We start from the raw sequence: 143,617 nt of genomic DNA, 5'->3' as shown, positions 1-143,617 counted from the left end.
ACAAAGGGTAGCTAAGAAGTTTTGTGATTGATTGTATAATATATATAAACGTGTGTTCCATAGCAAAATGTTGCCTTAAAAGCTTTATTAAGCACAAAATTTACACATCAAAACTTGGTATTTCAGACAAGTACGTAATATTACGAAATAATTTCTGCGCAAGGGTTTTCAAGTTCAAATCAAATACAGGTTCATTTCCGTTGTGGACACAAAAGTTGGCTATGAACTTTTGTGATTAATTTTATAATATATATAAAAGCGTTTTTATAGCAAAAGTCGCCTTCATAGCTTTACTTAGCACAAAATTTACACATAAAAACTGGTATTGTTGACAGAAACATAATATTTAAGACTGAAATCAAATTTTACAATCTTCACAATTTCTATTGCTAGCACAATGTAAGAACACAAATTTCGCAGCTTTGATACTGCCTTAAATTTTCCTGTAAAATGCAGATTGAAACTTATAATGTTTTTAAACAAATTTTTCTTTGGCCTATATTTGATCATTGATTTTGATTTTTGTATAATTTCAAAAGCAAATCATTTTCGGACCAGTAAGTATCGATGTTGATAAAGATTTTGTGTCTGTTTTTGATTAGTAAAAGTTAAAAGTGCATTAATAGTTTTTGAACACATTGAGTGGTGCTTGGGCCAACTATGTCCTTAGTAAACCGAGCGCCCATTTTATATAAGGTTAATCACTGCAAGGCGGGATTCAGTATGTTAGATATTACGTCGTATATTTAAAAAAGTTTCTCAGCATTTTTTCGAGTTTAAAGTGTGAATAATCTTGAATGTAAATATTGGTAAAATTTTGACAAAAGGATGTTGTGTAAAAATTATAATAAAAATTGATTTAGACTGACGTATTAACAGTTTTTGGAACTCAAAAAATACAAATATAATAATTAGAGTGACAATTTTATAGTTACCAATAATATAAAACACTTTGTTAAGTTTTTGCACATATTTTTTTAAATAAAAAATAATACAAATAGATCCGGCTCATTGCTCAATTTATCGTCTTGCCTATTAACTATTTAACGAAGCTTAGATCGGATGATTTTAACTGAAAAAACAGATATTGCATAACGGAGAATTATGCGATTGTAGTGACTCAGAATAGGGTCATGTAACTGATAAAACGTAATGAAAAATTTATATTAGAAAGCTGTTGTTTACACAAAAAAACAGCTTGCCCTTCGAAAAAATTAATAAATACCCAGAAACGGACTGTAAAAAATTAGTTTTTCGTATTCGATTTCCATTAAATTTATGAAAAGTTTATTGAAAAATGTTTCTAACAAAAGATGCTAGTTATTTCATAAAGAATTACGTTATACGAATGTAACACTAAACTCTAAGTCAAAATCAACGCAAAAGTTGAACCATTCTAAGTGATATTACTATAACAGTACACGTATTTTACATGTAATGTTATAGCTATAGCTCTTAGAATTTTTTCTGTTAAAATCTCCTAATCTATATGTTGAACAATAAAAATACAATTCGAAAATAGATCCATTAAAAAGACCAGAGATCAATATCCACTTTGAATCGGTTCTGAACAAATATGTATATAAAAAAGAGCTCTCTAATTTTATGATTTTTAATGAATTAAAAAGAAAGATTAATTATTTATTCCAGTTTTGCGTTTCTTTGTTTTTGAACAAAATTCTTGTATTAAAATAAATAAGATGTATTATAAAATACTTTAGTTTAAAATATGATTTATTATTGTAAAAAAATTATAATAAACATAACATAAATATATTTATTAAGTTTTTTGAAATTTATTTTTATTTTATTTTTTTTTTTATAATTTGTTATACCATAAATACTAGATATGATACAGGAAGATTTAAAAGCTAGACTAACCTGTAGTCCAGCGACACTCGTATGATTTGTCGGAATTTCTTCAAACAATTCCAGTTTTGATTGGTAATTATCATTTACGTTTACTTCAAGATATAACGTTTTAAAGTTCACTAGTGTTTACCTTTTCACTGTCATTCTGTCGCTTCCATTTTCTTCGAAACAACATGTTGAAAATTTAAATTTAGTACATGTATAAAGATGACTCAAGTAACCCAGAGTTATAAATCTGACTCAATAATAGTCATACAGTATAAATAAACTTATTCTAAGTTTGGGAGTAAATCACTTAAGCAATAAATACAAAGAATTTACAGATTTCTATAGCCGAAGACATTAAAGAGGCTTAATGGCCATCGGGTATTGTAAAAAGTCATCAAAATGTTTAACATTGTAAAAAGTCATCAAAATGTTTTTGTGTAAGCGTCAGGCAGAGGCTTTTTTAGTAACTTCCCAGTATAGTATAGGAAGTTATTGTAATGGGTCTGACTTTCAAAATCGAAATTTTCAAGTTATATTTACGCTTTATGATTAGGACAAGGTGCCATCGTTCAATGATCTTCAGTTTATTTTGTAGTATAATAAAATTTTGTTAAAAATCAAAGTTTTTAACAAAGATAAATAAAATTTGTCAATACTCAATCGTCGAATAAAAAAAAAAAATTACGATAAAATATTTTACGAAGATGACTTTAAAAAATTTTTTTATGAATTATTTGATTAATATATTTATGATCTTAATTAATTTTAATTGGGATTAACGATTTAATTATTTAAAAATGACGTATATGTTAGTATATATTAAATTCATTTATATAACCGGAACAAATTGGTTTTGATTAGAATTCAAACGAAAATTAATTTAAAACATGCATGTATTCATTGGACTATTTTTATTATTAATGGTGTCTGCCCTCGTTCAATAAGCTTTTAGGCTTGTTCACACTATCCATTCTTGTTCGGTTCAATCTTGCTCCATCAAAATATAAACATATAAAATATACAATGCAGCTGTACACATTATGTATATGTCGCAGCCAACTAGCTTAATTAGCCGTTCAGTTAACACCCTATCCTTTTTATTAAAAAGCGCCATTCAACTAGCGGCCTGAACGATGTTCAACCACTCAATCAAACAGCTATGCAAATAACTTGAATCGACAACGTTTAGCTACTTACCTAGACTAGTCATTTAAATTTAGTTCCACTTTCTGCCACCTGGTGCTGAAACAACACACTATCAATGTGGCTTCGTCAAGCAGCAACTTTTTTGAGTGTAGTGACTATTTATTATTTGATCATCATGATTACCAAATAACAAAATGTAATATTTGAAATTACTAAATGAAAAGTATGTCTTTTTTAAACTAATATTAAAATTAATTCATACAGAAAAAATAAAAGTAGCTATAAAATTTATTTCTTTAAAGAATCAAACAAGTATTTCACTTCTAAAATTAATACCTTACCAAGGTACGAAGGGGATATAGTTCCTACCGGGTGTCTCGATATAGTTCCTCTCGATTTTTTGTTTTTATCTTGTTGTAAATTTTAGCTTTCTAAAATCTGTTTAAAAAAATATTTTTAATGTATTTTGGGCTGAGGTATTTGTATTCAAAATTACAAAAATTTTCTATTATTGTTATTGCTCAATAATTGTTTAGAGATGTTTCGTAAATTGCTTATCTTTTTTGAAAAAAAAATATTAATGACTAGAATACCTAATACAGGACTTCATCAATGTAAGCAAGGAATACACTTCTGATTTATGCACGATTACTAAATTTGTACAAAATAGTATCCTTAAATATAATCTAAATATAAATAAAAATGAAAGAAATTATTATACGAAAATATATACAAAATTCTAAAAATTGATATAAGTAAACTATGCATTGTGTATATTCATAGACATTTATATAAATTTTTATTATAATCGAATTATATTTGCCAAAACTAACAAACTGGTAGTTTGCATGAATATTCATTCTCATGATGATTTACAAATCACTTTTATTTCATCAGTAATTCTCTATCTCAGGGAAAGATGGGAGAAATGGCTGTATTCACTTGTCATTGAAAATTGAATAAAATAATTTTGTAAACTAATGTCTATTATTGTTAGGAAATTATTCCTAAAAAGTCAAAAGCACCTTTCGTTACTGTAGCTTATTATATATGTATGTTGCTGGATGTTATACATCAAAGAGGCTTTAGAAGCAACAATGATATTGTGTGTTACATATAGAATCAATATGGAACACGAAACACCGGGAAAAATGCTGGAGCAACAGGTTTGAGATAGAGGTTGGAGTTAGAGAAAACAGATGTTTTGTTTTATACAGGACATACTCGATTTCGCAAAACTTAAGTTAGTATCTTGAAAAAAAAAATGCATAAAACTTTTAATTTTTAGTTAGTTCTATATTAGAGTCTCCCCTACTATCAGTTTTTAATAAAAAATATGTTTCAATTTTGTACAACGCAACTGTAGGTGTAGGTTTAGAGAAATAAGTAAAATTATTTCAATGATTTTTATCATAATAACATAATGTACTTTTTTGCATTCTATCTAATTCTAACATTTAATAGTTTAATAAGTTCACTTAAGATCAAAGACATTTTAATTTATCAATTTTATTGGTAAAGGATTATTAATGACTTTCGTTACATCAAAGTAATAAAAAAGTAATCATGCCAAAGATATCAATTAATACATTTTATTTTCAAAGCATTTAACTTACAATTTATTTAAATTTTAACGCGAACAATTTTCCAAATTTTTTCGACAAATAAAAATTATACTTATTAACTATTAGGGATAATAAGGTAAGTAATTAAGGTAGTTTGTTAACCATTGTTATTGTAGTTGACCCCCCCCCCTGACTATTTAAATTTGTATAATCTAAAAACACATAGAAAGCAATATTAAAGTGTTTTACTATTTTGCTTGAAAATTTGTTAAAGTTATACAAATATTAATTTAAAATACACGAGCATTTGTTTTGATACACGAGCAACGTTTGCCTTTATTCGATAAATTTCGAAATATTTCACATATAATAAATGGACACAGTTCACGCCAAGACAAAAATTTGCCGTAAAACAATTATTAGAAAAATCATATTGCCATTTGACAACCGATAACTTCGAACAGAACTATGATAATTCAACCTGGGTTACATCAGGCTTTTAATAGATAGAAACGTGTTATAGGCCAATATCCGGGTATTTTGTTTCTGCAATTTACTGCAGAAATTTTTTTCGTCTTGGAACATATTTATGGGTATCCTCCGAGTGTAAATGCAAATTAGCGGGACGCAGGGGCGTGAGCTTCAGCCGCCATATTGGAAAACATGTTTTATCAAATATCTCGTGAACCGGGCATCGCACAACAAAAATGGTAGGGATCATTTCTGCAGTAAATTGCATTATGAAACTACTTTTTTTGCTCTGGCTATTGGGGTATTACGAAACCATTGAAAATTGTAAAATACTGTTTAAATGTATAAATGAACTGTATTTTAAAAAATAGTTCACCCTTCCAAATAAATGTTCTTAAGTTACAAAATCAACATGTAACAAAATTCATCAGATAAACGCTTAAAATATTAAATTAGGTATTACCAAAGACAATAATTATTAAGAACTCTTATTATTCTGGACTGGATTCAAATCTGGACTGAACTGGGTATAAGTCAATTTTTGTATAAAAAATATGTATTTTGTCTTATTAATATCAGGAGGAGATATGTTAATCGTCCTCTTTAACCCCCGAATGAAAAAAAGGGGGGTTATAAGTTTGACCGCCATGTGTGTGTGTGTGTGTGTGTCTGTCTGTGGCATCGTAGCGCCTTAATGGATAAACCGATTTTGATTTTTTTGGTTTTGTTTGAAAGGTAATTTAATGGACAGTGTTCTTAGAATTTAGGGATCAGTACCCGAAAAACTAAAAATTGTCGATGATCTTCCAAAGCGGCTCAATTTGGAAAAAAGGTAATTAAGGTAAAGGTAATAATGGAGAATGCTCTTAGCTATGTTTCAAATGCGAATTTAGGGTTCCGTAGCCGAAAATTTTTTCGGTTTATTTTTTTTTTTATATTTTGTAAATTTCACTTGTGTTTTTATAATTATAACTTAACTTTAAACCTAACATAATTAATAATTCAAAAATAATAATTTTGTTAAATATATGAAAATGAAAGTTTGAGAAACTATAATTACAATTCAATGTTCTGTCTTCAATAGATAATAAACACTTAAAAATATTTTAAATATTATATTAATCAATAAATTGAGACATTATTTAAGTTAAACTAGATCGTAAGAATATTCCACGAATTTTTTGTTGAAATGGTATATTTTTAGCTACAAAAAGCAATATTAGGATTTCGGATCGCTTTCTTATATCGTTTTTTAATTTCGTTAGTGTCCTCGTTTTGCCGTTCATTTCTAGCCGTTTCAATTTTTAAACTAAACTTAACATATATATGTATAAGGGTTTTATATGTAATTTATAAGAGATTTATATATATATCCCTAATTATGTACTATTTTCTGTGCAATAATAGCACCCAAATGACCGAACTTTCTTAGTCGTTCAACGTCTAGTAGACTATGAGGTTGTGGACTCAAGTCCCGGCAACGGCAGTTTGTCGTTATAATTAACGGAATCGCAGTAATTAATAAACCTAAGTTTCGTTAGAATAATTTATAATTTCTCCAGCTATAATATTTTTAGTAAATTTTCTTAGTGAAACTATTCGCGTAATTTACATTTCTGCCTAAAATGTTTTATGTTTAAATTTAATTGAATTTAAAGTACATATCAATCAAAATTGTACCACATTTTTGTAATATAAAAATAGAACACTAATAAAATTGTAATAGCATACACAATGTTGGTCAAATACAAGCTTTTTATTAACTCGTTAACTTTGTCTGTTTTTCTATTTTGTGCAATTATTTTATTAGAAATTTAGTGTATTGATAAGTTTATGAGGGGGAAGCGATGGAAATCTTTTTTATTTTCATTCGCAACAAATCTTGTACTAGTAAATTACTATTGGTCTACTCTAAAAGACTGTATAAGGTCGATCTTCACTCATCTGATTGCCAGATGAGGCATATTTTTTATGAAATATTATAGATTTTTAAACACTCCTACCATAGTTTTTCTATTGAAAAGTCTTTATGGCTATTTTAAATAAAATTAATTTTAATCAATTTTTTTCCATGAACGGCTTTTATCAGGCAAGTCTTTACCATTATTTTCATAATTCAATTATCTCTTTTTTGATACCAATTTTGATTGGTTAACAGATCGTTGTGGTTACCTATATTGACTTATCTGTGCATATGAAATGAATAGATCTACACCGATCTGTTAAAAGAAAAATGTATTATTTTTTTAAATCTCTGAGGAAATTCACTTAGCTAACGCAGCTCCTGCGCTACGAATGTTTTTATTAAAATTTTGGTCAGATTAATAAATAAATTTTTCGAACATTACCTACACCACTAATTCATTATTATTTATTAGTAGACGGTGTTCTGAATTTTTTTTTCAATTCTTGTAGACAGCAGACATTATTATGATTAAATTTAAAACTGTTTGGAGGCGATTGATTTGTTTATGTTTTATATAATGTTCTTCTATCTATAATACATAAAAATATATATAAACTTTTTAAAATGCTTTCAACAGATAAATTTGATTGCTCATTTATGTATTCTAATAAAAAAAAGCCTATAGTGTGAAATGAAATAATCGTACAATATTTATATTATTAAGGATGTATGAGCGCCAGGGCAATTTTGGATCAAAGACTTGATTCTTGTTTATATCAAGTTTTTCTAAGTCTAAATCAATTCTGCCAATTTTAGGGGGGGGGGGTTCCTGATTATTTAAATAAATAAATGACTTCAAAAGTACATATTTGACATTCATCTTATGGAAAAACGGTAGATGGATGATATGTTTTCATAGCTTTCTTCAAAACATGTCGGTGGAAATTTAAAAAAAAAAAAACTATTTAAATTAAAGTTAAAACATGAATAAATTTTTGAAAGCAAAAAAAGCCCGTTGTGCCCGACTAATAAAGGATGTATGATGATGTAATTTTCAAAATATCGATAATTGAAAATTTTGTTTAGTTATTTAGCTTTCAATATTTCGAAAACCAAGGCAGATATAAAAAAATTTTATTCTTATTTTTCGTCTACATTCCAGAAGTTATAACAAAATTCATAATCAAGATTGAAAATAAGGTACATATAATTTCAACCACAAGTTTAAACTTACCTTGGCGCTCGTACTACCTTAATACAATATGTTTTCCCTCTCTTCTCCAGCACATTATTATATTTTGTATAATAATTTCTAAAATAAAATTATACATAAGGTGGAAAAAATTACTACCGAAAGATGCTTTTATTTTAGAAATGGATTATATTTGTTGTACACTTTCTGAAGTATGCTTTCTATCCATGGGGGTTTTCAGCATTTAACCCAAAGAGGAGAAAAACAAGAATTTTTGGTCTAGAGTGGGGAAAATAGGGAAGTTTTGGCCTTAACATTTCATAAACTCTACACTTTTACAGCATTATGGCAGAAAACATACTTGGCCAGCTAAATAAATGGTAAATGCTGGCGGACCGATTGGAGGGCAGCTACCCTGACCTTCTCTCCTAACGGAACGCTTATGGTTCTATGATTGTGTTACTTTATATGTGATTACATACTGCATGGTTAATTCTAGATCAATTTTAACGAATTTTACTTTTACGTCGTAAGCTATTTTTTTAAAAACTAATTGATTATTGTATTGCCTTTTCAACTACATATTACAGTAATTTTATACATTACAGTCTGCATCAAATCCGGTAGTTTTGATTTTCAGCAGACTTGTTTATGATGTTGCCCCATTTCTTTGTATTTTTCTATTCATAACAAACAATTATAAGTAAAACCATCAAATACAACGATTGTGTGAAATGATGTATTTAAAATTAAAAAAAAGTATAATAGTCAAAAACTATGTTGAAATAGCTGAAAAGGTATTTTATGGATTTAGTTCTCATCAGTATAACACATAAAATATAAGTTTAAAGAAACCCCCGACACAAAATTAGGTCTAATCGATTCGTCTGTTGATTTTTTGTTTGCTTGAAAAAAGCAGATTTTTTGTCTGCTTCGCCGTTTAAAGTTCATCATCTTTTTCTAGTTCAAAACAAAAATCGGTTCATCTGTTTAATAACTGCGGAACTGCACAGATAGACACACAGATACACTTAATAAACTTTATTAAGATATTCTCAAATTATTGTCAAATGGAAACAATTTATATTTCGCTTTCGGGCGAAAAAAACATTAAATATTTGCCAGACAGTTAAAAACTTCAACTCGAATGGTGTTTCACTTTACACACCATCTTCTTTATTCCAGCTTTACGATGAACTCAAAAACGAGACAAAGTATGATTTGACTGTTTCAAGAAAATCTGCTTCGCCGTTTTAAATTCATCACCTTTTTCTAGTTGTTATTGGGTACAGAATCCTAAACTCGCAATCAAAACATAGATAAGAACACTCTAAATTAAATTAGCTTTCAAAACAAAAATCGGTTCATCTGTTTAAGAACTGTGATGCCATAGACAGACACACAGGTACACTTGATATACTTGATTAAGATCTTTTCAAACTAGGGTCAAATGGAAACAATTTATATTTCGCTTTCGGGCGAAAAAAACAATAAATATTTGCCAGACAGTTAAAAACTACAACTCGAATGGTGTTTCACTTTACACACCATCTTCTTTATTCCAGCTTCACGATTTGCGTTCTTAGAGTAATTTTTTGGAGTCTCGTGTCCATAATTGGGCTCTTGGTCATAAGATGATAAAAATTCAGACTTGTTCATTGAGATTCAAAATTCAATAATTTTGTATGTAGTTTTCATTCATGACATTTAATGGAAAATTCATAAATATTATCCATTATTATATTCGAATTTTTCTTTTTATTATTGCAAAACAGTAAAGTATAATATTGCGTTTTATTTGAATCAATAACTATACTAAATATATGTTTGTGGGAAATATTTAAACATTAGAAATATGTTAAGAGAAAATAGTTCTTTATATTGAACGTAATTATGCGAAGAAATGCTAAGGAAAATATATAGAAAATATGTATATTTATTCTCGTTATATTATGTAAACAGATAATAATTATATTTATTCATATAATACATATTCATGTTCTTTCACGCGATTAAATTTGGTGATACGAGTAACACGTATTTGCAACATTATAACATTATTATATATTACTTAAGGGAGTATTATTCCTACATATTATATTTATTTAAGGGATGAACAATTTTTAATCCATAAATACATAATTATTTCTCAATGGCAGTTTGAATTTTGTTTCTTAATTCTTTTTTTGTTTGCGATAAAATGGAGTGCGTGATCGATCCGATTTCTAGAGATTACATAGATTAGGTACACTCTATAGGAAAATATCTTATTTTTTCGGTATCTGATATTCTTATTAAAACTTAAATACTTATGATGTATTTTAAGGATGTATGAGCATGACAAGAATGTTTTCCACCGTCCAGGTCCGTGCACAAGGGAGGGGTTTTGGGGGTCAAAAACCCTCCCATTGAGAATCTGTCCACATAAATTTAGAACTAACAATATAGTCCTGTAAATGTTTCCATTTATGAGTTGCATTTCTACAAGTGAATCAGATATTCATGCATATTTTGAGCTCGGTACATTCTTTGACTTTGTGTTTCAGTCGAGTATTTCAAACAGAAAACGTGGATCTTGGGGAGGCTATCGAACTAGGTGATGCTGCGAAACATATTGTGATTGAACGAAGAGGAATCGTTAGAGAAGAGTTCAGTAAAAATTTTCAAAACCATGAGCGATGTCTGCGATGAATACGACATAGATGTACGGAAGCCAAGGTTCGCATAGACCCAACGCTCGAATATACAGAGTGATTCAGTTGAAGATTATAGATCGAATTTTGAATCACCGCAATATTTTAACAAATTTTTAAATTTTTTCAATCAAATGGATGAAAACTCTTGCGCGAATTTTTGAACTAGAATATTTAATTTTGTACGATGATTCCCGTAACATCTGGGTCGACTTTGTCTATTAAATGCTTCTAGCAGTTTTGTCTGTGACAACAGTGACAAATGAAGGCTCCTTTTCAACTATTCGTTGTCTCAAAACATACCTTAGATCGACAATGTCTGAAGATCGACTGAAAGGTTTAGTTCTCACTCAATATAAATCGCGGCGTAGTGATCGATGTTTGATAGAGTTTTGGAAAAGTTTTTTCTGTAGGTATCTCGCAGAATAAACTTATTGAAAACCGTGACTGAATATCACATTTTCACCTAATTAAATGTTCTCTTGCTCTAAAAAAGAATTTCTTGTTTTTATTGACTTTATGATCTAGCATGGTTAACAAAAGATTGAATCCCTCTCTTGGGAAATTTCTGCCCCCGATCATGAATGATGCCTCATAGTGTAGACTGTAGATATTATAAAATATATTATAATTGAATGCGGCATATTTATGTATTTATACCTACTTTGGCTTTAAAGAAAATTCCCCAAGATTTATGGTTACGTTTTGTCTATCTGGGAAGTTAATGTTGGAAATCAAAAGTGTTACCTTGTAATAAGTATATTATACATAATATTGGTATACCCTATGTCTACATAGAAGTAAATAAAGAAAAATAGATACATTGTTGTTTGAAAAAGAAAATATTTTTTAATCAATAAAATGATGTCATTCGTACTACACGTTACTGATGATGTCAATTTAATGAACCACCGCCCACTTTTTAACATTCAAAGTCATTGAACAAATACATCCAATCCATATAAACCATATTTTCTTCATACTTCTTTCTATTATAATATGTATGCTCTTATATCAAGGAGAAGGTTGTAGGTATGTAAGTATATTCAATTGTAATAAAACATTATAGAGCAAGAGCCCGCTTCGGCCAGACGCACATCATTTCATAAAACCCTAAAGTTTATCTGCGCACGTCACCAACACAGGTAAGAACGATGAGCGACTATGTAGTTTAGGTAGTGGTTACCTTGGCAGGTAACAGGTAACAAAGGTGTAAAAAACAGCACCTCAAGTACATTAAGACATAAAGCTCTATTTTTTTACATTTTCTTCAGAATAATATTTAAAATGACGTCATCCATTGCCGGACACTTAGTATAGTTTCAACCCCCTGCCGGACACCCCCAAACTCTAAAAAATTGTGACTACACTTACATTATAGTATAAAAGCTGAATTTTATATATGTTTCTTGGGGGGCTATGAAAAGAAGTTACCCCAGTAGCCGGACAGTTTTCAAGGTTTTTTCCATCTTGCCAGAGGCCTTGAGTGTCCGCCGTCGGTGTAGCAGCACCTCAAGTACATTAAGATATAAAGCTCTATTTTTTTACATTTTCTTCAGAATAATATTCAAAATGACGTCATCCATTGCCGGACACTTAGTATAGTTTCAACCCCCTGCCGGACACCCCCAAACTCTAAAAAATTGTGATTACACTTACATTATAGTATAAAAGCTGAATTTTATATATGTTTCTTGGGGGGCTATGAAAAGAAGTTACCCCAATAGCCGGACAGTTTTCAAGGTTTTTTCCATCTTGCCAGAGGCCTTGAGAGTCCGCCGTCGGTGTAGCAGCACCTCAAGTACATTAAGGTATAAAGCTCTATTTTTATTTTTTTACATTTAAAATATTTGTTCATTGGATTTCATACGATAAACAATATTATTACCTCACACAGTCAAAACTTGAATTTCTCAAAAATATTAACAAAACTCGAAAAATTTATGGATAACTTTTTATACCATGTATGAAATATACATAGTATATTAAGTTTAGTCCCAAGTTTGTAACGCTTAAAAATAATGATGTTAGGAAAAAAATTTTGTCATAGGTATTCATAAAATCACCTTATTAGTCCATTTCCGGTTGTCCGTCCGTCCGTCTGTGGACACGATAACTCAAAAACGAGAAAAGATATCGCGTTGAAATTTTAACAGGGTACTCAGGACGTAAAAAGTGAGGTCAAGTTCGTAAATGAGCATCATAGGTCAATTGGGTCTTGGGTCCGTAGGACCCATCTTGTAAACCGTTAGAGATAGAACAAAAGTTTAAAAGTAAAAAATGTTCCTTATCAAAAATTAAACAACTTTTGTTTGAAACATTTTTTCGTAAACATCACTGTTTATCCGTGAGGGCGCCAATTAGGCGGAAATTTTATAATATGTACTATACTTGATTATCAGTTATGTATGTGTCACATGTTTGTATGTGTAATGTGATAAAGAAATCAACACTGACTATGCATGGTATTTCAACAATTAACTCAGTCAATTGTTTGTTTTCACTTGTTTAGATTTGTTTTTTTATTAAACTCACCATCTCACTTAAACCCGCCTGAATATATATTGCCTCGCGCTCGCACCGACGGCGGACTCTCAAGGCCTCTGGCAAGATGGAAAAAACCTTGAAAACTGTCCGGCTACTGGGGTAACTTCTTTTCATAGCCCCCCAAGAAACATATATAAAATTCAGCTTTTATACTATAATGTAAGTGTAATCACAATTTTTTAGAGTTTGGGGGTGTCCGGCAGGGGGTTGAAACTATACTAAGTGTCCGGCAATGGATGACGTCATTTTAAATATTATTCTGAAGAAAATGTAAAAAAATAGAGCTTTATATCTTAATGTACTTGAGGTGCTGCTACACCGACGGCGGACTCTCAAGGCCTCTGGCAAGATGGAAAAAACCTTGAAAACTGTCTGGCTACTGGGGTAACTTCTTTTCATAGCCCCCCAAGAAACATATATAAAATTCAGCTTTTATACTATAATGTAAGTGTAATCACAATTTTTTAGAGTTTGGGGGTGTCTGGCAGGGGGTTGAAACTATACTAGGTGTCTGGCAATGGATGACGTCATTTTAAATATTATTCTGAAGAAAATGTAAAAAAATAGAGCTTTATGTCTTAATGTACTTGAGGTGCTGTTTTTTACACCTTTGTTACCTGTTACCTGCCAAGGTAACCACTACCTAAACTACATAGTCGCTCATCGTTCTTACCTGTGTTGGTGACGTGCGCAGATAAACTTTAGGGTTTTATGAAATGATGTGCGTCTGGCCGAAGCGGGCTCTTGGACTATTACGATTGTTTGATCAAAGTATCATTTAAAGGTGGGAAATTCTTGGAAAATTTAAGCAAGTACCTATTACGTATCACGCGAATCATTTCAAAAATGTTTGTATGATGCAATTTTCACAGGCGCCAGCGGCGTTAAAAACGATTCTACACGCAACGAACTGAGTCAAAATCCAAAAATTTTTTATTTTATTTTCTAGTTAACTTCCCAGAGGAAGTTTATGTAATGGGGCCGATTTTGAAAATCTCCAGTTTTACATATTTCCGCGGTTTAAAGGCCGCAATATCCGAATCAAATCTTTTCAATCTGATGTCTGTGTGTGTGTGTGCGTACATATTCTTTTTCCTGGATTATCTCGCGAATCAGTTATGGCATTAACACGTGACTGGGCTTATTCGACGCGTAATCGTGTATTTAAGAACTGAAAGAGTTTTAGCAGAATTAGTTTAGCCGTTTTTCAATGGAAATAAAAAAACTGGACAAAACTGAATACACAGAATCTGAAAAGTGGATAAAAAACACATCCTTTATCCATGGAGATAATGATCGTTCCAGCATAAGCTGCAGTACATTTTCGAAGAATAATCTAAGAAGGCTAGCAAGATCTTATTTCTTTAATGTTTTTTCCCACTCTGGGAATTTAGTCGTGTGGACTACAGAGGTCGCATCCACACCACTTCAGTACCACACCGACTATGTACCTACTGCCATATTATTTTAATATTTCATTTGGAAGATATTGCAAATTTGATACTTAGATATTATATTTGATATAAGTTCAGAATATCGATATGCGATATTTATATATTATTAAACATCGTTAAGGACCAATGAAGTTTGAAACGGAAATAAGCATTTGAGATGAACTAAATTTTTCCAAATGAATTGTATTTGATTGATATGAAACTATTTTTCTTGAATCGCACATCATTTTGACACATTTTATCCATTAAAATGTATTTGTTATTTTTACTGCATTTTTGTTTTCATAATCTATTTAATTCATTTCACGGTAAGAACTCATCACATATCATTTTCATCAACCGCCCATTCGTTCGTGTACGATAATTAGGATTCCGGACCCGAATTAGGTAAGAGAATTAGGGATTTTTTTTTCTATCTCATGTGTTTAATCAGTTTTCTTCTTCACTTTTAGTTCTACTTACTACTTAGTATACCTAATAACTATACTTATGAGTTGTTTTATCGAGGCCAACATTTGAAATAGCAAAGTAGATTTTTAAGGTACACAGTTTAATTTAGGTAGTTTGATCCTTTAATTCTGATTTAAAATAACTTATATTAAGCAAAAATATAAATTCGATCCAATCCACACTTTATTTTTCAAAAAGTTGGCCTCGATAACAATTGTTGAGTTAACTCAAGTATAACTAATAAGTGAAGATAGCAACTAACTGAGTTAATTGTTATAATATCCTGCATAAACTCCAGTATTATATTAAAGATTTAGATACAAATTTCAAAAGTACCTACTATTTCATTTGCTTTACATTTTAAATGTAGGTAAATTCTAAATTACAAAATTGGACTTTTGAAATTTTTTATTTATTTCAGCTGTTTTTAGTTGTTCTCGAGATCTGGAGAACTTCAACCATAAAGCTATAGTAGGAGCAACATCAAATCAATTACTAGATGATTTCTAATTACTCGTATGTAGTCAGCCATCACGCACTTTATTTTGTTTTTAAACTCTTTTTAGTTGATTGATATATATTTATTTTTAACGAAATAAATGAAAAATTTACGCGTACTTATTTTTTGAATTATGAAATATATTATTTATTATGTACAATTCATTTCACATTTTATAAAGGAAACAACTGAAAGCTTTTATTTTTTTAATAAGCAGTGTATTATGTATTTCAAAACAATACAAGACTATCAAGTCTACTGATCCAAATGGTAGGTATCAGTGAAAATATCTGATGATTTTAAAGTAGACAATTTAATAGGTCTTGCCAGTACTGTAATGAAAGGTTAAAGGTGAAATACGATAAACACCTTCTGATCTGAATATCTTATCTCATCTAAAGTTAGGTAAGGCTAAAAATTAAAATAAAACTGACGTCAAAACAATTTCTAGGCGAATTTTCAATGGCAATGTATGGTGATCAATTACAAAGTATGCTTTCAAAATAGTCTACCAAAACTTTCTTTTTATTTATAAAGACTATTGCGTTATAGCCTTCATTTCCCTTATCCTCACTTATACCCCTATTGTTCTCAATTTCATAGGTTTTAATTTTTTTGGTGCGTAACCCTAATTATTTAAAATAAAATACAGCTCATGTAACTCGCTGATATATTGGTGAAACAATTTTAAAATCGGTCCAGTAGTTTTTAAGTTAATCCATTACAAGCAAAAAACAAACAAATCTTTAGTCTTTATAATATTAGTGTAGATAAAAGGAGACACAAAATTTTGTTTTGATTGATTTAACGTTTTGTTTCAAGTACATAAATGTGTTTTATCATTGACGTTATAGTACATAGACTAAGCATCACCTATCTTTCCGTACAGCGAGAGATGTGCCATCATCTGAGGTAATTACTTGGGTCAGCTAGGGACTTAAAAAAATATATTTATCAAAAGAATATATAGGAACATTTATCAAAAGAACAGACATTGAATGCCAAATTTTCATATCACAAAATGTTTTACATAAAAAATCGTGATTTTCCTGAACTTTTTCGCTTTTTGACTTACTTATCATATACACAGTCGCTATGGTGGATTTGACCCAAGCAATTACTTCAGCTGTTGGCACGCTTAAAATCTTTGACGCTCAGTCTATGTAACTATAATGTCAATGGTTTTAATTGCAACATAGTTAATTATATATGTATTAGTAATGTGGTACCTAAATATAGTTTGAAATTAAATTTTTGTGTAAGAAAATAATTACTCGTTTTTTCGCATTCCAATGAAAAATATTATCAAGCGCCAACTTACCAAAGTGTCCTTCATTAATTATTTTTATACGAAGATTCACTTTTCTTAGTATAAATAAAAATAATTATAATTACTTAATTCGTAAATTAGGAAATTCTTGGGCATATTTTCAAACGGATATGATTAAAATCGAATTTTCCTCGAAATTCTATTTATATGTAAATACTTAGTAAATAAATAAGTAAATAAAATGAGGTGTATTCATAAAGACATTTAAGTATAAAGTAAGATATAAATAGCCTTTTCAGTTATAAATAATTATAAAGAAATGCATAGATTATTCCTGCTATTAAACTACACAAATGCATTCCCGTTGCCATAAAGATATTTTGAAGGCTCTTTTTATTCATGAAAATCGTTGAGACAAAAATATAAGATTTGTATAAAAATTATAAATAATAAAAAGGCAATAGCGCACAAGTCAAGCAATCTCCCATACAAATACTAACTGTACTTAATGTTGCTTTGCTGAACTTCAGCGATCGGTCATGAACCGATTTCGGATCAACGTGATATGTATGTGACGTGATATGCATCCAAGTTGACGAGGAAGTTATCAAATTTAAATTTTTACTCCCTACCAAAAAACTATTATAATAAATTTGCTCAACGTAGCTAAAGAAGTTTTCACTTCAATTTAGGTGAATGGTTGTATATATTAAATCTCCCCTAATTTGATTTTTTTTCTAAACATGTTCGAAAATGAGTAATAGTATAAAGGTGAAGGGCGCCAAGTTGATTAACGAAGACTAAAGTATTGCCTAGAGGCCGCGATATGGGTTAATGTGAGGTATCGCGATTTCTACGAAGAAACAAAACAAAAATTTTATTTGAAAACTGTTTTTCGTAATAGATACGAGTATTATCCATATTTACAGGATATTAATGTTAAAATTGTTGTATCCCGATAAAATTAATTTACCTATGAAGTGTTAGCTTCTGACATGATTTTAATTTTGACTATTAATACGCCTCTTTAAATGTTTATAAAAGAATCCTAATTTGAATAGCAAAAATATGATTTTGTAGTAGTGTAGTGTTTATTGCATATATTTCACATACTTGAAACAAATAATTTAATTAGAATTTTTGTAAATAAAAAAAATGAATATTACTTATTTAAAGAAAATTCCAAAGGAAATGAAACAAATTATAAATAGATGGGTAGATGTGGGGCCAAGTAAAGATAAATGGAAAAATTTCTTAATATAATTAACACAATTTAATTTCTTTCACTGGCTGTCAAAGTCTATCAATGGAAATACTTTCATTCTGTATTATTTTTAGATTTTTAATAGTAATTTATTAATTTTTATACTCTGTATATATGAAATATATATCAAGGTATACTAACTTTAATCCCAAGTTTGTAACGCTTAGAAATATTTTTAAATCTAATGTGAACAGATACATAATCCTCTATACCTATATAGGTGATTTTTCAAAAAGTTTCACTCTTATATATTGCATACAGATGAAAAGTCTAAAAATTCGAAAACCTGTTCCGGCTTTCTTTTAGGTAGAATTAAAATCAATTTTTTTTAATCTTGGATGCCTTCATAGTCAAACAGGAGTTTTTTTTTTAAATAACTACGTAGTTTTTCAACAGATTTTGTTTTAAAAAATTAGTTATTTTTGGGATAAAAACTTTCCACAAAGAAAATTTCGATGGAACTACATATTAGTTTTAAACATTATTTATTTGTGCCTACGATCGCACCGAGTTGACTCAATAATTCGCGTGCAAACGAACTCGAGTCAAATTTAGTAGTCAGCGGATAAGGCTTGCTCATGACCGACATAAATGAAGATTGTTGAGTATGGCCTATATATCAAATGATTTTATTTATATTAACTTATTAATATTATTGTAAGAATGGGAAACTCATAATGCCATTGCAGAAAGATTTGACACAAGTAAACCCATTAATAAATTTGAAAAATTTAAACTTTTTTCGTTTGATATTTCGTTAAATAAAACATATTATATGCTCTGAAACGCATATATATGCTCTCAAACGCAGTTAGTTGACCTTTGATTTTTGTGAAAAGTCACTCGCCTATAATTTTATACGTATTTAATAGAAGTAACTTTATTACATAGTAATCGATATACCATTAGTTTAACAATCACAAGATATAATGATCTAGTCTAGGAGCCAAGTGACTTTTCGAAGTCGAAGGATGTCAATAGCTGCACCAAAGTTTTAAGTACTTTTATCTGCTGACATAAATTTTCAAAGGTGCTTGCAAGTGATGTCCAAAATTTTTAATTAACTATAATTTAAATAGTGTTTTTTTTTTAATTTTCACCGATTAGTTTTGGAGAAATCTATGAGACCAAATCATACTTCTACCGTTTTCCCAAAAGACCAATGTTAAATATGCTTACCTATGCCAGAATTGATTTAGACTTAATTCAGCTTCATATAAAAAAAAATCAACCCTTTTATTCAAAATTGTTCTGGCGCTCGTACATCGTTAAAAACCAAGCACTTTCGAAAATTCATATCAGCAGATAAGAAACAAAAGAAAAACATGGGTGCAGCCAAAAACTTTCATCGACTACGAAAAACATAGTTTGGCGCCTAGTGTTATACATTCATACGTAATATGTAATGTAAATTTAAAAAATACACACTATATACACAAAAAACCACTCCTTAGTAGGTACCATGTGCTATAACCAACTACCTATCTAATACAAATTATTTTTAAGCCGACTTCAAACATAAAAGGAGGAGGTTATCAATTCGACTGCATTTTTTTATGTGTGCTACTTTATAACTTTCGACTGGTGCTTCCTGTGTGGTCCCATTTCATTTTGATCCAGTTCTGACAACGGCATACATGAGAAAACCATAAAAGTCTTAAATTTGCATTAAGTATGCACGACTTCGATTTCGATGATTCTTTTTTTAGTGACAAATTAGTAAGTGTACTTCAGATTCACTAAAAATCACAAAATAAAAAAAACTTTTAACAAAAAAAAACCGACTTCAAAAGAAAAACTTTTCCAAAACAAATTAATATGCACTAAAAAGTAAAAAAATAACGATAATATAATGTAGTTAAAATTATTATTTTTTTGGAGTCGGTGTCAGTCAAGCTAATGTAGCAAACTGTTCTGTCAAAGTTGTTCCCACGGCTGACACCGACTCCAAAAATAACAATAATTTTAACTACATTATATTATTATAGTTATTTGTTTACTTTTTAGTGCATATTAATTTGTTTTGGAAAAGTTTTTCTTTTGAAGCCGGTTTTCTTTTTGTTAATAGTTTTTTTTATTTTTTTTAAATGAAAATTTTATAATTACAGTATACGATGAAAATATCACACTGATGCGATGTTAGCAAACACATGCTTAGAAGCGTTATATAGTCAATTATATTTCGAACAAAAAGTTAAATGAACGGTGCCATTTGCCACATATTTAAAATGATTATTTTATTATACAAGAGATGATTTCTAATATTGTTATAAACTTTAATTTTTTTTTTTATTTGGATTTATATCGACGCCAAAATATTTATTATTTTGAAGTATCTAATAAACGATTTATTTTTAAACGTTAAATATTTCGAAAGATGACTCTTTCTTCTTTTGTCATTAAAATAAGAATTTTTATAACAATATTTATCGATATTTGCCAAAAAAATTAATTCATTTTTTATATAAAAAGATTGCGGTCGTGGGGCCCCCGTTAGGAACGTGGGACCCCCATTCATTTAGACTTCAAACAGCTATTGATAGATTTGAAACATCATAGTTTACCCTTGAGATCATTAATTAGGTCAGAACATAAGTATATTTTCTCTCCACCAAAGAAGAAGCTTTGAACAAGTAGATGCAGCAATGGAGCAAATTTTTAAATACATTGAAGAAACTTTTTTACCTTTGTTGTATCTACGGTTAACAAGATAGGTCTTACAGACCCAAGACCCAAGATCACACAAATTTTTGTTTTCAAATTCATTATGTCAGCTTTTAACAATGCAGTATGGATTTCTAGATTTTACAATTTTTATATCTTACGGCTCTATATTAATATTCTACATATACAGAGTGATAGCTTAAAAGCGTATTTCTTGGATAAAGTTAAGAAAAAAATGTCTGTTCTATACAAAGATTTGAAAAAAAGTTCCCACCTTAATATTTTGAAAACGGAATGGAAAATCAAAACAAGTCAAACAGTTTGATTTCTTAAATGGACCTACATATTTTTGTGATATAGGTATTCTTGTACTTTCCGAAAAAGAGCAGGTTTGTTTGAAAATTTCAATACGTGATTTCACTTTTATAAGGCTAAAATTAATATGAAAATTTGTTGGTTCAAAATTTACTTGGTGGTAACTTTTTAATCTGAAAAATACTTAAAATCAAATGCCAAAAGTTGAAGTGTCAATTATCTTTGTTTCAATTGGGGTTTCAATCGAAAGTCCCTCGTGCTGCGCCAAAGAGTTGTTAACAATCATAATTTTGGTATGGACATTTAATATACCATATAACTCAAGTGATTACATTATCACTCAGAGTGATCTTTAGTTATACAACTTACTATATTTAAGTCTCTGAGCACTTTAATCATTTGTTTTACAGCCAATTTAACAAGAATATTAATAGTTCTATAAAACTTTAATTAAAGACAAAATCGATGCAGGATTTTTAGTATTTAAGATATTTTTTTTAGTTGTATTTCATTTCAATTTATTTCCTTTACTTTTTATAAAAAGAATTAAAAAACCAGGCGAAGAAAATAAATACCATAGAAATAAGAATAAATATTTATTTTTATAAATTAAAATCCATTTTATAAATCCGCCTATTGTAAAGCTTTGTATAGTGAAAAACCTTTTAGAAGACCTCCTAGAACAATAGTGAAGTTAAAATAAGAAATAGCTAAAAGTTTTCTCAATAAACACACTGTATAAACATATAAATCTTATCCAGTTTTGTCCAGTAACATTGTTCTTATAGCTTCATTACACAACCTTGCCAAAGTAATTTGTGTATTTTTAAAAATTATTTATGTAAAGATTCTAATTATTTCTACAAATATAATTTTGTCATTTATTGTAATATAAATTGTTTATATTATTATTAATTAGATTCTATTTGTTACTACATTGATTTCTTATCAAAACTTAATTATTACAGATATTTTATTAAGATTTATTTGTTTATTTTTGTATATTATCTGATTCTAGAAAAATCACGTTTATCAAGTTTATCAAATAATTTTACTAAACTTTTTAGTGTATCCCGGTACATAGCCCGAAAATTGGGGGGGGGGGGATTTGATTTGATTTGATAGTTAATTATTAATTAATTAATTAATAATTACTTAATTTTCAGCTAAGGATCAACGGTAGAGAATTTTTATCAATATTTAATGGGAAACTTTGTCTTTACCTATTCGGTGTAATGAGTGTCTACTGAAGGGCAGAAGATATTATTTTTTCAGAAGTTCTAATTTGTTTCCCAGAAGTGTCCTCTGAAAGTCTCGTTAGCTTAGGTGTCACAAGAAGTTTTCACTTCAAAAATCCAACAATTGTCAGTCAAGACTAATTTTCCAACTGAATACCAGTTTTTCGTATAGAATTTCAAAATTGGAAGAAGTTAGGGTAGGAGGCACTTGCATCATCCTAGGGCTGTACTTTAAGACTTTATTATTAGGACAACATACTTTAACAAAATTTTATGTTGTCTTAATTTTGACTATGTTCCGTTTTGAGTAAAAACAAAATTGCTCACTGAATTTGGTAAGTTGAATGTACCTAATACATAGAATGAATCATCGATAGTTGCCTATATACTACAGTCAAAAATGTAAAAGATTAAGGAAATTGAAATAAACCGCTCACTTATTGCTAAATTCTGTTGGAGTGTGTTTCTTAGGTGTCAAATATCATTCGTAAACCATGAATTAGTTGCGCAACTGTTTCTATTTGTTAATAAACAATAAATTGTTAATTAAATGAAACGATCCATGTTAAATTTGATTTAAAAATTACTAAATAGGCAACTTGCATTACGTATATATTATACATGTGTAATAGTTTTTCGATTTTTTGACAAAAACTCATATATACGTGATACAAGTTGCCTATTTATTAATTTTTTAGGTCAACTTTAACATGGATTATTTCAGTTTATTCAATTTATTGTTTATTAATAAATAGAAACATAATTTACACAAATAGAAATATTTGTGCAACTAATATTCGTAAACTAGGTTTACGAAAGATAATTGATACCTATAAGAAACTCATTCAATTTCCATACATAGTCGATTTTCAAACATCTTTTACTGTAGTAATGTATAATAATTAATAATTATCTTTCTAATAAGTTATAGACAGGTGTTTCATATTAATATAAGAGATTATAATGAAATTAACATAAAAAGTTTAAAAATAATAATATTAATACGAAAATAATAACGAAATTTTTTTTCTAAGCACGCAATTTAAAGATTTGTGGCAATTTTCTTAATTAATTATCATAAATATTTCAAATTTAATGTTCCTAGTCTAAAAGGCGACGTTGACAGTTAAATTTGTTGTGTACAAGATGAAAAAACATTTGAGTAGGATTGAGTAATAACATAACTTTAGAACAAACTCAATGACGTTGCTGGAAAATCCTGATATGTTTACACGTATATTTGAGTGTACAGTAAAACCACCTTAAGTTGATAAATCCCTTTTTTGATATAATTTTTTAAGCCATCATTAGTTTAAAATTCACGTTTAGATACTCGAAATTGTTTATTATTTTAGTTTTATCCACGTTAAAGATTATCGAATTTTCTAACACATTTGTGAAACATATACGTGCATACGAATTACGTACACTTCCCGTTTTGTACGATCTTCCACATGGTATATGAAATTTCAATACGAATATAAATTTAGGATAACTTATTAAATTGATTAAGTGCAACACATTGTGAAAGCTTTTTTCTAATTAAATAAAAATGGATTTTGTACTTAATTCCCACGTCTTATGATTTTGAAGCAAAAAGATAAAGGCCACTAAACGTATTGCTAATTAAGAACTAATTTACCACCATGAGCCAATGTGGAAGGTACAACAAATAGGTTTTTATATTAACTAAGACCCATATGAGCAGATCGCTTTCTTTTTATCCAATTCTTAAAGAAAAATTATACATTGAAAATAAATGATTTGTAGCTTTTGGTTACACATAAAAATTGTATATTTCATAATTATTTTAGCCGTATGGCATTTAATTTTTATGCAGCGTGAAAAAAGCACTACTTGTACGTATATGTATTTAAGAGTGGTATCGTAATCATTAAAGAGCGGATTCTAATAATTTATAATAGGAAAAATAGGATAAAAATGACAATAATAACCCATCTAAGAAATGACAATCTTGACGACAGAATGGAGGTTGGACCAGCATTGATTTGCCAAACTTTGGTTTGCTAGCCCAAGACTAACAAATCAAGTCTTGGTTTTACATAATCAGAAATAAAGAAAAAGTAGTAAACGAGATGAATCAGAAGTAAGTCATAAAAAAAAGATATTAGAGTGATCTCTATAAAAATAGCTTCTTGGTTTCCATTTTTCGGTGACATCGAGGGAAGAAGAATTGTGAACGGGAATGATTGGAGTTTTTTTGGGGATTCTTTGATGGACTGATCGACGGCGAGTAATTAATAAAAAATATACCCCCAAGATTATCATCGACTAAACCTTGTAATGAACGATCTTTGAAGATTTTTTGCACAGATTTGTATAAGGTCATCTATACACTAATGTGTCTCAGGTACACTAATATTTGATCGTTTTCAGGCTAATATCTTATCAGGTTTTTTTATTAGTTACTAATAGTCCGTGAACCAGAGATAGATTTACCTCTCAAGCGATAATTAGTGGAATACATCAGAGTATAGCATAATAAAGCCTCCCCGACATCAGCTGCGGTTCCGTGGGGGGGGGGGCAGTGGCAGTAACCTCCCACGCATGAAAAAAAAATATATTCATTCATTCCTAGGCTACTGCCATTCACCCCCGCTTTCACGACGCTTTATTATACTATTCCCTAAAGCATTCCACTAATTATCACTTGATAGGAAATAATTGACCAAATTTTTACCTGGCTCATGTACTATAAACCATTCAAAACAAGCAAAAAAAATTGTAAAACTAAATGAATGAATGTTATGAAACATATTTTTTCTGTCATATTCTTAGCTAAAATCCGGTCTTAAGTAATCAAAGTAGTAATAAATTTTCAGATCAGTTATAACCGAACGTAACTAGTTTCTTTGAAAGTGTCTTATAATGCAGTAATATTTTATATAATAATAATACTTAGTGCAAATAACAATGTAAATAAATATGGGTTTTTTTTATCAAACATAATGCACACGTTTTCTGAAGATATGTGTACCTAATAAATATGATTCTTAATGTTTTTATGAATTGTCGTGCATAATGCATTAATACAGGCGCATTATAATAGGGTATTCCACTATTTTTGAAAAAGTATCCCACTTTTCCCTATATGCAAGGACTATTGTTTACCTCCAAAACCTTAACTTGTTCTAAAATATCTCAAATTTTTGACGTTTTGACAAAAAATAAAACTCCCATTTACCCACAGACTCATATGTTTAACTGATTTATCAATGTGTTAAATTCATTACATGCTTGTATTAGTAAGTTATTATCATTGTCAATTATCATAATTAAAATTTACCTTTGCTTTTTTAGGTATGAAGAATATTATAATATCTAGATAAAATTATTATAATTTGAATAACAAACTAATTTTTTAATACTACATACCTACTATACTTGTACACTTAAATGCTTTAAATTTGAAACAGAAAGTCAATTTCCAAACGACTTTCCTGAATAGAATTGTATAATTAATAATTATATGGAAAATTAATGGACATCTACATAGAGACTTAACTAAAAATAAATGACATATTTTTACTATGAAACTTTTTTCAAATTCATTTTAATAACTTTTGTTATATAAACACATTATACCACTTAATATATGAGGGCGAGACTGTACATTTCATTGGAATCGCACATTACGTATTTTCATTTGAAGGAATAGAAAGAAACGAAAAAATAACACAGAAGCTGGGACTCGAACCCGGGCCCTTTAACATCTGAAGACCTGATCTAACATCTGAAGACAAAAAAATACTTTGAGCAATCAAATTCGCGAATGAATAAAAGCATTTTACCAACTTTAATATAAAAACCTTTCGGAAAAATAATAATTTGATTTTAAGGTTTTTTAGTCTTTGAAGAACTTATTATGGTCTAAAAGAACATTGCCGGAATATCTATGGATAAAATAGATGAATAATAGTTTCTGTTTAGGTGAGTGTATGTACGCAAATTGGGAGCTACTATATAACATAATTTTCCAAATTATGAAATTTATTTTGGCGTATATTTCTTTCATGTAGTTATTTTATATATAGGATAGCAGTCCAAAATATAATCGGAAGTAGTTTCATTACAGAAATTGAAATGTTACAAATTTTATTTCCTAATTTGTCTATACATACTATTCCGACTAATTCATATATATTCCGACGAAGATATTCTTTTACTATTAGGTTGCATACAACTTGAATTACGTTAACTGGCTGAAACTTTTTGCTTTTGTCTGTACCATTTTTATCTAGTTCAATGCTTATCAAAATATCATTACTACTGTACTAAACCCGACCTTCATTGAGTTTTCACAATTTATATTCCATAACATTAAGTTAATTAACTACTATTAAGCATACAGGGAGTTAGTAAAAACACTAAAAATATCGATTGTATTTTCATAAAATAAATGATAAATATTGCTCTATCAAATCATACAGAAGGAAATTTTGTTTTTAAAATATAATATCAAAGAAAGAAAACCAAAAATAACTTTTAACATCATAATAATTATTATTTAACCTTTTGTGCCTTTTATTTTCATAGAATATTAATCATACATAGAGAACGGGAGGGATCAGCTAGCCTGTAAGTGGATGCGATATAATGAATGAGGAAGAAGACTGCCAGTAAGTTCCCCTGTGTCCTTGTCATAATCATATGTACATATATACTTATATATATTAGTAACTATAAGTATATGTATTAGACAAGGACACAGGGTAATTTATTGGCAGATTTCTCTCCCGCTTCGCATATCGCATCCACTTGCAGGTTAGGCTATGGCTTAGTTAGTAGTATTTATAAGAAAGTATATATTGTGTTTTATAAAGGAGTGTTGCAAAATTAACGAAAGAAGTTCGAATCAGACGTTAATCTTGGGCACCCTTTATTATTATTATTATTATTATTATTATTATTATATAAAAGTGATCGAATTTTATGATTGTTCATGAAAACTTAAAAAAAAAAATTTTTTTGTAATAATTAAATAATATTCGTTATATTTTATATATTTTAAATTTTGTTTTATTTTTAAATTTTCTACCTTATTTTTTCTTTCAGAACAAAATTATGAATGAATTAATTTTTTAGTAAAGGTAAGTACATATTAAGTTAATTATATAGTTACAAACATGACGGGTGGCTGTGTGGGTATAACACTTGCCTATGAAACCAACGTACCCTGGTTCGTATCTTGGTATGGTTAACATCCTTACTTTTAAATTAAGCGAATTTTTTGTATGTTAAAAATTTTCCACTTTTTTTATAGTTAAAATTATGTATATAACCCGCCCTCTTGCTATAAAAAACGTCAGTTATACATATGTCATAAATTACTTTTCTGTCAGGGGGGGGTGGGGGTGGTAATTAAAATAACATAAAATATACCACCAAAGCGAAAAATAAGTAAGAGAGTGTGGTATATTTTATGTTATTTTAATTCCCACCCCCTGACAGAAGAGTGATTTATGACATAAGTAGAAAAGTTTGACTAACATAATTAATTTTTTGTGTGTGAAATGACATGTTCTCCTATTACAAAATCTTATAAAATTTCATTTAACAAGAATAAATTTTAGCATGTAAAAAAAGCTCCGCGATCTTAGCACCTCATGTGCGGAATTTCGATTGACCAATACCATCTGAAAGGTCAGAAATTGGTCATAAAAGGTCAGTTGGTCTCATTAATTGGTCAGCATCAGAAAATTTTTTATTAAAGATTAAAGTTTTTCAAGGTCAATTAATAAGTTTAGCACCTCATTCGCAGAAAAAATAAAAAACTCCACCTATGCGCGATCGGGAAGCATTCGCTGATAATTGGTCAGCTAATATAAATAATTGGTCAGTTTAATTTAATATTAAAAAAAATTAAAAAAGTTGTCTCTGTCGTAACGCGCATGCTTTGAGCCGGATGGTTTTATCAGGGCAGTGAGTACTTACGCACAGCTCTTCACTATAAACCAGACAGAGTAGGGGAAATATTTTTTTTATAATTTTTTTTTTTTTGATATGTACTATTATCAAATATACATGTATATTTGATAGTAGTACATATCAAAAAAAAAAAAAATGGATATAATTTTTACTTTTAAAAAAATGAATTTTTCCTTTTATTTAAATTTTTCACTCTTTTTATACCATGTATATATGAAATATACATAGTATATTAAGTTTAGTCCCAAGTTTGTAACGCTTAAAAATAATGTTAGTATAAAAATTTTGTCATAGGTGTTCATAAAATCACCTAATTAGTCCATTTCCGGTTGTCCGTCCGTCCATCCGTCCGTCTGTGGACACGATAACTCAAAAACGAAAAAAGATATCGAGCTGAAATTTTTACAGCGTACTCAGGACGTAAAAAGTGAGGTCAAGTTCGTAAATGAGCATCATAGGTGAATTGGGTCTTGGGTCCGTAGGACCCATCTTGTAAACCGTTAGAGATAGAACAAAAGTTTAAATGTAAAATTTTTTTTCATAAACATCACTGTTTACTCGTGAGGGCGCCAATTAGGCGGAAATTTTATTATAGGTACTATACTTGATTATCAGTTATGTATGTGTCACATGTTTGTATGTGTAATGTGATAAATAAATCAACACTGACTATGCATGGTATTTCAACAATTAACTCAGTCAATTGTTTGTTTTCACTTGTATTATATATATTTGTACATATGTCACCTATAAAAAATTTGAATGAATAATAATAATGGTTATTTTATATAGTAAAAAATCAATTTTCGGGATAACGTTTTCAAATTAATATAAATAAATAAATATCGTTATATATTTTAAATTTTGTTTTATTTTATTCTATCCCATTTTTCCTTTCAGAACAAAATGATTAATTAACTAATTAATTTTTTTTTAGTAAAGGTACAAACAAATTCTTATAAAATATAGGTGAGATAAAGAAGTTGGATTGTAAATACGTAATATTCTTTTTGGATTTTCTTTTTATTTTTGTGTGGTATTTGGTTTGTAAAAAAAAAGTTGATGCAAAAAATTTTTTTAAGATGAAATTAATTATATGGAATTATGTGCAAGTAATTCGTAAATAATTTTTTTGTATTTTGATTTCATTTAAATAAAGTTGAAAACTCAAACCCTGTTTTTATTTTATTTTTCCCCATCTCTCTGTAGCTATACAATATTATTTCAGTTAAAAATAGGTGAGTATTTTGAACTTCACGATAGGTAAGTATTTCAAACTTCGTTTGCCATTTTTTTTTGTAATAATACTACTCAAAATTTTCCGAATATGAATATAATTATTTATTAATATGAATAACAGAGCCCTAATGGTATAATGGTTAGCGTATCTGACTTCGAATAAATAGTCCCTTGGTTCGAAACTAGGTGAGGACATATATTTAAAAAAAGTTCGTTAATTCTTTTAAGCAAAATCTGATTTTTATTTTCATTTTTTTTCAAATTTCCACCACAGCATGTTTGCCTAGTAAATGATGAAAAAATTAGTTTTTTTTCGTTCAAAAACTTCAATTTTTTTCACATTTCTACTAGGAGAACATCAAGGACGAACGGAATAAGTAGTACCTGATAGCAAGGTAATTGTTGTCACCTCGTAAGTCAGAAAGTTAGTGGTCTGCACACCCGTGTTTGGTGAGTGTGACCTCTAGGGCAGACCAATAACTTTCTGCCAAAATAAAATTTTAGACTTTCGGGGTGAAAACACTTACTCACCTTTCTCCTTATCAGGAACTACTAATTCCCACTTATGTTCTCCTAGTACAAATGTTGAAAAAATTGAAAATTTTTTCGAAATTATATTATTTTTTGAATATAAAATTAAACTGACTGATTTATATTAGCTGACCAATAATTATCAGCGAATGCTTCCCGATCGCGCATAGGTGGAGTTTTTTCAATCTTTAATAAAAAATTTTCTGATGCTGACCAATTAATGAGACCAACTGACCTTTTATGACCAATTTCTGACCTTTCAGATGGTATAATTGGTCAATCGAAATTCCGCACATGAGGTGCTAAGATCGCGGAGCTTGTAAAAAATAAGTATTTTTTTAATATTTTGTAATAGGCGAATATGTTATAAAAAAGTGGGATAAAATATATAATATATTCTCCTGTTACAAAGTTTCAAATTTTAGTCTTAACAAGCGATTTTTTAATTTTATAATACAAATTTTAATATTTTGTAATAGGAGAATATGAGTGAGATAAACTATAGACATGTTCTCCTATTAAAAAATTTCATAGTTTAGCATAACCAAGCCATTTTTATACATATTTTTAATATTTTGTTACAGGAGAACATGATTTTAAAGAGTGAGACATATTTATGATTTTAAAATTCCCACCTCCTGACAGAATAGTGATTTATGAATAATTGACATTATTTATGACGTTTGTTATAGCAAAAGGGCGGGTTATATAGATAATTTTAACTATAAAAAGAGTGAAAATTTTTAACATAAAAAAAATTTACTTAATTTAAAAGTAAAAATGTCAACCACACCAGGATACGAACCAGCGTACGTTGCTTTCATAGGCAAGTGCTATACCCACACAGCCACTTGTCATGTTTGTAATTATACAGTTAACTTAATACTTACCTTTACTAAAAAATTAATTAATTCATAATTTTGTTCTGAAAGAAAAAATAGGGTAGAAATTTTAAAAAATACAACAAAATTTAAAATATATATAACGAATATTATTTATTTATTACAAAAAAAAAGTGTTTTAAGTTTTCATGAAAATTCATGCATTAACTACTATTCAAAGCATTAACTATACTATTTATAAATAAATGAATTTAAATTATTAAAAACTTAAATTTTTTAAATAATGTGTTTGTAATTGATATAATCATTGATCATATTAGTTAAAATTATTTTTGTCTAATTTATTTTAGTAATTATATATATATGTTGTTGAAGATCCTATGTTTTCTATACTGTGTTATAGCGATTACATTTTACCTATCCTCTTTTATTGTTACAATGGTTGAGACCATGGGAGTTTGTATAATGTTCGGTTTGAAAAAAAATTTTATATTTATTTTTTAATTTTTTATTTATTTTTAATTCTCTGAAAAATTTGTTGCTACATATTACATATTTGTCAAATTGTCACCTCGTATGTTTCTCAGCAATGGCGTAATAAGAGTAACAGCTAACGGAATACTTTAATGGCATATTCATTTGCAATATTATTTAATTCTTTAAAAGCTCTACTTAATTACATCTAGGTTAGGTTGGTTGTAAGGACAGTTGACGTGGGGGACACTTAAGCCAAAAAGCTCATTGTGACATCAACCTTTTCTTGAAATTATCTAAGCTCCTCTCTTAAATTTATTTACGGACTGAGTGCTTGTATATTGTACTTCTTGCATGTATATGCACTACTCTTGTCCTTTAAAACAATTTAATTTTGTTGTGACGATGAGAATCGAACCCGCAACTTTGATATATCGATTGATCCATTAAACTTGAAAATACTCGAATTTAGTATCTCTAGTACCACAAAAACTATTCACTACACAACTTTGTACTTTTTGAAACTTTGAATTAACAGCCTGATTGTCCCGGTGATTTTTCAACGTCTGACAAATTGCAATTATTAATAAAATTTTTTTTACCTAATTAGGTTTATTAGCGTCGAGACTGGATTTTGTTAGAATTGTCTTGTTTTATCTTATTATTTGTTATAATTAATAATATTAATTAATACTATTTAAGAATTGTATTATCGAATTTTATTAAATTAATTATATCTACCAGCAGTTGCATTATTTTATGTTAAATAATTATATGTTGTAGCAAATAGTGGCAATTATACGAGATTCATTTTGTGCTATTTTAATTTAAAATAATAAATAAAGGATTTATATAAATTGTGCTATTATTGTTACAGTATTAGTGTTACAATATACAGGCTGTCCGGCTCCAAGTACCATGATTCGAAACACTTATACTAAATATAAAAAATAATCCAGGTGATTTTGTTAAGTCATTAGGTCTTAATCAACTTTCGTCTCGGTGTGCTAAACGAAATTGTCGCTTTCCGCTTCCAGCGAGTAAAAAAAAATATACACACCATGGGAGAAAATGAGGAACGACTCAGATCTCATATTTGTCATCAGCTTCGGATCGGGCCACAATGAACATGAAGAGACCTGACCTTCTCTACTTTTGCTCCCTATATGCAGGTCCCTAGATGCAGGTCATAAAGTTAAAAAATTCGATTTTTTTGATAACACATGCAAATTTGATCCGATTTTATTGGAATTATATTATAAACCCACTAATTTTGGGTCATTTTTATCAGCTGTGATGTCTGTTTTTCGCTAGCTTTCATTTATGTGTCATTCCGGGACCAGGACTCCACATTCTTGAAACCCATTAGAGCTAGAGTAATTTTTATCACAAATTTGAAAAGTATGGCCCAAATTTAGTAGGATTATATACTTGGTTTATCAAAATTGGCTAAAATTTGGATGTGATAGAGCAAAATTAAATATTTTGGATTCTGCTGACGTCATTAAGTTAAAAAATTCGATTTTTTTCGATAACACAGGCAAATTTGATCAAGAGAAGAGGGTAAATACAATTGTGACAAAATGTGACTTAGAGAGAGGGTGTGTCTATAAATCTTGAAAATCGTGTTACATAATTTATTGATTAAACTGCCTTTACCCATCAAAGAAATTTTGTAAGTAAGTAAGTTTAATAAGTAAGTAGATATGTATTTAAAATTTAACATGGCCCGTGTACACAACATGCATACAAAACCAAAGTTTAATACTCAATAATTTGAAGAGTAAATAAGTATTTGGCTGCTTAAGAATTTTTATGAACCAAGAAAACCATGTTAAGAATACATTTTCTTGCAACTGGTGCCTTTTTTATTTGGGTCAATTCTATTTCAATTTTCACTTTCTAGCGTTTGCATTAACGGCGTTAGAATCCAATTTACTAACCACATCGTTAAATCGTTAGTTTTCAAAAGTAAACGTGAATGAAATTATCATACCAAGCTTGAGCTTCTGTTTGGAGGAATACTAACAATTAATTATCAAAATTTTTATAATTTTTACAAAAAAGTTGCAAGTATTATTTAAAATAACCCACCCTCTCCCCAATTTTTATGCTTCAATTTTTGCGGTCTTTACAGCACATCAACACGAAAAATTGTAAACAAAAAGAAGCCCCGAAAACACACACACACACAAGTGATTTTTGGACTGATTACAAGAACTTCCCTATACTGGGAAGTTAATAATTATACAGTTTTATTATAATGACCTAGTATAATAAAAAATGTGTTTATAGAGGCAAAACAATCACAAAAAAGCACAAAGTAGGCATTTTTATAAATTGCTGAAATAAACAAAATAAATATTTTTGAAAAAAAAATCTGAAATTAACAAAATATGGAAACTAGAGAATCCATTCTTCAATAATAACATAAACAAAAGAAAAAAATCGTAATTATCAGAAATATTTTCAATAATATTATAAAAAACCTTCATTGGAAAGATACCTCAAATACAAATTTTAATCTAATCACAATTTTAAAATCATACTCTGTCTATTATCTCAAATTCCAGAACACTTAAAACAGCAATTTATTTAACATAAATATCATATAAACAAAGAAATTTTGTAATAAAAATTAGGTTAACAACATATTGAAATAGATTTACTAAAAACAAACATTCCACTGGAGAATCTGATATTACTAATTAGACGAATCATTTTAGATCAAAAAAGGCTAAAATGAAGAATTTTTATGTACCTCAACCTATCGGGTTCAGTTTTTTTTTTAAAATGTTCAGGAAGGCCCATATATCAAAATCTACATCTAACTGCTTGCTGCTAGAAATAGGTGATTTTTGAAAATTTCAAAACCTTGAAAATATGCTACAAAATGGGCCAGAAACGTACATGTGGGGGTTTTCGGGATCGCTGATCACTATTCTGAAGTCAGAATTTCGATATACTCCCCCTCTCCTGGGATAATTCACTCCGCTGGTCCAAATTGAATATTTACAGAAAATTGTAGTGTAAGGTCAACGAAGGGCGAAAAAACCCAAGAAGAGGGGAAGTATATCCCCATTCTAATTTCGGAATCGTGATCAGTGACCACAAAAACCCCTGAGTATACCATTTTGATTCATTTTATTGAATATTTACAGAATATTGCAATTTTGGACCAGCGTGGTAAATTATCCCAAGAGGGGGAGATTATATCGAAATTTGGATTTCGGAATAGTGATCAGAGACCTTAAAAACCCCCCCAGTATACGTTTCTGGCCCATATTTTCAAGGTTTTAAAATTTTCAAAAATCACCTTATAAATGGATTCTAATGATTGGCCTATTGGGCCCATAGCAAAAACCAAAACTTTCTAGCGGCAAAAAGTTAGATGTAGATTCCAATATATGGACCTTCCGGATCATTTAGAAAAAATAACTGGCTGGATAGGTTTAGGTACAAAAAAATTCTCTATGAAATGCTAAAATGACACGACTAAATGAATAATGATCCAAATTATGAATTGAATGCCAATTGTTGAATTAAACATTTTCCTTACTACGTTGTCAAGGTGAAGGCCAAATCAAGGTGAACTGCTAATATTTAATTATTATTTAGTTTCTTAATTTGTGAAAATAAATAAATTTGATGCTTATAATAGATTAAAAATATTTTTTTTTAAGTAACATTGATGCCTATCTTTAAATATCCGATAATAATAGGAGTAGGTGTCTATTTACGTGATATTTTCAAGTTGAAGAAGTTAAATAGTTCAAATCAACATAATTTAACATATTTGGCCTGATATTAGGTATTTTATATGAGCGCATTACTTTCTAATAAAAATAAGTTACGATCCAATGATCTGATTGCAAGTCATACTTGGTTCGAGGAGAACATTGTTTTTGAGGTGTGGAATAAAAATTTTTGATATACTGCTCAAAATTTTGGGACTATAGCTATTAGCCATATTTCGACTGTTTTTGCCACATTTCATAGCAGTTATAAATACTGAACTTCAAAATTAGGATTTTTTATTTATAAGGATCCCAATATTCATTAAAACAGGAACTTGGTATTGGCATCTAACTTTTATAAATTTAATCTCTATTGATTATAGAAAGGGGGATGGACACCATTTTACTTAAGTTTCATAGAGGACTGTCCAAATTCTCCTATATATGAAAACAATTCGCAAAATATTTACGAGGATAGTTAAAATAAAGATAATTAATAATTACACCGTAAACTTGCACAAGTATTTCGTTAAAACCTTTATATCTCAATAATTAAAAAAAAATACCTAACTATTTATTAATAAATATTAAAAAATACCTAAAACTTATTAATTTTTTGTTATCATATAAAGACCTTGTATAATATTGTAAAATTGTAAAAATCCAGCTGTTTGTTTAAAATATTTTGTACAATTTCATTAACTTTTTTTTAATTATTTTGTATAATTTCATTAACTTTTTTTAAATTTTTGTACAATTTCATTGGTTTCATATTAAAGGAAATAAAAAAGAATTTTTTTGTTGTTGCTTGAATCGATGACAAGAAAAATTTACTTTTTATTGTGAAATATTATAAGAAAAGTTTAAAAAATTTTTAAAAAAACATTTGTCACTTATAATTTTATCAAATACCAACGAATTGAATTAAAGACCATTTTAACAATCTTTAAAAGTTCAGAAAACAGAAATAATGAAAAACTCCTACGCTCCGCTTTAGCCATGGATATTATTTATTGTACAATTTAATTAGTTTCAATAATTTAAGCTAAATGGTTCAAGTCAACATCAAAAAATGAAAAATATGAGATTACTCAAAATATGATATATTTCAGACCAATCTGGCCACACCACTCATCAATTGTTGCGATTTTTTCGATATATACCTTCGAAAATTTTTATTTACATTTGTTTACTTGATAAATATAACGATTTGATTTTTTAAATTTCTTCTTCATTTTTATTATCACAAAACTGAATGCCCTTGATAAATGGTGTAGACGCTAGTCAATTTACCTTGAATTTGAAAATAATTTTAAAAATAATCGATAATTTTATCTACACACTATAAAACAGAACTGTTTAACAGTTCATCTCACCTTAATTGGTATATGTTAATCTGAAGGCAGTTTAACAGAGACTTTCCATGAGAGGAAAGAAAAAATTTGGTAGATATTTTATAACTATTAATGGATGTGTATCAAATATTCATTTTATGATATTTGATTTTGTAAGAAAATCTTTTATACTGTGTTCCTTTAGAAGTCTGATAAAAAAATTAAAGTTAGTGAGTGTCCATAGATATGTTTCAAATGCGAGCTAAGGGTTCCGTGCTCGAAAAAAATGTCGTGGGTTTTTTAAATTTTGTAAATTTCTCTTGTTATAAATATTATAAAACACATGAAGTTAACAAAACCTTAGTAATATAGCAAATGTTGATCTATATCTTATATCATCACTACATATTATAAAACAAAGTCGCTTTTTCTGTCCCTATGTCCCTATGTCCCTATGTCCCTTTGTACGCTTAAATCTTTGAAACTACGCAACGGATTTTGATGCGGTTTTTTTTAATAGGGGTTGAAAGGGATATGCTTCAAAAACTAAAAAAGTTGTGCATCGATTAAGCTAAAATATTGACACGATATACAACCAGCTTCAAAGATCTATTGTTTTTATCTACTTTTAACCTTCAGAGGGTAGAAAGGTGTAGCGAGAAAGTGGGAAGGAATTATCGAATATATACAAATATACCTAAGTGGGGTATAAAATAAAAGAGCATGACGTTTACATTACAAAACTGTTATCCCACGCAAGGAAATGTGGAGGGAGGGGTGCAAGTGGGGATGTTGCCCAGCAAAGCGGGTAGTTCACAGCTAGTAATAGTATAAAACAAAGTCGCTTCCCACTGTCTGTCCCTATGTTCCTATGTATGATATATGCATAATATAGATACTTTGATAATTTTGGAGGTGAATGTGATGTCGAGAAAATTGTGGAGATGAATTGCCAAAAATGCCTTCTTAGTGGACACTTACGTCGTTTAAAGGAACGTGTATACAAAATGCTTCTAAACCCAGCGGTTTCAATTGTGTTAATCGATCAATCAGTTTCTTCTTTTATATTTATAGATTTGAGCCAACCTGTACATAATACAAAAAATATACTTAATTTAATAGCAATTAATTTTTTTTTGAACATAAAATTAAGACAAACAAAAAAACTAGGATATTACAAAAATGAAAAAATTAATAATTATAACCATATTTAAAACAAAACTAGTAAAACCAATATAAATTAGTTTTAACACATATTAAATAATAAACGATACAATATATTAATTTTAAATTGAAATAATATTAATTCGGTGGTTACTACTCTCGTTATAATAGATTCCAGTTACAACGAACCGAACTATAAAGCATAACATTACGAACAAAACGAATTGAACAACGATATATATTTATAAAGATGATGATGATTGATGATGAATAATCCAAGAATATATAAAAGTATTGAGAAATCATTTGAAAACTTCAGTGAGTAAAAAAGAACTTTATCTGTTGCTTTCACTTAAGCAGCTCAGTGTATCAAGTCTAGTTTTTAGTTTGTATATGTATATAACACTTCAATATTATTTATTATTGATGAACCGGCGACGCTTATAGTGCGTCGTTCATACCCACTACATTATAGGAAAAACATTTTTTTATATTATATATGTTTTATATTCTTCAGTATATTGTGTTGTGTAGAATAGTTGAAAACTTATCACATATTTGCACCACCCTTTAATCAAATAAAATTTGTTTTTATTTTTGGGAAACATTAATAGTGCTTGAACGAAAACTTATTAACAATATATGCTACCCTTACAACAATTAAATAGTGAATAGTCTAAATATTAATTACAATTGTTATAAATAAAAATAAAGTGTTTTTAAAATGATTACTTTGTGAAAATTTTTATAATATTTACAATTTAAAAAAAAGTGTTTTAATAAATTTAAAAAGATAATTTTTATTTGCGATAAAAAAAATTAATTAACATGATTTAAAACAATTAATAATCAATTTGATTAAATTTATTTTTTAAAAAAATTAAAGAAAAATGGATCAAACACGTCGTTTTACAGTTGAAAAAGTGAAAAGTGCTGATGGTATACAAATGCATACATTACATGTTGATGATAATGCATATGATTTACAATATAATTCGTTGCCATTAACTGATCGTGTTGGTTCATTAAATAATGATGAGACCAATGATAATGGTGATGTATTATCATCGATTAAAGTGTCATCAACAATTTGTTTACCGGATTTTGCAAATCGTAGACGTCGATCGTTAGCACAAATGACGCGTGAAGCGTTGCCTCGTTTAGATTTTTATCGTAATTCAAGGCGAGCATTACGGCGTCCATCGTTAGGTGAATTACATGGTGAAGAAATCCAAAATAAGGTAACTAATCTAAATAGTTGCTTTTAGATCAGAACTGAAAAATTTTCAATCATATGTAGGGTGTGATTTAAAGAACAGGAGCAAATTTTAAAAACTAATAGTATTCATCAAAGTCATATCTAGTCGCAGAAACAAAACACTAGAAACGATCAAAGCTCGAAAAATTTGTAAGTCGGATTTGAATGCGGTTTTCGGTATTCGATTCGTAAGAGCGACAGAAAATTTTATGGCCTAAGATTTGTAAGAAATTAAAAATATCCAATTGCATAAATAATTGCAAATTAGCCGTAAATATACTTACTAAATTCACAATTCGCTTAATAGTGATGAAAATGATTCCAAACTTGTTACCCGAGGGTTTTTGGGGTCGTTGAACACGAATGTCGCAAATTAGTCTCCGAGGTATCTGTTGCTCAGGGTAAACAGGGAATATCATTCACTATGGGCACTATGTACCTCGAATACCGAGGGACCTCAAAAAACCCCGGGTAACGAGTTTGGTATCATTTTCATCACTATTATCCGATTATCATATGCATATTATTTATGCAAATTAGATATTTTTAATTTCTTATTAATCATGACTGTCTTTAAACATTTATGCATATAATATCTTCCTATATATATATATATATAGGTTTAAATTAGAGTTTAAATAATGAGGGTTAAAAATGTTTTCTTAAAATGATCTAATTAATCCTTTTTCACAAATGCAAATATTTAGCAGTACACTTCCAAAATAACTCCAAAAATGAAACGAATTAATTTGTTAATGTCGCTGTAATTTCATAGAATACAGTCACTTTATAAATAATAGCGGTTTTTCCATATATCATAGCAGTTATACATACTGAACCCATAAATTAATACACAGTATTTTTTTATTTATAAGGGTCCCAATATTCCTTCAAACAGGAACTTGGGACCTCAGCGCCAAATTCACTTCCCGTATTGGCATCATATCCTTTGTAAATGGAATCTCTATTGATTGTAGAAAGGCAATAAATATTAAAAAATACCTAATATTTATTAATTTTTTGTTATCATATAAAGAGACCTTGTATAATATTGTAATATCTTGTAAAAATCCAGCAGTTCACTTTTTTTTAAATATTTTGTACAATTTCATTAATTTTTTTAAAATTTTTTGTGCAATTTCATTAGTTTGAATAGGTGTCAGAATTATCTATATGATTAGTTTTACTGATTTTTCCCCACCGCATATTAAAGGAATTAAAAAGGATAAAAAATCTTCTCCCTTTTGAGAAATATTAATTAAGATCCCTTTTGAGAAATATTAATTTATTCTAAGAATTTGAATTTCGAACAAATCAAAAGAAATTGGCATGCCAATATAGCAACACTTTAATAAAGAAACTAAATTGAATTTTTTAATTTAGTAGGTCTTTTGGGACACACTTCTTTGTTTTAAAGTTTTTTCTGTCTTATCCAGTCAGGCTACTTGATCTCTGAAATGTTTATAACTCAATTTTTGGAACCACAAATCACGTCCTATTTTTGAATGTGTACCTAAACTCTAAAAACATGCAAAAATAAAATGAAATTCGTCTTATAAACCTTCCCACTTAAAATACCTGCACTGATTCTAAATTCTTAATACCTACTCAAATTTTGGTTGATTTTGACCCAGAGCCAAAAAAGGTTACTAACGCTAGTATCTATATGGTCTGTATATATAAGTAAAAATGTTTATAATTATCAATAACTAAAATAAACATTTTAATGTTATTTTATTCAATCAAATAAAATATTAAAGAACGTTTATATTGTTTGTTAAAAATAACTATTAAAAATCAATTTAAATTTTTTTACTTCAGTACTTCTTAGAAGAGGAATCCTTATAAGTCACTCATACAATAATTATAACATCTGGTTGATTCTCTTCAGCAACACTGCATCACTATGGATTTCTATATCTCGTTTATAGAACCCGAATTTTTTACTTAGGTAATTTACTATTTGGGTTCATCATATTTTCATCGTTAGTTACTAAAAAGCTCTGGAAAGTTTTCCAAGCAAGCGGATATATACTTGGAACGCTCTTATCAAGCCTCTGGTAGGGTTAAATCAATTCTGTTTCGTTCAAAATCCACCTCATTTGCAGTAAAAAATGTTCTATTTCGTTCAATTGTTAGCTCTACTCTATTATATGCACCTGACTTGTAGTACTCAATATACACTGACAAAATTTAAGAATATCAAACTCGATTTTGGAGAAATCGCCTGAAATTCGAATATTACAAATTATCAGTAAAAATTTTTGAGAAAATGTTAAGTTGGTGGTGACATTTGCTCAAGCTACCTAATTCGAGGTACCCCAAATTGTGCTACGAACGTTTATGCCGAATGGAGAAAAACAGGTACAACTTAAAAGATTTCAACTGGGCCTCTCAACTGAAAGAGAAACTCTTTAAAGTCATCTTTCAAGATCTTTGGAAAACTGATAACGTTCAATCCATTTTAACCCAAAAGGATATTATTTAAAATACATATCGTTTAATACTCCACAAAAAAGACATTGAATTGATTGTACAGTAAAAATAATTTTAACTATCTTGAGAATAGCAGTTCATCTGTCAATTGAATTCAAAAAAAAAATTCACTCAGCTATGACTAAGTTCTAAGAAAAACATAATTTTTTTTATAAATTTGGGCTATTTCTAATTTTAGAAAAGATGAAAATTTGGAACACTTCATGTTAGAATCTTCAGCATACGCAATGCTTCGGGAACGATATATAAATTCAGTGCACACAGTAAAAGGCCTTCCTAACATCGAGTACATAGAATCCGTTTGGAAAATCAAAAGTACCTTCCTGTTCATTTTGAATGCCTTAAAAATCCGTTCATCTATTTTAAACGAGTAAAAGCCCACTACTTTTAATTATACTCTTTTCTATATCAATTTGAAATTTGGATATGTTATTCATATTCTACCTGCCCTGGTTACTTTTATTTTTCGAAAATCCTGTTAATTTTCCCAATTTCCATTGTTCACATTCATGTACAGTGGAATAAGAAAAAGTACCTGGGTATAAACAATAAACATTGGGAAAAATTAACAAGATTTTCGAAAAATAAAAGTAACCAGGGTAGGTAGAATATGAATACTTATAACATATCAAAATTTCAAAACGATAGAGTACAGGGTACGCTTTTCTTTATAAATTTTTTTTCCACCAATGAAATAATTTTAAAGTTTGATTTCACACCATATAGAATGTGTATTTTTAAAAAAATAAAATGGCTTAAGAAATAGTAAAAGATAAAGAGCATGAGATAATAAAAGCCGGAATTTTTCGCACTAAAACATTAAATTAGAAGATACTAATAGATTAAGATATTTAAACTCATTAATAAATTAGCTCATAAATTATAATAACTTCGAATTAACTTTGAAATCCTTCCAATAAAATGATTTAATTTACAGCACAATAAAAAATTTGTTATTATTTTCGTAAAAACTATTTTGTTCATTTGTATCCTATCTGGATTAAATATATGTGAAAATGCTAATTAGTAATTACCTTCTTTTTAAGCCATCATATAAATAAATATATAGGGTATTAGGCTTTCTAAAATTTATTGTTTATAAAGGTCCCACATTAGTTGATCACACCATTTAAATTTTATTTGCTCTTTAGAAATTTAAAAAAAAAAAAAAATTAATAGAAAAAACTACAGACCATTGTGGAGAATGACTTTCAGAGATCTGGCTACTAACTGTCTGATTAAGTAAATTCTGATTAAGTCTGATTAAGAAGTAAATTATTATTATAATTTTAAATTACGATACTTTCAATTAATTCTTACAATCAGTTTTTCAATCGAGAAGCTATAAAGGCATACGCTATTTGTGCGGCAAATTTTCAGAATTGATTTAGACTTAATCCAACTATATATAAAAAAAATCAAGCCTTTTATCCAAAATAAATTTATACAAAAATCCTGGCGCTCGTACATCCTTAATTAAAAACGATAATGATCGATTTCATAAGAACTATCATTAATTTACGGTAACTTATTTTCTGAATGATTTATAATTTTTAAACTTTAAAAAAAAAATTTAATATAACTTCTTAACATGTTTAAGAATAATTTCCTAAATTTTAATGGTTTTTTGTAGCACCTCAAAGACCGTAATAAGTACATAATATTATTAGCATGATTAAATTATGTATGTATAAATGATAAATAAGAGACTTTAGATGCATTCACTTGAATTGTAAGTTGCAATCCTCGAGGAAATTAATTTTGGAAATCGAAGATTGGCGTTGGAACTATAAAGTACGATTTCGGGATCACTATTTTCTTCTACTCGTGCTATTCAATAATTTCTAAAAACGTGTTTTAGTGCTAATGAATTTATATAAGGGTTTTTTTTGTTAGAAGCTTGTTCAAATATAAAACCTTGAAATATATTGTATATTAATTAGCATATAAATATTTTGATTTCAAATTAAATTTTTTTCACTTAAAATTTATGGAAAAATATTATTAAATGCATACAACGTTTTATATTATCTATTTCGTTTTTTAACACTATTAAAAAAATGTAGGGTAGAGTGGGGTAATAATGGACACTTAAGAAAAACCTTTAAAAAAAGGAAAACGTGAAATTGCCATACAAACGCAAGTTTAATTTATAATAATTTTTAAGTTCGGTTTATTTACACCTTAAACAATTAATTATTAGATCTTGAAAATTAAAAATTTAAGTTAAAAAGCCTTTTTAGAAATGTGAAAGCTTTTATTTCACTAGAAGGTACTAAATAATTGGTTCCCTTGAGTCACTCATACATGACTGCTAGTAAAAACTTGAGACACTTCAGTTTTTATTTTTTGTCCATATTTTAAACCTTTTGCCTGAGTATCTGAAAAAAAATTTTATTTTTTAATGTAATAACAACTTTTAGTACCTAAAAAAGTATTATTATAACACGCAATTATTAGGTTCGCACACTTATCAAGGCATACCGATGGCAATTTAATAATTTAGTAAGTTTGTCTAGTTTTTCTGATCAAGGTCTTCAGGATTGACGATTAATTAAAAAATCTTTGATGGTGGAAGCGCAGATAACATGCCATACTATTAATAAATAATACTTCTAAGAAATTAAGAACTAAAACGAAGTTCTTCATTTATAGGTTTTTATTACAGGGAGCGCTAATTTTTGGAACTAAATACGGGAGGAAAATTTCTTGATCCCCTTCAGAGGCCAATCGTGAAGCTTCGATCCATATATTTAATTCATGATCTACAATAAACATATTTAATCCACTCTACCTTAGATAAACAATAGAGTCATTAAATTTTAATGATTAAATGTATTCAGTACTTTTTGAATGAATGAATGCACGTGTAACGTGATATATCATTAGGTACATATCAAAATTAATAGCCATAAATAATTTTAAAAACGGCTAAAAAGTATCTTATTGTTTATAAAATGTAAAAGAATATATAATTTTTAAAATGAGAAAAAAAATTGTTATATTATTTTTGTAATAATCACACTTTTTGAACGAGCTGTATTAAAATATCAATTTTACAAACATTTATATAGAAAAATTTCCAAAAATAAAACTGAATATTTTAGACAACTATAAATATTTAAGAAAATAATAAATATCTCGGTAATCGTTTATGGATTGCAAAACTTTCTAGACATAACGAGGTATTAGTGAAGTGCATAAGCCGCCAAAAACTGCCGTTAGTAGAAAAGTTAGAAAACAGCACCGATTTTACTGAAACATTTTGTAACGTGTTTATCGGACCTCAAGATACATTCAACCAACTTAACCTAGTCATAGAGAGACATGGGGTCAAAGTGCATCTAGCAGGTAATTTTGGATCACATTACACGGATTCTGTACGTATCCCGAAAATCGTGCCATTTTTTGCCGGCAATTCCACTTATTGGCACCAAAACGGCAATCTTAGTATTTAGCATCCAAACTATGCTCTAAGGGGTATTTTTGGTCTCTCAAATTTGGTCTCTCCCGTTTGCTGAATATTCATAAGTTGGTTGAACATTTTTTGGGGTTCTATAAACACGTTACAAAAAGTTTAATTAAAATCAGTGCTGTTTACCAACTTTTGCATGCATCCCGGCTTATTAAGTGTGTTACATGTTTATATATCTTAATCTATTGAAACAATTGAAAATAATTAAAATATATCAATTCAATTCTTTAGTGATCTAATCAAATCAGACAGAATACAATGAAGGTCAATAAACACTTCATAAAATGTTTATTTAGAGCATTCAATTCTAAGAGTAACATTTTTTTATCAGTTTACAAGTATTTTTACCATATTACCGTCAAAGTTACCTTCGAAAATGGATTTTCGAATTTTAAAATTGTAATTTTTTTAAATTGTATAAAATGGATTTTTACCATGTTTACTAGGTCTCACTGTCTCAAAAAAAAAAAACAAAAAAAAACACTTAGCCGACATTTTTATGTCACGGGGAGAGGGAATTAAATGGTTTTTAATGAGCTAAAAACTTTCTAGGAAAAAACTTTCGGTACACGAGGTTATAAATGTTAAAAATTATGTTGATCGTCATGGATCGGAAATTGATTATTGTGTTACCAAAATATCGAAAAAATATTTTAGGCCTTTCTACTTTTCTCTTAAAAACAATGAACAATTTTTGTCTTCAAAATTAAAATTCGAGCAAAAATTATTATACCTATCATTTTTCCGGAAAATTAAACAATTGGTTAACTATAGTTAAGGTTAATGCTACAGTAACTCAAATAATACCTATACTTACTTAATCAAGTTCAAACTGGATACAAAATTGTTTTTAAATATCCCTTAATAATCTTATATCTCTTTTTTTATAATTTTGGTAACAGATAATTATTTTTAATTAGCAACTGCAATAAATGGTCGATAGTAAATCATTAGTTTTAACAATAAATATTTTTTATTTTATTGCATGGATACAGACAGCATGGATACAATTCTTTTGAGAATTGCGAACAATTATTTTTTTTAAGTATTGATAAACTTCTTGTAAACTAAATCTCAATTTCAAGAATGCGCGTAGAAGGTAGCTAAATGTTTTTTGTTTCTTTTTATTTAAGGTTGCTTTTTAATAACTAGGTCAGTAGCGAATACAGAGATTTATACATTATTTACATGATTGGCTAAAAATGAGTTAATAAATTTGAAAAGGTCTGGAAAATTTTCGGGTTAATTAAGAATTTCTTTGGCTTCTGTGGGTAGTCCATTTTTATTTCTTTCATGTTCATACCTTGGCATCCTGAAAGTATATTAGTCACCGACATTATAGAGTTTCAGTGTAGGCACAAGTTTGTGTATGTTTTTGTTATTAGATGGATATGGCTCATGTTCGTATGTCCAATTCGCAGTCTAATGAGAGTACAATATTCTTGCCGGTTAAGGGTTGGTAACTTATCTAAGATAGTGTCGCGTATTACATGGAGCTTAGTCGTAGGTGGAAGTTGTAGCCATTTTTGGTTGCAGTGTAGAATTATTACATGATGGATGTGTTTCTCAGCTTCACAATGTGTCATCATTAGCCGCTTGGTCAACTAATTCGTTGCCTTGTATTCCATGGTGTGCTGGGATCCATGCTATTACAACACTGGAACCTTTTTCTGTGATTTGATCAATGAGTTGCTTTGCTGTATGTACGAATAGATGAGTACTATTGTGATTTTTAATGGCTTTCAGCGCAGAGTTCGAATCGGAATAGATAACGTTCTTGGGTTTTTAGTTTTTATTTGCGATATTTTTTAATCTATGGATTATAGCTGAGATTTCACAGTGAAGATGAAGCACTATATGTTTTGTTTTCATAAAATTAAAACCACACCTCCCCCCCCCTGCCTTATAAGAGCATCAATAGATTTTTTAAACTCCCCCCCATCAAATGCTTACGTAATTAATTAATGGTCTCAAAGTCTGAAAATATGATGTATTTTTAACGAAACAAAAAGTGTTGGGTTTTAATTTTTGCAGAGTGTATTTAAATTGAAGGCATATGGGTACGGTAATCAATAATGTAATTTAATAATTACATATTATTCAGCAATATTACTTGATTTAAAATTCTTATTTAGAATCAATACAAAAAAACTTAATTAAATACACAATTGTGGTGCACTTAAATGTTGCACATGTACCCACTGTCTTAACCGTAATATGAAATATTCAAAAACTAGTTAACAAAAATTTTATATAAACCAGAAAAAACCGGAAAAGACTCAATATTTTATGATCAAAATACCACATAACGCACACACACACACACACACATACCATATAAATACCATATAAATTATAATTAATATTTAGGTATATAGATTTTTATTTATTTTTTTAGTACAGTAATATTGGTATGAAAGTTCGATCACCTGTAAATGCATTTAGACGTCGCGTCGCGTCGGGCCGAACGTACATAGTTTTATTTACCAAAGGAAAGAAACAGCAATTTTTAATCCAAAATTTGATATTAAAGCTATTTTAGGCTCAAAAAATAGATTTTGGGCTGATATTCGGTTAATTCGGAAACAATTATACGAAAAAACAATTTTGGGTGAAACTTTTCAGTCCGATTTTGCACAAACTGTACGGTTACCAGTTATGGAGTAGAGTTAGCTTTTCATTGAGGTTGAAAACCTAGGTCAAGTTTAATGTCTGCGCAAGATGTGCACCTATACACCCAAAAAGGGGTTTTCTACACAAAATTTATGTCATTTGTTGTACTATTGCCTACATCTTTAATAAATGACAATTATTTTTTATAATATGGATTTGCTAAACATGCATCTCTGTTTTGAGCCCAACGATTATGAAAAAGACAAACTTCAAGCATTTAGCTCTTGTGATTGCATACTAAAATCTCTTAAAAGAGATGAAACAAATTACAGTGATTTGCTAAATTTGATAGAGTAAAAAAATTAATGTTATTTAGTAGTCGTAGCTAATATAAGAAAGTATGTGCTAGGAATAAGAAGTCAAGAGATTGTTGTCATTCAAAGCTGCAATTTAAGGCGAAAACGGCTTGCTTTTCAATTTTTGCTTGTCAAGCTTGCGGCTTCTTTCAATCTAGACATATTTACTGCATTATTTATGGATCAAAGTTTCAAAAACAAATTCACACATCTCAAAAATCCGGTTTATCAAGAATATCTTCTTCGTGATAAGTTTTTGATAATAAAAATGAAATTTAAAAATTTAATAAAAAATTGAATTCAAATTAGAATTGAATTGAATTTGAATTAGTTCAATTTCACTTCAGAGAAACGGTTTTTTCCGATTTTTATTTCTTAAAACAATGGATTACAATTTTTTTCAAGGTATTTTTAGCCTTAAATATAACATAAAATAAATTAACAACCTTATCACATAAATCACCCACTTTCTTGTTTTCATAAAAATAAATGTAATCCTTAACCTTTAGTAGCGTATTATTCAAATAATTACTTAAGGTCATTACTTAGGTACTGACCTTTATTAACCCCCGACTAACAAAAAGTGGTGTTGTTTAACATGCCTGTGTATCTGTGTGTCTGTCTGTGGCATCGTAGCTCCAAAACAAATAAACCTATCGACAGAATTTTTAAAATTTTTTGTTACTCATGACATCTTAAAATGAGGATGTTAGCTGCCAATGTTAAATATTTTTACGAGTTTTGATACAAGGTTCTCTCATGGCCCATGGTTATTTTATTCAAATAAAATTATTCATTTTTATTAAGATAGTTCGGCTGTTTGAGCAAGTACCTACGGTGAATTTTCATTTTTTTTGCGGTACATGGTAGTTCAAAGTCCTTTGATCACAATAAACATAGTTTTGGGGCTTTTTGTAGACCAAAATTTTGAACTATTTTTAACACAGTGCACAGTAAAATTAATCGGTGATTAAGCTTCAAAAAATTTTTCAACATGAAGAAAATTATCACATATTCTGTTATCAAAAAAAACTTTACCTTAAAAATTTTATTACATTAACGTCATACAAATTGCCTAGTTGACGATATTTTTAGAGCATAAGATGTGTGCCTTTGAAACTAACATTTTTCGTTTGAAGCATTTTCCTTGATTTTTATTTAGCGAGTTTCAAGCATATTTCATCTTTTAAAAAAAACAGCCCTGTATATCCCAAAGTGAACACAAAGTAGAACAATTATTCAAGCAAATTTTTCCTATATTAATTAACAATTTTTATTTTTGATAGGATAATATTCAGGACAGTGAACACAAGCATGGACCTGACTCCAGTAGTAATACCCACGGCATTAAATTGGGATGGATACAAGGAGTGCTTATACCATGTTTACTCAATATTTGGGGTGTTATGTTATTTTTACGGCTCTCATGGATTGTTGCACAAGCTGGAATCGGTAAGCGGAAATTTTATCCATGTATTCTTTGAGTGAACGTCTAGCTATAAAAAAATTCTGAATCTCTATCCTTAATCTGTTGTATTTAATTGATTTTCTCTTGCAATTTTCAGGACATACATTCATTATTATTGGAATATCAGCCATTGTTTGTGTAGTGACTACTTTATCACTCTCAGCTATCTGCACAAATGGTGAAGTAAAAGGAGGTAAAATTTATTTAATATTCTTATATGTTTCTCGTAAGTGTAAGTGGTTGGGTCATGATCCATTATTCATTAAAGCCCCAATTTTCTTTTTTTCCAAACTTACCGTTATCAGTCTTTCAAAAGGCAGATAAAAGGATTTTTAAAGCTTTGCTTCAGTTTGGACTCTAAGTCTATAATTCTAACTTCTGAGAGACTTATAACGGTATTTATTGTATTTTAGGTGGTATATATTTCATCATATCACGATCCCTCGGACCCGAATTTGGTGCATCTGTGGGTATTGTATTTGCATTTGCTAATGCCGTTGCTGCCAGTATGAATACAATTGGTTTTTGTGATTCTTTAAACGATTTGCTACGTTCTCATGGATTACAAATTATCGATGGTGATGTAAATGATGTACGTTTAGTTGGAACGATCACATTAATTATAATGGTAATGATTTGTGCAATTGGTATGGAATGGGAATCAAAAGCACAAAATATTTTAGTGGCAATTATTGTTGCAGCAATATTTGATTTTATTATTGGGTCTATAATTGGCCCACTAAGTGATGAACAAAAAGCCAATGGTTTTATGGGATTTAATGGTAAATTATGTTTTTATCTAATTTTTCTTCTTCACGTAGCCAATTAGGATCCATACGGACTCCACAAAAGTTTTTTTTATGTTTTGATTATTTAAACCTAAATTTCGAGGTAAGAAATTTTAAAAAGTCCCACAAATAAAAGTTATTCGAACTTAGAACAAACGATTTTAAGAACCTCCAATAACTTTATAACTTTCGTTTATACGACTTTTTGATTTCGATTTTGTTTGCTATTCGGGTTAGGGGGGTGGTCTAAAAATCTATTAAAAGCTTTGGTGGGACTATTAGTCTTAATCGGAGCCCTAAGGAAATCTCCCTGTAATAAATACATTATATTAACAAACAAGAAAGGGTAGTTACTGATACAGAAAAAACTATTATCGTTTATAAATCATTTTCGTAATCACTTAAAAATTGTAATTTTTATTTTCAGCAACTGTCCTGAAGATGAATTGGGAACCTGATTATCGTAAACATGAGCGTGTTACATATGATTTTTTTTCAGTATTTGCCATATTTTTCCCATCTGTAACTGGTATTCAAGCTGGCGCTAATATTTCTGGAGATTTAAAGGTACAATTTTTATTAATTCTAAAAAGTTTACTACTCACTATTCGATGCTCTTTGTAACGCAAGAATTGGTTACGCGTACTCAGCAATTTCTAATTTTGGCTTCTTTGCACATGCAAAAATTTCTTGCTTCAATATGATACCTAAATAGCTTTCAGTTAATTTTTTTAATAAAATTTTGAGAAATATTCTAAACAAAAATTAGTAAATGGAAACAGTCTTAGAAAATTAGTAAATTCATTAAATTATCTTTCGAAACAATTCATTAAATTATCTTTCGAAGAGTATAATTGAAATCAAAATTAAGTACATAAAGTCATAGGAAATCTTATTGTATGAACGATGTACAAATAACAAAAATTGAAGTTCTTTCATAAATAATAATATGTTTATTTTAGGATCCAGCAAGATCAATTCCAAAAGGCACTATGCTAGCATTAATAATATCAATGATTTCGTATGCAGTATTCGTAATATTTGCTGGGGCAGCGGCTTTAAGAGATGCCAGTGGATCAGTTGATGATTTATATTTGGGAAATATTAGTGCATGTGCTCCAAATTGTGAATCTGGGCTGCACAATAGTTATCAGGTATGTATTAGGTTGTTTCAAAAGTTTTGTCCGTTATTTCTACTATAAACTGTAATATCTCAGGGAATATTCATTCAATTTAATCGAAATAAGTACCATTTGAATCAGTGCACTTGTGCCAACGTAACACTAGTCAATTAATTCTTTCGGCATAAAAATTGAGTGCTCAAGATTCAATGAAGTAGACGAAGGAAGTTTTTGTCTGGTTTTGATTGGCGAAGGTTCTACCGGTGAGAAAGTTATCGAAGTGCTTGAAATATGGTAGCCGATTAGCGAGAAGTATTGGAAGTATGATAGATGAGGCAGAACTTCGACACTAAATCCGTTTAATTTTCAGACCGTGATTTGTGAAATATTCAGGCGAGACAAAACGTTTGAATCAACCTTATATTTAACGAAACTTAAATTGGAAATTCAAGACAATGATTGTCTAAATTTGTTTCAGATGATGACTTTAATGTCTAGTTGGGGGCCCTTAATTTACGCAGGATGTTTTGCAGCAACATTAAGCACAGCATTAACAAACTTAGTTTCAGTACCCAGATTAATTCAAGCGTTGGGTATAGATCGAATATATCCTGGTCTTATCTTTTTTTCTAAAGGTTATGGTAAAAATGGTGAACCTTATCGTGGATATGTTCTAACATTTTTTGTATCTTTCATTTTTATCTTAATAGGTAAATAAATATATAATTATTTTCAAAATAAAATTATTAAATAATATCTTAAAATAAATAGCACCAAAATAATATCGTAAGCTATGTAAAATTAGCGTACTATGCTTGGAAAACGCGAATTTAGGATTTAGCTGTAGACACTTCGCGGCTTCACTTAAGTTTATAAAAAATATCCTATTATTTAAGTTATGCGTTAAATGCGTAATTATTTTCCGGGCAATTAATTTCTTATCTCTAAAACAATTTTGTTGTTTAACCAATTAACTCTAATCACTTCTTATCGTAAGCTATGTAAAATTAGCATACCATGTTTGAAAAATTCAAATTTAGAATTTAGCCTTAGAAACTTTGCCGCTTACGTTTATAAAAAATATACTCTATATTTAATCTTTTGGTATTTAAGTTATGCGTTACATTTTCGTTAAATAAGTCATTACATTTTCGAGCAATTAATTTCTTATCTCTAAAACAATGTTGTTTTTTAACTTAGTAACTCTAATCACTTCTTTTCACATTCCTCATGCATTTCCGTTGTTATTTTCATTATTATTTTTCCCCTTTTTATAGTTATTTTCGAGTTATACACTTTTTCTTTCGTTAAAAATACACAATATTTGCCGACATGAAAGATTGTTATCCTTCACACATTTGGGCTGATTCTACCAACGCTCATTTTACGTATAAGAAGTAAAGACCCGCAACTTCAATATACTCATAACTCGAAGTTTTGTCCTGGCCATTGGAATTGAATTTTTCAAGACCAATTAAAAAAGGAAAAAAGGTTCAATATTTTCCCTGGCGCTATGAATCGATTTTGATTTTTTTATTTGAAAGGTACTTTAATAGAGAGTGAGGAATTTACAAAATTTAACCTCCGACAAATGCGGTTTTTTTTATACAAACGCACATATCGATCAAACTTATAACACCTCTCTTTTTTCGTCGGGGGTTAATTTAAAAAAAAAGTTCAACACCTACAAATAGTATTGTGTATTTTTAGCGAAATAAAAAGTAACGAAAATTATGAAAAAATTGCATGAGATTTATATGAATATTAAATATTCTGCCTATATAAAAAAATTCGTAGCGTACGAGCTGCGTTAGCTAAGCGAATTCCCTCAGATATTAAAAAAAAAATTTATTTTTCCTAAAATCGAATATAATTGACTTTTTTATTTTTCAAGAAAATTTTATACTTTGCCCAAATGAGATTATTTTGCCTAACTACGATATAAGATTTAGCCCTTAAAAGTCGTCCTTCCAAGTTTAGTTTATTTAATCGTAGTCTCATATTTGAACAGGGGCAGCATAATCTGTATTGTACGCGGGAGCTCAAACATCTAGTTGCGAGCCTGTTTGTTCTTATCATTCATAATTCCCTTTTAAAACAAAATCCTTTTCCCAAATTGTGTAGTCACGTTGTTGTTGTTATAGAATACAAATTATTAGAAAATCAATTACACTTTTTATTTTATTTTTCAGCTAATTTGAATATAATTGCCCCATTAATATCAAATTTCTATTTGGCATCGTATGCTTTAATAAACTTTTGCACATTCCACGCAGCTTTAATCAAGCCTTTAGGTTGGAGGCCCACTTTTAAGGTACTTACTTACTAACATTCCATAATTAGAACTATTTTTAACTATGTATTTTAATTATGTTTTTTAGTATTACAATATGTGGATAAGTTTAGCTGGATTCGTTATGTGTGTTATTATAATGTTCTTGATTGATTGGATATCATCATTAATAACTTTTATTGTTATTTTTGCTTTATATTTAATTGTTATCTATCGAAAACCAGGTATGTATTAATGTTTATTTGCCCTGTCAACTCCAAACGGGGCAATTGATCGAACTGATTATCTGCAAAAATATAGTCGGGCGAACTAAAAGTGGCATGAACTAATTTTTATCCCTGGAAAATATCACTCTCGTTTGGAAAATTTTCTTAATGCTTTTTAAAGCTCACTGTTCAAAAAATTAAACTTTTCAAATTTTTTTTATATTTATAATTAAATAATAAGACAAAAACAAAAATTTAAAAAAAGAAAAGAAGAAAAAATGCCTTAGATTATTTTATGTAAATTAAGGAAGAGTTGATTTCTTTTATTGGCCGAGACATTCTTTATTTTTAATACCTACCTTAAAATGGATAATTTTTAAATGCAAATCTTTCTAGAGTGCTTTAAACCCAAAAAAATATTTTAGAAGAATTTAAAGCTTTAAGTGATTTTATAAAAGTGCTATTTTTTATTATTTTTCAACGTAAAACTTTAGTCACAAAATTTATTAAATTATTAAGAAATTCCCAGCAAAACCAAAAATTTTTAGAATCCTGAATAATTGTTTTAAAAATTCAGAGATACATTTTGATAAACACTATTTTAAAAAAAATTTAGTAAATAAAATATACCTAATAAAGCACTTTGAAGTAGCTACACTAAAAAAGCAATTTGTAATTATTACAAATTATTTTAAAAAAAATTAGAATTGTAAAATTTCCAACTACTTTTTTGGCTAACTTACTAAAAAATACTTTAATCAATTTTTTTAACTTAACTTAAATAGATGTTAACTGGGGATCATCAACTCAAGCACAAGTTTACAAAACAGCACTTACAACTGCCCAAAGATTAACCAATATAAACGAACATGTTAAGAACTATCGACCACAAATATTGGTTTTATGTGGAAAACCATCGTCTCGTCCACCACTTATTGATTTTGCTAATTTAATTACAAAAAATAATTCACTTTTAATATGCGGAGATATTGTATCGGTAAGTGCACCTTGTATTCATGACCATTCGAATTAATAATTAGTTTAGAAATAAGAGCAAAAACCTGTCGGGCAGAAACGATTTCAAAATAAAATGTGTTCCTTAGATCCATTCCAGAGGCGTGACTCTGATCACAAATCCGGGGTTTAAATTTAACAATACCATATTCGAGTACGGAATTTGTGCCAAAAAACTTTTTTATGCGAACTCACGTTTTTATGCGAAAATTGAAATATAACTATTTTACTGTGATAATTTATCCCAGGGATTTTTTGGTCACTGATCACGATTTCGGGGTCTAAAGTCAACAATGCCCTACTCCTGCAGTGAGAAAAATTGGGAAATATTTACCATACTGGGGTGTGATATTGGAATTTAGACCCCGGATTCGTGATCTGAAACTAAAAAAAAACCCAAAACCGGAGGCAAAATAATCATTTTATAGACTGTTTCTTTTAAGGAGGTTGAACCTCGCTAAATTTTCAAATTAAGGCGGAGTGGTAATGAAGGTCTAAGAAATACGTACAGATGGAGATGTGCGGAACATTTTACAGTATTTTCCGGCTTATTAATCTATCTCTTATAGTTTCGGAAAAAATTATACAAAACTAACTAAACTAAAATTAATGCGTACGCCAAATGCAAAGCTTAAAAGTTCACAAAAGGTTTTTTTAAACTTTTCCCCCAGAAATGAGAAAAAGCTAAAATTTCTTTTTTTTAAATTAATATTTGGTCTCTCTTATTACAGTACCGATTGTCACATCGTATGCGATCAGCTCGTTTACGTGCTGGTTATGAATGGCTACGCATACGAAAAATAAAAGCATTTTATAATATTGTTGATGGACTTAGTTTAGAGATAGGAGCCAAAGCTTTTCAACAAGTAGCAGGTGTTGGTAAACTGAGTCCGAATGTTTTAATGATGGGATATAAATGCAATTGGGGCACTTGTAATACCGAAGAACTATTATCCTACTTCAATGTTTTACAGTAAGTATTTTTAGGAAATTCCATTTTAAGTAGAGGTTCTGCTCGAGAATTCTCGAGTTTATTTTTAGTTGAGACGGAAAAAAAAACTCAATACTTGAGAAATCTATTCCGTGCGCTAGATCAGACTCAAGCTCTAATTCAACCAAAGTTTCTGGCATCGCAAACCAAGATAATGGAGAGGACCTCAAAGGCTATTCAGACAGCTGAAACTACAGACAAAACCAATCTCACTTACACAACTAGAAAAATGAACAATTTCAGTGATTTGAGTCTACTGAGCATCGAACCTACTCTTGTAAAAATTTACAAAACTGTAATGACTATTGAGCCAACATCGACGGATAATAAGATATTGTAGCTGTATTTTCCATAGACTAACAACCATAATTTTAAAGATTTCAAGCATTGGTACTCGAACTCAGTACATTCATGGTGTTTAAACAATTAACTCTATTAGTTATAATTATAATTTCTCTTGTTTAATTCTCAATTTGCTTTATTTTATTATTTTTTTTTTTTTTAGTAACGCATTTGACAATCGATTAGCAGTAGCAATATTACGATTAAATTCTGGATTAGATGTTGGTCGTTTAACGGATGATGATGATTTATATTCAGGTCAAAGCAGCAACGATCTAACAATTATGGGTTCACAAACGATAAATAAAGCCAATGGAATATTAATAAGTAAACATTCAAGTATGATGCATGCAGATTCTAATCTTAATATTTCACATATTGGTATCACAGACAACAATCTTTGTGATAGTGCAAAAATTGGTAAGTGTAGGTATACCGTATACCTAAAGCTATTAATTATTATAATAATTAATAGCTTTTAGCTCACTCTCTCACATTACCCTTCCACTCCAAACTTGTCAGATGTAGTCAGTTAAAAATCTTAAATTTGACCTTAATAAATATGTTGTTTAAGCATTATTTTAACCACATAATTCCGTTAAAACCCTCAACAAGGTTTGAGGATCAAAACCCCTTCCGTTGAAAGTCTCTCTACATAAATTTGAATTAATAATATAGTCCTGTAAATGCACCCATTTATGAGACATATTTCCAATAGCTAGTCAGATATCCATGCATATTTGAAGTTCGGTATATTCTTTGACTTTGAGTAGGGTAATTTAAAAAAAGCCTGGATCTTTGCGAGGCTATCGAACTTACTGATGCTGCGAAACCCCATGTTGATTGAAAGAAGAGGAAAGGCCGGAGAATAATGCACAAAAATTGCAAAACCCTGAGCGATATCTGCGACGAATACGACATAGAATTGCAGAAGCCAAGGTTCGCGGCATAACAGACACAACGCTCGAATGTTTGATATATTCTATACAGTTTGATTCAGTTGAGATTATAGTTCGATTTTTTAATCATCATCAATATTTTATCAAATTTTGCTTGTCTCTTTCTCAACACAATAAAAATTTTGATGAAGACTCTTGCGCTCGACTTTTTGAACTAGACTATTCAATTTTGTACGATAATTCCCATGACTTCTGGGTTAACGAATTTCAATTTCTCAACTTGCATCGTTTCAAAACATTCTTTCTATCGACAATGTCTGAAGATCAGCTAAACAGTTTTTTAGAAAAGTTTTGGAAGTTTTTTTCTGTAACTCGCAGAATTACCTTTTTTATTTAAAACATGGCTCTAACTACTGCTATACAACCATTAAAACTTATTGAAAAATATTGACTGAATACACAATTTGACCTAATAAAATGTGCTCTTACTCGAAAAAAGAGTTTCTTGTTTTTATTGACTTAAGTGATAAACAGTTAACGTTTCTAAAGAAGTTTCACTTCAAAAAAAATTATAAATTGTATTTTCAAATTAAAATGTTTAAACTTATTTTTTTAGGAACCATAAGATCTATGAAAAATAGTAACAACAATACCGCACATCTTAAAACTAAATCTAAAGCAGCCGTCGAAAAAATTTTAAGCAACAATGATGGCATACCAAAATCCGTATTAGATCATTCATCAGTTTTTCAAAAAAAGCAAGGCAAAGGTAAAATTGATGTTTGGTGGTTATACGATGATGGAGGTCTTACAATGCTTCTACCTTATATTGTTTCCACGCGACAAGATTGGGCAGAATGTGAATTAAGAGTGTTTGCGTTAGCAAATCGAAATCAAGAATTGGAAGTTGAAGAACGCAAGTAATATAATAATTTTTTCATAGTTCTCTTCAATTGATTTTAACTGTTAGAACGCCTTATGTTTTAGTATGGCTAATTTATTATCGAAATTTCGAATTGATTATTCGAGTTTACAAATGGTATCAGATATAATGGAAAAACCGAAAAAAGAAACAATTGAATTATTTGATTCGTTAATTGGTAAATTTCGTGAAACTTCAGAAAACACTGGAAATGGTCAGTACATTATTTTTAAAATACTATAAACAAGTTAAATATACAAAATTTAAAAAACACTCGACAAATTTTTTGGGTACGGAACCCTAAACTCGCACTTGAAACATATCTAAGATTACTCTCCATTAAATTACCTTTTTCCTTAAAGTCTTCTCCAAACTGAACCGTACCTTCTCAACTCGGATACTCAACTCTCTGATATTTAGAGAGTATGAGTTATGCTAGGAGTCTGTTTTTTTAATACATTTTCTAAGGCCCATAAGTCTTCTCCCCGGTCCCCATCACTTAATTGAGATTTCCAGGACCTTTTTTACTTAAAATTATCTGAGCAACAAAATCCAATAGGTCTCGGCAACGCTCAAGTTACTACACATTTAGCATCTTGGGCTCCCCTATTATTATATTAGTCCTTTTATATAAAATGTTTAATATTAATACTAGTTGATACTCGTGACTTGTTATGAATTTGAATGCCTTACTGTAATCATACTGTCATTAAATACAGCTTAAAACAAGTAAAAACAAACAATTGACTGAGTTAATTGTTGAAATACCATGTATAGACAGTTTTGATGACGCAATCGTTTGTTTTTTGACGTCACGTAAATAAAGAAAGGTTTCCACTCTTAAATAGCCACCACACACATAACTGATATTCCCATATTAATACATACTACAAAATTTTCACCTAATTAGCGCCCTCGTGGGTAAACAGTGATGTTTACAAGAAAATGTTTCAAACAAAAGTTGTTTTTTTTTTATAAGGAACATTTTTTACATTTAAACATTGTTTCTATCTCTAACGGTTTAGAAGATGGGTCCTATAGACCAAGACCCAATTGACCTATGTTGCTCATTTACGAACTCGACCTCACTTTTTACGTCTTAAGCACACTATAAAAATTTCAACTTGATATCTCTTTTCTTTTTTTAGTAATTGTGATGACAGACGGACAGACGAAAGACGACAGACAGACAGACATACGGAAATGGACTAATTAGGTGATTCTATGAACACCTAAACCAAATTTTTTTTTGTACCATCAATATTTTTAAGCGTTACAAACTTGGGACTAAACTTAATATACTATGTATATTTCATATACATGGTATAATGACCACTAAACATTTTTTAAATTTCGTTTTCATTGATATAAAAATTGATTTCAGAATGCTGTGTATCATACGTTGAAGAGTGTACTTTACAAGAAAAGACAAATCGACAGTTGCGATTACGTGAATTACTCCTTGAAAATTCGCATGATGCTACATTAGTCGTCATGTAAGTGTGCTTAATATTTACATAAGTTAAAAAACATTTCAATATAACTAATTGATATTTATAGGTCGCTACCAATGCCACGGAAAGGAACAGTTTCTGCCCCGTTGTATATGGCATGGTTGGAAGTTTTAACGAAAGATATGCCTCCATTTTTATTAGTGAGAGGGAACCAATCATCTGTACTCACGTTTTATTCGTAAATACGGTTGTAAATATATTATTGTTATACCGTTCATGTGTAGATTACTTACACAAAAGCACGTTAAAGTGCAAATTTGTACTCTTATCTCGCACATTAATTACAGATAATCTATAGAATATCTCGTTAATATATTGATTACCGGCCAAGCGCACGTTACTGTGCAAAATTCTTATAATTGCTTATTTTAAATAATTGTAAAAAAAAAAACGGATATCTGTTCGTCAAGCTAGACACATAATCAGCACACTCCTACCCCAAAATGACTTAAAAACCCGCAAAATGAGGATTGTTGATAGGGCTGTTGCTGTTATCTCTAGACCGATGTGTGGGATTCAATTTATACAGCATTAACGACATCATGCGAGAAACTCAACTAACCTATATCTGATTTCCAGTAAGAAATACACTTATCGATCCATACGAATGGAATTTAGGTATTTGCCATTTTCAACTACCCACCCAGAAAAATATTCCAGAGTCACTCAATATAGTAAGTGTCTTTTAGGGATAAGTCGCATCAAATGACATCAAACGCTGGCGCTAAGTGATATCAAACTAAAAAGAAGCTATATTCGTTTACCGTAGTGTCATAGATGGCAACTAAACGTGTTGATGGCGACGTATGTATAAATTATTTTAAATAAAGATTTTATTCCATTAACACGATAAACACAGGCGTTCGATGGTGATAATCAATGGTCTTGTTCAATTCAAAAATCTCTTTTCTGTCAGCACTCGTAATATATTTGTAATTTTTCTTTCTGTAAGAAAATGTAAGGGGGAGCTAAATCTAGGGATGGCCAACTTAAATAGACCCAAGCGATCTACGATTTGTCGCAAATTCTATCAAGAACCTTTTTTTTCGCTAGCCCGCCCCTGACATAGAGAGACATTGCTTTCATAAAAAAACATGAACGCGCTTTTCATTGTCCTTGATAAACTCAATCAGAAGCCTCGTTAGTGGCCGTTTATGATATATTATTAAACAAATGTGACTAAAGCGATTGACGCTTTCCGTCGCTTGACGCAACAATGGGGCTGCATCAGAAAATATACCACTTGCATGGAGAAACAGTGTGTTATGTGGTTCTTTTTATACAGTATTATAGTCAAAATAGTCAAATTAAAAAAGCGTGAGCTGTCACTTGGTTTTTCTTGAATTTTCTATTAAAAATACACTGTTGAATTTTTTAAATGAGCTTAAATTACTACTACAATAAGATGAGAAAGAAATAGTACATCCAGCTGTTCATCTAATTTGTCAACATATATACTCACCATCAAAAACATTCAAATATTTGCGTAATTTCAAATATCTTTAGCTTCCAGTAAAATGGTCTTAATGGGATCATCTACAACTCAGTCAAATGCTTTTAGTGTTTAGTTTTTATATACGAGGCCGAAATTTCCGCTTTGTGTCGGAAGAATGAGAAAAGCTTATGCGACAATGTGCGTAAAAACATATTCGACATCAAATTCATAAAGTTTCGAATGAATATATTAGATTTCTTGCAAAATAATTGTTGCACCCCGTGTTCATTTTCAAGAAAAATTATAAGATATCCTTTTCTCATTTCTCCAACACCTAACACAAAGCGATGGAAAATAATAAGATTTTCGTCTTCGTATTCGAAAAAGTACAGACTTCAAGTATTTTCGAATGTTTTTTCTTATGTGTGTCAACAGTTCAACACTTATAGATCGTTAAACACAAACGTTTATTAAAATTTACCTACAAAAAAAGTAAAAAATCTCAAATTGCAGACGGGTTTCAATCGAATCGTCGTCTATATTTCTATAACACGATATTCGAAGTTACTCTGCGAAAGATATTTTACATCTTTTGATATTTTATTACAAATTATTCAATAGTATAGTTTTACTATTAATTCAAAACACAAACCAATTGTTATGCTCACCCGATAGTTATTCTAGTTAAATTTTAAATATATGATATATTTTAGTAATTTGTATATTTTATAAATTGTATATATTATAAAATTTATGTATAAATATTTTAAATACTTAGCTAAAAATTATTAGTAAAATTGTGATATAAAAATTTTTAAACAAATATTGTTATTTTTATTATTTATTACCCTATTTATTATTCTTCTTAAAGAAAACAAGTGAAAACAAACAATTGACTGAGTTAATTGTTGAAATACCATGTATAGACAGTTTTGATAACGCAATCGTTTGTTTTTTGACGTCACGTAAATAAAGAAAGATTTCCACTCTTAAATAGCCACACACACATAACTGATATTCCCATATTAATACATACTACAAAATTTTCACCTAATTATCGCCCTCGTGGGTAATCAGTGATGTTTACAAAAAAAAAGTTTCGAACAAAAGTTGTTTATTTTATTATAAGAAACATTTTTTACATTTAAACTTTTGTTCTATCTCTAACGGTTTACAAGATGGGTCCTACGGACCCATGACCCAATTGACCCATATTGCTCATTTACGAACTCGACCTCACTTTTTACGTCCTGAGTACGCTGTAAAAATTTCAGCTTGATATCTCTTTTCGTTGTTGAGTTATCGTGTTGGCAGAAACACGGACAAATGGACAGACGGGCAGACAACCGGAAATGGACTAATTAGGTGATTTTATGAACACCTATATAAAAAAAAAATTCACTCACTGAATTTGTACTTTTATTAATTAATTTTAAGTAATTAAAAAGATATTAATTACTAAAATAATGGTTTAGTTGAAATGTCCAGTCATTAAAGTTACGGAAGAAAAATAGTTGAACCAATTTTAAATTTCATGAATATTCCCTATTGCCTCAGTTGAAACGTATCTTTATACATAATAAATATTTAATTAAATATTTATTTTTGGATGTTTTGGTACAGATATTCGATACAAAAAATTATCACGATTGCCTGTAGCTCTTGTACCTTTATGAGTTTGTTCACTACTTTTATACGCCATATGACCATAATCGCTATAGTATGAAATATACTTTAATAAATTTCTACCATACTCCAACATTTTAGATTTGTCATTTATTGGTCCACAATAAAATAATATTACACCTGAATCATGGTCAGTTGCTCTTGGATTCTTATAACCAGTAGAACACTTTAAACATCGTATTCCGGTTAATTTACCTTCATCATATAATTTGCAACAATCTTTCCATTTCTGATCATAATCTTCAGCATGTTTAAAAAACATCATCCATTTACCTAGTAACTTTGAATCGCAATAAGGAAACGAATTAAAAACAGGTATGTTTGTATAACACAAATACGGAAAGTCCAATATTTGTGTTGGGATTTTATTTTCATCAATTTCAAAACAGTCTTCTTCGTCCATAGCCATTAAAGAAATTATATTCACTTTTAAATGCGATGTTGGCACAATTATTTTGAGCATATAAAACGTATCAAAATTGTCAGTAACTGCCTCATCAACATTATTTGGTGTTTGGCCAATAAAACACATGAAACCAGAATCATTGCAATATGATATGTGTTTCAATAAATTTTTACCAAATTGTCCAATAGATTCTTCATCTGTTGTGGATTCACAATAAAAAAATATATCACCTGTAGTACGACCAGATTTTCTTGGGTCTTTAAAACCACTAGTACATCTTAAATGTTGTATTCCAGTTAATTTCCCTTCATCATATAACTTGCAACAATCTTTCCATTTTTGATCAAAATCTTCTGAGTATTTAAATTCCATTATCCAGCTACCCCAAAACTTTAATTCTTCACACGAAAGGTTATTATAAAAATCAATATCAATGTAAATATTTTCGTAAAACAAATCTTTATCATTAGAGTCCAAGATCTCACTTGGTAACTTATTCTCATCAATTTCAATTTCTTTTTTATCTTTCGAATTTAAGAACAATCGGTTTACTTTTATCTCAAATGATTCATCTTTTGGGACAGGTATTCGATACGAAAAATCAGAATTGTCTATACCTTTTATACTTCTTTCAATTGGTACTAGACCATCATATTGCATAAAACCAGAACTGTGATAATATGGTATATGTTTTAATAGATGTTTACCATATTCCAAAATTTGTGTTTTATCATTTGGCGGACCACAAAGAAAGAATATTCTACCAATATTATTATTATTAGAACAGTGTTTTGGATTCTTAAGACCAGTAGAGCACCTTATTTGTCGTATTCCAGTTAATTTACTTTCAGCATATAATTTGCAACATAGTTCCCATTTTTGATCAAAATCTTTTTCATGTTCAAAAAACATTGTCCATTGACCCGGAACTGGATTTTGATACGGAATTAATGAATTATAAATATACATATTTACACACTTCAAAAGATGGTAATCTAAGATTTCAGTTGGTTTTTTATTCTCATAGATTTTAAAAGCTTTGTCGGTCTCAGACCACACAAAAAATTGGTTATCATTCACATTAAATGATTTATTTTCTGGTACGGCTATTTTATATAAAGGGTTATCACTAGTTAGTTCTGTATATACCATATGACCTAAATCATTCCAGTATGGTATATATTTTAATAAATTGTTACCAAATTCCAATATTTTAAAACGATCATTTGTTGGCCCACAAATAAAGAATATGGCACCTAAAGTATGGTCTTTCGTTTTTGGATTTTTATAACCAGTAGAACACTTTAAAGATCTTATTCCAGTTAGATTGCCATCATTGTATAACTTGCAACAGTCTTTCCATTTTTGATCAAATCCTTCAGCATGATTAAAATACATAACCCAGTTACCTCGGAATTGTGGGATTAAATGTGTAAATAACTTGGCTATATCCGTATTCTGATAAAACAAAAACGGATAGTCCAATATTTCAGTTGGTACCATATTATCTTCAACTTTAATAGTTTTCCCATTCTTTGTAAGTACAAAGAATTGATTCACTGTGGTTTTATCAATAGACGGTTTAACTTCTGTATTCATTTTTTACCATGTAAAAATACACTTTAAATATATTATCACTAAAATATCCCAAATATACTTTTATTTTATAACCTTTGTAAAAAACGTAATAACGTAAGTATAAAAATAGATCGTAAACATATTCTTGACGATCAAAAATAGATTCAAATAATACAGCACAGTTGGTTGATTTTAAAAATAAATAAAACAAGTGAAAACAAACAATTGACTGAGTTAATTGTTGAAATACCATGAATAGTCAGTGTTGATTTTTTTATCACATAACATATACAAACATGTGACACATACATAACTGATAATCAAGTATAGTACATATTATAAAATTTCCGCCTAATTGGCGCCCTCACGATAAGGAACATTTTTTACATTTAAACTTTTGTTCTATCTCTAACGGTTTACAAGATGGGTCCTACGGACCCAAGACCCAATTGACCTATGATGCTCATTTACGAACTTGACCTCAGTTTTTAGGTCCTGAGTACGCTGTAAAAATTTCAGCTCGATATCTTTTTTCGTTTTTGAGTTATCGTGTCCACAGACGGGCGGACGGACGGACGGACAACCGGAAATGGACTAATTAGATGATTTAGTGAACACCTATGACAAAAATTTTTTCCTAGCAACATTATTTTTAAGCGTTACAAACTTGGGACTAAACTTAATATACTATGTATATTTCATATATACATGGTATAAACATATAATTATATAGAATTTAAAAAATTAATCAACCCCGGTTATATAAAAAATTAAAACCAGAAATTTCAAATAACAAATTTTCAAAGTTTTAGTCAGGCTTCCGCCCAGTTACAAATTAAATAAAATTCTTCAAAAAAAATCAGAGAATATTCTATTATACTTTGAATAAATTAAATAAAAATGCTTTTTAAGAGACAAGCTTTTATTGTACTAAAAAGTAGAAATTAATTTTTTCTATAAATTACTCATACGCGACTACTATTTGTAAGATCTTGAGGCGCTCAATTTAAAATATCAAAAATGAATCGGAGCGCCTCTTCCACTCCACAATCCGCATAGCTACTTATTTTTCGATTCATTCATGATATTGAGCTCCTCAAGCTTTTACAAATAGTCGTGTATGAGTGACTCAAAGAAAAAATTATTTTCTAATTTTTAGTCCAATAAAAGCTTATAGGAAAATCAGGACGCCAATTAATACCATGCATTGCCATTCAAACTAAGCGTGCATACCAAATTCAGCTCAATCGATTGTTGATAACTGCTTCAAAAATGAACATGTTATAAAAGTTTTGTGCGATGAATCATTACCATGTGATTCACCATCATCACCATTTTTTTCGGAAATATTTTTTTACAAGTACGTCATCTCGTCCTGCCCTATTATCAATTAGAATATAAATTTGCACAAATGCAGGCCAAAAATATTTGATAATTTGGTCGATATTACATTTCTAAACTAAAATATCCAAAAAGGACCCCGCACGATTGAATAGGAAAATGATTTTCTGTGAAAATTTTTTTTACATATTGAGATATATTGTTCCACACAGGCTTTTTTATTATATATATATTTACTTCGTGAATCTGAAATTTAAAATAAGGAGACAGTAAATAAAACTATGAAGTTTGAAGATATATCCTCCATTTTGAAGATTTATTTGATTTTCTTTTATAAAAAAACAGGACTTATGATAATTTGCATATTGAAAATTGTACAAAAATTTAGTATTACTTCAAATGGAAATATTGAATATAAATGAATTTAGATCGAAAGTGAAAATTATTTATTCAATTTCGATTATTTTAAGTATTATCTGATATGTTTTCCTAATCCACACTGTGTTGAATTATTTTTGAGCGTTTAAGATGAATGATATCAGATATGTATTATTATAAAAAATCCATTTAGAAAAATAATGCTTTTTGAAAATATTCCTGAATTGTAGTTATTATTTAGAAATAAATAATATTTATTACCCGCGCTCATCAAAATAATTTTATTAATTTTAATTTATATATTAAATAAATTATGTGGTTCAATATGTTTAGGAAAATTATATCACCAATAAATTTGAAAAAGCAATAAGTATATTACTTTTTTAAATATGGCACCTCTTGAATCACGTTTAAAAAAAACTACCATTTTGACACAAATTATGAAATCGGCTGTTGATAGGCTCAATGGATTTAGAAGTGATATCGCTTTGATATTAATTAAATATTTTTTTCTTATTTCAAAAGTGCTAAATAAATAAAAGTATGAAATTTGAATTATAAAGTAACCATTAATTATCATTAAATTGATTATCTGAATAAATTTAAAATTTAAAAAAAAAAAATATTTATTTTACAATTGCAGACTCTCTTTAAAAAAGTCATCATAATTCATAGACCGGTCTAAGAGTATACCAATTAGTACAAAATTTCGCGTAATGATTATAGCATAAAATCCTACGTAGTTCTGTTTTTAGAAGTTTTTTTCTTCATTCAATCTTTGTTAATTATCATTAAAAATATAAATGTTTGTAAAAAGCAAAATTGTAGAAAAGAAAATTTACCGCAAATTTTTTCTATAGGATATACATCCGACAATTTATTATCTAATTTTAGTATTTACAGGGATATTTATACCACCGTAAACAGGTTGTATACATATACCATATCTCAGATACGTAGCTAGTAGCTAGTCTTGTGTGATTAAGATTTCTTACCTCCGATCTGAAAAAAGCCTTAATTAAAATTAGTAGTTTCCCAATTTTTGGAATTATAACTATAAGGTCACTTTTAACTGTCTTTTTTAACAGTTAAGTTATGAAATACATTCATGATTTACGCCAAAATGAAGCTTTTATTTAATAAGCTTACAGTGGGATCTCACGCCTAATTAATTGGCAAACGACTTAATCAACAGTTTTTTTTTAACAGGGCATTTAATCATTCCTGAATTAATTTTATTAACTTGATCAAAATATACATTTCAATACTATGCACATTGCACATATCTTTCTAAATCCATCGATTCTATTTCTCCATTAAGTGAATATTATTTATAAAATAAATCAAAATTTTTATACTGTATATTCATATTGAATAGAAAATTTGAATTTAAATTACACTTTTCAAGTTTATGGAGTTCAATTTAATTACAGGCCTACTTAATATATTCGCATATGAATATTTTACAACTGAAAACAAAAAATTGAGTAAATTAATAATTATGGTGCTAATCACAGAAACCGTAATTCGATTAGCACCTTATACAATTTGAATGCAATTGAATTATAATAACAGTCGAGCCTGAGTAAGCGAGAAAATTCTATGAATATCAATTGCATAATCATTTTAACCGAGAAAAAATTAAAAACCTCCATATGCGAGAAACAATTTACGAACCTCCTTAAAATCTCGTTTACTCAAGTTCGATGGTATAACAAAAATGATTTTGAATTTGTTAAACAAATTTTTATCGTAATGTTTACGTCCCCAAAAAATATGACTTTGGATAACAACAATAGTTAATAATTTCCAAATGAGAATTAAAATAACACTGGTAAAAATTTTTGAACTGTAAACATTACAATAACGTGACAATCTGAATCGTTTTATTTATTTATTTTTTTAATCAAATCTTCTCTATATAATATATAAACGATTTAACAATAAGTAATTAACATTTTATCACAATTATTTATTTATAATTTTTGTTTTATCAAGTTATTTTATAGTACATTCGCGTGTATTTAAAGAAAAAATTAATTAATTGTATAATAACCAAAATTTTTTATTGGAACAACGATTAAAGTAACTTTTTTAGTACCATTATGACTAATGACGGATTATCATACTTCGTCTACAAATACATGAATAACAAAACGTGTGCATATAAAATAATATGCATAACAACACGCATATATAATTCCAAACGCCGAAGAAATTAGATGAATCTTACGCTCAATAAAAATGCACACTATCTACATATCAGATTTAATTGATGGCACTACACTGTCTGCACCTACACATATCAAAAAATGTATTCAACCACCAAATATATCTGATAAATAGATGATCCACAGACCTCTATACTATAGATTGTTGATCCTATTGGTCATTGTTTAAAAGGTTATTCCACATTACAAAACGTTGATCCGGTAAACCAAAACATTCTTATAGTTTTTCATTTCAAAAATATGTTTAATATGTTTTTTTTCTTTATTCATGTCTCACTGTTTTCCATGCGACAAATATCCAATTGCCCTAATTTTTAGCATTTCATGTAGAGTAGCAATTTTGTTAAAAGTATTTATTCTATAAAGTTATTAATACATTAGGCAGCCCAGAAAATCTTTTAGATGCGGCCAAGAACTTCTTGATGCAGCAACCAGTACGTACGTGATTGCGTTAGCTGCTTACATCGCAATCACTCTTAAAATGTCAAAATTTTTTCGAAAATAGACGTGTTTTAATGAGAAAACAATTTTTACGTGCCTAGAAATTTCTAGCAGATTTTATCTCAAAAAAAGCAAAATCACATTATGTATTTTTTTAAATACCTTACATTTTTATTTAAAAAAATGTAAAGCCTCGTAGTTACCTGACACATAAATTTCCACAGGTACGATTAGTTGAGTCAATATGTATCAAACTTTTGTTTGCGGAAATGGTTCAGAAACTAAACTCTTAAACTCTCCCTAATAACACTAAAGTTATTTATTTTAATTTCTAGCTTTCTTGAAAAGGTAAAATTTCTTTCAAGCTGTGAAAAAGAGAATATATCCTGAAAAATAACCTATTACTCACATTCTTCAATTTTTAAATCCAAAAATTTATTGTAAATTTTTAAATACAGTCTAATTTTTTAACATATTGCCAGCCTCTTTTTGAGGGATTTTGCCCAATTTTAAGTCTTTATATACAACGCTGTACTTTTTTCCAAGTATAAAAACTACAAAATAATATAAAAATTTATCTTTAGTATTATCAGGTGTTTTTTGCTCAAATGTGTACCCAATAAAACACGTGTATTTTACAAAACATCAGATATTTTTTATTTAATTATTTAAATTAATTGTTAACTGCCTTGGCTGTATTTTTTAAATCAGAGACCCTATTCATGGACCTCTTCAAAAGGCCTCTACCCTTGATTTATTGTAGATAAGGAGCACTACCTTCGTGAACATTGCGTTCGGTCTCTTATTAATTTTTATAGGATCACCTCCTCAAACATTATGGAAATTATCCTTTATTCAAAGTTTCTTATTTTTATGTTTCTTTTTTCCTGATCACAATTCTACCAACAGCTGCCCTTTCAAAATAAATTTTTCAAACTACCGTGTGATTTTTTCTTGAATTGAGATAAAAAAAAGGCATTTTTGTATTCAGCGATGTACGAATTTTACATTTAAAACTTATGATCAGAGAATCAAGTACGAACGATCGCATAAATTAAATCCTCGATTTTAGAATTTAACCAAGAGTCAATTTTCAAAATGTTCTAGAGGTCATCCTTTAGAAAATATTAATTAAATACACGAATTTTTAAATCGATTTTATTGTTCCAACATATCTGAACTCTTTATTGAAATTTCATTGTTTGATGAACAATTCTGTTTGCTTCCAGTTTCATTTTCATACATTTGTTTTTAATAAAGAAATAAATTAATCTTATTGTATATTCGACTAAGTTGATCACATTAAATAGTAAATTTTTTTTGAACTGTTTTTCAAAAAAAAACAAAAAAAAATTAATCACTAGAACGAACCAGTCTTCTTGTGTTTGAAGAGTAAATTTAAAGCGTATTATAATTATTATGCACAGGATATTCATCAAAATTTCTTAATATGATGAATTTTCAGTTCCTTTTTACAAATTATTTACTATTAATATGCGCTTGCGCTGTTTAACAACGATATAAAAACATTTTTATTATTATTATTATTATTATTATCATTTTTTATTATTTTACTTTAGCTAACGTAGTTTTTTTTGGTTTTATTTAAAATATATATATTTTTTTTTTTACACACGAATTTTTCATACTTTTTATATTTTTTTTGTGTAAATATACTTTTTTTTTAAATACAAAATTAAAAATTGTGATCAACAAATAATAAGTTAAAAAATAAAAAAAAATAAAGGAACTCGACAACAATTTGATATTTTTTGTTGGATTTTTTTTTTTTTAAGAGATAAGAATCAATATTTTATCTTATTATATGATGTGAGAGAGAGAGTTTATGTTAATGGTGATTGATATTCGAGTTGTGATATTTTCTGTCTTTTTTTTGGCGTTGATTTTTATATCATACTATTAAGTTAAAGCTGATTTTTATAGATCACAGACAGTTTTATAAATGTGACAGAGTTTTAACAACTAATTAACGTGAATCACAAAATATTTAACTTTTGAATGTTAATAAATTAGCACATTTAAATGTTTTCATTCACTATTCATTTAAAAATATTATTATTTTCTTGTAGTCCCATACAGCACACAATAATGCATTAAGAATTTGAGCACACTTTGGTTACTTGAATTGTTAATATTAAATTTCTTGGTGTGGTTGTGGTAATTGAGGTCTAGCAGGAATTAAACTCTCTTTAAAAATCGATTCCATATCACGAGTATCTCTTAATAGTTCATATGATCGTAAAAAAACAATTTTAACTTGTTCAAATATATCTAAATCATATACTGAACGTGCTGTATTTGTTAAATCAAATGGTTCCTCAATACATAAATGTTTCCATTGGTGTGGATCATTTTTAGCACTACGTTGTCGTTTACATTCTTCAATGCTCATACGTGTACCTAATCGTACAGATATTGCATAATTATTGTATTCGAATACAGAATAATAATGCAAAAATCCCAATAATAATTCGCCTAACGTTTGATTATTGTCAGACAAAAATGGTATCAATTGTTCGTGCATATCTATTGAATGTATATCAATGTGTGGACTAAATTTTGTTTGATATATTCCTTGTAAACAAGGTATGACCGGAGGTGTTACTCCACCTAAATCAAATAAAGTTTTCTGTTAGAGACAATGTAGATAATGTAAAATATACTTTTAAAAAATATTTGAGGAGCTAGGCGCAAGAACGACGCAAAAGCCGTTGGAGTATTTTTTTTCTAAAATTAATTTCAAAATCTCTGTAACATCTACTCTGTAAAAATTAAATGAAAAAAGCCTATGCTTATACGATCGTTTTGCATGTAATAAAGGGCCATTCAAATATTCACACGATTTTCTATAATTTTAGTAGATTTTGGACGATTTTCAGGTTTCTATTTGCTATTCATAATTGGGAGAACCCCGACACCTGGTGATAATAATTAGTATTAATTGAATTAAGAAGCAGGACCATTTTAAGTAGTGTCAATTTAAAATACTAAGTGACAATGCTTGTACTTAGCATTCATCAGCTACGAATGCTTCAACATCAAAACGAAACCAAATCGGTTCATCCGTTTAGGCGCTACGATGCCACAGACAGACACACATAGCTGTTTACAACACACCTTCTTTTGTTTCGGGGGTTAAAAATACTACCCTTTAATTACAATCCACTATTTTAAAGGGCTAAAATATTTAAATAATTACCTTCGAAATATACAACCCAACCTTAAAATACTTTTATCTCAAAAGAGCATACAGGAAATTATACCTTGCACCCAACTCCTCAATTCATTTTTGAACTGATACTAAGCGCTGTACCTAAATTTTCAACTGTATCTATTTTTTCCAATGCTATATGTTTAATTTATTGGATTAGGTATAATTTTATTTTCTATTGTCAGTTTTATTAAATTTCACTACATGTTTGTTCATTAGAGGGAAAAAATTGTCAAAAGCTTGTTCGACCACATCTGGATATCCAACCATTCTAATTTTGTAAACCGTTTTAGATATCTTTTATTTGATCGTATTATGGAATTCAAAAAAAAAAAAAAAAGCTAGGAAATAAAAATGTGATGGTGCTGTGAAGAATATATCCAAAAGCAACATTTGGAAAATTAAATCATTTTAGTCATATAACAAATTTTAAATAGAAGAATAAAAATAAACGGAAATATTTTCTAACATAATAAATAGAAGAAACTAAATTGGAATTAAAATAACACAGAGCAACAGTAAAATTGGTGCTTGCATGTGAAGTAAATTTTCCGACATAATATGATACGCTGATTTCGAATTTGAAATCAGAATTAGTAGTTCTAATTTTCGTGTAATTTTACTTTAAAAGGACAAGAATATCGCTGTGTTCGACCTTCTATAAAACGTCAGTAATGCCAGGCAATTTGTTTACACAAAATGCTTAACGGTAACTGGAAGTATTTCGAACTTGTGGAAACAAATTATCTTATGAATTATTTCTCTAGCCTGGTTTTCTATCGGTTTGCGAGATCTTTCTTACTTTTTTATCAAATTTTATGATTTACCCCTCATTTTAAAGCTTATCGTGTCTACTAATAACGAAAAAAGACCCCATCCTCTACAAATGTACAACACCGATTTGGGCCGAAATTTTTCGAAAATTAGAATTGCAATTGAAAATAAGAAAAGCAATTCTGAGGTCAAATTCGAAATCAGCGCTTTAAATTCTAAGTAAAAATTGGTTGACATATGTAATTGATCTTGTTCATATTTATTTGAATAAAATAATTTGTACTTACATTGTAAATAGTGAATTACCATTAATGCTAACGAATAACTAGAAATAGTCATATTTTTGGCGTCGTTTATATGATGATGTCTGGCCCATAATTTAACAATTAATACTAATGGACGAACGCGCCAATCCATATTTGCATAACAACGTAATAAATGTGTGTTACGAATACCCACGGAATTATTACAATTTAAATCTACTTCTAAATAACGTTTTCGATCACTAAATTTTAAAATAGGCACCTTTGCTTGTATTAATTCCACTTTTGATATGAATTCTGAAATTTGATTAAAATAATATAATTGAAAAGCAATCTTCCACTTCGCATTTTGAACACTGAAGTTTAAAATTCAGTAAACTTGGGTTTATTAAATTGTTTTGTAATCTTCTCGTCATTCCATTCACTATTAGAAAGGATGTCTATAGTAAGCTATTGTTTAACTGACTGAAATTAGTAAAGCGTTTACTTACTTTTACCATATTTAAATAATAAATGAGGCCATGAGAGTCTAACTATAGAAACAAAAGTTTACGTTATTGAGAAAAAAGAATGAGCTCACGCTGTTAAACTTTTTAAATTTTCGGTAGGCAAAAATAGATGAATGCTGTCATAATTATATTGAAAAAATTAAAGAATAAATATTTGGTCACTATTGCGCTATTACTTTTACCGTTTGGAGCAGATTCCAACACAAAGCCCGATATTGAAAAAGAGCAGTAAAGCCATTCTGGCTCTCAAGGCCTCATATTTGATCAATTGTAACACATTTCTAAAATTAATAACTGACATATAGAAGTGCTCGCAGATTATACAGTAATTAAAGGTATGTTCAGCGCCAATTTAACTTTTTGGTGCCCTAGCCTTTTACAGCCCTAGTTTTTTTTATGTTGGTTAGGGTATACTTTTACAATGAAAGAGGGATCGTGGGACAAATTCAAAAAGTATGGCTTTTTTAAATTAAATTACGAACAAAATGAGCCGAATAAAAACATCTTAATCAGACTGTTCAAAAAATTAGATTTAAAAACTCTAATTGCCTGTAATAATAGTTGAATTTGGATTTAGCACATCAAATCTAAAAGATATGCTATTTACCTTAACTGTGGCAAATACATCATACATTATTATTAAATGAAATTTGATAGACCAGTGAAATTAAAAGTAAATATTTGAAAAAAATTACCACATTGTTTTAAAAGTGTCTGTATTAGTTCTAAATGCACAACTGCTTCACATCTTTGATCCATTTCGGTAGGTCGTATTAAAAGACACATATCCATATCACTACTATTTGAACCGAATCCAGAAATTGTTGATCCTACCAAAAATAGGCCATAACGGGGATAATGTGTCTGAAAATAATGATCTTGGTTGTATTCACTTATAAAAATTTAAAAGTGGACCTTTTTCCTGTGAGAAGTACGGTCAGTTAAAACTACTAAAACTACTAAACTATAAAGTGACAAAATAATAAAAAAATAATCTGGTAAAAATATTGCAAATTAAGTTTTTTGTTTGTAGGTTAGGTTAAGTTAGGTTACATTGAGAGTTCAGAAGAGACGCACTTAGGCCATAGAGTACATTGTGATGCCATGTATGTTTTTGCCACTTTTTCCGCTGATAATTTCATTTATCAGGTTCTCAATTGGGATTTTGAACCAAATTTTTTTTGACATAAATGGAAAGATCATATATAAGTTTTACAACAAAACTGTTTTTATTTTTTCATGATAATTTTAAGTTACAGACAGATTTAAAAGAACTTTTCAAAAAAAACAAAAACGCCCGACAAAAAAAAATGTTCGTAAAACATCGTTGTGACGTTATAATGTTAATTGAATAATATACACTGTATACAATTATGAAAAAAGAAAAATTTTTTTCTTCAAAATCCCAATAGGGAATATTCATGTATTCAATAGGGAATATTCATTTAATATTTTTAATTCATTGTTTACACCGTTATAACAAAGTAAAAAATATAAATACTGCTTAAAAATGCTGTATTTAAGGGAAAAAAAATATTTAAAATACATTATAATTTTGAGATATTTAAACGCAGTTTTTTGGCGCTCTCTGTTTATGACGTATAAGTACGTGATCTGCCAATTTTTGACAGTTCAATGTATAATTTACACTTTAAAAAAATGAATTTACAACACAGAATTTACACTCGTTATTATTAAGTTTTCTAATAAAAAGCCGTAGAATAGTATAATTTAATGAAATACCATATAAAATGTAAATAATTAATATCATACAGTATGTCAACAAATTTGACAAGACCGTACTTTGATGTCACGTCCGTATAAAAATTTGAATTTCCGTTTTAGAAATTTTTAAATGCCCTCACTGAATTTGTACTTTTATTAATTAATTTTAAGTAATTAATAAAAAGATATTAATTACTAAAATAATGGTTTAGTTGAAATGTCCAGTCATTAAAGTTACGGAAGAAAAATATTTGAATCAAATTTAAATTTTATGAATATTCCATATTGTTTTGAGTGCCTGAGTACACCTCTTTCATGCATATATCATTAATTTTTTGTTGTGATGGTGGGAATCGAACCCGCTACTTAAGGCATACCGCTTTACGTGCGTAGCTTGTAAAATTAAAAAATAAATAAATACTTACTTTAATTAATATATATAAAGATTTCCATAAATTCATCTTATTCTTATATGTGTGTATTGTTTGTTGATTCGCTTTGAATTTTTTCCATATTGCCATACTTAAATTATCCCAAACTGATCCATTTAATAAATTATTAGGTTCTCCTCGTACCTCCACTTCGTTTGCACGCGCTAAATATCTATCTGGGGCAATTAATTGTTGAAATCCACCAACAACCGATCGTCTGTGTCTATTTACGTTATTACGATTATTATTATTATTATTTATCCTAAAACAAATCCATTTATATTTTATGGCATTTAATATATAAATTATTATTCCTGAGTAGCTTTTTATATTGTTCGATTAAAACTGAGGTGGGGTGCCTGAGAAGATAATTAAATAAACCATAATTCGTAAATGATAGATAAATTTACGGAACCAAAACCAATTAAATAACTACCTATTTAATAAGGTTAATGTATTACACGTTTGAGGTTTATGCATTACACGGCAAACGAAAAGTATTCGGATTACTGAACGTGTCGGTCTACTAACTGGTTGGATTCCTGAGACTCTAATGTATATAAATTTAAACGATAACAATAACTTTGTAGAGGATGGTTACTTATGCCGGACTGAAAATGATACTAAGCCCGATTTAATAATAAAATAACTCCTGTAATTTAGTGCAATGCATACGAGAGTACTTGTTTACGTTCTTTCAAGCCATAAGACAAATTTAGACCCTGTACTATCCTTTTGAGAATGTTTTAATAATCCTTGTTGAGTATATATTCTCCACAAATAAAAAAGAACTAAAAACTGGTTTTTGAATTAAGGAAAGAAGGGGGAGAGGGGCTTATTTTTAAAAACAATATGAAAATCATATACCTTCGTTTAGTTTGATACACAGTACAATTATTTATATGAGATAATGTTGGATTTTGTGAACGGTTATTACTGTGGTGATGGTTGTTATAAAAAAAACCGCCAGGTGAATGAAGAGAAGATTGTTGATAAAAAGCTGGTTGTGTGCCATATACTTCATGTGATTGTTTCAGTCCTGCATTCAAAATATCTGTTAGAGTTCTAGTACCGTTAGTTAAAAAAGTAAAACAAACGGGGTTTCAAAAATTATAAATTAGAATTAAGTAATATGATGCATTCTTGAGAAAAATTGTACGCTGATCACGATGATGTCAGTATAAAATTTCCCCGGTGGAGATTCTTTTAATGCATATCATCATGATCGGCATGAAATTTCCCATAAGATTGCATACTTTACCCAAGTTATACCTTTTGCAAGATAAAGTCCATTTTCATACTTTATTAAATTTATTTATCGAGTTTCAAACATATGTCAACTTAAAAAAGACACCTTGTATATAACTTAGGCAGGTTTGTTGCTTTTTAGACTGTTGAAATTTGTTAATGTTAATAATACCGTAATGTAGTATACGTCGAGGGGTGGGTCAAATCTAAGAAAATTTTAATAATAGGCAGGGGTTGCCATTAGAACACTACAATCAGTCTCGTCCCCCGGGTTCCATGAGGAATGGTTGCCACTTTGAATATTAAGTGTAAGATCAATTATCTCGGTATACGTTTGTTATTCGTCAAAAATAATTACAACAAAAATTGTTTAAAATAATTTCAATGATTAACTGATAGTTTCAATAGTTAACTTTTGTTTTCTTCAAATGTTGATAGTAAAAAAAAGAAAAATAAATTTTAAATGAAAACCGGAAGCTAAAAAAACAGAGAAAATTCAGAGGTACTCTAAGAATGCTAGATAACTTTATGTGATACTTTGAGAAAACCGGGAATTTTGAGATTAGTGCTGATTGAGGTTGTTCAAAATGAAGAATAGTATTTTTCCAAATTCTGGCGACATTTAACTAAAATCCATTTTCTATATACAGTCCGGGGCCTTTTGGCAGGGTTGGCTCTTTGGTATATAACTATGATGTTTTTACTGTACCTTTAATTTCAGGTACTGGTGATTGTGGTTGTGACCGGCAACTATCATCACTATCATAACAACTACGTGGTGTTGGTGATCGCGCACAATCTCCACCTTCAGGTACTATTTGACTATTCCAATAGTTTCTACTATTCTGATTCTGCTTATTATTATTATTATTATTATTATTGTTATTGTTATTGTTATTATTATTATAATTTTTATGTATTGTTGTATTATTTTTAAGATAAGAATGTGGCGGCGGCGGCATTATTGTATGATGATTACGTAATGGTGCCATTAAATCCATTCCCATACACTGTATAAATTGTCTAGGTGATACACCCTCCAAATGTTGTGAATGCGAATGTGAGTGCTGGTGTTGTACGTGTACAAGTGCTGCAGTTGTACTGCTGGATGAAACAATGGAATTACTAGCAGACTGTTGTACAGTATTTGGCATACTAACTAATATATGCGGTGAATATACTGTTTGATACATGTTTTAAATTTTTTATTTATAATATTATTATATTTTTATTTTAAATATTGATCAACAATACTTATTTTATTTTATTCTATCTTACTTTTAACAAATTATTTGTAAGTCAATACATTATTGTTTATTGTTCATATTATTGCCATGTAAAATTTATTTCTATCTTTAACATATATCATTCGTATTGAATTTTAATGTTTAGTAAAAGTGATGTTAGAAACATAGCCCCATCATGCCCTCTGAAAATACGGTTTATTTTAAATTAGAAATTGTTAGTTTAATCCAATTAATTTGTAAAACGGGTGAGAAAATTGCGATCAGAAAACAAAAACTACGTTGTTATAGAAGAAAACAATGCAAGAAACATAACGTATTTTGTTTACAGCTAATCAATAGCTAAGTTAACCGAAAAACCGAAAAAGTTTCACTTGCTGCTAAACTTTCATGATCGAAGAAGTATAGGCGAAGAGATTAAGCTCCGAAAAACTGCTCTATCATAATCCCTCGACCAAAAGAAAAGTTTTGAGTTTTTTTTTTTCGAAAAATTTTCAAAATTTTTTGCTAAAAAAAAAACTGCAGATTTGTGAACCTATTACTCATAATTTCACCAAATATGAACTTTAAAATCGAAAAAGTTATAAACAAATATAAAAACGACTATTTATTTTTTACTTTAACTTATGCTTACGGGAATTTTTTCGGTTAACTTAGCCGAAAACAAAAAACGCTATGTTTCTTGGCATGTTTTCTTATATAACAACGTATTTCTTGTTTTCTGATAACAATTTTGTCACCCGTTTCGCATATTAATTGGTTTAGTTTAATTTATTCAAAGTGACCATTTGTTATTAATTGTACTCAAGGAGTTTGTGATGAATTCTGTTAATTATAATGTTGAATCATGATATGTTCTAAGAATCATTGTGTTTGTGTGTCTGAGTTGAATGAAGAAGTCATATTACTCCAGAATTCAAAAAAATATTCTGTGGGCATTTACAAGAACGAAAAATAAATTTCTTTGTCCTGTTATAAGCTTATTTTAAGTATATCCAGTGCAAGCTTTAGGGCGGTTGGCCGGGGCGCCAGAGGTGTCAAGCTGGCAACTGATACATATTTTCCTGCTATGAAGTAATCAAAAAAAGAAATTGGAGAACCGCTTATTCGATTTTCAATTATTATTCGAAGGCTCTTAAAAGTTCTTGATGATTTATGCAAGAGAGATAATTTAAAAAAAAGATTTGGTAAAATTATTGACATAGAAACTTTCAGAGCTATATAGATGAAGCAAATAAAATTATTTATTTCATTATTTGCTGAATTCGATTTATTTATTGTGAACTAACATTTAATTCACTATGAGAACATGAATGCATCACGATTACTACTTCACGAATAACGACTTTCTGTGCTTTCAATTATATGAAAAAACTCATTTTGATTCATTGATTCAATATATGTTAAATATTACCTGCTAATAACCACAATACACTGACTCAACATTACAATTTATGAAATTCATTACTGATTCCAGGATAATTTGACCTAAACCCTGTACAAGATTTTTTGAAAACTATTACTGAACATTGGAAAAATCCGGTCATCAACTTTATTTTTTTTATTTTTCCTTCGAACTGCTGATAGTCCATAAATAAGGCAATAATTTCGGAAAGATTTATCCATTTTTTGACGAATTTTTCCCATGACTAGTAATTAAGTATCCAAAAAAAAATTCCATTTTATTTTCTGAAAGACACTTCAATCTTACTAGAAATAAATATATTGTTTAATTTTTTCATTTGATTCTGTCAGTTTCAATTTTAACTGATTGATATCGGTTTCATTTAGGAACTAAATTTGGAAATATTAACGAATGACCAAATTGCAGGACTCACCCAAAAATTAATAACGAAAGGACACTTGAATTTATTATATATACATAAAATAATTACAAATAAAATCACACACCATAAAATCAGGTTAAAATAAATAAGCGTGCATGTAACTGAAAAACTTTACAATAGAACTTTCAAACACAAATGTGTCAATTTGTTTAACTAAAATCACATTTCTACTATTCAGGCTTTTAAAAAACTATTTCACATTTAATTATTGCTAATATTTATTAATTAATAATTTATTTACAATACATACAATCGAATCGATCAGATAATTCAAGGTGCTGCGACAATTTGTAAATACTTTTTTTACAAGTAATTAAATATTATAAAGCCTGCAAGTGTAATGAAGGCGAGTTGTGGGTTGTCGCCATAGTATGATGGCGCGAGGATGATCACATGAGATATTTATTAATTTATTGTCATTATTTTCTTCCAACTATTCATTTGTTTTTATTTAACATACAGAAATTTCCAGTTTTTTATCTTTATTTTATTTATTTAATAATTCTTATTTATGTAATTTATTTAAATGTGCAATACCGTAATATAATACCAAATTTAACGACAAAAAATTTTAAAAAAAATGGTTATAAAAAAATATTAAGCTCAGATTGTTTTAGTTAACAATTATTTTATTCAAACAATAATTCAAATATTTTTTTTAAAGAAAATAGAAATTTTTTAAAATCTAAGCCTTTATAACGAAAAAAAAAAAAAATTCAATATATATATATGTTGCTGAAAAAGTACGAATTCGGTAACAGTAATAATGGACCTTTTCATCGATTTGCTTTTGTTTCGGACAGTTGTCAAAAAACTATGTCATTTTCTCTGTTACATCTGTCCGAAACAGAAAAGAATCATTTTTTAAATAAAAAGCCTTAATAGCAAAAAGCAAACAATTACGTTAGAGCTATATATTTATTTGTCCACTCAATTGTTATTAGTTGATTTTCGTTAAATTCTGAAACGAGCAGTTTGGATTTCGGAATCCGCACTAAACTCACAGTACCTGACAAAAAAACTTTCTACCAGAGAAGGTAGAATATAGAAGTTCATTATGCCTAGTCTCTCTTCCATGACTTATGTTACAACCACAGCTACAGGAATATACTTTAACAGATTTAATCATATAACTACTCTTTTTGCTTGTTTGTAATGGATAAACTCAAAAACTACTGGACTGATTTCAAATTTTTTCACCAATATATAAGCTACATTATCAACGAGTAACATGAGCTGTATTTTATTTTCAAAAAAAATAGCTATAACGCAATATTCTTTGTTTCTATAGTTAAAATTACGGAGCGAAGCGACCGAATAACTCGTAGTGAACTTATATAGAGGACATATCATTTATACTACAAAATAATTTAAGACGTTCTATGTACAGAAATAAGCTTTATATAAATACTAGCTTGATAAGTTGATATCACTGGACTTAAAAGTAAAAACCACCGCGCTTTATAGCCTCAACCTCTCTTGATCTCACTTACCCCCCTTCCTTAACACACGAAGAGATTGTTTTACACAGCTAAAATCAATGCAAATTTTTAAATTTTTTTAAATTATAAAATAGTAATAATTCATTGAGTATTTCAGAAAAGATGCCATGAATTGTTTTACATTTACTTTTTTTAAATTTTTACAAAAATCTTTAATTTATGATTCAAAATGATGATCATAGATGGAGCAGTAAAATGTCAGAATTTTTTTTAAATATCTTTAAAAAAGATAGCTTATGTGTTATTCTGATGTATGCTCTATATTATTGTACAGTTTCATTCAGAGAAAGCGTAACAAACAAACATCCTTACTTTCATATTTCTAATATATAGGGAAGGGATATGGCCTAAAATTATTCATTTTCAAGAAGTATATGATGATTATATGGATCACTAACTGAGCTCTCAGTTCAATTAGACGCTGCCATTAATTTTTAATCAATTTTTGCTATATCGAAACTGAAAAATCTCTGACTAAATGTTATAAGAATTTTTTTTCTAAGTAATCATAAATATTAAAGTAGTAAGATAATAATGTTTCAACTTAATGCGAGATCCCCTTCAAAAAAATAAAGAAAAAAATATTTTTAGGTTTTAAGTTCTTTAGTTTTTAATGACAACAAATGATTATCTTTCATAAAAAAAAATCAAAGAGTGCGATCTAGACTGCAATACGACAGGGAAGACCGTACACTTTCGACTACATGATCAACCAAGTTTATTTTTCGTGAACGCCGCATCGGCCAAAATGAATACACACAATTTAGTCCATAGTGGTTATACATGTAAGAAAAATTATTTGAACCAAAGTTTCCTTTTTCGAAATGCAATGCATTTATGATTTTAATCTAAACATAATAAAATTTCAAGTTTTTGAACAGCCCTTAAAAAATACCATTCATTAATAATAATCTACACAATTTAATTGAAATAGAGCTTATTTATTTAATCATCAATAATACATAATTAAACATTTAATTTGTATAACGTATATAAGCACAAAATAGTAAGTTCAATAATACGGCCTTCGTGGATTATTCTAAAACAGAAAAAAAGATTATTTTATTATATATTATTTTGATGAATTTATAATAGACCACAATATTTTGTCCTTCTATTCTAAAACCCAAATCCGCCCGTGCGCTGATCAGCTTAGTGTGATATCAATTGACGGTATTCACCTGCATGCATGCTGCAGGCAGTGTCATGAAATTGCACACATTCTAATTAGAAACTGTTACCGTAATTTGTATTTGATTTATTAATCTAGGCGTCAAGCCAATTTTTGGAGCCGTTCAAAGTCCATGGCTTAAAAAAGTTTTTTTACGTATTTTTATATAAGTACTAAGTGGAAGAGTTTTGTACGATTTAATGTTTGGAAAACCGCAAACATAGCCGTTCTCAAGATTGAAAAACAAACTTACATCATAAGTAAACTTAGTTGTAATTTCACCAGTAAAATATTTTTCAACTAATGTTTGGACGATATTTCAGAATATTTTGATACTTTTGTGAATAGATGAAGCGACTTGAATGGAAATTTTCTGGCAGCCCTGGATGAGGTTACAAAAATACTGATCAACGTGTTGGATTTTAGAAAAAAAGTTTTTAAATATAGCTTCATTATGGCGAGTGAAACCTATAAATTTTCTACCACCAAAATTTCTACCATCAATACTTCTAATATATTAAATATAAGCAGGGTATAAAATTCAATTCAATTTAAAGCTAATTATTAGATCTTGAGGCATCAGATTGAAGAAAAAACAAAACAAAACTCTTTACCAAAGGATTTGGTCTAAACCGATATGCTAACATCATTCTTTTTCGATAAGCATCATATTCATCATCATTTCCTTTTATTTCACCGGTAGTAAGTCCTAGTCCTTGATTTGTTTCTCGTTGAGATGCTCTGAGAAGTTAAATTTTTTTATTAAAATTTATTACAATATTGTCTAAGTAAATAACAAACAAATATTGTAAATAAAAATTACTTATTAACAGGTTCGATAATACCAGAACCTTCTACTCCTAATCCTTGACCTTCTGACCATCCAAGCTTTTGTAACATTTTGAACCCAATATTATCAGATTTTAATTTATATTCTTTATAATCTGATAAATCAGGTTCGCGACCTTCTTTTGCTGCTGTAGATTGTTCTAAAAATTTACGCAATTCTTCTGGTGGTAGAAAATCACCTATGTGATGTTTCCCTTCAGCTTTTTTAGTTAATTCAGAAGCCCATAATTTGGTTGCTTCCATTTCTTGCATCCGAATTTTATGTTCCCATGTGCCACCATCAACTTCTTCATCAGAATCATATTCATACTTAAATTTACCAGCTTTTTGTAATCGTTCCAATTCTTGTCGCTTTCGTAACATATCTTGATATAGCAAATTTATCTTATAATGATCTTCAGCCTTTTGCCAATCTTCTTCAGATAAATTTGCGGTACCAAATGTATTTACAGCATACTGAAGTAATGCAGGATCGCTTCGTGTTACTTTTGTTAACATCATGGAATCTTTTCCAGTAACAATGTTATTTTTTATAGGTGCTACTTGTGGTGGAAGGGAAATAACTGGCGGTGGCACATCTGTTGATTGATTTCCCCATCTACTTTTTCTTCGTCGTTTTCGACGTTTACTGGATTCATTATCAGAATCACTATCAGATTCTTCTTTAATTTGAGATTCATTTTTAATAGATGTACTAAAATTAGAATTATATGAATAAGAGGAAGATGGTATTTCTTTTTTAATTTCATTAGGATCCTTTAAAGGATATCTAATATCCTTTTTCAAATCTTCACTGTCATTGTTGCTTCGATCATCAGTATTTGATAAGTTATCTGATTCATATAAATCTTCTGGTTTATATTCAGTATTGTCATTGGATTGATTGAACTCAGCTTTGAATTGATTCACTAACTCCTGATATTGACGATAAGCAGATGAATTTTTATCATAAATGAACCTAGAACATGGTAAATAATGTATATAATATTAAATTACAATTTATAATAAGTACAACTGTATCGGTGTTATATAATATATATTAAATATGTGTACTATATTAATTAATATAATACGCTTTCATTTTATATAAATGCGGATGGTTGAATGGGAATATCACAGCTGCAACAATTTGTGTGTGTGTGTGTAGTTACCACATTTTAGGATCTTGATGACTTCGTTGACGAACAGCATCCTCAAAGCTCGTTCCACACTGCGCCACCATGCGAGCGACGGAGCTCATTGCGGCGTAACTTTCAGATCCTATGGGGCAGACTTCACAGCGGATCAAACAGTGTTCTCAAAGATGTAATTTTAAGAATGAATGGTAATATACAAAATGTTTGAAACACGTCTGAATGAATTTTTTATGATTTAAAAAAAATTAAGTTAAAGTTCATTTTGATATTCGATTCATTCTTAATTTGTGCTTTTACTAAAATATAAAGGCGCCTACAGATTATAATAATATTTATGAAGAATTATATGAATTTTAGAATTTCTAAAAATTATCTTTAAAGCATTTAATTACTTTAGAGATAAAATAAACAAAATAATTTCGACAAAGTTGAAAATGATCAAGATCTCATGTTTGTTTTCAAGAAGACTTAAGACTAATTATTAAAAGGTAGGTATTTTAAATTATCATAATTTAATCGATCAAAAATACCATCTTTATTTTTTTGGATATAATTTTTACAGTCGACTTTTAAGAATTTTCATTATGTTCATAACACTGTAAAGAGTTTAAAACTTGGATTTATACTCATGAATGATACCAATAAAACTAAATAAATGTACATATTATCTCAAAATCTCAAAATTTTTTCGGATAATTTTGATCAAAAGCTCTCACGGCCACCAAATTTTTTATCGAGTAATTTTTGAGATACGATCGATCATAGCTACACATATATTATAGTTAAGTATATGACTATCGTGTGTAATATAAGTGTGTAACACACACTGATGTGAAGAGAGTAGTCATATACTTTGCTATAATATATGTGTAGCTTTGATCGCCCGTAGCTCGAAAACTACACGATAGAAAATTTTGGACAGTAATGATCCAAATAACATTCAGGGGGCGGTTTGAAATAGTTTCATAGAGTCTCTTTTATTTCTATTTTATAAATAATTTAATTATTTATGTTTTTATTCTTTCTTAAAACTATTTGTGTACCAAGAAAAAAAAACTTGAATCAAGGTTTTATATTTCTTAAATTAAGACCATTAAATATAAGAAAATTTTTGTTTACATTTCCTTGTGTCGACTGTTTTTTTTTTATTCTAATTTTTTGTTAAAGTTCAATAATTTTAGCCTACAAACGAGCTATAAAAAGCTGGATTTACCCATTCATGTTTATGGGAACACATAACATGGCTATAATTGTATTAGTTTACGTGGCATAATTCTGTAGGCGCCAAAAGAATAATTATAAAGCACAATAAATAGAACATTGTTTTAAAATAAATAAATTATAACATATAAATTGATATTTACCTGAATTATTTTTGGTTGAAGATATTATATTTGGAGGTGGTACCGTCATGGGTGGTATTGAATTTGTAATTTGCGTATTTGGTGGAGGTTGTGTTAAAAGTGATGGTATTACAGATGTGGATGTTGAAGCCACAATTGGTGGTGGTGGTAAATTTATTTGTGGTTGAATGCAAACATTCATCCCAGCTGGTGGTAATACTGGTTGACTCATTAAAGAAGGAATAGTAGCTTGTGTTACACCTAATTTGTTGAAATTATATTGAAGAATTATGTAAAAATAAATTAATAAAAAAAAAACTTGCCGAAAGTAATGTATTTGAATATTATAAGGCTTCCCACAATTTTATTAAGAGCCAGGCATGATTTTAAAATTTTAGCCTATCTACAAAAGTAATTCACATAAAATTCTGCATAAATTGATGTATGGAACATCATTTGATATGAAGAGTTCCGTTGCCAAAATTAACATCGTCTCACAGATTTTATAAATGAAATGGCTTTTTAACCATGGAATTCAAAAAATAAAGTAGTAGTACTTCATAAATACTCGCGTTGTAACATCCTTCCAATAAAAGTTATTTTGAGTACGATATATTAATTCAAAGGGTAGGGGTAGATTTTGTTACACTCTGATTTTATTTGTCTTGCGGCAACACTTACTACAGGCTTTCTTAGGATAATTTTATCAGGGATAAATTAAAATTCACAAGGGGTAAACTTGGATTTTTAGCTATAGTTGTATTCTATAGACCATAGCTTTGTGGCACTTTTAGCGAGTTCGTCGTCTTTTATTAACTGAGATGTCCTAATTGCCCGGCACTCAAATAATATTAATATTTTGAAACGATTACAAAATTTTTTTAATTGTATGTACCCCATTGAAATATCGGTGTTGGGCTTGAGAAATTTTTATGAGGTTATTTTTGTACATAGTCTCTTAATCTGAGAAACATTAATTGTTTCACTAGATTCGTATAAAATTTGAAGGCGTCATAATTCGACAAAATTTTTTTGATTTGTTTCTCATATTTTTGTTAAGAAACCTACCTGATAGCGTATTACTTGAATATTGTCCTTGAGGATGTAAAATTGTTGTTAAAGGTGCACTTGGTGGAGGCATAGTTGTTTGAGTGGCTAGAACTGGTGGAGGCACGATTGGAATTGATGAATTTGGATTTGGAGGAGGATAACTAACATTAATATTAACAATATTATTGTCCACAGGTTTTGTTGAATTGGATGGATTTAGGCATGGCGGTGGTATTGACTTATTTGGTGGAGGGATATTTTTTAAAACTTCAGTATTTATTAAATTTTTATCGTGTAATTGACCTGGAGGTGGAATGTTTTGTATCTCTAACGGTTTTGGATTTGGAATTTCATTTAAACGAATAGGTAAAGGTGGTGGAATGTTTTGTAATTGAATAGGTGGTGTTGTAGAATGTTGAATGTGTGATGGGGGAGGGACATTTAAGGTTCCCGAATAAGGTAGTGGATAATTGGTGGATATTAATGTATTTGATGAGACTGTTGTGGGATTTGAATAAGTAGTATGTTGGCTCATCAATGGTGGTATTGCAGATTGGTCAAATCTTGAATGTTTTTCTTGATATCTCTGTTGCTTGGAATAATTCGAATAATTTCCATTATTGTTATAGGTGTCTTTATCTCGACTAGATGACCAACGACTTGATTTTGAACGATCACTAGAATTTGTAAATAACAAACACATTTTAAAGTTTGTATGTACACACGGTGAAAAAAAATTTAAATTATTAATTGGATCATTTTAATCAACGGGATACATCAACTGGAGTCTTGGAATATTATTGAGTTCCACCTTATAGACTGGACGATTTGAACAGGAAAAATTGAATACCCGAATACAGTCTGTTTTTTTTGAATACTCAAAATAGGGATAGTTACTAATGTGGAATGCGAAATTTTATAAGATCGTAAGAACCATAACACAGGAAGTTAATAAATAGCGGGTTTTTTCTGGTTTGTAATATCAGAACGTTCTAATAACATTCTTCATAAACCGTCTATACGCAAAACGGTTTCTAATACTTTTCCATGTTCATAGTTCGTAAAACAGAGGAAAATTTATATTTCATTGTATCGCTATTCTTTATAAAGTAACAAACAAAGTATTAGAAACAAAAAGTATTGTCTTAAAAACTAAATAAAATTCAAAAAATTAATCTTACTTACTAGTCGAAATATATCGTTTCGAGATAATAAACGAAATATAAATAATATAATAAATGGGATTTGGCATATCCTATAGAAAAAACCACACCTTTCACAAATTTAATTTTGTTTCATTATCATATGTACAAATAGAATTTATATAAATTTAGACTGGTTTCGACAAATTTAGCCTGAGTTGGACTTTAACTAATATTTAAAAATTAAGATTCACATATAAAAGCATACGTATATGTATATACCTATTCTTTTTTTCATCATGCTTATCGAAATGGCTATAATTTTCGTTATCATTTTTTTCCGTTTTAGATTTCTTTTTATTATTAATGCATGACGATGTTGATGTACCCTCCTTATTTAACTGTTTGAATTGATCCAGGAAAGATCCATCATTTGAAAAAATATTTATACACGAATTTGTTGCATTTTTTACAGATTTCTCCGATTCACTAGTACTAAAAAAAGTACGTAACAATTTGATTGAATTTTTAAAACGTATAACATTTGTTGTAAAATAAAAATATACCTCGATGTTTTAACTGGTTGTTGATTAACAGCAGTTTGAGAATTATTGTTCGGAGATGAATGACTTTCGGTGATTATTTCACTTTGCCCACTTTTTTGTAATCTTGCTTGTATTTCACGTTTCTTTTGTTCGATTACTTGTTCAACTTTTGACATTTGTGCGAATCTATCAATTCTTGAAGTTCGCGTTGTTGTGAAATCAACAACACCTTTACGTTGCATTTTTACATGTAAAATAATTTACCTTTTATTTTTGTTGTTTATACTAATTTTAATATCTAATATTGCTAAGCAAATGCATATTTTAATAATTTTTGACAGAGCATTACAATTTACAACCATGGAAGATAGATTGGCAGCTTTATAAAGTCTGTGATTACAATAAAACGTCTCTATGAAATAATTTAATAGCAAACTACAGACGAATACCAAATATAGACGGAATCGGGTTATTTCACGGATCCTGCTGGTAAGTATAGTAGGGATGTAGTATAAAGTCCTACTTTAGACGAGGGGGGTGTATCACTCAGGGGGGAAGCAATGTGCCTTCTTTTGACTGGCTGCAGCTCTCATTTGCGGGAAATTCAAATATAACGATAATATTTCGTGTGTTTTAGATTTTTATATTTCTATATCCATGGTTTTAGATTGTCTCAAGCAATATGCCTGCTTTTGATTAGCTGCGGCTGTTCGCACTCTCAATTGCGGGAAAATTTAAATGTTTAGCGAATTCTGTGTGTGTTTTACCCTAAAGAAAAAAATATATGTTCTCTGGTGATCGTAATCATGATAACAGACTTATTTCTGTATAGTCTGTGGTTATATATTTTTCTATGTTCAGTTTACCTGAAATATTCCATGTTTGAGATGGCAAAGCGTGTAAATTAACCTATAAAAAAGTTGTCAAATGTTTATGAACAAAATAATTTTTAATCCCCATGTGCATTTTACTTCGATTAATTTAATTAGCTTTTTTAGATCGAATTTACAATATAATTGTAAGTAGATTCTTATTGGTTAATTGTATGTTTAGTGAGTCAGCTAACTAATTTTAAAAAATCACAGTTTTAAGAAAAATGACAGATTCGGCTACAATAGAAGTAAAAAAACCAAAATACGATGGTCGAATAAAAAAACGAAAATGGGAAGAGAGAGTTAACTCTGACGAATCAAATGAAAAAAAAGTTTGTGGTGATTTTGAAAGGATTAAACGGCGAAAGTATGCAATGTTAATTGCATATTCTGGTGTCAATTATTTTGGAATGCAAAGGTATATTATTTTATATGAATGGTTCTCAAACTTTTTAAATTTCAATTAAAGAAAATTGAAAAAAATACATTCGAACCAGGAATCGAACCCGTACTTCTTGGATTCATGTCAAGCGCCCTACCAATTAGGATATTCGAGTTCTAGACACGAATGCAATTTTTTCAACTCAATGAATTTTTTTTTTTAATTTGTTTATCCACTTATGGTCTATTCGATTATTTTTGATGTAATATGCTACATACAGGCGTAAACTAAATATTGACAAATATCTTGAATCCAAGAAGTCCTGGTTCGAGTGTATTTTTTTCAATTCTCTTTAATTAAGATTACTAGACAAGATATTTGTCAATATTTAGTTTACGCCTGTATGTAGCATATTACATCAAAAATAATCGAATAGACCATGATGTAAATATCGTATGCATAATTATAATTAAACAACAACAATAAGTAATTTTTAAATTTCATTCAGAAACATCATTGTTAAGCCTAGAACTGGTACCTCTACTAAGCTCATTCGGCTGTTAATCGCGAAATTGGCTCCCCGCAAAATTCATATTCATATTGAGGCAAACAAATTTAGATAGTTTCTTCCTAAAGATGGGTATAATATTAAATTTCTTTGTACTATAAATATTTTCAGAAATCCTGGAATGCAAACAATAGAAGAAGAGTTAATAAATGCTCTATACAAAACAAAATTTATAACTGAAGAAGCTTTTAATCAAATGCAAACAATTCAATTTCAACGTGCTGCTAGAACTGATAAAGGAGTCTCTGCAGCGAGGCAAGTTGTATCTCTTAAATTACGTAAGGTTTTTATTAAATTATATTGTTTAAAATATCAATTTAACACAATATTGCCATTTTAGCTGAAAATATCGATGTTCAAAAAGTCAATGAAAATCTACCAGCAGATATTCGTGTATTTGATTTAAAACGTGTAACGAAAGGTTTTAATAGTAAATCTCAATGTGATGCAAGATCATATATTTACGTATTACCAACGTTTTCGTTTGCTTCAATCGATAATAAAATGACAGTAGAAGATTGTTCTAAGTATAGAATTACAGAAGATGTGTTATCTAAAGTGAACGAGACATTAAGTTTATTTATTGGTACTAAAAATTTCCATAATTTTACGTCAAAGAAAAAATTTCGGGATCCCAGTGCAAATCGTTACATTATATCTTTTGAATGTAGCAAACCGTTTGTTAAAGAAGGTGCAGAATTTTCTGTTATTCATGTCAAAGGTTTGTATATTTTTAATCAAAAGGATAATTTAGCACCTGAAATTAGAAAATTCTATTGCGAATTCACTTAAACATCTAACTCAGTAGGATCATTGTATTTACTTTGGGAATTTTGCACGTATTTGAAATATGATAGTTTTTCTTCTAGAAACCAGGAAATAATTTTTTCAAATTTATCGTTCTGTTTAAATTTTGGACATTTAGACTACAAATTTAAAAAAAAATGTTTAACCGTCCCCCAAAATTATCCAATTTCAATTACATTTTCTCTATGAAATATTTTTAATTTCTTTTGTGTGCGTGAAGGGCTTCTAAGCAGCTGCCTACTCTGCCTATTGCTTAATCCGTTTCTTATTCGTAGGCCTTGCGCTTAAAGCGCTACCTTCTGTTAGAAACCCACTAATTTCTGATTGGCTCAGTTGGTTTTATCATGTTCAATTGTTGTTAACTCAACAAACAATCATTAAAAAAAAAAACTTGCGTCTTTTTCATGATATTGTGTTTTAAAGGTCTTTACGGAAAAGTGACGAGAATGGGTAAAAATTATTCTTAAAAAAAATTGAACTAAAAATAATTATTTCAGGTCAAAGTTTTATGTTACATCAAATTCGAAAAATGATTGGCTTAGCGTTAGCTGTAATTCGTGGTTTAACAACAAATGAAACAATTGAACGATCGTGGAGTGAAGATCGAATAGACATACCAATGGCACCTGGCCTAGGTTTAGTTTTGGATCAAGTACATTATGACAGGTATAATGAACGGTACGGAAAGGATGGTATGCATGACACATTAGATTGGAAAGAAGTTGAACAGCAAATCCAAGAGTTTAAAGAAAATTATATTTATCCAAATATAATTAGCACTGAAATTAAAGAAAACAGTATGTACTCATGGTTAGAAACTTTACCATACCATACGTACGCGGTGCGTAATGATGATAATAGAGAGAAGAATGAAGATGAAGATCAACAATTGTCTGATGATGAAAATATTAACTGTAAAAATAGTAATTAATAAATAATTTTTTAATGTTTATTATTATTTATGGTTTCTTAATGGCCTTTTCTGTACCATAAAACACAACACCAAAAAAAAAAACCTCTCTATAAAAAAAAAAAACACGAAATGAGGCTACTTGCTGAATATTTTTCTGGCAACCATGCTATAGATGGGACTCTTGATGGCAAGTGAAAAACCACCATATACTTGACAGATAAAGTTTTTTTTTTTTTTTTCATTAAAACTAATTTTATTCATTTGGTAATCGTTTGGGGAAATTTAGAAATATAATTTTATAAGTAGGAATAATTATTTTTCCTGTAATTAATAGGTCATTTTCCAGCGTATAGTTAGCCGGTTAGAAATTAAATGATTAATATTGATAAATTATCAATATTGATAAATTATCAATATTGATAAATTTAATTCTGCAAATCTTAATTTAAATTTGAAAAAAAAACTTGAGGTTTTAAAAAAATTATATGTATGTATTTATTTTAAGCGAACTTTCAAAACAGGAGCTACCGATGTGTACTGCAGTACTGCTTCGAGGAAAAGGTTTATTCGCGACTCCAAGAAACTATATGTGGCTTTTTAATGACGGTTGAAGAAGGTATTAACACCGATCTCTGTGGTATAAATAAACAAAAAAGTCTAGAACATATATTCGATTTTATATCATTCTTAACTCTAATTCGTAAGTCAATTAGTCAAATTCCCTTTTTATATCATTTAATTATATAGCCGACTCAGTAGCCGAGCGAGCTGATGCGACTTTACTTGCTTTGGCTCCTGACTGGAAGGTTGTGGATTCGAATTCAGTCAGCGGCAGTGTGGAAAAAAATAGTTGGGGCGGTAAATTGATCACACTGTCGTCGCTTGGATAAGAACGAAGTAACCGACTCCACCCACAACATAAAATTAATTATATATTCGGATGTAGTTTAAAAAATAAATAAATATTAAAAATAATGATGTGGATGGCCTCCGTTATAGACGTGATCTGAGAAACGAAGGTTAAACTCCAGTAGATATCATTTAATTATATGTTCTAAAGTAATATTTATACCCTCCTCTTCATTTCATATTTAATTCAGTAGAAGTCAGCTTAGTATTTTGGAGTCACGAATTGAATAATAGAGTATTATCGTTAGTCAAAAATAAATCATGAAATTTGAGAAAAGTTAAAATTTATGTAAAAATATACTTAAATATTCTGATTTCGAGTTTTAAATTGTATATCACGTGACCTAAAACGCGGGTAAGCCCTGCTGTGATGCCATAGCGGTATGAGTCATAGACCATCAATTAGTTCAGTGTAGACAGCTGCGTATAATATATACATAGATAATAAGTATTTATATTTATTATAATCAGATGTCTATGAATATATCTGTCAAAGTTATTTGTGTTATTTCGTGTAGTGATACCCATATTACGTCATCAAATTGGATGCTCGCGTTTTTAAAATTTAATTTAAGTTTTTGGCAAGAAAAGGTGTGTATTTTTCCGAAATAAATTTTTGGTGTCTTTTTATTAGCAAAATCAACATTTTGAATTATTTTTTCAAAAATAGTGGAATACCCTATTGAACTAATATTATATATGTCTGTTATATATTATAATATAAGTCTGTTATTGATAAGTATTTGAATTGAATGTTAGGTTAAGTTGTTTTGTTTTGATTTTCAAACCCTCTAATTTTAAATCATTTAGAAATAAAAGTTTACATTAAAAGAATCTGTATGTTGAACTTATAAATAAAAATGAGTATTTTATTTGAAAATGAATATGGTTGGATTCTATCACATTCCGAATATATAAAAAATGTTTATAAACAAACAAAATACTACGATACAATCATCGATTATGAGTACAAAGATAAACTTTTTGAAATAAATACAGCATATTTACGAACAAATCAAAAGCCAAATGGGTCTGTTAAAGTTCGTAAAAGAAATCATGCTACTCTAACGGAAAATCAAACAAGTATTGAAAATGATGTTTGTTTCAAAAAAAATCAATGCCGGGCTACACAGGAAATTTGTTATAGTAAAAGCGATACTCGATTAAAGAAGATTGATTGTAATATTCAATGATTATAATATCCCCTGGCTCTGCCTCCACAAACAGTTTGGTCTCAGAAAAACTTGCTCAGTTCTCAGTGACATTTTACTTAGTTACTTAAACTTTCAACCAGAGCTTTTATCACTGTGTCACTTTTCTGTATAATGAAATACGTTAACAATTACTATAACGTCGCTCCTTGTATATCCCGGCTTTAAAGTTCATAATTACTAGTAAATTAAACATTGGAGTATTCTTTTAGATACGAGATGTACAGAATTTGTATAATTTAATATCAAAGGATGCCAACATTTTTGAAAAAAGCACTACAGATATAGCTAATGAAGATGCATTAAAAACTGCACAAGAATGTTATACTTTGTCGGCTGGTGATCATTTTTTAAATATGGTTGCTGGAAATGATAGTTTATCGCCAATTAAAATGAATCGGCATGATAAAAATTATATTTTTCCACCAAAAACACTTTTCTATTGTAAAGATGTAAAAGAAATGTTACATTGGGAAACAAATGATCTGTTTAATATTATTTTAATGGATCCCCCTTGGAGAAATAAATATATTCGTCGAAAAAAATCACAAGTTGCCTCACATAGGTAAGTTTTTTTAAATCGTGATTCAGTTCAATAAAAAATCAGTCAGTTCATAAAAATTTACTTCAAAGGCGGATTAAGAAATTTTGTGCTCGTAGGCTATTATTAAAAACCATTTTTAGTTCTTTAATATCTTAGTTAAATCAGGACGTATATGGATACATTAATCAAAAAAGTACTTTTCTAAATCAACAGAATACATCGTTATTAACATACTTGCTCTATTTTGATCTTCTTCGGTATGCAAATTGATGAAATAGGGAATATTCATGTATTTTTTTTATATTTTTAATTCATTGTTTACACCCTTATAATAAAGTAAAAAATATAAATACTGCTTAAAAATGCTGTATTTAAGTGTAAACAAATATTTAAAATACATTATAATTTTGAGATATTTAAACGCAGTTTTTTGGCGCTCCCTGTTGATGACGTATAAGTACGTGATCTGTCAATTGGTGACAGTTCAATGTATAATTTACACTTTAGAAAAATGAATTTACAACACAGAATTTACACACGTTATTATTAAGTTTTCTAATAAAAAGCCGTAGAATAGTATAATTTAATGAAATACCATATAAAATGTAAGTAATCAATACCAATTCCCCATTTTTATTGTATAATTTCCTCCATATTGTTTTCCAGACGGTTGCGATGATCCTATAAATTCTATAAAGCCCCTTTTCCGCTTCTAGCCTTGCCAGTTTGCTCGCTTCCCCTTTTTCTCTCACATATCTGTGGCCTGTCATAATAACATTGAAGGCGTTGTAACGTTGATTCTGTACAGTGAAGTGTTAAGTGTGTATCCAGGCAATATTTGACATACCCGGTTTGTCATTATTTTTTCTTGTTATCTCTGTTACTATGCAGATTTTCGTCTGTACTATACTCCATTCGTTCATCATCAGTCTTTACGATTGTTTCTTTGCAAAAACTAGTCTTTTCTATCTCGATCTATCTTCGTGTATCCATAATTAGCTAGTACAAATTACACCCAATGTAAGATGCATGGTTTTAGGTCCTATTTGCTTTTGAACAATTTCTTTATCTTATTACAATAAATACAAAATAACACAACTAATAATTCCTTATGAATACTAACACCCAATTGAATGTTTGGATTTCCTCCATACCTAATTTAATATTTACAGAGGGAGATCAAATAAATTTTTTTGGTTAAAAATTAAACTTGTATATACCTAAACAAATTTTATTGCTACTGGTTTTTGAACAATTAAATTATTTCAGTTACACAATGTTGTTTGACGAAGAGTTGAAAGATCTTCCTATAAAAAAATTATTGGCAAAAAATGGATTAGTCGTTGTGTGGTGTACAAATTCACCAAACCATTTAAATGCTATCTTAAATGATTTTTTTCCTAAATGGAATATTAAATTTTTAACGAAATATTATTGGCTAAAGGTAATTAATTAGTCTAAGTTAACTAGTATTTTTTATCCTATCATTTAAGAAAAATTTTATCTTTAAATTATAACTAAGTTAAAAATAATTTTTAGGTAACAAAATCTGGTCAACCAGTTTGCCAGTTTAGCCCACCGTCGGGAAAACAGCCTTTTGAACAAATTGTTATTGGTATAAATGTTTTATCTGATCAGCAATTTTCATTGAATAAAAGAATAATAGTAAGTATTCCAAGTGCTTTACATTCACACAAACCACCATTAACAGAAATTTTCAAAGAATTTATTCAAGAAAATTCTAAATGTTTGGAAATTTTTGCTCGATATCTTTTACCAAATTGGACAAGTTGGGGATTAGAGGTATGCCGCTTTCAACATGAAAGCTTATTTGTTACGTGTAAGTCTTAAAAATATTATTAAAATTTTATTTTATATGGTAAAGGTGGTATTATGAGCTCCTGTATTATTTGTTCCTTTTATATTTAAATATCTACTCAGGTAATTTTCGGAAAAATATCTACTAATTTAAAAAAAAAATATATCCAGATAATTCAAATAATATTTCAACATCCCCCCATTCTTAGGTGAATAATTTTGTATTATAAATACCTAGGTATTTCCATTAAAAAGGCGTCATAAGTAACAAAAAATGAATGACCATCTGTAACCTTTATGCCATTTATACATTGTTAGTAAGGGCGCTTATAAAATTATATGTACTAAAGTTTTAGCTTTTACTTATTTTGACATGTACGTAAAGTGTCTGTACAATTGATAGATCCGTGATATCAATATCTGAAGTGAAAAAATTTACAAATCGTGAGGAATCGACCTCACGACTTCTGAAATTCCAGACCAGTATCTGACTGTTTCATTTTCAAAGCCATTCTGAACAAAGTCTGCGTTTTAGTATTTAATTATAGTTTAGATTTTACAAACAGATCATAAAAGATATAAGTTGGCAAAATTTAATAACCTACGTAATCTAGTCTTAAATTTTTGAATTAGAAAATTTAAGGATATGAAATGTTTTGAGCGCTTATATTATATTTAGATGCATTTTAAACATCGGCTCAATGGTCTAGGGCAGGGCTTCTTAAACTTTTGTAATTCACGACCCCATTTATGATTGCGAGTTTCTTGACGACCCCATATACAAATATAAAAGAAAAATAAATTAATATTTTTTGATAATTTATTTATTAGGTAACAATATACATATACATATGAAAATATATAAGTTTAGAATTCGTTTTGAAACATACAAAAATCTAAAATTCAAAATTGCACAAAAAATTCTAAAATTGTATTTATTATAGTTTCAAAAATAAAAGTGGATTCTGACCGTCTTGATTCTCTCGAATATATTCAAGTAGTTGCGTGGTAAATATTAAATTAAAGTATAAGTTAAAAATTTAATGAGATGGATGTGCCTGTTTTTTATTGCATAACAAATCAAATCTTGGTGAAATGTTTGAAACTACTGGACGTAAGACCTCTTCAACATTATTTATCACTGAACGATATTGGGATTTAATATGTGTTAAAGCTGCTTCTTCAGCAATAATACCTAGAAATTTTGTTGATAATTATTTCTCGGGATTATTTCGGCTTTTAGAGATTGACAAAAATAAATTTATATTTTTTATTAATTCCAATAACATTTCATAATTCATAGTAAATGTTATTCAAGTTATTATAATACTCTTAATAGAAATGCAGGTACAAACAATCTTTCCGAACTAGAAGATGTTATGATATATTTATCTACGATAATTGTTATTTTATCTTTATAACAATAATTTTACAAGTTAAAAAACATTTTCTGTTAAATTGTATTTTTACCTCTCGCGACCCCAGAATTTTGCTACGCGACCCCAAATGGGGTCGCGACCCATAGTTTAAGAAGCACTGGTCTAGGGGTATGATTCTCGCTTTGGGTGCGAGAGGTCCCGGGTTCAAATCCCGGTTGAGCCCAATTTTTTTTTTAATTACTATTAATACCACCTTTACATCATTTTACTAAAATTTTAAGACTGAATATATTTTTTATAAAGGAGATTTTTTAATGGAATTAGGTTAAAAATAAAACATTTGATATATTTTAAAATTATTTTATGTATTAATACAAATTGTAAATAATGCCTCACGATTTTAAATTAAATAAATTAAAAAATTCATACAGAATTATTGTTGCTATAGGTCTATGAATGTGAATGACCATTGACTTTCAGTTTTGGAATATTTTTTTCAGTTCTGTATCCATTCGGATTCATTGTTTGCCATCTCCAAAAATCTTCACCTGTAAATGTAAAAATTTGACAATTTATAAACATTTATACTTATTTAGAGTAAGAGTACCCATGATATAAGGGTAAAATGATGATAATTTATTATAAAATGTGAAAATCACTATATGTGGTCACTAAACCAATGTTGTTAATCAATAGTGACTTAACGAATAATTTAATTTTTTAAAAGCTATGGCGTTTAGTTTTTATGTACTTAATTATTTTAAATTAGACATTTAACATGTAGTTAAAAAGAAATTTCGTTTGTAGCACACATATTTCATTAAATATAATTAAAATCGAAACATGCACATTTCTAATTACATAGTATCGCCATCCCAAATAACCTTTAATCGAATCTATTTAAAATTTTGAATAACTTACTTAGCTATTTTTATTAATAGAATTTTTACATTTTTGTTTAGTAAACAAAACGGTAGTGGGTGAATAACTCGAACAATCACAGAATTATTAAAATTTGTAACATTTCCTGAATGATAAGCAAGGAATCAGAATTTTCGACAAATTCTTTTATGCTTTCCATAAGACTGAAATCAATTTATATGTTAAACTTACACATCTGTTCTAAAGTATATTTTGTTTTCCAATTCAATTCTGTATCAGCTAAACTGGCATTTGCATACATTGCTGTAATATCACCTTGTCGACGTTCTTGAATTTCATATGGCACAGTTGTGCCTGTAACTCTTTCAAATGTTTTAAGTAATTGTAAAACTGAATAACCTTGTCCAGTACCCAAATTGTAAACCTAAAATTTTTAATAAACAAATTTTTTAATGTTAAAATTAATTTTACTTTATATAAAGATGATTTCTTTAAGAATTATTTTCTGTGCAAGAAATTAAGAAGAAAGGAAGAATTCGAAAATAAAATATTTCATAAAATCAGTTTTAAATAATTAATTAGTTATATATACAGGGTGTTTATTAATTGATAGTAGAAAAATACACTAATCGATCCCTGACTTTTTCACTTAAAATCAATAAAGTAATTTATTTGAATTTGTTTTAATTTTGAAGGCTCTGCTTTGTTAGAAATATCGTATATATTCAGATGTAGTTAGCTAAAAACCAGGAACATACCTGTGACACTTGCCTTTAATCTTTGATGCTTTTTTTGCAGCATATCTAATGCAGAAACATGGCCAATTGCTAAGTCCATTACATGAATATAATCTCGAATCCCTATTTAACAAAGATATTTATAATAATCTGTATAATAGAAGAGTCTAAACAATTTAATATGTACCTGTTCCGTCTTCAGTATCATAATCACCACCAAAAATTGTTAATTTTGGTTTTTTTCCAATAGCTACTTGAGCGATAAATGGCATTAAATTTGTAAAAGGTTTTGTTGGATCTTCTCCAATTAATCCAGAAGGATGAGCACCCACAGGATTAAAATAACGCAAAGCAATTATGTTCCAATTCTGAAAATAATAATTGATTGTCAACAACGAGAACACAATTACCGCAAATTCACTGCACTATAAACTTTCAGTATATTATCGAACTGACCTTATCAGCGATTGAAACATCTTTTAACATTTCTTCAATGAAATATTTAGTACGTCCATAAACATTTGTGATACTGCCTGTTTTATGTTCTTCAGTAATTGGTAATGTTTCTGGTTCACCATATACTGTACAAGAACTTGAAAATACCAATTGATAACATTCGTGATCACGCATTACCTAAAAATACGATTGCGTAATCAATTATTCAAAAGAAATTTATTACCTTTTGGTGCTTAAATAAAGAGATGTTTGATAACTTGTGAATCTGAAGGTAAATAGAAACCGTACAAAATATGGATACTCGAGGAGTAGGAAAAATGAAAATTTTCTTACAGGAAAAGAATCAACTAAACCGTACCTTAAAAGTAGGCTGGAACGATTTTCTATAAAACGAAAACGTTTTTATAGAAAACGGACGTTTATATAAAAATTAATGAAACGCTATTATATTACTGAAATATTAAAACTCTATGAACCGGATGAATGATTGAATGGCCATCCAGGCAAAAATCTATGCAATAAGTAATATTTGAAGGACATTAAAAGATAATCTTAGAATGCAATTATTTACTCGAATTATCATATTGCACTCAAATAAAAATGACAAATTCAAAGATGGTGTGGAATAACATTTTTTAATATTACTTACTTCCAATAAATTGATCATTCCGATTAGGTTGTTTTTGTAGTATAGTAAAGGGAACAACATGGATTCTCCCACAGCTTTAATTGCCGCAAAATGAATTACAAAATTAATAGTGTGCTAAAATAAAAATAAAAATTATTGTTTTTAATTTACAAAAAAAAAAGAAAAGTAATCTATTAAAACTTACTTTATTAAAAATTTCCTGTAAAGCTTCTTTATCTAATAGATCACATTTATAAAATGTAACTGGTTTTCCGGTAATTGTTTCCACACGTTTTAAAGCAATTGATTGACCATCTTCATTGTCTACCGAATTGACAAAATTATCGATAGCAATCACATCATATCCAGCTTGTAATAGTTCAACAACACAATGACTACCAATATATCCTGCTCCTCCAGTTACGAATACTGTTTTATTGTTCGACATTTTTTAATCTAGAAAAAATCAAATAACAACTTTAAAATAATTTAAACTAATTGCTTTCTATCTAATTGCTAATTGATAAAACTTTCAAATATGAAATTTTAAAACATTTTGAAATACCCGGTATAGAGATTTATTTTTTATATTTAAAAAATCTAATTAATATTCCACATGTGTTTAAACAATTTATCGTGATTTACATTCGCATCTGATTTTTATCACTTCTATACACCAATTCGCACTCAAAGAGCGAGCATGAAATAATAAGAAAAAATTTCTTTGCAGTTTTTGAACCTGCTGTACCTTTATTAATAAAAGTTTGTTAATTATATACAAAAAATCGATAAAAAATTTTTGTAGGAAAAACAAATTATAAATAAACTTGGATATTTTGAAATTTACAGACTTTGGAACGGATGTATATATACAAAATTTTTGATTGAAAGTGTTTATCTCATAATTTTTGAGTAAAAGTCCAGCAGAACTAATAACGTAATAATATTTCCAAACTTTTTCCAATTTTAACATTTTTGTCAGTACACAGAAGTCATCATCTGGCGTTCACATTAGATTGTTGTTAGAATTAAAACCGAAAGATGTTAAAGCCACATGACTATGCACTGACGAAAAAGTTAAAATTATTAAAAGTTAAATATTGAAAAAGGCAGTTTGGAAAGTTTATTACGTTATTAGTAATAATAACATAATAAAGTTTATAGCTTAGGTATAACGTTTTATTAATCCAAACTCATAAGCATAAATACATATTGTTTAATGTAACTTTCTCTATCTAAACAAAATAAAAAATTTACTTAATAAAATAAGGACGTTTTAAAAAAAAAATGAGTATATAAAAATATTTGAGAATAACCTGCTTTCAATTTGACTAATATTAAATCGAATATAAAATTGTAAAGGAACTTTTGGTGAAAAGATGTAGAATTACCCTGGTGGAAAAAATATTTGAAGAAAGAATATAATAAGTCTTAGAAACTCTGAAAAAGTTTTGGGATCACTAAATAACTCTAATTCAGAGTTTCCAGACTTATTCAGTTGTATGAATAAGACAGTCCAAAAACGTTCAGAAATTTAGAATTATTCAGAGTTCCTAAGACTTTTTCAGAGTTTCTAAGACTTATTCTTCTTCAAATATTTTTTCCACCAGAGTATAAGTATTTTTCTCTCTGTTATTATTCGAGAAAACCTGTATAAGTCTGTGAAATTGACTATCAAAAATGTAAATATAAAAATGCTAAGAATGCAATGAATAAAAAACAAAGGAAAAAGTCACTCGATTGCAAAATTACCAATATGATTCATCTAAAACATTTTTCTCATAAACTAGTTCTTTATATTGCATTAAGCATTAATATTATAAAAAATTTCAATAAAAAAAGGCTTTTTAAAATATCATTTGACTAGCCAGATGAAGAAGCTGCGTTTTTAACATAAAATATTTTATATTAATCTAACGGTAAAAACATTTTTAAGGGGTTATGCCATACATACAAAAACATTCAAAGAAAACTGATCACTTTGAATGCAGGTGTAGAAAGAACGAGAAAAACCAATTTTTTAAGTTTTCGAAGATGAAACTTAAACAAAACTTTGATCTCTTGGTGTTTCAAATTTGAATCCCGATTAAATCGACTTATTTTTTTTACTGTTTTCCATTCGAAATATATTTGGTAAATCGAAGCGTAAATAATTATCTGTATATTGAGTTTTGCGATTCAAATTAGTTTTTATTTTAGTTTTAAAAATTTTTATCCACATAATAATGTACTAAAAGAATGAAAAGAATTATTTTAAGATTTTTGGCTTGGTGTAACCCCTTAATACAATAACAGAAATATGTATACAAAAAGCATAGATTTAATTAGTTATTCCAGGTAAATAAAATACCTTTTGTATTATTATTTTGTGACGTAAACATATTGAGTGGCACATCTAAAGTTAAACATGCAAAATATTTATTAGAGACAAGGTCTTTCTCATGTCCACACGAGCTTAAAAGGTAAAATAACAAAAATAATGATTTTTCGTCAATTAACTCTAAAAATGATTATCCTTCGGGCGGAAAGTGTATAAAAATAGTATACACACCACGGGAGCAAGTAAAGAATGTCTGAGATCTCATGTTTGTTACCTTCGGCTTTTCCTCGTGCGAAAATGAACATGAGATCTAAGACATTCTTTACTTATGCTGCCTAGATGTGTAATAAGTTAAATTATTTAAAAAATATTTTGTAAATTATTTAACTTTTAAAAGTAAAACAAGGGAAAACAAACAATTGACTGAGTTAATTGTTGAAATACCATGCATAGTCAGTGTTGATTTCTTTATGACATTACACATACAAACATGTGACACATACATAACTGATAATCAAGTATAGTACATATTATAAAATTTCCGCCTAATTGGCGCCCTCACGGGTAAACAGTGATGTTTACGAAAAAATGTTTCAAACAAAAGTTGTTTAATTTTTGATAAGGAACATTTTTTATATTTAAGTTTTTGTTCTATCTCTAACGGTTTACAAGATGGGACCTACGAACCCAAGACCCAATTGACCTATGATGCTCATTTACGAACTTGACCTCACTTTTTACGTCCTGAGCACGCTGTAAAAATTTCAGCTGGATATCTTTTTTCGTTTTTGAGTTATCGTGTCCACAAACGGACGGGCGGACAACCGGAAATGGACTAATTAGGTGATTTTATGAACACCTATGACAAATTTTTTTTCCTAGCATCATTATTTTTAAGCGTTACAAACTTGGGACAAAACTTAATATACTATGTATATTTCATATATACATGGTATAAAAATTATTGAAATATTTTAATAGTTTCAACATTGTAATATTAAAATTCTTAACCATTAACGAAAGCTATTTGATTTTTTAGAAATTTTTGCTGTTGTATTTTAATATTTCTCTTATTCTTAATTTTCATAAAACATTTAATTTTTTATATTTTCGTCACATACTCATGCAATTTTTGGTTGCAAACTAATTATTTTCCATTAATAACCATGGTAACTGAAAATAACCATGGAAACCGACTAGTTTCAAACTACTCCAACCAAAAGTATTTTTCAAAACATCTTTACAATGAAAAAAAGCAGATAATTTTTAGTGACATCCTGTATTAATTGCCAATAGTTAATGAATCAGGTAAGAAAACTAAGAACTTTAATCCAAAATTAAATAATTGTAATTAACATGTAAAAATATGAAATTAAAAATTCCAACTGTTCCATGAACATTTTTATCGAATTTTCTATAGTATAGGTAATTGGTTACGTATTCCGAATTTATGAAATTCAACAACAGAAAACTTTATTTGAATTGATTTTGATTAATGAAATAATTATTGATAAAATGAATAAATCATAAATAAATTATAATTAATATTTTTCTAAAATAGTAAATAAAATATCTTACATTTTGTAATTTGTTGATTTGAAAATTTTATATTTGCCGATTATATTTAAAATTGTTGTTAATTAATGACGCGGGTTCATTAATAACAGAATAACTCACAAAAAGAATATACACTGATGAACCTTTAACAGTGAATGTTTGTGTTAGACACTTGTTGAAGAGGATATGAAGTGATGGATATGCTGATTATAGCCACGTTCTTCCACAATCCACTAGTTCTCCAATCTACGGTCAAGTTGAATATAATGATGGCCATTGATTTCATTCATTCCACAAACCGGTTTTATGCACAGTTTATTTTACTGCTAATAAGATTTTATTTATAGAAAAACAATGTGAATACAAGTGTACTATTAATTATTGTTTAAACGCCAAACATCGAGTTTTCATTTAACATTTATTTTTAGCCCTTTTCAAAATCTCCTCTATGGATTAGCTTTTAAAAAAAGTATAATTTTAAATAATCGTTGTTCTCATTGGTGGAAAATCTCAAACTTCCAGTGAGAAAGAGCAATATTTGTTCGAAGAAAAAAAATTTTTTCACTACTTGATTCGAATCAAATTTAATTTTCTATCTATAATAAAACTATACATATACATAAAAATGCACTAAAAAGTAAAAAAATAACGATAATATAATGTAGTTAAAATTATTGTTATTTTTGGAGTCGGTGTCAGCCAAGGAAACAACTCTGACAGAACAGTTTGCTACATTAGCTTGGCTGACACCGACTCCAAAAATAAAAAAATTTTAACTACATTATATTATCGTTATTTTTTTACTTTTTAGTGCATTTTAATTTGTTTTGGAAAAGTTTTTCTTTTGAAGTCGGTTTTCTTTTTGTTAAAAGTTTTTTTTTATTTTGTGATTTTTAGTGAACCTGAAGTGCACTAACTAATTTATCACTAAAAAAAGAATCATCGAAATCGGTTGGCATGATTTTGAGTTATTCGTCCTCTTATCGTGCATACTTAATGCAAATTTAAGACTTTTATGATTTTCTCATGGATGCCGTTATCAGAACTCGATCAAAATGAAATGGGACCACACGGGAAGCACTAGCTTTCAAATAGATAAAGAATCATCAAAATCAGTTCACCCTGTCAAAAGTTCTGAGGTAACAAACATTAAAAAAAAAATACAGTCGAATTGATAACCTCCTCCTTTTTTGTTTGAAGTCGGTTAAAAATTAATGAAATTTCTATCTTAAAATGGATGTAAACATTTTTTAATATTTTGTAAATCTTACTCGAAATTATTAATTTGTTAAAATAAATTAAATGCCAACGAAAATTAAAATAATATAATTCATAGGCCCCGGCGAGATTCGAACTCACGATCTCCTGTTTACTAGACAGGCGCTTTAACCAACTAAGCCACGGCGCCGTTAGTCAAAATTTCCATAATTCCCTTGAGGAATATGACTCCATTCACTAACTCTTGATAAATTTGAAGCCTAAACCTTTTGCTCATAACATATATGCAATTGATAAACCAAAAAAGAATTCAACAGATAGTGAATATAATATAAATTAAAACTCAATCTAGCTCGACAAATTCAAAAAAACCTAATTTGACTTCATCGATTTGCTTTCGTTTCGGACAGTTATCAAAAAACCATTCAAGTAAAGAAAATCGAATGTATTTTACCTTTATCAAACATCGCTTTTTGACAAAGATAGAAGATATGTGATATGCCTTTACTTGATCGATATGTAGCTGTCCGAAACAAAAAAGAGTCATTTTTAAATGAAAAGTCCTACTTAATAGGCCTTTTTATCGACGTCCCATTTTTTTAAATTTAGGATATTGCATTTAATGTATGTTATATGTAAAAGCACAGGGACGCGGGCAGAATAAATATTCGAAGGAAATTAGATTACCAAATACAAAAATTATGTATACTACAAAAATTAACGTAGCTAGGTTGGAACAAGGATGGACTTTTAAAGGTTACTGAAGTAAATTTTTAAGTACAGTATTTTAACTGAATGTAGATCTATCCTCAGTAAAGACAGATGGGTTACAGCAACGTTATTTTTAATGTCTTAAATGGGTGATGACTGATTTTTGCCACATTACCCATAAAAATGTAAAAGTAGACTTGATACAAAAACAAAATTTGAAATTAAAATTGATTAAAAAACGAAGAAGTTATAAGATTTAAAGATTGTTTCCCGTCTCTTTCTTGAAAAACATAGTTTTATATATAATCTCTATGGCGATGTTGTTCAATGGCGCCACTGTGATAAATATTCCACTTTATTTAATTAGCAGTTTTAAACGTTCGTATTTTGAATACTTCTAAAAATTTCCAAAAACCAACTTCTCTTTTCTATCCGTGTAGTGAGAATTCTTCACTTGCAGTGATGAGAAAAATTTAGTCATCATCCCCAATGCTCAATTCTTATTGCGTTTATAAGACACCTTTTTACCAATAAATCTACTCAAGCCAAGACGTCTTATGGGTAAACAAAAACAAAATACAAATTCGTGTCGAATAAAAAACCACTCCAACTTTTGACAAACTTTTTGAAGACTTTAATGTAATGGCCATTCAAGTTTCAGTTTTCTTTTTCAGGTTTTAGAAAACATAAACTCAACTGTCTGTTTAGTGGAAAACCGGCATTAATAAAATTTTCAGTTTGTATTAATCAGTTTTATATAACATAAATGATTTAGTCTATATTTAGAGGTAAATAAAAATTATGAACATTGAATTCTTACAAAAAAAACAACAATTTATTGCAACAAATTTCAAGAAATATTTATTATCAAATTTTGTTGTGCGTTTGCACTAGGTGTTAAATTATGTGTTTCTAATTGTTCATTCGACACATGATCTGTGATGCTTGCGCCAGCAAGTAACAAACTTAAAGCACCTTGTAAATTTATTAAATCTTCTGATAAACGTTCATCTTCGCGAACAAGTTCTGTTAATCGTAAAAACAGCTTACCAATTTCAGCATTTTGTAAATGTACTGATTCCTCAAATACATCAATAAAAATATTTGCTACATCAATTAAAACACGAGTAAATCGATAGTCTGTTATATACTTTATTAAAAATCGTAATATTTGTAATATTGATTTTGAATCTCGTCCAGTTAATGCAGCTTTTAATCGTTTACGTCGAATTAATTCTTCCATAAGAGCAACTGTTGTTTCTGGTTTTTTATTTATATTATATGGTTTTAAAACAGAATCAAGTGCTTTTGTAAATCGAAATTTACGTAAATGAGTATCATATTCGGGTAATTTATCTTTATTGTATGTCGGAACAATCACATCAACCGTTGCTGGATGAGTATCTGATACAAATTTGTATGATATTTTTTTCGATTTAACTTCTTCTTTTTCATTTTCACGACGACTAATTGAAACAAGACCATCAACTGTTCCAGCAACAACACTTTCATCGTTTGGTGAAACACCAAGACTTAAGATACCGTTTGGATAATCTAAAGTATGTACAGTATTATATGTAGCTACATCGTAAATTTTTACATGTCGATCCAAACTACTCGACATAATTCGTTTACCATTTTGAGCTAACCGTAAACATGTGATTGTTTTATGATGATGAGACATTCTGGCCAATAATTTACCTTTCATAAAGGCATCCCAAACACGTATTTCAGTACCACCAGCTGTTAAAAATATCCCCCCAGTTGGTAAAAATAATATAGATTCAATTGGAGCATTATGATCTACAGAAAATACAACATCTGTTGTTCGTCCGTCATACATTTTACAAATGTTGTCATATGATCCAGATAAAATAATATCTTTTGACACAGGACTTACAGCACCTGCTCGAATATAATCTTTATGCTCGTTATATTCATTAATTACTTTTTCAGTTGGAATATCCCATACTCGAACAGATTTATCGTCAGAAAAAGATGCAATGTGAGTTTTATCTGATGTAAAAAAGGTGCGATGAACAGGTGCTGTGTGTCCTTTAAATAAACGTAGTAAATTTTTTGAATTGACATCAAAAAGTTTCACGTTTTTCTCTTCACCACCTGTACATAATAATTTGCCATCTGATCTAAACGATGCACCATAAGCACTTTCACGAAATCTTGATATATTTTTTGTAACTAACTTTGTTATGGGATTATATATTTGCACACGCACAGAACAAGTTACTGCAAAATAATGAGGTTCAACTGGTGAAAAATCGATGTAGTCTATTGGACCAAATTCTTTTACCAATACAGGTGCCTAAAAAATTCAATTATGTTAAAAACAAATCCAAGTTACACAAATTTTATGAACTTACAGAAAGTTTTTTCCAGTATACATTATCAGGTGTTAATACTGATGTTGGCTTCGTAAAAATTTTTATATTAGTTTTTTTAAATGAAGACATTTTTTTATTTATTTCCTTTTGTATTATAACGATAACCTATAATTCGCATGTGTTATTAAAAACATTTGAACACATTTGAAAATATTTGGCTACAACCACAGACTTTTGAATATTTTAATAGACGGTTTGTTTTAAAATCAGAACCATAGCTCACGGAAATTCACTATTTATAGTTCTAAATGGCTGCGTTCGGGATAGATAGATGATGTGTAATTTCTAAGGCATTACTTCTCTACGCGTCATGCGATGTCAAGTGTTAACCAAACGAAGGGTTCTGCTTCATTATTACGCTGACATTGAGTGGCATTAACCAATCTACCACCACCAACAAACGCCTTTACTTGCCATGCTAATAACTGCCATACGATTAACCTCCATAAATTTTAATGTATTTAATATTTATGATATTTTTCTTCTCGTTTGTGACAATTTAGAAATTATTGATTCTTATTGTGAGTTTATAACTTTATAAGTAGTGAAGTTATTAAAAACATTTATGACTATGTAATTTTCAAGAAATAAAGAAAAATTTATTATTTTTTTTGAATTATATGTAATTGAAAGAAAAATTATTTTCATTTTGTAATGTATGTATTTTTTGAATATTTTGTTGAAAATTTTCATCATAAAAACATGCAAACGTTACAATACTAATTTCATGATAATATAAATCTAAATATTATTAACTATCTAGTAAGAATGGAAAATATTATTTTATCACTGGAGAAAATGTTTAATAACTCCAAAACTGTTCATTATTTTTCATTGTGCTTATTGAAACGTTTATTAGAATTCTTGAAACTGCAACATATCAAAAATTGAGACAACATTAGCAGGGAGTCAATTACCACAAAGTTTATGCGAGGTCATTTATCTAGCTGACAATGGTCTAATAGTTGTATAATAGAAACCGACGTAGAACGTCCAGATTTGCGTTCTGCGTTATGTTTTTAATTCAACGCCGTCAAACTTCTGTTCAAGTAGTATGTAGTACACTGGGTGCGCACCAATTGAATAAGTGCAAATGAGTGCAACCTTAGGACAGTAAATGTAAACGTTGTCAGTTTGAAATCTTGACATTTAAGACATAACAGCAGTCAGTGCAGTGTCTGTAAATAAATAAGTAAATTAGACAAAAACTTTCAGTAAAATTATAAATATAATTTAACTTAAAATGAGGTTTATATAAATAATAAAGCACGGTGAATTGAGAAATTTATATAGTTTCTGTATAAATAATTAGGACAACACACAGTTTAGTTAGCATTGCATTTAAATATAATGGCCTCAACTGTACGATATAGATCTGAGGGAGATTTGCCTCCTTGTGCTAATATTTCACGTTTGGAGGAGAGAAGATCCAGAGCAAGAGCTTTGAGATTGGAGCGTAGTCGTAAACAAGATAAACCAGACGATTTTGTGTGCTATGAAGATTCAGATTCTGACGATGATGCATTCTCTTTGAGAAGAGAATCCTTAAATATTTCATACAGTTTTGTCGATTACATTAGAAGCAGAGAGTTAAATAATAAAGAAGTACGTAATATATCCAAAGATTATGGATCTCGACATATACTTACACATGATATGTTTAAAGAAACACCTGTGTCGTTGGGCAATATGAATAAAGTATTCTGTTCACAATGGTTGAGCGATAGACAAGTCGTTTTTGGAACAAAATGTAACAAGGTATGCGTTAATATGCTTGGTATATAAAATATGTTTAGAAAAATAATTCAAAAATTGAACAGGAAATTAAATTTTTCATCAAAGTATGGATAAAAGTCACGCTTTGTTCATTAGATATAAAATTTAAAAAAATTAAATTTTCCTCTAAGGCTCGCAATATCGGAAACAAAACATTGTTTAAAATCATATAAAAATTTTGTTCTTCTTTTGAAAGATTTGTTAGACGCTTAATGTTAATAAAAAATATCTGAATATCTTAATACATAAAAAGTAATTTTTAGATTTTTAATTTAGCAAAGTCAGCAACTTTGTAGTTACCACTGAAATATTTTTGCAGTTAATTTTATGTTAAAAGTTAAAATAATTAATTAAATTTTAGAACTTCAATTTGAAAGACTTCTTGGGACTTTACTTTGAAAGTCTCATTAAAAGTTAAAACTCGAAAATATCAAATTTTCTTTGCTAGTGCAGTGCCAAAGAGCTCATACAAGTATGCGTAAAAGCACGTTTAAGTAAAAGTTAATAAGCTTTCGAGCTATTTTATTGGATTTCTTGCAAAACAATTTTTTTCCTTTGTGTACAGTTTCAAATTTTACAGAAACGCTAAAATATATTGCGATACAATTGAATAAAAAATATTTGCAATATTGTGTCTTTTTAGTTAATGGTTTATGATGTTACAACGCATACACTCGACCAAATACCATCGTTATGTGGTAGTCGAGATATTGGAGGGAATGTTGATCAACAATGTGGGATTCATTCGGTGGAATTAAATCCATCAAAAACTTTATTAGCTTCCGGTGCACGTCATTCTGGTGATATAGCTATCTACAGTCTGCCAACGTTAGATCCTGTATGTGTTGGAGAAAATGCACACAGAGATTGGGTAATTAGAAAAATTTGATTTAAAAAAATTTAGTTTTGGTAAATAGATTTTGATTAAACTTTCTGAAACTTTTATTGTTAAATAGCCTTTGATGAGCAGATTAAAAGCCTTCGCAGGCACAAATTGTCAAAAGTTTAGATAAAAATTTTCTTCGCCAATTTTATGATTTCACACTTCATTATTAGATGCCATTATTAGGGCATTATTAGATAGATATGCACAAAATAAAAGCCGTCGGGTAAATTTTTTCCACAGGATTGCGAAGCGTGTATTATTTTTCGCACACCCCATAGTGAGGGGGATTATTAGATAGATCTTTACATATACACATAGAAAACGCCTTTTTAGCAAAATTGCTTCCTATATACGTCCTGAAAGCGTGTATTATTGACCATGTTGGAAAATTCTTAACTTTATTTTGCGCCATCCGTGTTAAAATATGATAAGTTATTTTTATGAGTTTTTTTGTAACAATTTTGAGTAGATGGACACCCTGTATACATGAGTTATGTAAACATATAAATTAGTTTAAAACTTTTGGAAAAACTAAAAAAATTAAAAAATATAATGGATTTCTATAAAATTGTTTGAATAGGTGTTCGATATGTGTTGGATCGATGATCAATTCTTGGTATCTGGTTCACGTGATTCACGCATGAGCCTGTGGCGTGTAAAACCAGAACTCTTGCAAGAAAAACATGAAGGAATGCCCTTGTATCAACATATATCACCTGTAGAGATAAAAGAATGTAAAAATGCTCAAAAAGTTCGAGCACTTGCATATAATAAAACATTTAGAGAAGTTGCGGCGTTATCATTAAATGGATATATACATGTTTGGAATGCAGAAACATTTAAACAGAAATTGTCACGAAAACTTCCTTCATGCCAAGAGAATGTTTGTATAGCTGTACAAGATACAGGCTTATATGCTATTGGATGTCGATCGTATACGTTATTATTAGATGCACGGACATTACAGGTAAATATATTTTTAACCACATCTGTAATACTCTTATATGATCACTTGAAAGAATGTCCAAATATTACGGTGCCGATAATAATTATTTTCTCTATCCTCCAAGTGGCGTTGTTGACCACGATGCGCATGCTTGTCAAATTAACAATTATCTAAAAGAACAGTAGCAGATTCGCAGCACAGACATAGTCAATTGGATGGTATAGAGTACAAGAACTATTTTCCTCATTTGTTATTTTCGTATGTTAAATTTCAGCCCGTAAAAAAAGTATCAGCACGTTATTCTGGATGTGGAATTAGGTCAGCAAGTTTTCAAAATAATGTTTTAACTATTGGTACTGGATTGGGAATGCTTATGTTCTACGATTTACGAGCTGGAAAATATTTGGAATCAAGTATTAATTCTTCCAGAACAGTTGTTCTTAAAGCCAGTAAAGGCTATGTGGTAAGTTATACAAGATTAATATAAAAATAATTTTTCAAATTTTTTGCCAACTTTTCGTTGCCATTCTTCTTAACTTAAGACGAAAATACTCCCGCTACCTCTTACAAGTAAAGGAACATCTAGCTGTTGCAATGAAATACTTTTAAGATAAAATAGAATTCTTCATGTTATTGCGAACCTCAAATCCAGAGATAGTTGTAAAAACGCATTCTGATACTAAACGGAAAAAAATTTTGCAAAGAAAATTTGCATTATTTTACGCATTATTACAACCAGGGTGCTCAAGAATTTCATCGGTACAGAATAGCACCTCCAATGTGATAATTAAAATATGTACCGCAACTCCAAAGTGCATTTTAGAACTGTCAGTATCAAAAATTAAAAATGGTTTTAATTAAGTACCTTACATTATCATCAATAGATTGACTGAAAAATTTTATAAACGATACAAAATATTTACAATTTCATACTAACCTTTTCGATAGCTATGATAGTTTTTATTTGGAATAAATATTATTATTATTATAAATCGAGCACTTTAAATTTTTCAATAAAATCCATTTGCAACGTCATCGAATTCAAAGAAACCTATTCGTTCTATTTGAGGCAACTATACACCAACTGCGTAGCTTGAGTACTCAACTAGCTCCTAATCTATCTTGATATGTTTTCTAAGCATAATCATAAACTTTATTACTATTAGTTCTCCTATTTAATAAAACATGAATTTATTTTTTAGTATCCTGATGGTGAATACATGGAAGGTTTTCAAAACGTAAAATATGTTCCTGCAATTTATACACATGCATATGATAACAGTGGAACAAGACTATTTACGGCAGGAGGACCTCTTCCTGCAACATTTATAGGAAATTACGCGGGTTTGTGGCAATAAAGCGTCGTTGTGTATACTAATATTATTTTCTAAGAATTATTATTTATGAAATGAAAGTTTTGTTCGTGGATAATGTTATATTTCAAAAGAATTTTCCGTGTTTTTTTTTTTTTTTTTTTTGTTAAAATGTGTCAGTAATAGGTACTATCTTTAATGAAACTAGTAAAGAGCATAAGATGATGAATTATGAATTTAATAACATATATGTATTATAGAAATATGGCTTAAGTTTATAAGTGTTAGGGTTATCGAGATAGTGAAATTGAAAATGGAATTCGATGCAGTGATTGAGTGCGGCTTTTATTTATTATTATGAAAAAAATTTGAACGCCAAACGATTTTGCTGCGTATTTCATCGATAAATCCATGGAGACCTACACAAGGAGAATCAATGTAAGCGGGAGAATTGACAGAAATTCAACGAAATGGCAGATGTTATAGCGTCGCTAGTGTTCTTTTTGCACCGTCATATACATAAATTCGTCATCTTTTTAAAATCAAACTCGCGCCATACACTAGCTTCATTCGGTGCAAAAGAAACTGGCGTCTTATTTTTGACAGATATTTGGTTAAATGGAGTTGAATCTTCTTATGAAGTCTCCATGGATAAAACACTCGATAATTAAATTGAGCGATATCCATACAACTAGCATCTCATATTTCGATAATCTATTTTTTCTTAAGAAGATTACCAGTAAATGATATACAGTTGGAAATTACTCCGATGTTGATAATTTTATGTTAAAAATTGACGCTCAGCTCTGGTCATATATCAGAGTTGAAAGGATTCTAATAAAATGGTAAATCTTTTTATTTATTTACAAATAGACCATTATATCAAAATATTTTTCTAAAAGAAATTTCTTATCGAGGTTAAATGAGAGTTCTGGTTTGAAAAGTTTTTTAACACTGTCAACAAACTTTTAAAAAGGGCCAAAAAATAATTATCAAGTACTTTTCATTTCAATACCTCGAAAAAGAATCTCGAACAAAAATTCTAAAATTGTATGTTTTTATTAGCTCCGTCTCTGAGTTTTATTTCAGGGAGTTTTACTATAGTAACGACAAACTATTAATATAATTGTATGGATGGGCATATAAATCTATAAATTGTATGTATGTTTTGTATTATGTTAATTTATTTTTTTTAAATATTATTTATGCAATTTCGACTTTTATTTTTACAATTTTTAGTGCAAAAATTTTGTTTGTATTTTTTATTTTTCAATAATTTTAATTTGAAATTTACTATACCATTTACATGTAAACAAATGCAAATCTTATCAAACACAAGAGAGTTGATAGTTCAATCCATTCACTTGTCTATGAATTGACAGTAAAATGAAACATAAATATCACAGAGAAATACACAATTTATCACTAATTATATAGAGAGAAAAGATTTGATTTTTTGCATGGATAAACTCAAAAACTAAAGAACCGATTTTAAAAATTATTACACCTATAGAAAGGTACATTATCGGCGAGTTACGTGGAAATAAGTGAGAGCAAGGCTAAGTGCTAGTTGCTAATAATTCAGTTTATTTTATTTATTCTGTGGTCTAAATTCAATCCAGCTGAGGTTACTAAGGTAATGCGGTTCATTAAAAAATAGACCTTTTCATCGATTTGCTTTTGTTTCGGACAGTTGTCAAAAAAATATTCAACCTAAGAAAGTTAAATACATTTTATCTTTTTCAAGCAGCGCTTTTTGACAAGGATAGAAGATATAAGATATGTCTTTATTTGATTGAAAACAGTTCGAAACAAAAAAAAATCATTTTGTAAATGAAAAGCCCTATTAGCTAACACATTTCTAAACTGATTAACTTGCTGGATTTTATAACACATTTGAAGTGTAACGAGTTTGCCTGAAATATTAAAGTATAACACATTAATAAATATTTTTTAGAGTTAGTTGACAATAACAACACGCTTTCTTACCATAAAATAAAATTAAATTTTTTTATTCTGTCAAAAACGCTGTTATCCATTTTGGTGACGTAATATTGGTAAAATCAAGAGTCATTACTTCAAAACATTTCAAAGCAGTAATTCTCTCATAGCGTAACTCGTACCATAAACCACTTCTATGTTGATTTTTGGTCTCTTTTTAATGATATTTATGCCATTAAAAAAATGTGCTATTTCTTTCAAAAATTCATCACAATCATTGCTTTTTTTTACTAAACATTGATTGACATTAGGTAATTTAGTAAGAGCATATTAATTTTCTTGCAAACGAAATCATTTTCATGTATTTTATATATATTTTTTTTCGAGTAATAAGGTTTAACAAAATTTTTATTAAGGGAGTAGTTTCCATGCTATATATTGATATCTGAACAGCAATTTAGTACTATAATACATGCATGATTGACATACTATAAACTTAGAACGAAATTTTAAGATTTAAAAATACACGGATAATGTTTTGTAAGAATATTTACTATGTAAAATTATTTATTTTTAATATAAATCAAGAACTATAATGGCAGCATTAAATTATATTTTAAAACAATTAATAGTATAATAAAAACCAATTTTTTTTAAAATAAATCTTACCAAAATACAAATTTTTTAAATATTTTATTTAAGGAGCCGTGTAAGGAGAGATTGAGACGTGTAAATAGTTATTTTTAGAATTTGAAATGGTTATAACTACTACAGAACTTAAAAAATATGATTGCTTTTTAAAGCCAATTATCTGGAAAAATCAGTATAAAATAAAAAAAAGTTTGAATTAAAAAAATTGCTTTTTTATTTTCACCTGAGATTATAAAATTAAAAATATTGGTTTATATTTAAAAGTTTAAAGGTTGTGGTCTAATTCAACCAAGGGAAATGTTATGAAGCTTAAAATTTCAGAATATAACTGCTAATATTCTGTGTCGATGTCCGGGAATAGAAAATCGGCGTTAAAAATTTTAGGATAACGTTTTCTAAATGGTCTGGAAGACACGATAGAAATGAACATCGAGAAAATAATGAGCTTGCTAAAAGCTAAAAAAGCTTGAAATTGAAAGTTTATGAGTTTTTTTTTTAGGCGAAGAAAATGATGGATGTGTATAGATAGTATAAGAAAATAGAAATAAAAAAATTGATTTTATTAAAATGTCTTTATAAAAATAGTTCCATTTAAATTTTTTCTAATTTGCCCAACAAATTATGTAAATTGTAAATATATTTTATGGCGTAGTTCTCGTACTAAAACAAAAGTTTGTTAAGAAAATTAACAAACTAATTGGCTATGAATTTGATGTCAAAATGATTTTGGCATTCGTATGAACACTAATTTTTGTTATTTTGACCCAAATTTTAAAGTATTACAATATCCTATTAGCAATAGGATTACATATTTACAATAATGTTTTTATTTGGTGAGTGATATTTTATTAACGATTTATATAATTTTGAAAAACGAAATTTTAAAAAACATGAATGAATTCGTTAAGTATATAAATTAAATGGAAATTTTATTAAAAACATGTTAGAATTATTTTTTATATTAACATTTTAAAAGTATGTAAAAAAAAATTAGACAAAAGGTAAATTTTAACTGTTGGGTAGGAACAAAACATTTCTATTAATAAATAAATGTTTAAATGGTTATTAAAAAAACTACTGTAAAATTTTCTGTGTTTGAATTATTTATTAAATGTGACTCACTTGAAGACTTCTTAAATTATTTGTTTGCTTTTATTTTTCTAATAACGAAAATATAAATTTGTTGTATATTAATTACTATAATTTAGAAATCAATTGGATAAATTGTAATGGAACTTGAAACTTAAAAAGTTTTTTGTGTAAGTAAAAATAAAAAAAAAACCATTTCATCAATTTTACCGCGAAAAAGCATTCTCGTAGTAAACATTATTTAATAATTTCGATTCAGACAATATCGATTTTGATCGCATGGAAATATATCTTAAGATAAAATACTTTTAAAGAAATGAATATATACAAATTCATTTGCAACAGTTTCCACTATGATTATTGTCGCTTCTTTTTAGACACATAGTGACGTAAATCATCAAAGGTATGCTTATTAAAAAAGATTGCTTAATACGTTTATTTTAGAGCCAAAATTCACAATTTTTTTTATGGTTTAATAGATCTTAGCAATTGTTTATATGTCCTGCTCAATTTTGGAAGTTTAAAAGATTTTATTCTTCTACAAAATTAGTGTATTTTAATAATTAACAAACAAGAGAACTAATTTTTTTAAAACCCATATATTTTGAAATCTTTTGGTTGTTAGAAAAAGTCGATTTTGTAAACAAGAAACATCTTTTATTTTACTTTTTTTTATTTCTTTTGATTTAAAAGACAATTTTTTGTGGTTTAACAGACAGGTTTTTTTCGTACATGCACTCGCATGTCCATTATTGAGTTATTGTGTTTAAGAACGGACGAATATTAACTGATGTTATTAGTTTTACACATTCTTGTCTTTCAATCATTACGGCCATTGCCAAAGTGAATAGCTTTGTTAGCTGAATGTTAATATTTTCGAAAGCAGAGATTTTTATAAAAAATAACTTTGGTGCTACGAACAAAGTTTTGGTATAGGTGCTCATAAAATCACCCAATTAGTCCATTTTCGGTTGTCTGCCCGTGCGTCTGTTGACACGATAACTCAAAAACGGAAAGAGATATCAAGCTGAAATTTTTATATCGTGCTCAGGGCGTAAAAAGTGAGGTCGTCTCATCTTGTAAACCGTTAGAGATGGAACAAAAGTTTAAATGTAAAAAATGTTCCTTATAAAAAAAAAACTTTTTTTTGAAACTTTTTTTCGTAAATGGGTTAACATCACTATTTACTCGTGAGGGCGCAAATTATCTTAGAAACATTATATAGTATGTATAATATACAGGTACCTATTGTTTATATTTTAAATTTATACGTTACATATATTATGTATATGTTTATTTATCTTTCTTTACTTACATGAAGTAAAGAAACAAATGAATGCGTAATCAACACTGTCTATACATGGTATTTCAACAATTTACTCAGTCATGATATTTCAAAAATTATTTGTTTTCGCTTGTTTATATAATAAATCAATGAAAAAATTTCTTGTTTCTTTTAAAACTTTTTAAAAATTTAATTGTGACTTTTTAACATGTTTAAGAATAATTTTTCAAAATTTTAATTAATGGTGTTTCTTTCTGTAGCGCCTAAGTAAATTTAAATGAGAACTTGACTTAATAGGAAACTGGATATAAATATTTTTGAATTTATGCAGAATTTCTTAAAAAATAAGAATTTTATAAACATATGATACAGATCGAAAGACAAGCTTATTGTTAGTTGTTTTTAAACAAAAGGTTATACCTTTATCCCTCTTTTTTTATAATTCCAAACGATTTTGATAAAAATTAATTATTTAAAAGTCATGTTAACTGTGAAATGCAAATGTTGCTAAATACCAACTCATTTTTTTAGAGTTGAATCAACCTCAAAACTAACTGTAACTACTAACCATAAATTCAAGAAAAGTGAAGAATGGAGGATTTGAAGCATTAATCGGGCAATAAATCAAACACAGTATTTATAAAATACGTATTCGGACAACAAAATCTATTATCTATGATAAATTAATATATGTAATACTCAAAATAATATTGAATTAGCTGCTCAATCATGACAATACGACGATTATTAATCACTAGATTATGGGGGTTTTGCCCATACCTACCCTATAATACATCATCACGATATATATCTTTGGTGTCCAATACAAAATATTACAGTAGTAATTTTATTGGTAAAGAATCCGAAAATATTTTGAAAAGAAATAAAACAGTTAATGAAAACATAAAATCATCAGATAAATCTAAAAATGGTATAGGTTTGAAGAAAAAAGTTTCATCATATTCACCAGTGTTATTATCGAAAACTTTCAACATTGGTCATTATAAAATGTATTCAACTTATAGTTTACATAAATTAAATTACATTTCCAAACAACCATTTACGTATCGTGTTAGAAGATTTATCAATAAAGATATACCATTTTTTAAAAATATAACACCACAACGTTTTTATGTCAGTGATTCCTCAAAAAAAATAAATTTAGACGATTTATTATCGCAAAAAGACGATGAATTAGAAAAGAAAAAAGATTTAAAGAAATCAACAACGAAAAAAGATTCAGTCGATTCAGCATTGGAAGATGATTTAAAGGATTCGGAACTAAAAATTGACTTGAAGGGTTCAGAAGTGGAAAAAGATTCACAAATGAAAAATGTGAGTTCTGCAGTGAATTCTGAAGACGAAACGAAAATTAAATCCAAGATGTGTGATATATTTAAAAGAAAATCAAAGAAATTAAAATCAGGTTCATGCGATTCACCGAAGAAAGGGCCATGTGATGCGCCAAAGAAATGTGATACGTGCAATTTACCGAAAAGACCCGAGCCATGCGATAAATCAAAGAAATCTGATCCTTGTGAAAAGAAACCTGATCCTTGTGAAAAGAAACCTAATCCATGTGAAAAGAAACCTAATCCATGTGAAAAGAAACCTAATCCTTGTGAAAATAAATCTAATGCTTGTGAAAAGAAACCTAATCCTTGTGAAAATAAATCTAATGCTTGTGAAAAGAAGTCTAATCCTTGTGAAAAGAAATCTGATCCTTGTGAAAAGAAATCTGATCTTTGTGAAAAGAAACCTGATCCTTGTGAAAAGAAACCTGAGCCTTGTGAAAAGAAACCTGAGCCTTGTGAAAAGAAACCTGAGCCTTGCGAAAAGAAACCTGAGCCTTGCGAAAAGAAACCTGAGCCTTGCGAAAAGAAACCTAAGCTTTACGAAAATAAACCTAGTCCATGCTGCAATAAACCAAAGAAACCTGATCCAAGCTGTGATAAACCAAAGAAACGTGATAAAACCTGTGATAAACCAAAGAAACCTGATTCTTGCCCTGATAAACCGAAGAAACCTGATTCTTGCTCCAATAAACCAAAGAAAAGTGATTCATGCGATGCCCCAAAGAAATCGGATCCTTGTGATTGTGATGTCAAGCAGCAGAAAGCTATGAAAGTTGATGAGTGCCCAAAGCTTAAATCGTGGTTTTCACGAAAGAAATCCAAACCCGCATCAAAAAAAATCGATTCAAGTTCACCACCAAAGAAAATCGATTGTGAACCAAAGAAATGTGAAGAAGTCAAAAAATGTGACGATTGTCCAAATAACAATTACTTAGATGAATTATTAAATAAAAAAAAATGTGATGAATCAGTCAAATTTCAATCTTCAAAAACTTTCTCATTTGAAGAACTGTGCGAAAATAAAGCTAAGTTGATAAAAAAACCAAGCATGATGAATTATTTTAGAAGCTTATTTAGTACTAAGAAAAGAAAATATCATCATTCTTCATCGCCAATCGGTGCACAAAATTACACTAAAATAAGACATCTTTGTGTGCCAACAAAAAAATATTTTTTACACAATCGCAAACATTTTAGAGAGATACACACGAATAACAAAACAAATACACCAATTTATACATGGATTTCCATACCAAAATTTCGGTTCATAAGTGAAAAAACAGGCAGTAGCTGTCGTGAAGAAATTAAACCACAAACATGTACACAGTGCAATCGCTTGATTGATCAAAATCATTGTACCAGCAATATCAATGAAAATGAAAATCGTGACTTGGTTACAAAAATAACAGTATGCGACAATCATAAGAAGAAAAAAGTCGAAAAGGATTATGATGGTCGAGATATATATGATTTTGAAGCAAGTTTAAATGTTAAAGGAGAAAATTCGAAACAATCGAATGTGGATTTAACATGTTTAGAAGAAGCATTAGCAGATGTTATAGAGAAAACATCATGTATTGGCAAAGCAACAGGTTCGAAAATTACTTATAATTATTATTTAAAACATAATGCACTTAAAGAACGTTGTTCTATTAATAGTGATTCATTGGATGACTGTAAAACTGCAACCATGGCATTAAAGCTTAGTGATCGAAAATTTATTAAGAAGGCACCATCCTTTAAAAAATCAAACATATTAAAATGTTCTTGTTGTCTGAATAGTAGTACCAACAAACATCCAGTTACTGAAACAATTAATAAAACACACAACTCAGAAAATATGGAATTGTTCACAAATAAAAAAACTGAAAGCAACACTAATAGCACCACTAATAAACTACCGGAAAAATGGGATGCGTATAAATTGTATACATTAATGAATGGCAGTCCTTACAAACCTGAAGAAGTCATGAAAAGTATATCAGAATTTCTTGCACGGAATACTTCACCAAATCAATCACATTTCAATAAATTATTTAATTATTTCAAGAATTTAGTTCGATTTTATAATAATGGACATGCAACTACTACTGGCGTTAGTATGAATGTAAATAATTTAACATATAAAAAATTTCAAAAATCACGTTCATATTGTACAAAAAATAATAAAAAATTAACTGTTAAAAAAACGGATAGTTTGTATCAAATTTTTATTAATAGAAAATTATTCAAAACAATCGTAAACAGTGGAAAGTTTAAACCAAAAGTATTTACAAAAGGAAACCCAGTTGAAAAGTCTCTGGATAGTACTAACATTAACACTATTGATAATACTATTTCAAAATCATCCTCGCTCGATTCAAATACAGTCAGCAATACTACTTCGAAATCATCCGCGGTTGATTCAAATATTAAAAAAGAAACGCCCATAATTGATTTACATGGACTCATAAATAATTATCAAGATATAATATTAAAGAATCCTGATAACAATGATGATCATTTATATTGTCGAATAGTTCGAAAAAAAATATCGAATAAAATAGAAATGTGCGCGATACAATACATGAATGAAAGTGAATTACAAGCTTTGAGAAATAAAAAAATTACCGCTGGCGGTGGAAATATAATGAATACATCGAAAACAAATAGCAATAATACATCAATACAAAAAGTGAAAATTAACAAAAAAACAAGTGATGTTAATGGAATTAAAAAAAATGTCGATAATTTGAATGTGATGGATGATTCAAAACTGAATGTGAAATCTCCTGAACAATCAACTGCATTCACAGATGAAAGTACTTTCCTATCAAATATTCGATCATTAAGCGAGCCACAGGGGAATGATCTAGAAGATGCACTTCAATTATTAAATAGTATAAAATTATCGACTTTTAATTCTCAAACCATTAAATTTAAACAACAAATGTTCGTTGCTAAACCTGCTACAACTCCACCTAATCAGTATGGCGGTAGAAGTAATATTGCTCCAACAATAAATCCAACTCAACAAAATCTTCATACATTATTAGATTATATGTACGCAGTATTTAAAAAATCTATCGATAAAGATATAATTGTACAGGAACAAAAACCTTTAGATAAAGATGTAATCAGTACTGAACAGCAGCCAGATGTAAACATAAAACTTGCATCTACTGATGAAGAAGCAATTAAAAAGCCAAAATTATCTAAAGATGTAGAAATGAGTAAAAAAACTCCAATACAAAATCTTACTCCCATAGAGCAGCAAAAAAAAAATGACTTAATACTTTCGTCTAAGAAACAGTCTTCAGCCGAAAATCATACTTCAATGCCAAAAATCGATCAAAAATCAAACGATCTACTTAAATCGAAAGATAGTTTACCGGAAAATACAGGAGACTTGAAACATCCAGACACAAAAGATGTCACTCCAACACCAAAAACTGAAAAACAAAATGTTTTGATAGTTAGACAAAACAAATCAACCAATATGGATGTAGTTAAAAATTCAAAGGATATAAAAAGTAAATCAGGAACAAATATGGATGTAGTTGACCATTCCAAGGATGTAAAATGTAAATCAGAAACAAAATTGCAATCTGATATCGATGAATTGACTGAAATCGATAAATTAAACGAGGAGGCTGCAAATATATCAAAAAGTCAAGAATCAAAAAATACAAATGAATCCAAAATTAAGTCTGTAAATTACTCGAAAGTTCAAGAATTAAATAACGTAAATAATTCGAACCTATCCAAGAATGAATCTAGCACCAATGAAGACGATGGACATTGGGCTCATGGTATGTTAAAAAATATATATGGCATTGAATCCAAATTTGAAAACCTTGACAAACCAAAATCAACTATTTCAAAACAAATGGATATAAAATCTACATCGACTGAAACACAGGAAAAAACAGAAGTTTCATACTTACTAAATAATGCGATTCCAAAAAAGAGCATAGATTCTAAAACACAATCATTAGATAAATTTGTAACAAATGATGCTACATTTCCAATATGCCAATCATGCTTAAATGAACGAGACTTGCATGCGAAAAGCCAAACGTGCTCAAATGAACGAGACTCGCTTGGTGCTGAATTGCCACAAAGTACTTCATACGTATGTTCAAGTGAATGTTCAAATGAATCAAATAACGATATGATGCGTGAAAGGTGCAAAATAACTGGAGATGGAAAAGAAGAAATATTAAATAAAACAAAATCTAGATCAGAGACTTTAAGATCATGTACGTCTGATGATTTATACTTTACATGTAACAAAAATCCAAAATGCACTCCACCTAAACAGGAAACCGTTAAAGAGGGATGTTTAAAAGCATTTGATCCCCGTAAGTCTAATAAAAATCTTAGCGTGGTTGGTGCAACTTGTACTTGTAACAAGAAAGAACCAAAGGCAGAGAATGCAATAAAACAAAAAGAAGTAAAAGAATGCAATAAAACAAAATCAGAGGGAAAAAAATGTAATATTGCAGAAGATACATCAAAAACCTGCTGTGCTGATGAAGATATCAATAAAGATGATATTTGTTGCCTTACAAAAAAATATATGATTGATAAACATAATGCGTGCTGTAAACGTAGAAAGTGAATTGTCATGATTATCATTAAATATCTATAGATAATAGATAACTAAAACTAGAAAATGAGTTAAATAAAAAATTATTTTGTAAATCTATTCAAAATTGTAATACAACTTTTAATAAACCTTTCTTATGGTCCTTAATTTCTTGTTTTTAACTTCACTGATTTTATTAATAAGTTTATAAGTAATCGAGGTAATAAAAACGAAAAATAATCAAAAGGTCGGAATTTAATAATACAACTCCGATTTTTACAAGACCGGGCGCAAACTTTTCGTATGGGAAAAACTATTGGATGTTATATTTTGAACTATTTTAAGCATTTGTTATCCTCTGCATTTTCTCCTAAACCTCGCCGTTTGATAGATATGAGCGTTAAAAAAAATTCGTTATTTTGATTAAAATTTGATATTGACAAAATTAACGATTAAGAGTAGCTTCCATCAAATATTTGATTCAAAACCAATTGAGTCTATTATTTTGGACATTTCTAAACAATTTTTGTCGTTTTAAAGACCACACTTTCTGACCAAACTGACTTAATTTTACACTCTCATATGAACAGTTTGCGCCCGGTCCCGTAAAATTGGAATTGTACTATTATATTTCGGTCTTAAATGCCTTATTTCCTTAACTAAAGTGCGAGATTGAGTTTGAGACATTGCAAATAAGTTGCACAAAGTATAATGTATATAAAAATATTTCAAATGATTTCTTCATCGATTTGGGTCTGATAAATTGTAAGAAAACAACTTTTCTACTTTTTAAATATGAAAATTTGGGAAAAATTTTCAAAATAAAGTTGTGGGAATTATTTTTCTTACTGACTTTTGTGATAATTATATTTCACGGAAAATCAATATTTACGGCGGAGGTAATTGACCTCCACAAAATTAAAGTTTTTAAATGACTTTCTCTCCAAGTAAATTTTGGAATTTATAAACCTCAAGGCCAAATTAGACCAATATTCCATTTATAATGTCTTGTCCAACAATACTCTCCCCCTCCACAGGATAGATACAGTGTATCTGATAAACCCAAATTAAAAAAATTCGATACATACGATTTTTTCACAGTGAAATCTCTGTAACTCTCTGGTCTATTAAAAAAAAAAGCAATGTTTCTTATAAACTAATTTTGCCTTCATCTCGGCTAAATCTGTTTCAAGTATATAAGAACGATTTTGAATACATCTAGTTCGTATGGTTAAGTGAATTTAAGTTAGTGTCTTCTAGCTCTTTGTTCTTTAAACCGTCGCCGCTGTGTTACTAAATGGAGGTTATTTTGTTTTAGAAATTATTCAACTGCTAAGAAAAACAAAAAATAATAAATTCCCCGTGACATGTGTATATTAAATTGAAGCGTTTACATATGAAACTCAAAGGGATTGTCGAGTTGAACACCCATACATACTCATCCCGTTTATAACCAAGAACATCGATATGAATGGTTCACAAGTGCAAAACATCAAAAAGTCTATTATATTAGCTAACCAAGTACGATATAAAATTTATTATCCCTTACGCGAATTATCACACTTAAAACGAGATAAATATAGCTCAAGTCGAACTAGTATTAACAGGCAACACACTTCTGAGCATAATGGAGAATCTTCAAAACTATTACTAACAAATAATACCCGACCAAATGATTTAAATTACAATCATGCATTTTTAAATATAGCCAGTTTCAGATCAATTCATATACAACCGACTCTAAAAAATTTGAAAAAAAATAAAGATGTCTTAACAAATATCAAAAGCTACACATCATCAAATTTACATAAAAGTCAAACATCATTAAAAGGGTTCAAAGAATTCAAGACAATCAGTATAAAATCGAATGTAATCGACAAGAACAAGGACCAGACGAATTTTAACTCACCTTATAAATATTTAAAGAAATCTAATAAAATGTCTACTTGTAATATGACTACAGTATCTAGTTCGAGTTATGCAAAAACTTCCCTCGTTGACGATTCTGCTTCAAGCACTAATATAACTAAAACAGATAATAGAAAACAACAAAACAGTCAGTACAAATGTTTAAAACCACTATGCCCCATCCACCATGGACCTCCACCAAAAGTTTATGCTAAACGAATGCCTGCATTACAGCCACGTAAAGAATTGCCAAAATCGCCATTAATTCCTTTATTAAATATTCCAAAAAAAAGTAGATGGTATCAATATAAGTTTACAAAAAAGGTAATAACTCCATTAAAAACTAATGAAGTTAAGATAACCGACTCATTCACAGAATCAGCAATTAAAAACTTAGTTAAAAAGAATGATTCACATTATAAACCAGTTAGTTCAAGTACAATCTCCGGTGAGAAATTAATATCATTTGTTGCATCTACAAGTGACATAAAAACCAAATATAGAATGGAACCACAATTCGAAAAGTTTTCATATCATATTGAAAGTGATTCAAATCGAAATGCTACCATCAAAAAACTAGTCAATGAAACTGGAATGAAAGCATTCGTAAGCAATCCAAACTTAAAAATTGAAAAAGATTCCAAAATAATTCCCAAAATTTCCGTGAATGATAATACAATCAACATTCCGGAAAATAGAAATGTTGCAACATTAATAATAGAAACGAATCGTGGTACACCTATTATGAACGTAATTTCGCAAACAAATATCAATGGAAATTTTAAAGAAAATTATAATATAGCAAACAACGTTAACTATAATGCTTCAATAGCAAACACTACTGCTGAAAATATTACCCAAGAAAATATTCAGAATTCAGGAATTACAACGGATAAAATACATACTTTCCCGAATAATATTAATTATCTTTTAACAAGCACTGCAAGCCAAACTGATATTCAGAAAATAGAAAATTCACCGATTATGAAAACCAGCGAAAATCATATACCTGATGTGAATAATACATATACAATGGGAAGTTATCACAACACAACTGTTGATAATAGAAATTATTGCGCAACAGCAGATACACCAAATCAAAATAATATTCATGAAAATAATAATTATTTCAACCCCAATAATTATTACAATGAATCGATTGATAATATTAGTTTACACAATAATATCAACAAAAATACTCAAGAGTCAACGACTGATCAAAATACTGCATCCAATATTGTCATACCCGATGCATTGACTACAAATACTACGGCCAGACAGAATAATTCTAACGATGATAAACCACCTTCAAATATTTCACCCATAACTACCAACTATGGAGATATCAATAAATCGGACACTGCGTCAAATACAGAAACTTATCAGAATATTACCTCCGTTAGCGATATTCGTGATTCATCAACTGCAAATAGTACAACAAGTAGCGATAACCATGAAAATATACAAAAATCAGAAGTACCAACGGCTATAGACATTACTCAAAACATTATCCCAACTATTATTCTCAGTAAAACCATAGAAATGCCCAAAACTTCATCAATCGTAGAAACTACTTTCCCAAATAGTGATAGTGAGGCGCCTGATGCATTGACTATAGTTCATGCCATAGAATCGTACCCATATGTTGCTCCAAATAGTCGCAATCATAGTATGTCTACAGAAGAAACTATAGCTCAAAAACATACTCATAACAACACTGAAAAATTAAAAACTCCCGAAATTATGGAAAATACCCAAAATACCACTCTTAATGGAATTCAAAATGATGAATCATGTGTAAATGCAGTCTATAACAATCATGAGTATATTAAAAAATTAGAAACTTCTCCTATTGTGGAAGTTACTCCAAATAGTGTTAGCGTTTTAGTAAATTCGTCAGTCGAAAATAATACCCATACTAATAAATTGGAAGTCCCATCGTTTATACAAACTTATCAAGAAGCTTTTCTTAATAATAATTATGAAACCCCAACTATAAATAATAAAATTCACAGTAAAATCCAAGAAAAGATTAAAAATCTAGAAACAGTATTGACAACGGAAAACCACCCAGTATTGATAACGGAAAATCAACATACTTCAGCTAAATACAGTGTCCCTGAAAATGTTCAAAAATATTTATCAAAAATAGAATCGGATGGAAGCACTCAACAAATTAATACTCCTCATATTGATACTACACCGAATACTGTAGCTCAGAAATGTTTGGAATGTTCAAATAATCCAAAAATATCATCGGTTATGGAAAATCATCATAATAATACCGCTTATAGTGTAAACTATAGTGGATTGACTACAAATACTACAGCTCCAAATAATACCCCTGAAAATATTCAAACGTGTTTGAAATGTTCTAAAAGTTCATTGAGTATCGAAAATCAACAAAATCATATCCCCCATAGTATACAATATAGTGAATCGCCTATAAATACTATAGCTCCAACTCATAGCCCTGAAAATGTTCAAAGTTATTTGAAATGCTCAAAAAGTTCGAAAATGACAATGGATATGGAGCCTCACCAAAGTAATTGTCCTCACAATATAAGTTATTGTGCATTATATACAAATAATACAAGCATAGGAACTCATGAAAATATCCCCCATTGCACCAATGCCTGTGCATCAAATGCAGGTAATAATACCCCAAATATTATCCCTGAAAGTATTGATTATAGTGCATGTACAAATATGACAGCTACAATCACAAATACTACAGCTGAAAATAATATCTATGAAAATGTTCAAAATTGTCCGAGACATTCAAAAATAGCGTCGGATATTGTAATTCACCAAAATATTTTCCCTGAAAATATTGATTATAGTGCATTTACAAATATTACAGCTACAACGACAAATACTACAGATCAAAATAATATCTATGAAAATGTTCAAAAATGTACAAAATGTTTAAAAACAGCATCGAATATGGAAAAACATCAATGTTCAAAGCTGGCACTGGGTAGGCGAGGCTATCAAAATCATAATCCTGATTATAATGCATTAACAACGAATATTGCAGCTAAAAATAATCATGAAAGTGTTCAAAAATGTCTGAAATGTTTAAAAGCGACATCAAATATGGAAAATTCTCAAAATATTACTCATCACAAGGCTAATTATAGTCCATCAATTACCAATACTGATGTTCAAAATAATATCGCTGGAAACATTCAAAAATCATTGGTCTCCCTACCACAGAATAACTACTATGCATCAACTGTAAATACTGCATATTATAATAATTCTCCAAAAAACGCCCGTGGTACTGTTTACAGTACAGTAACTACAAATACCACAAACCAAAACAATAGCCAAGAAAAACTTCAAAACCATTCAAATATGATTGGGAATATGGGAACCCATCAGAATTACGTTCCACAAATTTGTTCTAGGTGTGCGAAAACGGTATGGGATAGAAAAATTTATGAAAACAGTATCTGTCATAGATTACATAATTATGATGTACCAACTATTAATACTATAGCCCCAAAGAAGTGTATTTATGAACATATTAAACAATTAGAAACAGCTTCGGTTATGGGAACTTATCCAGGCGTTATTCCAAAATGTAATAATTATGAGACTTCAACTTCAAGTATTACAACTAAAAATAATTTCCATGACAATAGCTCTAAATGCACAAAATGTTCAGGAACAGTATGGATCGTAGGAAATCAACTAAATCTAAACAACCAGCATATGACAGTACCAAAAAATGTTGTTGATAATATTGCGATAAGTACTCCCCAAAAGAATGCCACTGAAAATATTCAAAATCATAGTATGCCCTTTGCCACGGGATTAAATGCACATATACCAAATAATGCACCAGTAGTAAATAATACTATAAGCCAAAACAAAGAAAATATTCAAAAAACAGAGGCGACGTTGATTGTCCAGGGGAGTACAAAAAATGCTCCATTCATAACAAGCTCAAATGATCTACAGAAACTGTCGATAGGAACAAATCAAAATAATATTATCCCATGTAATGTTAACAAAACGCCAGGTGTAGTGAAAAATGAAACTACTTCGAATATCAATGTTAGTAATGATAATAATATAGTTAAGGGTAAAACCAACGACAAAATTTTAAATATACATCAAATTTCATTTGATATTCCAAATAATAAAACTCTTGAGAATATTAAACTTCTAAATAAAACAAAAACGGATAATACTCAAAGTAAGAAAGATGATTGGCTTACACACACCAATGATCACGGTAGGCATAGATCCGTTCAACGTTTACTTCTATCAAGAAAAGCAATTAGAAAGGCGAATAGTAGAAAAACACTTACAAATCCTTATCTTAGAAAACTAATCAAAATTAATTTAGCGAATATCAAAGCAGCTAATGTGGTTCGTTTAAAAAAATCAATTCCAAAAGAACAAATTAGTACAACAAATGATTCGTTATCTCATCATATTTCACCTAGTCGAACGATTCAAGACAATTCGGAATTGAAACTGAAGTCTGAAATAGCAACATTGGAAAAACCATTTCAAGAATCACCTAATTCAAGCAATATGTATTTACCAAATTTACAAAATGTTGCACCCATTTTAATAAAACGCAGCATTGAAACACAATTTAAAAAACTAAAAAATAAAAACAACGAAGAATTGAAAGAGGAAAAATATTTGGAAAATTCTGAAGCAAAAGAAGATACTAAAAAACTAAATACAGAACAATTTACAATTAAATCCTTAACGCGAGATATAATAAGTAAAGAAATTGTAAATGAACAGAAAAGCACATCGCTATTCGATAAAGTAAATCAAACGTCGAAGCAAGTTAGAAAAGAAACTAATGAAGAAGTAATTCCTAGAAAAGTAACTGCAACAGAAGCAACTTCTAAACATAAAAAATGTCATTCTAAAATTGAGCATGCAGAAGCACAAACACAAATTGATAACAGGCAGGCTCCTTCATTAAATTCAACAGATCTCCTTGAGAATAATTCAGAATTTGGAAAAAATCGAACATCGTTGAATGTTTCAGCAATTGCAATAGGCTCGGAAATAAAAGAAAATAATTCTAAACTAGAACCCGTTAAATACGAATCGCAAACTGAAAAGGTTGGGGTAATCATCGCTAAACATAAAAGGCGCCCTAAAATTGAAGACGTTCAAACTCAAACCAATATAAATAAAAAACAGCAAAATTCGTTACATGCATCAATTTCTCATGAATTCGAAAATAATCATTCTACAAGAGAGCACATTCAAGGTCAATCTCAAATAAGAAGAAAACGAATGTCATTAAATGTTAATCTTTCGCCAGGAGAAGTTTCTTCTAAATCGGATAAAAATGAGTCTAAATCAGGGCATGTAGAATATCGATTGACAACTAAATCTAAAGCAGGACCTGTTGAATATCGATTCCAATCCGAAATGAATAAAATGCCATCTAAAGTTAATAAATCATCAAATATAGATTTTCGTAAATTAAATAAAAACACTCCATCTCTAACTTCAACAAAAGCAATTATTTCTTCAAAAAGAGATTCGAGAGCACAATCTATCAAAATGGAAGAATCAAAAAATACAACAAATGATTCTTCAAAACTTACACCTGTATGTAGTTGCATAAAAATAATCAAAAGGAAAAAATCAATGAATGCGGATATAATACCAGATAAAAATAAAGAAAAACAGTCTGTAACATCTCAAACGCAAACAATTGATAATAATTTGAATAAAAAAGTTGTGAATTCCATAAAAGATACTCCTCAAGTTTTAGTTTCGAAAAATCCTAAAGCAAATGTTATATTGGTACAAGAACATTTCTCTGCCCCAAACAACGAAGAAAGTTTAGCCAAATACACAATATTAAATCCAAAAAAATCACCTACAGGTAAGTCAGAAATTTATACAATTACACAAGAATTAAAAAAATGTAAATGTGGTAAATCAAACAAAAAAGTTGATATAACCAGTTTTAATATAACAAATCAACAAGAAATTAATCAACGGAAATCAAAAAATAGAATAAGAAAGAAATCAACAAAAATGAAAACATATGAAGATAAGAGTATAGCCACTGACGAACTATTTACAACACGAAGTAATTGTAATGCTGAATTAAGTATTAAAAAAAATATTCGTCCAAAAAGATTATGTCATTGTAAAGTGAAAAGAAAAAGTAGCTCTTACAATTTTACAAAAAAATATAGGAAAAATCTCAAAGATAAAACTGAGTTCATCAAAGAAAGAATTTTAAATATTAATTTAGATTTAGTTAGACGTTCATTGCATACATACACAGCAAATTTAATGAGTCTCAATTATAACAAAAATAATGCCATCGACTATAATGAAAATATTTTAGAGACCCAACAAACTTTTGCTAAACAAGCAGATAAAAATCAAATAAAAAATGAAACAGTCAATGGCAGCGGATTAGAAATATTCACAAAAGTATTTAAAAAAATACAAAATTTGTTTAATTTTACAAAAACAGAAAGTGATCCATTAATAAAACAAAATAACGAATTCAATGCAAGTATTCTAAAACAAGATAATACAAAAATTACTTAAAAAAAAAAAGTACTCGTATGCTGGTTGAGAAATTAGTACCGATAATTTAAAACCTAATTCCGATTGTAAGAAAATAATATTTAATTCGGGGAAAAAGGTACGATATGTGTGTACTAAAAGAAAATCAAAATTACAAAAAAATAAAATAAAAAAAGTGCAACATAACTAAAAGTTTTCCACATACAGTATTAATCCTCGAAGCATATCTTAAAAGGATTATAATCGTCTTATTACGGTTCAGCTAGGACAATTCTAGTATCATTTAACTGTATTTGATTTAAAATGTAATAAATTTTTCTTAAAAATTAAAAATAAAACTCTTAGTTAAATTTTAAAAATCTTATAACGGTCTTATATCTTCCTTTACACATTGATAAGTTGGCACAATAAATGCTATGGCCATTTTTTTTAAATAGATATTAGTAATATTGGTTTGATGATAAGAAAACCACACCACTGTTGCGAATGTATCAAAACTTAAAAAGCCATGGTTAAAAATATGGCTTAATATCGTTTAAAGGTCGTTTTTCTCGCATTATAGTGTAATTATTTAATCTAGATTGTTTAAATGTGGAAGTAGGGTCAATAATAAATATTAATTGTGAAAAAATTTGGTTTTATTGTTATAATTCCATTTTCTAATGGCATCAAAGTTTGATTTTGAAATTGTTCTTTCACAGTCAAGCAGTGAAACACATTTAAAAAAAGGGAGTTTTGCAGATATCTTAAACGATAGATATCTGAAATTCTAAATTTAATAACGATTAATATTTGATTAAATTATTTTGAAAAACATGACACAATGTTCTTAAAAATTTTGAAACTTACCGAGCAACGTCAGACATCGCGGCTAATAATTGATATAACGCGATTAAATTTTAGTCTCTAGGTGACTCGTGAAAATAAAAACTCCGTATATAATACTATTATTTTATTCTATCTAAAAGATGTTGTATTGATTCCAATTTATGATACAATTCTGAAACTTGAGCATGATTTACATCTAAACTAATTTCTTTTTGTTTATGTTCATTATCCATAATAGAAAATTGTATTTTAGCTTTGGGTGTTGGTGCCATTTGAACATTATTTTCAGCAAACCCAACAGATAGTTCCCAAGAAACATGATCCAATTCTTGACCATTAATTAGATTATTTAACACACGATTTGGTTTTTGACTCCATGCCTTTAAAATCATTTCAGTAACATAATCATTTAATTTTAATTTTTTTATTAAAAACTCTTGTAAATCAGTTGGTTTTAAAATTAGTCGATGTGTATGCTCTTTTAATAATCTTAATGTTTGAAATATTAAAACAACATGATTATGTTCTAAATCAATATCGTCAAGCATTTTATCAATATCTTCACGAATTTCGACCATATCTTCAATTTTATTATTTGGATCGTACATTACATCTAAGATACGTTGAATATTTTCTACTGGAGTTGTATTTATTAATTCCAAACCTTGATCAAAACTATAACAGAAAACGATTCAAACATTTAAAAAAAATTATAACTATTTATATTATATATAGACATTACTCTTCAGGTGTATTCATTAAAATAAGATTGCGTAAGGTATTCATTTTTTCAAAGTTTTATTATTAATAATTTCATATAAAGAATTAATTTTTAATTTTATTATTTTGTGTTAAACTTGATTGTGAAATTATTATTGTAAACCGGTGGTAAAATCGTAAAATGTCAAAACAATGGAATCATAGACATCGTAAATATGAAAGTAGATTTCTTACTTAGACTACTTTTTCGCTAGTTCGCTACTCTGTAAATTCAGCACTCAGATATATAATCTATCTTTTTTATGCTAAATACAATAATTGCGTGATTTCGAATTTGCCGTATTACCCATAAAAATGTAAAACAAGACTTGATATCATAACAAAATTTGAAAGTGAAAGTGAAGAAGCTCGAATCAGACGTTAATCTGGAGACACCCTTTATTATTATTATCCCTATATATTATATTTGTGAAGTAAGCATGTTTGTTACGCTTTCACGCTAAAACTAGCGAATGGTTTTTAATGAAACTGTATAGCAATATAGCTGATATATCAGAATAACACATGAACTATAATTTAAAAAGATAAATTTAAAAGAAATAATAAAATTTAATTTGACATTTACCATTTTTTAAATTAAATAATTCTGTAAAAATTGAAAATAGTAAATTGTCAAACAAATCATGGCCAACTATTCTGATATGCTCAATGAATTATGACTATTTTACATTTAACAAAATTGAAAACTGTGTATATCAAGAGAGGGTGGAGGATATGAAGCGGTGGTTTTTACTTTTAAGCCCAGTGAAGCGGGTGGGTATCAATCTAGTTATTATACAAAAGTGATTGAATGTTACTTATTTTGTATAAAAACTTTAATAAGAAAAGAAGAATCTCTGTTAATTTGTTTTATGAAAATGTACAATATTTTTCATGAAAATTTATAGCATTTTTTTTTTTTGTTATAAATAAATAAAATTCTTTATATATTTTAAATTTTGTTTTATTTTTAAAATGTTTTATCCTATTTTTTCTTTCAGAATAAAATTATCAATTAATTAATTATTTAGTAAAGGTAAGTATTAAGTTAATTATATTAATATTAAAAAGCCGGGTGGTAGGGTGGATATAGCACTTGCTTATGACACCAAGGTACGCTGGTTCGTATCCTGGTGTGGATGATATTTTTACTTTTAAATTAAATGAATTTTTCCTGATGTTTAAATTTTACACTCTATTTATAGTTAAAATTATGTATATAACCCGCCCTCATGCCATAAATTATATATATGTCATAAATGACTTTTCTGTTAGGGGGTGGCAATTTTAATAATCATAAATATATTTCACTCTTTAAAATCATGGCCTCCTGTTACAAAATATTAAAAATATGTACAAAAATGGCTTGGTTTATGTAATTTTAATTCCCACCCTCTGGCAGAAGAGTGATTTATAAACATAATTCGTTAATTTTTTTTTTTTTTTTTTTTTTTGAAATAACATGTTCTCTTATTACAAAATCTTATAAAATTTCATTTAACAAGAATAAATTTTAGCATGTACATAAAAAATGAATGCAAAATAAGTATTTTTTTAATATTTTGTAATAGGCGAATATGTTATAAAAGAGTAGGGGAAAGCTATAACATGTTTTCCTGTTACAAAATTTCAAATTTTAGTCTTAACGAGCGATTTTTTAATTTTATTAATACAAATTTTAATATTTTGTAATAGGAGAATATGAGTGAGATAAACTATAGATATGTTCTCTTATTAAAAAATTTCATATTTTAGCATAACCAAGCCATTTTTGTACATATTTTTAATATTTTGTATCAGGAGAACATGATTTTAAAGAGTGAGATATATTTATGATTTATGACATATGTATAATTGAAATTATTTGTGGCAAAAGGGCGGGATATATAGATAATTTAACTATAAAAAAAGTGGAAAATTTAAACATCAGGAAAAAATTCATTTAATTTAAAAGTAAAAATGTCAACCACACTTGGATACGAACCAGTGTATCTTGGAATCATAGGCAAGCACTATATCCACCCTGCCATCCGGCTTACTATTAATAATGTAATTAACTTAATGGTTACCTTTACTAAATAATTAACTGATAATTTTGTTCTGAAAGAAAAAAAATAGGATAGAAAAGTTAAAAAATAAAAAAAAATTTTTAAATATATAACGATTTTTATTTATTTATAACCAAAAAAAAAAATGTTTTAATTTTTCATATGTATCTTAAAGAAAAAATTATCATATATAGCATTTTTTTAGCGATCGCTTACCATATGCATATACCGCCAAGTCCCGGCTATCATTAACACTTCCATGATTTGTCTATGTTTACTATAAAGTCTGTAACACATTCTAGACTGTTCAAAAATATAGTAAATTTTTATATCTAAAAGTTGCACATGTATCTAAAACATCAGAAGTCGTTAAACGCGGTTTCGAAAATTTTCAATTCAGTTCGCTTCTTGTTTCTTGTTTCACACTTGTTAAGGAACACATGTGAATTTCTTCAATACTTAACAAAATATTTTTAATTATAAGTTATTCAAACAATAAGTACATTTTATTCATTACATTAAATAAACTATAACTTCAAAATGTTTTGGGGTAAGTTAAATTAATTTTTTTGGCACGTGTTTAAAGTTTATAACATGTTTACAACCAAATTCCTTTGTACAAATTTTAGGATTAATTATTGAACCAAATAAACGGTATACTCAAACCGTACAAAGATCATTTCATATTTCGATGGCTGCATTAGATGCTTCGTCCTCAGATGATACTAACGTACAAGTAATGCTTGGTTTGAACGACAAAAATTATTTACTTTGTACGTTGAATCGAAATAGTGTTTTACAAACATCATTAGATCTTAATTTTCAAGAAGGCAATAAAATTGCTTTCTTGCATAATGGTAAAGGATATGTTCATCTTACCGGATATTTTGTACCCGAAGATGATCTTATGGATGAATACGGTGAGGAAGAAGGTGAAGCTGAAGATGAAGAAGTTCCTACATTAGTTAAAGTGAAAAGTTTAAAAAGAAAATCTGAATCAGAAAGCGGTGAGTTAATAAAATTTTCGTTTGAGCTTTCCGTACACAATCGCGTGCTCACTATGTTCGTGCATCGTGTCTCAGCTTAAGTTAGTTGGATCGAATTAATATTAGCATATAGGGTACTATATTGACTCGGTAGCGGGTATGTATAGCTTCACCCTAAATTTTTCGATAATTAACCTCCAAAGAAGTCAGTAACTCCTAAAATCACCTTTTCTTAAAATAATGTTATTAGTAAAAATAATTAGTTCAAATAACACAGGTCTGCGACTAAAAAACTGCATAGGATTTTTTTACATTTTCTTATAGATTTTTACCTCCCAAAAACAGGAACTATTCAAAACATTCTATCACATAGGTTTTCATAGATATTAGTAACAACATAAATCAGTCCCAAAGTAGCATTATATAGTATTTTATAGTAATATTATATAAAACTAGTCTAGAAAGTATTACTATTGCACAATGAAAAGAAATTAGTTTCTTAGTTTCGCTTCCAATGGGGTATTCTGTGCATATGGAAGAAAACTAACTATAATAATTTGATCATTACCCTGGAATGAATCAAATATCAGGACCATCAATGGATGGTTTCTGGGGACTTCAAAATACTCATGATGCTTATGGGATAGTACAGCCAGAAAACAGCACTGGACTAAAAGTGATTGGCCACCCCGAGAAACTTCAAAACCTGGGGAGAAAAATATTATCAATACTACAATGGTTTTTTAATTGTACCCCTTACCAAGTTATTTGGCACCTTAAACGATCAATATACTGTGGGTCTTAATTTCCCGTAGTACATCAATGAGTGCGAGAGAGTACATTAAGTAATGTGGATAAGAAATATACTATTATATGTCTGCTTGCATGTTTGTGTTGCTACTGTTCACAAGCATGCAAGCAGATACATAATAGTATCTTTCTCACACTCGTTTATGTATTATGGGAAATGATTGGTATGCGAAAAAGAACATCCCTGCAGCCTTATTAGTTGGAAATATGTTACTTATTATTCTCGTTTAATTTGATTTAGATAAAAAGAAATCAAAGAAGAAAAAAGCTGAAGATCTTACTGTATTATTAAATGATACTTTAGAATCTGATGATAATGATGACTCTTTTACCTTGGATAATGAAGCTTCAAGCGACGAAGATGATGATGATGAGGACGAAGACGACGACGATGATGATGATGCCGAAGAAGAAGATGATGATAGCGATGCCGAAGATAATAGTGATGAAGAAGATGAAGATGGTGACGAAGACGATAGTGATGACATGGTATTTGTCTAATAAATAATTAAGGCCCCACACACTCGATTAAGATGTAGGTTGCAAAACAGTTAGTTTCCGTGGTTATTTTATTGAAAAAGCAACTAGTTGAAAACTACATCCGTGCGTCTCAGATCTAAAATCTCTAGATGTCTTGAACTGGGAAAGAAATTAATATCATAGCAATAGATTTTGTTATTTACATCCATAATTATAGATAGCTCTTAGAAAAATAGAAAACATAAAAGGAAAATTCTAAATATTTCTAGAAATTGTATACTATATTCTAGATATTTTTTTGCTTTTTTTATAGTTTAAAAAACGCATTCTAAAGAAAATCATCATGTACACTCACTGTCAAAAAAAGTGCCACAGTAAAAACATTCTAAGCGTACTCATCATATGTTATGTTATAATAGTAACACTTAGAATGTTTTAAAACGAGATTTTTTGTGACATTGAGTATACAAAAGATTCAAAATGACGATAATGTTTGACCTTACTTTCTATCTCTATTAATATATTTTAAGACTTTGTCTAGGCTCTAGGAAGCAAAGAATATTTAATACCAGGCATCAAAAAATGAATAATGGTCAATTCGAATTTGCTATTTTTCCTAAAATATAAATTGGAAACTATTATATCTTCACATGTATAATTAAAATAGATTTAGAAAACTAAAGAACTTCCACTTTTATTTTCTGGAAAAAACTACTTGGTACAGTTATCTTGATACAGTGTCGTCTAACATTGATACATAATTTAAACCCAAATCTTTCTAACATTTTTAGATGTTGTTCTTCAAATGTTGTTTCTAACATAGGTCTGACAGCACTAATTTGTTCTGATCAGGATCATTATTTGCATGGGAATTTTGACTCCTGCTGAAAATAACTGATATATAATTACTTATTGTTTAGACCATCCTGATCAATTTTTCAAATGGTGATAGCTTTCGCGGACATATAAGTTTAAAGATAAAGAGGGTTTTGAAATTAAAAATTACAATTTGAGATTTTTGATTGAAAATATTCATTATACATACTTGATTATCAGTAACTAACCGACTCACACATGATAGAAGGGTGATATTTTCTGTATTCGACGTAACGAATTCTGTATTTTACTTTCGAACTAACGATGAAATCTAAATATTTCAATTCATTTATGAAGAAATCTTTAAATATTTCGATCGGACGGAGCTCAAAATAACAACTTTTTGTGTATTTCTAAAATTTTACATTTCTAGCTTCGGCTTGGTGATAATGAATGTTAACTAAGATAAACATAAATCAATAACTTCGCAAAGATTAATTAAGATATTGCAATTTTTTTTAGAATGCACAAGAAAGTGAAGATGAAGTTGAAGTGAAGAAACCTAAAAAAGAAAAGAAAAAGAAACTACAATTAAATGGAACTGCATCTCCAGACAAAAAGCAAAAAAATAAAGAAACACCATCAAAAAAAGGTAATAATCAAGATAAACAATCACAAGAAAAACAACAAAATAATAAAAAGAATGAAAACCAACAAAATAATAAAAAGAATGAAAATCAACAAAAGAAAAAAGAGAAAAATGAAAAAAAATTAAATAATGAATCATCAGGTAATAATGATGTTTCACCACAGAAGAAAACACTTGAAGGTGGTGTACACATAGAAGATTTAAAAGTTGGAAATGGTCCTGTTGCTAAGCCTGGTAAATTTGTACAGGTAAAGTTATTTTTAGTTTTATTTAAAGATTAGTATCTATAAAATATTATTATTTTGTTAACCGACTTCAAAACGGAAAAACCCTTCCAGCAGCCCAAGGCTTCTTGAAAGTCTTATCGTCTAATACTTTCCACCTATTTACGACATAATATAACAAATATATTTTTATTATTCAATTGAAAAAAAAATAATCAAATTAATTTAAAATATACAGGTTTATTATGAAGGTCGTTTAAAATCAAATGGCAAACAATTCGATGCTTCTAAATCTGGTCCTGGATTTAAATTTCGCTTGGGTCGGAAAGAAGTTATTCAAGGCTGGGACGTTGGTGTAGCAGGCATGAGAGTTGGTGGACGTCGACGAATTACCTGCCCTCCAAATATGGCGTAATTATAAACAATTCTATAATTTATATTAATTATAAGACCTTATTTTCTTAAGTCAAAGATAATTAATGAAAACTTAAGATAATTGAACTTAACTTTTAAATTAACTGCGATTCTATTAAAATACGTTTTCCATTACGACCATTGTTTTTACGAATTTACTATTGGTAAAATCAGTGACAAATCAAGTTTGAGAACGTCTGATCTAGGTACTAAAAAGGCCAACAAATGTATAATTTTTTTGGTCTACCGATTCAATTTGAAAATTCTAAGGGAATAGTTTTAAAGAAGACCTAATATATTTAAGTAGCTAAAATTTCTACGACTAATTAATTTAATTTTTTCAGATATGGTGCTAAAGGATCACCTCCAGTTATACCTCCACACAGTACACTGGTATTTGAAGTTGAATTAAAAAATGTTAATTAATTTATAATTTTGTTTCATTGCGTTTTTGTAATTCTAAGTAAAATTTAAGTATTGGACCATTCGGAGTAGAAGTCAATACAATGGAAGAAAATTTCGAATCCTAAGTTTTTATCTTTTTTCTACTTAATGATTTAAAAATCCGTTTGAATTGATTCAATGCATTATTTATGAAAAGTAATTTTGATCTTCTACCATGTCTCGTAATTTACGTTCCCTAATAATTATGTTTTTAACATTTGTGAATGAGATTAATTCAAAAATTGATTGTTCCATGAATTTAATAATTTCCAGATTGCATTCGAAATAATAATTTAATAATTATTAAAATATTAAATTTGTAATTGTTTATTCATTTATAAATGATTCCAGTTTTTTTTATTGTTACAAATTTGAATAAAAAAAATTAAACTATATAGTTGTGTATTTTATTTATTAACCAAAACAATAATTACAAAGTGAATTTATAAAAAAATATATAACAAAATTATCTGTAAATTAATCAACCTTCTCTTCCTTTAGTTGCTTGACTTCTCCGTTTTTATCTTCTTTCGCACATTCTTCCTTTCCATCACAATTACATGAGAACTTAGCCTTATTTTCTGGTAATTTTTCCCAAGGATTCCAAATTTTTAATAAAATTGGTTGAATATATCGATGAAAAATAAATAAAAGCAATGGTATTACAAAGCATGGAAGGCATCCAGCCATTATGGAATAATTTATATTAAACTCAAATTTACTTAATAATTCTTGCACCAAATTTGGCAGATTTGTTTTTTTATATTAACAGCTTTGTTTTCAATATTTTATAGTAAAAAATGATAGAGAATTGTGTTTGATTTGTCCAAATTCATTGAAAACTTTCCTATATTTCTATTTTATTCCATCATGTCATACACATTTTGACATTACGTGTGTAAATTTACGATATTTACCAAATCATAGATATACAGAATAAACATCGTCATATTACTCAAAGACTTATATTAATTGTAGAGATCACATATTAAAGTTGGCTTGTTAAGTAGCAAGGCTCTTTATGACGTTTTGTATACCTGCTGTATTGGTCAAACACAAATAAATATTATTATTATTATTATGTTTAAGACCGCTTGCTATCTTTATGCTAATGTCAAATGCACACAATGTTCTCAAATAATATTTTTAAGTAAATGTTAGTTTTTCAATTTAATAATTTATTAAGTTTATCAAAGGGACACGAAAATTGACTTATTTTTATGTAACAAAATTTTTTTTTTTTTCAAACATATGTAGATTTGTAATTACATTTGAAAAAATTTCTATTATATTTAAAAAAAAAAACGCTAATTATTATCGCCTTGCGTTGATATAATAAATAAATAATTAATTAAGAAAAACTTATTTTTACTTGTAAATAGTATTTGAGAACATTTTATCCATTTAAAATTAGCATCAACATGGCGGAGGATCTTACCCAAATATATGGAGCTCTAATTAATAGAACCGATCACGGACCTATTAAATTAATATAGACTAATAGTTCAACATCAT

At 28.8% G+C, this 143,617-nt stretch overlaps 12 protein-coding genes and 1 non-coding gene across 22 annotated transcripts; 7 read left to right on the top strand and 6 right to left on the bottom strand.

Annotated features, from left to right (window-relative positions):
• The first annotated feature begins 38,699 nt into the window (after window positions 1-38,699).
• On the top strand, window positions 38,700-61,662 carry LOC123298561 (bumetanide-sensitive sodium-(potassium)-chloride cotransporter). 2 transcript variants are annotated; one of them, XM_044880601.1, is made up of 16 exons: window positions 38,700-39,045; window positions 49,289-49,454; window positions 49,568-49,663; window positions 49,884-50,252; window positions 50,686-50,825; window positions 51,221-51,412; window positions 51,858-52,089; window positions 53,572-53,693; window positions 53,761-53,896; window positions 54,664-54,875; window positions 55,624-55,865; window positions 56,389-56,645; window positions 57,741-58,044; window positions 58,112-58,260; window positions 59,431-59,542; window positions 59,607-61,662. In XM_044880601.1, the coding sequence occupies exons 1-16, from the start codon at window positions 38,752-38,754 to the stop codon at window positions 59,740-59,742; spliced, it is 3,159 nt and encodes a 1,052-aa protein (XP_044736536.1). In that variant the 5' UTR covers window positions 38,700-38,751; the 3' UTR covers window positions 59,743-61,662. The 2 variants fall into 2 exon arrangements, 1 of the variants encoding a protein (XP_044736536.1); XR_006535278.1 differs by lacking the exon at window positions 59,607-61,662 and having other exon boundaries at window positions 58,095-58,260; window positions 59,431-59,531.
• A 9,260-nt stretch (window positions 61,663-70,922) lies between these two features.
• LOC123298567 (poly(A) RNA polymerase gld-2 homolog A-like) lies at window positions 70,923-80,711 on the bottom strand. 7 transcript variants are annotated; one of them, XM_044880610.1, is made up of 7 exons: window positions 79,897-80,001; window positions 77,948-78,342; window positions 76,858-77,029; window positions 75,985-76,252; window positions 74,530-74,698; window positions 73,350-73,622; window positions 70,923-71,687 (listed from the first exon to the last, which is right to left on the bottom strand). In XM_044880610.1, exons 1-7 carry the CDS (start codon window positions 79,926-79,928, stop codon window positions 71,212-71,214), a joined length of 1,785 nt encoding a protein of 594 aa, XP_044736545.1. In that variant the 5' UTR covers window positions 79,929-80,001; the 3' UTR covers window positions 70,923-71,211. The 7 variants fall into 7 exon arrangements, with proteins under 7 accessions (XP_044736545.1, XP_044736544.1, XP_044736548.1 ...); XM_044880613.1 differs by lacking the exon at window positions 79,897-80,001 and adding an exon at window positions 80,580-80,711 and having other exon boundaries at window positions 70,924-71,687; window positions 77,948-78,339; XM_044880612.1 differs by lacking the exon at window positions 79,897-80,001 and adding an exon at window positions 80,580-80,706 and having other exon boundaries at window positions 70,924-71,687.
• Window positions 80,712-82,816: 2,105 nt separating this feature from the next.
• Window positions 82,817-89,435, bottom strand: LOC123298563 (SURP and G-patch domain-containing protein 1). Of its 2 annotated transcripts, XM_044880605.1 has the most exons (8): window positions 89,089-89,435; window positions 88,805-89,017; window positions 87,399-88,057; window positions 86,352-86,591; window positions 85,003-85,123; window positions 83,826-84,809; window positions 83,617-83,743; window positions 82,817-82,870 (listed from the first exon to the last, which is right to left on the bottom strand). In XM_044880605.1, exons 1-8 carry the CDS (start codon window positions 89,307-89,309, stop codon window positions 82,844-82,846), a joined length of 2,592 nt encoding a protein of 863 aa, XP_044736540.1. In that variant the 5' UTR covers window positions 89,310-89,435; the 3' UTR covers window positions 82,817-82,843. The 2 variants fall into 2 exon arrangements, with proteins under 2 accessions (XP_044736540.1, XP_044736541.1); XM_044880606.1 differs by lacking the exon at window positions 88,805-89,017.
• A 523-nt stretch (window positions 89,436-89,958) lies between these two features.
• LOC123298573 (tRNA pseudouridine synthase A) lies at window positions 89,959-92,648 on the top strand. 2 transcript variants are annotated; one of them, XM_044880627.1, is made up of 5 exons: window positions 89,959-90,085; window positions 90,153-90,357; window positions 91,001-91,167; window positions 91,230-91,610; window positions 92,194-92,648. In XM_044880627.1, the coding sequence occupies exons 1-5, from the start codon at window positions 89,995-89,997 to the stop codon at window positions 92,625-92,627; spliced, it is 1,278 nt and encodes a 425-aa protein (XP_044736562.1). In that variant the 5' UTR covers window positions 89,959-89,994; the 3' UTR covers window positions 92,628-92,648. The 2 variants fall into 2 exon arrangements, with proteins under 2 accessions (XP_044736562.1, XP_044736563.1); XM_044880628.1 differs by having other exon boundaries at window positions 89,968-90,085; window positions 90,160-90,357.
• A 1,730-nt stretch (window positions 92,649-94,378) lies between these two features.
• On the top strand, window positions 94,379-97,285 carry LOC123298582 (N(6)-adenine-specific methyltransferase METTL4). The gene is made up of 4 exons (XM_044880638.1): window positions 94,379-94,615; window positions 94,942-95,294; window positions 96,543-96,717; window positions 96,813-97,285. Exons 1-4 carry the CDS (start codon window positions 94,379-94,381, stop codon window positions 97,122-97,124), a joined length of 1,077 nt encoding a protein of 358 aa, XP_044736573.1. The 3' UTR covers window positions 97,125-97,285.
• A 1,577-nt stretch (window positions 97,286-98,862) lies between these two features.
• LOC123298580 (UDP-glucose 4-epimerase-like) lies at window positions 98,863-105,201 on the bottom strand. Its single transcript, XM_044880635.1, has 8 exons — window positions 105,072-105,201; window positions 101,379-101,629; window positions 101,195-101,308; window positions 100,546-100,722; window positions 100,277-100,457; window positions 100,124-100,212; window positions 99,584-99,776; window positions 98,863-99,018 (listed from the first exon to the last, which is right to left on the bottom strand). Exons 2-8 carry the CDS (start codon window positions 101,619-101,621, stop codon window positions 98,921-98,923), a joined length of 1,095 nt encoding a protein of 364 aa, XP_044736570.1. The 5' UTR covers window positions 101,622-101,629; window positions 105,072-105,201; the 3' UTR covers window positions 98,863-98,920.
• Window positions 105,202-106,384: 1,183 nt separating this feature from the next.
• On the bottom strand, window positions 106,385-106,458 carry Trnat-agu. Its single transcript has one exon. It is a non-coding gene; the product is annotated as a tRNA-Thr (tRNA).
• A 1,367-nt stretch (window positions 106,459-107,825) lies between these two features.
• Window positions 107,826-109,510, bottom strand: LOC123298568 (U3 small nucleolar RNA-associated protein 15 homolog). Its single transcript, XM_044880617.1, has 2 exons — window positions 109,361-109,510; window positions 107,826-109,302 (listed from the first exon to the last, which is right to left on the bottom strand). Exons 1-2 carry the CDS (start codon window positions 109,448-109,450, stop codon window positions 107,830-107,832), a joined length of 1,563 nt encoding a protein of 520 aa, XP_044736552.1. The 5' UTR covers window positions 109,451-109,510; the 3' UTR covers window positions 107,826-107,829.
• Window positions 109,511-110,604: 1,094 nt separating this feature from the next.
• Window positions 110,605-115,275, top strand: LOC123298570 (DDB1- and CUL4-associated factor 12). The gene is made up of 5 exons (XM_044880619.1): window positions 110,605-111,139; window positions 111,801-112,028; window positions 112,624-113,010; window positions 113,264-113,452; window positions 114,192-115,275. The coding sequence occupies exons 1-5, from the start codon at window positions 110,732-110,734 to the stop codon at window positions 114,345-114,347; spliced, it is 1,368 nt and encodes a 455-aa protein (XP_044736554.1). The 5' UTR covers window positions 110,605-110,731; the 3' UTR covers window positions 114,348-115,275.
• Window positions 115,276-120,276: 5,001 nt separating this feature from the next.
• On the top strand, window positions 120,277-122,402 carry LOC123298749 (zinc finger protein 43-like). The gene is made up of 2 exons (XM_044880844.1): window positions 120,277-122,215; window positions 122,283-122,402. Exons 1-2 carry the CDS (start codon window positions 120,277-120,279, stop codon window positions 122,321-122,323), a joined length of 1,980 nt encoding a protein of 659 aa, XP_044736779.1. The 3' UTR covers window positions 122,324-122,402.
• Window positions 122,403-127,131: 4,729 nt separating this feature from the next.
• Window positions 127,132-133,665, top strand: LOC123298748 (metacaspase-2-like). Its single transcript, XM_044880843.1, has 5 exons — window positions 127,132-128,140; window positions 128,306-128,996; window positions 129,117-130,008; window positions 130,072-132,982; window positions 133,589-133,665. The coding sequence occupies exons 1-5, from the start codon at window positions 127,132-127,134 to the stop codon at window positions 133,663-133,665; spliced, it is 5,580 nt and encodes a 1,859-aa protein (XP_044736778.1).
• Window positions 133,666-134,517: 852 nt separating this feature from the next.
• On the bottom strand, window positions 134,518-135,258 carry LOC123298586. Its single transcript, XM_044880644.1, has 2 exons — window positions 135,215-135,258; window positions 134,518-135,147 (listed from the first exon to the last, which is right to left on the bottom strand). Exons 1-2 carry the CDS (start codon window positions 135,256-135,258, stop codon window positions 134,592-134,594), a joined length of 600 nt encoding a protein of 199 aa, XP_044736579.1. The 3' UTR covers window positions 134,518-134,591.
• Window positions 135,259-137,672: 2,414 nt separating this feature from the next.
• LOC123298574 (46 kDa FK506-binding nuclear protein) lies at window positions 137,673-142,322 on the top strand. Its single transcript, XM_044880629.1, has 6 exons — window positions 137,673-137,829; window positions 137,909-138,286; window positions 139,317-139,564; window positions 140,894-141,268; window positions 141,483-141,655; window positions 142,003-142,322. Exons 1-6 carry the CDS (start codon window positions 137,820-137,822, stop codon window positions 142,082-142,084), a joined length of 1,266 nt encoding a protein of 421 aa, XP_044736564.1. The 5' UTR covers window positions 137,673-137,819; the 3' UTR covers window positions 142,085-142,322.
• Window positions 142,323-143,617: the final 1,295 nt, after the last annotated feature.

Source organism: Chrysoperla carnea, chromosome 4 (assembly GCF_905475395.1).
Source record: "Chrysoperla carnea chromosome 4, inChrCarn1.1, whole genome shotgun sequence".
In the NCBI taxonomy this organism is placed as follows: domain Eukaryota; kingdom Metazoa; phylum Arthropoda; class Insecta; order Neuroptera; family Chrysopidae; genus Chrysoperla; species Chrysoperla carnea.
Note: the sequence above shows the minus strand (reverse complement) of the source record. Positions and strands in the feature narration are given on the sequence as shown.

Excerpts from the sequence above, each read along its gene's own strand:
- LOC123298573 (XM_044880627.1), top strand. The coding sequence starts at position 89,995 with ATGTTTATGAACAAAATAATTTTTAATCCCCATGTGCATTTTACTTCG. Across the intron at positions 90,086-90,152 it reads ATCGAATTTACAATATAATT|TTTTAAGAAAAATGACAGAT; the intron begins GTAAGTAGATTC and ends AAAAAATCACAG. Across the intron at positions 91,611-92,193 it reads TTCTGTTATTCATGTCAAAG|GTCAAAGTTTTATGTTACAT; the intron begins GTTTGTATATTT and ends TAATTATTTCAG.
- LOC123298561 (XM_044880601.1), top strand. The coding sequence starts at position 38,752 with ATGCATACATTACATGTTGATGATAATGCATATGATTTACAATATAAT. Across the intron at positions 49,664-49,883 it reads AAATGGTGAAGTAAAAGGAG|GTGGTATATATTTCATCATA; the intron begins GTAAAATTTATT and ends ATTGTATTTTAG. Across the intron at positions 53,694-53,760 it reads GTTGGAGGCCCACTTTTAAG|TATTACAATATGTGGATAAG; the intron begins GTACTTACTTAC and ends TATGTTTTTTAG.
- LOC123298749 (XM_044880844.1), top strand. The coding sequence starts at position 120,277 with ATGTATTCAACTTATAGTTTACATAAATTAAATTACATTTCCAAACAA. Across the intron at positions 122,216-122,282 it reads ATGTATTGGCAAAGCAACAG|TGATTCATTGGATGACTGTA; the intron begins GTTCGAAAATTA and ends TTCTATTAATAG.
- LOC123298580 (XM_044880635.1), bottom strand. The coding sequence starts at position 101,621 with ATGTCGAACAATAAAACAGTATTCGTAACTGGAGGAGCAGGATATATT. Across the intron at positions 100,723-101,194 it reads GAATGATCAATTTATTGGAA|GTAATGCGTGATCACGAATG; the intron begins GTAAGTAATATT and ends TCGTATTTTTAG. Across the intron at positions 99,019-99,583 it reads ATATACTTTAGAACAGATGT|GTGAAGATTTTTGGAGATGG; the intron begins GTAAGTTTAACA and ends TTACATTTACAG.
- LOC123298570 (XM_044880619.1), top strand. The coding sequence starts at position 110,732 with ATGGCCTCAACTGTACGATATAGATCTGAGGGAGATTTGCCTCCTTGT. Across the intron at positions 111,140-111,800 it reads TTGGAACAAAATGTAACAAG|TTAATGGTTTATGATGTTAC; the intron begins GTATGCGTTAAT and ends GTGTCTTTTTAG. Across the intron at positions 112,029-112,623 it reads AAAATGCACACAGAGATTGG|GTGTTCGATATGTGTTGGAT; the intron begins GTAATTAGAAAA and ends TTGTTTGAATAG.
- LOC123298567 (XM_044880609.1), bottom strand. The coding sequence starts at position 78,431 with ATGTATCAAACAGTATATTCACCGCATATATTAGTTAGTATGCCAAAT. Across the intron at positions 73,623-74,529 it reads GACACTTTTAAAACAATGTG|AATTCATATCAAAAGTGGAA; the intron begins GTAATTTTTTTC and ends ATCAAATTTCAG. Across the intron at positions 71,688-73,349 it reads GGTAATTCACTATTTACAAT|GTGGAGTAACACCTCCGGTC; the intron begins GTAAGTACAAAT and ends TATTTGATTTAG.
- LOC123298568 (XM_044880617.1), bottom strand. The coding sequence starts at position 109,450 with ATGTCTTCATTTAAAAAAACTAATATAAAAATTTTTACGAAGCCAACA. Across the intron at positions 109,303-109,360 it reads TATACTGGAAAAAACTTTCT|GCACCTGTATTGGTAAAAGA; the intron begins GTAAGTTCATAA and ends TGAATTTTTTAG.
- LOC123298582 (XM_044880638.1), top strand. The coding sequence starts at position 94,379 with ATGAGTATTTTATTTGAAAATGAATATGGTTGGATTCTATCACATTCC. Across the intron at positions 94,616-94,941 it reads AAACAAGTATTGAAAATGAT|ATACGAGATGTACAGAATTT; the intron begins GTTTGTTTCAAA and ends GTATTCTTTTAG. Across the intron at positions 96,718-96,812 it reads CGAAATATTATTGGCTAAAG|GTAACAAAATCTGGTCAACC; the intron begins GTAATTAATTAG and ends AATAATTTTTAG.
- LOC123298563 (XM_044880605.1), bottom strand. The coding sequence starts at position 89,309 with ATGCAACGTAAAGGTGTTGTTGATTTCACAACAACGCGAACTTCAAGA. Across the intron at positions 88,058-88,804 it reads CATGATGAAAAAAAGAATAG|TGATCGTTCAAAATCAAGTC; the intron begins GTATATACATAT and ends TACAAATTCTAG. Across the intron at positions 85,124-86,351 it reads TTCAACCAAAAATAATTCAG|TCTGCCCCATAGGATCTGAA; the intron begins GTAAATATCAAT and ends TCCGCTGTGAAG.
- LOC123298748 (XM_044880843.1), top strand. The coding sequence starts at position 127,132 with ATGTCTACTTGTAATATGACTACAGTATCTAGTTCGAGTTATGCAAAA. Across the intron at positions 128,141-128,305 it reads TAATACATATACAATGGGAA|AGTCAACGACTGATCAAAAT; the intron begins GTTATCACAACA and ends AAAATACTCAAG. Across the intron at positions 128,997-129,116 it reads GTTAGCGTTTTAGTAAATTC|TAAAATCCAAGAAAAGATTA; the intron begins GTCAGTCGAAAA and ends TAAAATTCACAG.
- LOC123298586 (XM_044880644.1), bottom strand. The coding sequence starts at position 135,258 with ATGAATACCTTACGCAATCTTATTTTAATGAATACACCTGAAGA. Across the intron at positions 135,148-135,214 it reads TTAATGAATACACCTGAAGA|TTTTGATCAAGGTTTGGAAT; the intron begins GTAATGTCTATA and ends TTTCTGTTATAG.
- LOC123298574 (XM_044880629.1), top strand. Across the intron at positions 139,565-140,893 it reads AAGACGATAGTGATGACATG|AATGCACAAGAAAGTGAAGA; the intron begins GTATTTGTCTAA and ends AATTTTTTTTAG. Across the intron at positions 141,269-141,482 it reads AGCCTGGTAAATTTGTACAG|GTTTATTATGAAGGTCGTTT; the intron begins GTAAAGTTATTT and ends TAAAATATACAG.